This window comes from Prionailurus bengalensis, chromosome A3, assembly GCF_016509475.1.
Source record: "Prionailurus bengalensis isolate Pbe53 chromosome A3, Fcat_Pben_1.1_paternal_pri, whole genome shotgun sequence".
NCBI classification, from domain to species: Eukaryota; Metazoa; Chordata; class Mammalia; order Carnivora; family Felidae; genus Prionailurus; species Prionailurus bengalensis.
Window position 1 is genome coordinate 85,822,783 of NC_057354.1, and position 144,179 is coordinate 85,966,961.

Consider the following 144,179-nt stretch of genomic DNA (forward strand, 5'->3'; position numbering starts at 1 on the left):
CCTTTCTTGATAAAAACCCTCAAGAAAGTAAGTATAGAAGGATCATATCTCGAGATCATAAAAGCCATGTATGAACGACCCAACACTAATATCTTCCTCAATGGGGAAAAACCAACAGCTTTCCCCCTAAGGTCAGGAACAAGACAGGGATGTCCACTCTCGCCACTGTTATTCAACATAGTATTGGAAGTCTTAGCCTCTGCAATCAGGCAACACAAAGAAATAAAAGGCATCCAAATTGGCCAAGAGGAGGTCAAACTTTCACTCTTTGCAGATGACATGATACTCTACATGGAAAACCCAAAAGATGCCACCAAAAAACTGCTAGAATTGATTCATGAATTCAGCAAAGTTGCAGGATATAAAATCAATGCATAGAAATCAGTTGCATTCATAAACACCAACAATTAAGCAACAGAAAGAGAAATCAAGGAATCGCTCCCATTTACAGTTGCACAAAAAACCATAAAATACCTAGGAATAAATCTAACCAAAGAGGTGAAAAATCTATACACTGAAAATTATAGAAAGCTTATGAAAGAAATTGAAGAAGATGCAAAAAAAAAAAAAAAACAAAAAAGGAAAAAGATTCCATGCTCCTGGATAGGAAGAACAAATATTGTTAAAATATCGATACTACCCAAAGCAATCTACATATTCAATGCAATCCCTATCAAAGTAACACCAGCATTCTTTACTGAGCTAGAACAAATACTCCTAAAATTTGTATGGAACCAGAAAAGACCCTGAATAGCCAAAGCGATCTTTAAAAAGAAAACCAGAGCAGGAGGCATCACAATCCCAGACTTCAAGCTATACTACAAAGCTGTCATCATCAAGACAGTGTGGTACTGGCACAAGAACAGACACTCAGATCAATGGAACAGAATAGAGAACCCAGAAATGGACCCACAAACGTATGGCTAACTAACCTTTGACAAAGCAGGAAAGAATATCCAATGGAATAAAGACAGTCTCTTCAGCAAGTGGTGCTAGGAAAACTGGGCAGCGACATGCAGAAGAATGAATCTGGACCACTTTCTTACACCATACACAAAAATAAACTCAAAATGGATGAAAGACCTCAATGTAAGACAGGAAGCCATCAAAATCCTCAAGGAGACAGCAGGCAAAAAACTCTTTGATCTTGGCTGCAGCAACTTCTTACTTGACATGTCTCCAGAGGCAAGGGAAACAAAAGCAAAAATGAACTACTTGGACCTCATCAAAATGAAAAGCAATCAGCAAAACTAAAAGGCAACCGACAAAATGGCTGAAGATATTTGCAAATGACATATCAGATAAAGGGTTAGTATCCAAAATCTATAAAGAACTTATCAAACTCAACACCCAAAAAACAAATAATCCAGTGAAGAAATGGGCAAAAGACATGAATAGACACTTCTCCAAAGAAGACATCCAGATGACCAACCGACACATGAAAAAATGCTCAACATCCCTCATCATCAGGGAAATACAAATCAAAACCACAATGAGATACCACCTGACACCTGTCAGAATGGCTAACATTAACAACTCAAGCAATAACAGATGTTGGCGAGGATACAGAGAAAGAGGATCTCTTTTGCATTGTTTGTGGGAATGCAAGCTGGTGCAGCCACTCTGGAAAACAGTATGGAGGTTCCTCAAAAAACTAAAAATAGAACTACCCTACGACCCAGCAACTGCACTACTAGGCATTTATCCACGGGATAAAGGTGTGCTGTTTCGAAGGGACACACGCACACCATGTTTATAGCAGCACTATCAACAATAGCCAAAGTATAGAAAGAGCCCAAATGTCCATCAATGGATGAATGGATAAAGAAAAATGGTATGTATATACCATGGAGTATTACTTGGCAATCAAAAAGAATGAAATCTTGCCATTTGCAACTACATGGATGGAACTGGAAGGTATTATGCTAAGTGAAATTAGTCAGAGAAAGACAAAAATCATGACTTCACTTATATGAGGACTTTAAGAGACAAAATAGATGAACATAAGGGAAGGGAAACAAAAATAATAAAAAACAGGGAGGGGGACAAAACAGAAGAGCCTCATAAATATGGAGAATAAACTGAGGATTACTGGAGGGGTTGTGGGAGGGGAATGGGCTAAATGGGTAAGGGGAACTAAGGAATCTACTCCTGAAATCATTGTTGCACTATATGCTAACTAATTTTTATGTAAATTAAAAAAAAAGATGTGGTATGTATATAAAATGGAGTATTACTCGGCAATCAAAACGAATGAAATATTGCCATTTACAACAATGTGGATGGAGCTATAGGGTATTATGCTAAGCGAAATAAGTCAGCCAGAGAAAGACAAATATCATGACTTCACTCATGTGGAATTTAAGATACAAAACAGATGAACATAAGGGAAGGGAAGCAAAGATAATATAAAAACAGGGAGGGGACCAAACATAAGAGACTCTTAAATACAGAGAACAAACTGAGGGTTGCCAGAGGGGCTGTGGGGGGGGGGTGAGCTAAATGGGTAAGGGGCATTAAGGAAGACACTTGTTGGGATGAGAACTGGGTGTTATACATAGGGGATAATTCACTGGAATCTACCTCTGAAATCACTATTGCAATATATGCTAACTAAGTTGGATGTGAATAAAAAAAAAAAAAAGGAAATTGACACAGCTTTATGTCAAACAACTGGGAAGAACCATGGTGGAGATAGGGAGCAGGAAGGCGAGCCAGTAAAGGGATTGTTAAAGGTGTGGTTTATAGAAGAAGACTGTTAGAAGCCTAGGGAGAAGGGTGATTCTACAAGAAAAAGGAAGTGGTCAAAAGTATCAAATGCATAGAGCCTAAGGAGGCTGAGGCTTCAAAAAGGCAGTTGGGCTTGGTGATTAATGCACCATGGTGACCTTCAAGGGGCAGTTTCAGAAGGAGGCCAAGGGAAAAGTCACAAAGAGAAAATGGGGTGGGGCTAGTGAAAAGGGGAAGGAGTGGTTGCAGACTATTCATTCTAGAAGTTTGTTACAGTGAATTATAGATTAGAGAACTGGTTTGTAGCTTCCAGGAATAATAGGTAACTCATTCATTTATTTGTTTACTAGGGCCATATTTATTAGAGCCTACTATGTGCTTGTTCACTGATAGGTGAGTAAGGTGAGCCTGATCCCCAGTATTACAGAACTTGCATTCTAGTGTGGAGGGATAGTCTGTAAACAATGAAGACAACTTCAGATATTGCAAGTGGTATTGATGAAAATAAAATGAGGCATGAAATAAGCACATAGCTGTTTATGGAAAGAGAAGGTGTGTAGATCTTGAGGCAGGAATGAGCACCATATGTTCAAGGAACCCAAAGGACCGTGTGTCTAGTGCTTGATACACTAGGGGGAGAGTGATAGGAGACATCAGAGAGACACAGGGAAGGACTTTGAATTTTATTCCATGTTTACGAGAACAGACACCATTGGTGGATTTTAAATAGCGGAGTGACATGATCAGATTTACAACTATCAAATTCTCTTTGGCTGCTCTGTGAAGAATGGATTGTAGATGAAAGCATGAGTTCAAGCTTGGACACATTAATGAGAAGCTGCTGAATAATTCAGCAAAGGGGTAAGCATGGCTTAGACCAGACAGGTAGCCCAGAAAATGGGGAGAAGGGGTCAGATTTGGGATATGTTTTGGTGGTAGAATCTCCAATAGGGTACGCTAAATGATGCTGAGGATAAGGGGAAAAGAAAAATGAAGGGTGACTCTTAGGTTTTTGGCCTGAGTGACTACATAAACAGTAAAAACATTTCCTGATATGGGAAGACTGGAGGAGGTGCAGATATGGGGTGTGGTATGGTGGTAGGGATCAGGGGTTTCATTGTGCTTATACGGGACTTGTTTTGAGCCATCCAAGTGGAGGTGGAGTTCATAGGAGTGGCTGGAGTCAAGTGCTGTCCTAGTGAAGGGCTGTATATTTGTAAGGCATAGATTGAGGGCAGGAATATGCTGGAAAGAAGAAGAGAGGAGGAAAATGAGGAAGGTGGGTTTGGGAGGGGGTGAAGAAGGATTCGATCACTGGCCCAGAGAGGGTTTCCATGGAAAGCAGGAGGGACACCACTGATGCAGAAAAGGAAATAAAGGCACATGTAGCAATAGAGTCCTTTAGAGGTGGAAGGAAGAAAGGAGACAAGGCTTAGGCTGAATGCCCTCTGATGTCTCTCTGAAGTGAGAGATGAAGTCCCCTGGTCAGGGGGATTTGAGTGAGAGGAACTGTTGGAGCCTGAGGACAGAGGAGGTTTGGAATAACATTTTGGAGAATCATTTGAGAGTAGAGAGCATGGAGTGAGAAAAGCCCTTGACCTCAGAGTCCTTAATGACCCTAAGGCAAGAACAAGGAACCTGAATGGAATAACCCAGTGAGGGCATGTGTGGGATACAGAAAGACCCTAGAGCACTGAGTGGGGCTGGGGCGTTAGGTTCCTGGTGTAGCCAAAAGGCTGGGTGTTTGCAGCAGCATAAAAATGTGGAAGTGCAACTAAAAGCTGGGTCCACAGACCACGGTTTCAGCATCACTTGGCAGTCTGTTCCAGAAAGCCAGGGCTCCAACCCAGATCTCTGAGTCAGGCCATGCAATTTAATTAGATCCCTGGGTGATGTCCTTTGTGTATTAAAATTTGCAATGAGCTGCAGTAGGGAATGAGGATTTCAAGGGTTAAACATTTTAAAAAATAAGAATGGTGTGTTCCTGCAGCAGGTCAGAGGATCTTTCTTATTGATTAATTTAATACATTTTCCTTTTTATAGATCTTTATGTTTTCCTGATTTTAAAAAAGAATGTACACCTGTTTCAGAAGTGGAAATATGGGCAGGTACGAAGGCACTAATGTCCAGCCACATTCCTAGGGACTGTTTCAATAACAGAAGAAACTGAGTAATGACTGTGAGGCTCCCTGCAAGTTTAGTCTCTCCCAGGGAGTTATCACCAGGAGGCAGTTTAGCAGCAGAGCATTTGTTTCTTCATAAGATGACCTTCAGCCAGTTACTTAGCCCCTATTTCTTTATCAGCAAAATGGGTATGTAAGTAATACTACATAGGGTTAATGTAAATATTACATTAAAATTTTATGCAAATACTTTAATAAAAGCCCCAAAAGTTATTATTACATGTACTAGGGTGAGAAATCACCAGGCAAAACAAACTTTTTAAAAAAAAATTTTTTTTTTCAATGTTTATTTATTTTTGGGACAGAGAGAGACAGAGCATGAACGGGGGAGGGGCAGAGAGAGAGGGAGACACAGAATCGGAAGCTGGCTCCAGGCTCTGAGCCATCAGCCCAGAGCCCGACGCGGGGCTCGAACTCACGGACTGCAAGATCGTGACCTGGCTGAAGTCGGACGCTCAACCGACTGCGCCACCCAGGCGCCCTGGCAAAACAAACTTTTAATGCATGTAATATAAAAGTTCGCCTGCTTGGTGGTCTTTGGGCCACTTCCCCGTACAAACTACTAATTTGAAGATCCTTATCAGCATGACAGTTCAGGAGAAGAACCCTGGAGGACTGACGAGACAGTATACATGACTAATGTGAGGCACATGGTCAGGGAATGGAAGCCAAGGTCTGTGCAAAGGGGAACAAGGCATGAAGACTTCGGTGTGGGAAATTAGAAGCAACAGAGCAAAATTTCAGGTCCTGGGATGGAACACAGGTTTCTCCTGGGGCTTCCTCCACTTCGGGGCTTTCCTTTTCCGTTTCCCATTAGTCCCCAGATGCAATGTAAATTGCTTTTGCAGTTAATAGCTGCAAATCAAAACTATAAAAACCAGGAAATAAATGTATGCCCATACATAAATGTATGCCCCTGATGAGGCTGGGGGTGGGGGGTGTTAAACAATTTGGAGATCTCCCACTTTCTCATGGTAGCTGGCCTACATATTTAAATAAGCACTGATGGGAGCACCTGGGTGGCTCAGTCGGTTGGATGACTGACCGGCTCAGGTCGTGATCTCACAGTCAGTGAGTTCAAGCCCCTCATGAGGCTCTGTGCTGACAGCTCAGAGCCTGGAGCCTGCTTCAGATTCTGTGTCTCCCTCTCTCTCTGCTACTCCCCACTTGTGCTCTGTCTCTCTCTGTCTCTCAAAAATGAATAAACATTAAAAAATTTTTTTAAAAGCACTGATGAAACGCTATGATACATGTTCAGCATAATGCCATACAAGGGTATATGAGGTATTTAATTTGCCATGTGGCACCTGTAAGGTTGAAGGAGTACATACCTTCTAATGCACTGAGTAAGTAGGTCCCTCTTTTTGAAAGTCCCTCTAACTATGGGTTGTGCTTGAGCTACAGCACTAATATATCTTTGTATGAGAGAATAATGAAAAACCCTGGTCTTGCTTCTTTAACATCCTTTGCACCCTTTGTCTTTCCTGGGGAACAAATGGGGGATTAAAATTATTTTATGCACGGTAGGTTTGTTTGCAAAGGCAAAGTTGGTACACTTTGGGCAGCACCGTCTTAACCTCATTTTTGCAATTCTTCTGGAGAAAGATGCACACTATCATTAATTCCTTGAGGAGTGACACATGTGATTTTGGAGCTTCCTTGGATTTAATACAAAAACAACCACTTACAGAATAGGTAGCCTGGGCCCAGCACCGTGCTAGGTACTTAGCAAGCACTGTTTTATTCCAACTTCACACTAACCCTCTGAGGCAGTTCCTTCTGTTATTCCCAGATAAGGGCACCGAGGCTCAGAAGGGTGAAGTAAATTGGACAAATTTACGCGACTAGTTAGAACAGCGGAGATGGGATTCAAACCCAGATTTTGCACTTGCAATCAATGTTACATTTTCTCTTATTCCTCACAGTCTTCCTCTGGATGTCATTCAAATCTCTTGCTACCTTTAACATCTACTGTCGCAGGAATTCTCCAGCCTTCTAAGGTTACCTTTTCTTTTAGCATCCAAATAAAACGACTGTGTTCCTGTATACCTGAGAAATCTAACCACCTCACCAATGTTTCCAAAACTTCTGAAGGGTAGAGAAGACTTACATTCTTTCACCCCTTCTCATTCTGAACTCTTCCTTCTATCTTGTTCTCATTACCTGCCCCTGACATTAAACAGTTACTGTTCACAGTCAACGTATAGCCTCACATCCTGCACATGCACACAGCTTTTCCTTCTCCATTACCCTGAACACTGCTCATCCAAAGGGAGAATATATCAGGTGGGTTTTCTGTAAAGCAGAAATTGAGACAGAATTAGGAGTGGAAGAGGTTTGCTGAGAAGGGGAGGTGGTGATCCCATACAAGATGAAAGAAAAAAGAATCAGAGTTGGGCAGAGAAAGCCTTCAGACTGCCATATAGATCTGACAGGGGTGGTCTTGAATATCAGTCTCAAAGGGTAATCCTCCTAATGGAGAGTGTTTTGAGCTTTGTGTGGAAGAAGAAGTGGCCCAAGATGATAATATACATGGACTCATGAAGTGGCAGATGGCGTGGTCAGGGTCCTATAAAGAAAAAGATCAGGGGAGGAGCCAGATGGCGGAACAGCATGGAAGTTTTGTGTCTCGCATCCATGAAATACAGCCAGATCAACACTAAACCACCCTGCACACCTAGAAAACTGGTTTGAGGATTAACACCACAATCTGCACAACCTGAACCACAGAACTCAGCAGGTATGTGGCGCAGAGAGGTGAACTGGGGGAGACAGAAGCCTCTGAGGGCAAGGAGCTGTTTTTGCATCCAGAGAGAGGAGGGGGGCAGGGGGTGGGGGAGAATACGGGAAATAAACAGGGGAGCACAGAGTCTGAAACTCTGCAGCTCAATACCTGGCGGTGCTCTGGTGAGAAGGGCGAATCCCCAGGAGCAGAGTGAAGTCCAGGGTCTTTGGGCCACATGGGGAGAAGCGGTTCCTCTTCTGGGAGTACTCCCCGCAGGCAAAGATCCCAGCAGATGCTGGAGAACAACCACAGTCGTTTGTGGTGGAACAAGGTTTTTATGAGTGAATCCTGGTGCCAGATGTGTGTTGTGATTTTCCATAATCCCTGAAAGATCGCTGCCAGACGATCGTGTGAACTTTTTCTGGGGCGGGCTGGCAGCCAGCCGCAGTTTCTGGGTATTGGCAGCAGCGCAGTCTCAAATGTTCCTGGGTGTGGCTGGCACCTGCCTATTGCTCGATGAGACCCTCCCGTAGAGGGGCAGAATGGGTCATAGCTGCAGTCCCTCAGAAGTCCGGGTCGGGAAAATAGCCGCATCTGAGATAAAACTCAGGAGGGAGGTGCTGCCTGGCAACCTGACGGCTTGGTCACGGACAGTGTAAAAGCGGGAAGTGGATGGAAGCTGGAGACGGAGGACGGGTGCACAATTGCTGATCGCAGAGAACGGAGCTCCAATACTAGAGACTGGGAGCTAGGTGACGCCATTTTTCACCGCTCCCACGCATGCACGCACACACACCTACAAGCGCCACAACAATCCACCCTAGTAAGCTAAGCAGCGCCATCTAGTGGAGAATGGAACCATTACACTAAGCCCAACCAAATGGTCCAACCTGGCTCTTCAGGAACAGCGCAAATCTCTCCTCCTGCTTGGTTTATGGACTATAAAGTGCTTCATAGTTTGACTTCTAGAAGAAAACAATGTAATTTCAATGGTATTTCAAGTCTGTTTGCTGGTCCATCTATTCAATTTTCTTTTTCTTGAATACAGAAAGGGAAAAATTTTATTTTTATTTTCAATTTTTATTAAAAATATTTTTCTTTAATTTTTTTTCTACTACATTTTTTACTTTTTTGTAAATTCTTCAAATTCTATTTTATTTCCATCATTTCATTTTACTCTATTTCATTGTATTCATTTTTTCAAATTTTCAAATGCTTTTTTTCTTTTTCCCTTTTTTTCTCTAATCTATCAAGCCTCTTTCAACACCCAGATGAAAACACACCTAGGAACTAGCATCATTTATTTGATTTTTGTGTGTATGTGTGTTGTTTTTAATTTTTTAATTTTAATTTTTTAGTTTTAATTTTTTTAATTAAAAAATTGTTTGCCTCCTTAACTCCTTTTCTTTCTTCAAAATGACAAAATAAAGGAATTCACCCCGAAAGAAAGAACAGGAACAAACAACAGGCAGGGACTTAACCAACACAGATACAAGCAAGATGTCTGAACCAGAATTTAGAATCACGATAATAAGAATACTAGCTGGGGTGAAAAATAGATTAGAATCCCTTTCTGCAGAGATAAAAGAAATAAAAGCTAGTCAGGATGAAATTAAAAATGCTATAACTGAGCTGCAACCTTTAATGGTGCCACAGCGGGACGGATGGATGAGGCAGAGCAGCCAATCAGCAATACAGAGGACAAACTTATGGGGAATAATGAAGCAGAAAAAAAGAGGGAGACTAAGGCAAAAGAGCACTATTTAAGAATTAGAGAAATCAGTGACTCATTAGAAAGGAACAACATTAGAATCATAGGGTCCCAGAAGATGAAGACAGAGAAATAGGGGAAGAAGGGTTATGTGTGCAAATCATAGTGGAAAACTTTCCTAACCTGGGGAAAGACAAAGACATCAAAATCCAGGAAGCACAGAGGACTCCCATTAGATTCAACAAAAACTGACCATCAACAAGGCATCGTCAAATTCACAAAAAATTTGTGGCAAGGAAAGAAACATGAAAGCAGCAAGGGAAAAAAAAGTCCTTAACCTACAAAGGAAGACAGATGAGCTTTGCAGCAGACCTATCCACAGACACTTGGCAGTTCAGAAAGTAGTGGCAGGATATATTCAATGTGCTGAATCGGAAAAATATGCAGCCAAGAATTCTTTATCCAGCAAGGCTGTCATTGAAAATAGAAGGAGAGAGTAAAAGTTTTCCAGAGAAACAAAAATTAAAGGAGTCTGTGACCACTAAACCAGCCCTGCAAGAAATTTTAAGGGGAACTCTCTGAGGGGAGAAAAGATGAAGAAAAAAAAAAAGACCAAAAGCAACAAAGACTAGAAAGGATCAGAGAACACCAGTAGACACTCCAACTCTACAAGAAACATAATGGCAATAAATTCATATCTTTCAGTAATCACTCTAAACGTCAATGGACTCAATGCTCCAATCAAAAGACACAAGGTAATAGAATGGATAAGAAAACAAGATCCATCTCTATGCTGTTTACAAGAGACCCACTTTAGATTTAAAGACACCTTCAGATTGAAAGTAAGGGGATGGAGAACCACCTATCATGAGAATGGTCAACAAAAGAAAGTTGGAGTAGCCATACTTATATCAGACAACCTAGACTTTAAATAAAGACTATAACAAGAGATGAAGAAGGGCATTATATCATAATTAAGGGGTCAATCCACCAAGAAGACCTAACAATTATAAACATTTATGCTCCAAATGTGAAGTACCCAAATACATAAATCAATTAATCACAAACAAAGAAACTCATTGATAATAATGCCATCATAGTAGGGAACTTTAACACCCCACTTACAGCAATGGACAGATCATCTAAACAGAAAATAAACAAGAAAACTGTGGCTTTGAATGACACTGGACCAGATGGACTTAACAGATATATTCAGAACATTTCATCCTAAAGCAGCAGAATATACATTCTTTAGTGCACGTGGAACATTCTCCAGAACAGATCACATACTGGGACACAAATCAGCCCTCAACAAGTACAAAAAGATCAAGATCATACCATGCATATTTTCAGATCACAACGCTATGAAACTCGAAATCAACCACAAGAAAAAATTTGGAAAGATAACAAACACTTGGAGACTAAAGAACACCCTACTAAAGAATGAATGGGCTAACCAAGAAGTTAAAGAGGAAATTAAAAAGTACATGGAAGCCAATGAAAATGATAACACTACAGCTCAAAACCTCTGGGACACAGCAAAGGCGGTCATAAGAGGGGAGTATATAGCAATCCAGGCCTTCCTAAAGAAGGATGAAAGGTCTCAGATACACAACCTAACCTTACACTGACTCCACGATCAACAAATCCCTTTTTAAAGGGAATGCTAGGGGCGCCTGGGTGGCTCAGTTGGTTAAGCGTCCGACTTCAGCTCACACGATCTCGCGGTCCGCGAGTTTGAGCTCCATGTCGGGCTCTGGGCTGATGGCTCAGAGCCTGGAGCCTGCTTCCGATTCTGTGTCTCCCTCTCTCTCTGCCCCTCCCCCGTTCATGCTGTGTCTCTCTCTGTCTCAAAAATAAATAAACGTTAAAAAAAAATAAAGGGAATGTTAAATGAAATGAAGTGTTTCTTTTCACTTTGAAAGTAGTGAGCACTTCACAGCGGTATTAGCATTACCTGTGACATTGTGAACAATAGATGTCACAGATATTTTGATATTGCATCACAATCGTCACCAGTATCTCAAAGTACCATTTATGTTTCCCACTGCCATAAACTTTTAGGCACACCACTAGCTGTCGTCATGTCATGCTTTAATAAAGAAGCATATACATTAGGTTTTTAATATATTTTGATGATTGCATTTCAATATAATTGATATCCTTTGTAATCTTATGTATTTTATTTTTGACATTTTAAACCAATATTGTGAAAAAAGGCTGGTTCACCGCCTTTCCCCAGACTGCTGAAGTGGTTCATGGCATGAAAAAAAGTTAAGAGCTTTCTGTATGTGTATAGACACATATACCAGAGCAAAAATACAATAATAATAAATAATTTAACCTTATTAAATTAAATCCAACAATGATCACTGCATCACTAAAGAGTAGCATATAAGTCTCATTGTATATATTTTTACATTGATATAAAGCCTTTTTAGACACATTTACATGCATACGTGTATACACACAAACACACACAAACACCCCTTACACCACACACACACACACACACACACACACACACAGTAGTCTTCTATAATTCCAGCTAGTGATCATAGACCTCTAGTTTGGTGAAATTATATAAATGTTAATTTGATCTTATAATTTCACGATCTTTTCAAAGTGAGGAAATTCCACAGATGTTGAAAAATTCAAGAAAAATGTTATCTACGTGAGGTAGTTTCTACTGTGCCCTTTAAAATCTAGATATCACATTGAAAGGCTATTAAAAGTGATTTTTTCCCCAAATTTGGATTTGCTTCTTTCTCAATTCTTACTAGTTAGAAACATTTGAACAATTATCTACATTTTATTACAGAATTATACTTCATATGAACATGGCTCTATATTGTTTTTAGATATCCCTGACTTATTTTTAAAAATCTACATTATATGATTAATTGTTATCTGGTAAAACACATACATAGGTGTTTGTGTTTATGTGTGTATGTATATGTGTGTGCCTTTTAATTATGGTATTATTCAACCCACCTTTTTAAAAAATTCTCCTATCATGTTAAAATGTATCAGGCATATTACTGTGATATTTGCAGAATATCTTTGGAACATTTGTATGCTCAGAAACTAATATGAAAATCAATACAATCTCATTCAAATGAAAACAAAAAAAAAGAAAAAGATCATAGACAAGAAAGTCTGGGGTAGTGGCGTATGGACGTAATGGGAGTGGGCCTGAAGTCTGAAGGTGTTTGTATCATTTGTTAATACCCCGCAAAAAGCATTCACCCCAAAATTAGTTGGCTATTTGATGTTAGCCAGTTCCTGGTCTACTCTAGAATTGGCAGAACAGGGACATGAATAGAGTGGTCACAGTGGCAGAGATGGAGGCTATGCCTAGTGCCAACAGTATAGACTTCCACTCTCCAAGGCTCATCTAGCTACTTCCTCCTGGGAATGCGAAACCTGTCAGTAACAGAGCATGATGCTCTGAGCTCTCTGTATGGCACTGTTCTTCAAGGAGTCTAACAAGTCATTTGGCAAGTTGACTCCATTGAACACCTTCTATCCTGGAAGGGCCAATGATTTATTCTCATAGGAATAGATGTCAGTTTTGAGTGTGAATTTTCCTTTACTGTCCAGAGTCCTCAGCCAGAATCACTATCCAAGGGTTTATAGAGTGCCTGATCTAAGGCATGGGACCCTATACAGCATAGCATCCAAATAGCCGACTCATTTCACAATGAGGGAGGTGAGGAAATGAACCTGTTACCATGGGGTCCATTAGTCCTATGACATATGGTACCATCTAGAAACTTCTAGAATGGTAGAACATTGGAATGGCCTACTGAAAGCACAGCTGAAGTGACAGTTCAGAGCAACACTCCACAAAGATGGAGACTACCACCAAGGACGTGGTGTTATCAACTGAATCAGAGACCTCTATGTGATACTGTGTCTGAGAACCAATGGGTAGATGCAGGAGTAGCTTTACTTACCGTCATGCCCAATAACCCACCAGATGACTTTGGGCTACTGGTCCTTGCAACTCTGGACTCTGCAGGTTAGAGGTTCTCATCCCCAGGGAACACATTCTTGCCAGAAGGAGCAGCAAAGTTCCCACTAAACTTCAAGTTGTTGCTGCCACCTGGGCATTTGAATTCCTTGTGTCTTGGGACCAACAGGCAAGAAGTGGAGTCACTAACTTCAAGCAGAATTAGTATGTATTTTTTGAAAACAGCCTTTCCTGTATTTCAGGAAGTGTTCTTATATATATCTTACCCATATATTTCCTTAGTGTCTAGTTAACTTTCAAATGAACTCTATCTGGTCCTATAGCTTTGGCCCAAGTAAACATAAAATTCCTTTCTTCTCTCAGTAAAACCTAGCACTTGCTAATTAAAACATCGATTTTCATAACTATTATCTCTAAAATAAGTATCAAAGCTTAGTTTGGAACTAAAATCTGAACACTGTTTCCTTTTTTGGTGGCTGGGTTTTGTTCACCCCTCTGAAGAGGCTAAGGGGGCAATACAAATTACCAGGAATAAAAAGTGCTTCTGATAATATTTCAAATTATTACCCTGCATAGATTCATCTCATGGATGCCACATGAAAGAAACCAGCCCCCAAAGACTACATACTGCATGATTCCATTTATGTGGAGTTTAAGACCTGGCAAAATTAATGTTTATAAAAGGGAGAATATATTGTTCACTTCTGGGGGCATAGTATAAAATATGTAAAATTGCAGGAGAGAATCTTTAAAAAAATTTTTTTTAACATTTGTTTATTTTTTTGAGACAGAGAGAGAGAGAGAGCATGAACAGGGGAGGGTCAGAGAAAGAGGGGGACACAGAATCTGAAACAGGTTCCAGGCTCTGAGCTGTCAGCACAGAGCCTGACTCAGGGCTCGAACCCATGGACTGCGAGATCATAACCTGAGCCGGAGTCGGACGCTTAACCGACTGAGCCACCCAGGCGCCCCTGCAGGAGAGAATCTTGTAGGATGCTGGAATGTTCTATAACTTGACATAGGAACCGTGTATTAATATGTGGAATGCTATCCTGTTACCTGTACATTTTGCACACATTTCTGTGGCTATCGTTATGCGTTCATGCATCAGTACTGAATGTTCTCTCTCTCTCTATGTGGATGCTACTTCAGGGCCTCCAGTCTTATAAAAAATTGGAAAAATACCTTTCCAGTTGATTCCCTCCCACCTTCTCTAGATAGTCACTCTTCATGTGCATTTGCCTTTGGGGACTGGTTTCTTGTTGTTGTCAGCTGAGTCAGCAAAGATGCATATGTCCCCTTACTTGATTTGTTTCTTGTGTTTCAAAGGTGCCAGGAATGCTGTTCCAAAGTCCGTGGTGTCTGTGCATATGGCAAAGCGCACACAAGTGAAGGCATCCATTTATCTCCTCTACTCCATCTGGACACCTGGATGTCAGTTACAAATACTAATTGGTTGAATGGCTTGTGTACTTTCTCTTACAAAGCCTGAAGTTTTTTTAAAAAACTGAAATTTCTTTTTATTTTTTGAAATTATTTAAATTATTTTTATTTGAGAGAGAAAGAAAGAGAGCTATTTGAGAGAGAAAGAAAGGGAGCATGAGCAGGGAAGAGGGTTCAGGGGGAGAGAGAGAGAGAGAGAGACAGAGAGAGACAGAGAATCTTAAACAGGCTCTATGTTCAGCAATGCCACAACCCTGAGATCATGACTTGAGCTGAAATCAAGAGTCAGATGTTCAACCGACTGAGCTGCCCAGGTGCCTCAAAACTGAAATTTCTAAAATCAATAGAAGGGTTAGTTAAAAAGTGAAGCCTCGAAAGAAAATGTAGTAATTACAGTTTATTAAAGAGTTAACTTAGGCAAATGATTCAAACTGGAAGTAAATTTAAAGTCATATATAGGCATTACTGTGTGATTTTCTATTAACAAAAGCTTCTATAGTATATATTTTTCTTACTCAATCAAAGTGAAGTCAAAAACTTCAGAAGCAGTTGTTACTGAAGGGTACTCAGAGAATAGGAAAGAATACACTACTGCTTTGAAGAGAATGCTCTTATGTAGCCATTTATATCTTATTAGATAAAAGTATATGTGTGGGAGTATTTGTAAGACATTTGCCTTGTAGATTATAAAAATATGTCCCTTAACAAAAGTTAGGGTTCTCACCCTTCTTGGGAAGTAAATAATTATGCTGCAACTAGTTACTGTGAAAATATTCTGACCAATTGTTTTTCATTCATTTCATTTCATTTATTTATTTTATTATTATTATTTAAAAATTTTAAAAAACTATTTATTTTTGAGAGGGAGAGACACACAGAGAGAGAGAGACAGAGTGTGAGTGGGGCAGGGGAAGAGAGAGAGGGAGACACAGAATCCTAAGTAGGCTTCAGGCTCTGAGCTGTCAGCACAGAGCCTGATGTGGGGCTTGAACTCACAAACCACGAGATCATGACCTGAGCCAAAGTCAGAAGCTTAACTGACTAAGCTGAGTAAACAAGTTGCCCCTGTTTTTATTATTTTTTAAAAAATGTTTATTTATTTTGAGAAAAAGAGAGGGGGGGGAGGGGCAGAGAGAGAGGGAGAGAGGGAATCCCAAGCCCGTTCCACATGGAGACCGTCACAGGGTCGATATCACTATGGTGAGATCACGACCTGAATTGAAATCAAGAATTGGACATTCAACTGACTGAGCTACCCATGCGCCCCTCATTTCACTTATTTAATTAACATCCAATAGAAATATTTATTAATTAACCACTATGTTCCAGGCACTGTTTTAGCTCCTGATCTCATTGAGTTTATATTCTTGCAAAATAGATAAATTATAATGTGGTAACAGTTATTGCATAAAAGTTCAGCTAATAAGAATAAAGAGTTGAGGGTCAGTGGCCAGTAGTACTCTTTTAGTGAAGGTAGTTAGGGAAGCCTTCTCCAATAAGATGACACTGGAGCAGAGACCTAAAGGAAGAGGGCGAGCCATGTTGATATCTGGAGGGAAAGCATTCCAGATAGAACAGCAAGTGCAAAGGTCCTGAGGTGGCAGTATGCTTGAGGAACATCAAGGATGTCAGAATGGCAAAAGCAGAGTATGAGTGGGAGGTACAAAAGGGTACTGAAGGTAATATCAAAGCATCAGCAGAGTCCAGGTCATATAGGACCATTTAAGAGAATACCACATATGAGTAAAAATTTCTATGCAATGTGTTCTATAAGTTCTCTGGCATTTTTTAAATACCTGAGCAACAGTATCTCCAGTTAGATTTATATATGCAAGGAATTGCATCTGTCAACCTATTGGATACTTAGATGACCTCCACATAGTTCAAATCAATGGTCACAATCACCCTATTATTTCACCTATCAGTGGCATCTGATGTCATCGATCCCCCAACCTCCTTAAAGCATTTCACTTTACTCCCTCGTTTTCCCTCTACTTCACTTCTCAGATTCTGGCTCCTTTTCATCCTCTTCAGCCTCTGAATGATGGAGTGTCTCAGGGCTTAATCCGTGGATCTCTTCCTTATCTAGTTAACCCTGTGCTGTGAGAAGTCTTGAATTTTTTAGTGTAAGATGATCAAAATGATTATGCTCCTGTATGGTTGGTGTTAATGCTGAACTTGTTATGAAACTTAAATTAAAAGGCAAAATACTTTGCAAGGATACAATGCATGCAGATATTCATTAAAGAGTCATCAAGAATACTCTGTCCTTAAAATCAAATATGGAAAAGACTATGGATGTATTGCTGTGAACTAAATATGGCTCCATTGCTTAACACCCAGACAGTCCTATGCTCTGCTTAATAAATTGGCCCCATGATGTGGTAGCAGCAATTGAATGGGATAGTTCTGCAAAATGTTGAAGAGATTGTTTGAAATGTGAAAATGAAACAAAACAACCAACTTATTTTATGTCATTAAAAAAAAACCCTGCCTTAGATAACCAGCAAGCTCAGATCAAAGACTTGGTCATTTGGTTGACATTTCCACTCATCACACTGAATATAACCTTGAATGGGCATTCACAGGTGGTGACATAAACATATCATGTAATCTACTCATTCTTCATGAAATAGTGTCTTGAGGAAATTCAACTGGTGGAAAATAATCTGACCCACTTTGCTACATTGAAGTCAGTTTCCAAAAATAGAAATCACAGTATAAGGTGTAATTGTGAAGCTAAGAACTACATTTCAAAAAGTTCTCTGATTTCAAATTTATGAAAACGAGCTAAGATTATTCTTTTTACCATCTAACTGAGTATTGAAACTGTGGAAAATTGCTACAAAGGAAAGTTACCAAATTCAGTTCATTAAGAGCATTAAAAAAAAAAAAAGAGAAATAAAATGATTTCACAAGAGCAGAATTTTACCAGTATCTTAAGAATGGTAAATCTAGGTATAAAAACCATGGTGCAAAGACTGTATCCATATTTGCAAGTACCTATATTTGTGATCAGTTGATTTCACTATGAATAAAAATAAATCTCTTTCTTACCTAAATGATTTAAGGCTAAATTCCGCATTGCAAACTATAACAAGAAATGCAAACCTGACAAGCACAGCTTAGTGAGGAAGAAAATCCATGATATTTTAGTTCCAAATTAAAGAAGTAACCAATTAAGGGGCACCTGGATGGCTCAGTCAGTTGAACGTCTGACCTCGGCTCAGGTCATGATCTCATGGTTGATGAGTTTGGGCCTTGCGTCCGGCTCCCTGCTGATAGCTCAGAGCCTGGATCCTGCTTCGGATTCTGTGTCTCCCTTGCTCTCTGCCCCTCCCCCGCTCATGCTCTGTCTTTCTCTGTCTCAAAAATCAATATAACCATTAAAAAAAATTAAAAAAAAAGAAGTAACCAATTAAAAAAGGAAAATGTAATTTAACAGTGGTGATATTTAAAGAAAAGTTATTGTTGTGCCTTTCCAAGCTCATGACCATTTTCCCGGTTAGCCTTGGAGGAGATTTGGATCTGTTACGGAAGCAATGTGAGAGCAAGAATAAGGTAATACTCCTTTCTTGGCATTCTTTGGGGTTTACAGAAAGACAATATGCTTAAAATTCAGTTAATGGGAGACTGAGAGGGCTTAGGTTTTTCTAAGTTTTGAAAACTGAGATCATAGTGTTCATGTAAAGGAGAGACTCTGCTGGGACAGCCAGCTGGGGAGGCTAGAGCACAGAAAGGGATGGTGGTGGTCAAAACCTGCCCATTCTACTTCTGGGGTTGTGGGAGAAGGCAGAGAGAGAGAATCAGGAGGAGTAGAAGTATGTTGTGGTTGTCCATCTTTGGCCCTTGGTGTAGAGAATGGGAAGTCAGATAAACTGAAGGGAGAGTGGCTTTCCCTGCGCTCAGGTCAAGATTCTGGAGGACACTCCTGTGTAGAGGCTCCGTGCCAATATGGGTGAACCAACACAGCCTAGAGAGCTGTTGGGTGTGGCTAGGAAGAGAGCAGCTCTCACTTAGACACCAAGCCTCTCTTGGTTCCATACTGAGAGCCAGGGGGCTTCTCATCAGGCCTGCCATTGGTAGGAGCAGGTTGCCCCACAGCAGATATTGAAGGCGGAGCTACTTGGCTGTGAGACTGCATGGGACACCTGGGGGGGGGGGGCGGGTCAGGTCTACAGCCAGGCAATATCCAAAGGCAGGCCTGGTTAGCATGACACAGTGGAGAAAAGCCCATGTGTGCATAGATGTAAGTCAGCAGTAGAGGCCAGTAGAAAGCCCAGGACAGTACCAGTCAACTATGCTTCAGCAGCCACAAGATCATATGATGGTAGAAGAATAAATGTCATATGACTTCTGGTGCAAAACCACATGAATCCTCCGCCCCCAGTGTCTTCACCATTTTGAAGGAGAACAGGGCAGAGAGCAATGGAAACACAAGATAATGAGCATTTTTCTCAAAAGTTTGATATTTAATAATTCTTTATGTTACTGGGTTGGTCTAAGGCTTGAAATGGATTGAACGGTAAACCTTCTTTCTTCTGCTGCAGGAGGAAGGTTGTAAGGGACACCTGGTCAGGTACACGAGTTAAATAAAGGAAAAACACTTTTCTATGTGTATGCAAGTTGTATCAGAATAGCTATGACAACATTCAGGATAATTCAATATTTGTATTTTTCAATTTGTATTCCATTTCATTTTCAAAATAAAACCCACAGTATTATATGAATGTGTTTGAGATTGTGTGCTTAAGCCACAGTTCTGTAAAAATAAGGCAAGTTTGGGGGCGTCTGGGTGGCTCAGTTGGTGAACCGCCTGACCTCAGCTCAGGTCATGATCTCACGGTTTGTGCATTTGAGACGAGCTTCAGGCTCTGCGCTGACAGTGAGGAGCCTGCTTCAGATCCTCTGTCTCCCTCTCTGCCCCTCCCCAGCACGTGCTCTCTCTCTCTCTCTCAACGTAAATAAATGAACATTTTTAAAAAATAAGACATGTTTGGTTATCTTTCTTCACTTGACTTTTCTTATATTCAGCTTGCTACATTCCTGTTTATTGCCAGCTTGGGCCTTGAAGGCATTTGCAGTTTAGGTATTTTTGTATTTAAAGAAATCAAATGACTCTTTAGGAACTCCCTGGCCCTAAAAGGAACACAAAGGGAGGAGAGAAAAGAAAATTCACACACTAAACTCACACATTGAAAGGAGCTTTTAGTAATTCCATGAAAAATGAACACAAATCCAATTAAAAATACACATAAGTAGGTTTTTGAAGAATGAGTTTGCCTTACTCCATTTGGGGTTTAGGGGAAGGTTAAACACTATATGGATCCTTAAAAAGTAAGACTTTTTTTTTTTTTAAACCAGGATGGAGCCAAGAATAATTCAGAAAAGTAAAGTAAGAGATTTGGTTTAAAAAAAGAAAAAGAAAAGAGTAAAAGGGCTATAACTAAAAAATTAAAGAAACAAGGATTACAGATAAATATTAGAGCTAAATAAAAAAAGGATAGAAAAAGGATAAAATATACACTGTGAAGTCAAGAATAGATAGGGTGAAAAGTAAAAATGAAGCTAAAATAAATAAGCTGAAGGATAAATACAGAGAATAAAAATAGAGAGGTGACAAAAGACTAAAGGGGGAAGTACACAAAATCAAAATGTTAAACCTTACTAAATTTAACTCCAAATCCCAGGGTATTTGTGGAATGAAGTTCTGGAAAAATAAGCTCCCATTACTGAAAAAGAAACAAAGCTGACAAGTCACATGAGTAACTCAGAGTGACCTCTGGGCTAAAGTAACTCCCAGGGGTTGGGGTCCTCAGCAGAACTTCTTAAGGGCAGAGATGGCCCGAATTTCCAGGGTCTGCAGTCTCTCAAGTGTCTCTTTAATGCCAACAGCAGGCCTGTTCATCAACAGGAAGTAATCAGCCTGGAGCATCACCACTAACCAATATTAATATTTCTATTGCCTTATCTCTGTTCCTATTTGTTACTGCACAAATTTATTATTTATTAGATACTATTTATTATACTGTACTGTATAATACAGAAAATACCAGAGGAACAATATATCTTGACTATTAATGTATTATTAAATGCCTTCTGCTACTTTAGCTACAAAAGAGATATACTCCATGCTGAAATTGGCAGAAAAGACAGCCCAATCACTCAGAAGTATTTTTTTTTCTGGGACAGTTTTCGCTCTCCTCCTTAACTCCCCCAGTTAAGGTAAGGTTAAAAAAAAAAACAAAAACAATTCTCTTGAGACTCAGAATAGGCAAAACAATCTTGAAAAAAGAACAAAGTTAGAGGACTTAGACTTCCCAATTGCACTTAATGCAAAGCTACAGTAATCAAGACAAAGGGGTACTGGAGTTAAGAGTAGATAGATCAATGGAATAGAATTGAGAGTCCAGAATGAATCCATGCATCTATGGTCAAGTGACTTTCAACAAGGGTGCCAAAACCATTCAATGAGGAAGGAACAGTTTTTTTCAACAAATAGTTCTGGGACAAGTAGAGAGCCACATGCAGAAGAATGAAGCCCTACCTCACAAATTTGTAAAAATTAACTTAAGTGAAAAGAATAGGCAAATTTATAGAGACAAAGTTGATAAGTAGTAGCTGAGGCAGAGAAAAGGATATGAGGAGATGGAACATGACTGCTGATCTTTGTAACAGTTCTATGAGATGAATCCTTTTGTAAACATATTACAGATAAAAACTAAGGCATTGATAACTTGCCCACACAGTTAATAAGGGGAAGATGCAGGAATGGACTGTCCCTAATGGTTGTTGGAAAGGTATCTTGTACATGGTAAGCACTTATCTTAGGGTAGCAATTATTATCCATAGGCATTAATCTTGAGTGGTGACTCTAGTATCATAAATATACCATACTTTAGGCAGGGTCAATAAAATAGAATCCAAAACAAGTGATATGAAATTATACATTGTACTTGAGCACATTTTCCTTTCCATTTTGAGATGTAGATATTGTATATATAATAATATGTGTAATCCAGGAGATGTATTTCAAAATGTACATGTGACAGGTTTATTTTTAAGTGAAATGGGATCTTGCACATGAATTTTGATTACCTTGCTCAACTCCTCAAGGCCCCTGACCCACTCTTTCTGCCCAAATGAGTTTCAAATGGAAAGAATAAAAACATAATTCTAGAAAAGTCTTCACCTCTGGGTGAATTCTTTTTATAGTCTCTTCATATAAGGGCATAGAATTTACCCACAAGGTTGGTAAAAGGGTGAGAAATTTCTTGACACCTAAAGATTGTTTAACCATAAATGTCTAATTCTAAACTGTTGAAGTCAACTTCAGAGCTCACATCCGTTACTTCAGAAGAATATACTCACACTAATAGCTCAACCTCATAGAACTATAGCATCCATGGACCCTGAGCTGAAAATTTGGAGAGCAAACCTGTGGACAATGAAATAATACCCTCATGTAAAAACATCTGCACAGAATAATGATGTGGACATATTTTTGGGGGAAAAAAAACTGCAAAACTGAATTCATATGTTCTTTATTGTGCCTTTGGAAACATAGATAGAACTCTATTGGGTGGTGGAGACAAGAATGAAAGACAGAGTGGGATAAGAATTCTCTTCATTGGAGGGTTATATTCCCTGACATCTTAACATCCTAGCTAGAAAGGCTGATTGTGATTTTTAAGTTATATCCAGTCTTCTCTTCTTGGAAAGGCCCAGAAGATGGGCAGGACTAGTTTCAGTTCTGTCATTTACAACAAAAGGGTTTGTACAAATTCTGACTCAGTCTGAGATTTTCCAATCAGCTAACATGGCTGAAATGTGGAACTCCCACACTCAAGCTCTTGTCAGTTTCAATAGAAGTATTGCTCCCTCTGCTGGCAGTTTATTAGCATTTACTAGGTCTCAAGGATGGTGTAGCAGAAACAGCTTCCTGAACCAGTCCTGAGGTCAGGGTCCTTTCCTCCAGGTACAAGCTGCTTGACCTTACTCAAATTGCTTTGCTTCCATGAATCTCAATTTTTGCATTTCAAAAAATTAGTGATAAAAAACAAACTTTCAAGACTATATGATTCAAGTACATGTAAAATGTACTCAATCATCAGAAGATATTATTATTATTATTATTATTATTATTATATGACAGTTTGAAGGGAGAAAGCTAGCCTGTTCATCAAATTTTTCAATGTTGTAAAATATGATTTTCAATATTGTTGGTTTTCTGGATGTGAGAAAAAAATGCACATGTTATAGCAACCTAAGAAACTATTGTCACAGCATGTAGAATAATAACAAAATATTTGTAAAGTTCTTAAAAATTCTTAGGTGTATAACTTAAGTCGCAGGTGCCAAACACTCCTTTTATAAAGTTCAATATCCATTGTTAATAAAAGTATTAGATAAAAATTGAAATTAATGGATATTCCTTTGATGTGATTAATCTAATCTAAATTGCATAATTATTATATATTGTCCTATAACTATATACATAGTTATATATATTTTGTAGCCTGCTGACTACTGAATTATTTTGTTCATATTAGTGTTATCATTGATTCTATTGGGTTTTGCAGATATATTATCATACCACCTGCAAGTGGAATTTTACTTCTTTTCCAATTCTTATGCCTCTACTTTTTTTTCCCCTGAATGAACACAGTGACTAATGCATCCAGTATGGTGTGTAATAGTAATGGAGATGGAGATTGTGGACATTTGTGCCTTGTTCCTTACCTTCATGGGGATGCTTTCACTGGAGGAGAATGTTGAAATAAAGAAACACTGAAAGTAAACCATGAAGGTAAAGAACAAGGCAAAAATGTATTCATCTCTCAGTTGGTCTTGCAGAAATTGGCAAATGCTCCATGGCAAGATTAACCTCAATCATGGACTTACCTCTCTGGTTCTCTTTCTTTCCCCAGACACTGGTCCAATATTTTTTTTTTCTCAATATACGAAGTTTATTGTCAAATTGGTTTCCATACAACACCCAGTGCTCATCCCAAAAGGTGAAATATTTCTTTACTATTTGTTAGCTCTATCCACAGGGAATTAATTTTTGTTGCCCCAAGTTTTCAAGTTGTCCTAAGTAGGAAGGCTTGTCAGAATTGCCTGATCTGCTATTAGCATAAATGTCAAGTTCTATACATCTAATACTGATTTCATCTAGATATTGATTTTCTAGATATTTGTATTGGGAGGTGTTCCTTATTAGTCTTAGTCCTTTATGTTGCCTTAATGTAAGGACTGTCAAAATTATAAAACGTGCTCTACTCTAGTGGTTAAAAACTTGGGTCTCTGAAATCAAAGAGAATTGGATTTAAATAGTGATTTTGCATCTCCTTATGTTGATATGGAAAATAACTTGGAGATGATTTCCTGTGTTCTTTGAAAGTCTAATTACGAAGATGGAATATGAAAATGTTATAAAGCATTTAGCATAGGGTTTAGTCAACAGGAAATACTCTAGAAATGGGTTCTTGAAAAAACAAATTTTGACTCTATAAGAAAATATTCTTTGAATGGAGAGATTTGAGGATTACCACCTCAATCAAATAATCAGACTTACCTGGTCACACAGACATGTGCCTCTTAATGTGGTGCATTAAAAAGCATATTACATTTATCTGTGTAGTATAATTGCTAAATATGTTTTACCTGAATCAAATCATGAAGAGATAATCAGACAAATCATTTACAGAACATTCTGTAAGAAAACCAACCAGAATTCTTAAAAAATCCAACAAATCAGGTTACCTGGGTGGCTCAGTTGGTTAAGCTCCCGATTCTTGGTTTTGGCTCAGGTCATGATCTCACAATTCGTGGGTCTGACTGAGCCCTGTGTCGGGCTCTGCAGCTAGAAGCATGGAGCCTGCTTGGGATTCTCTCTCTCTCCCTCTCTCTCTGCCCCCCATCCACTTGCGCTGTCTCTGTCTCTCTCAAATAAATAAATAAACTTAAAAAAAAAAAAAAAACCAACCAACAAGTCAATATCCTGAAAAAGAAAACCAAGGGCAGAGGGATACTTCTGGTTCAGAGAGATTAAGGGGACATAAAAAAATGACATGCATTCGAAACCGTTTGGATCCTGAATTGGAAAAAAAAAAATCCACATATTTTTGAGGCCATTAAGGAAATTTAAATAGGGATTACAAATTATATTATTGAATCAATATAAAAATTTTATATGTGATAATGGTATTGCACATAGGAGAATGTACTTAAGAGATGCATGTTGAAATATTGAGGGGTAAAGTATTATCATGTCTGCAACTTAGTTTCAAATGCTTCAGTTAAAATAAGTAATAAATAAAACAAATGTGGAAATGTTAACAACTGGTCTAAGTGAAGTATATACATAAGAGTTTTTTATTATGTATTTTTACTTTTCTGTGTGTTTAAAACTTTTCAAAATAAAAAGTTGGAGGCTCAGTTGGTTAAGCGTCTGACTTCGGCTCAGGTCATGATCTCATGGCTCATTGAGTTTGAGCCCCACTTTGGGCTCTGTGCTGATAGCTCAGAGCTGAGAGCCTGCTTCAGATTCTGTGTCTCCCTACCCCACTTGCCTCTGTCTCTCTCAAAATAAATAAACTTAAAAAAAATTTTTTTATGTGAAAAATAAAAAGTTGGAGGAACATTCTTGGCTTTTTTATTCGAGTTACTCATTCTCAGATAAGCTTTTAATTCATTCATTAAAAATGTATTGAGCACTTACTACATGTTACATACTCATAGAGGTGCTGGGGAGTGGTGATGAACCGATAGGTAAGATCATTCTCCAATTTTCAGTTTCCTCATCCATAAAATGGATATAGAGTAATAGTATCCCCCGCATTAGCACTGTGCTTGGTTCAGAGTAGGCACTCAACAAATGTTAGCTATTATAATTCACCAACTTTGTCCATTGTTGATCTAATTTAATCTATTTGATGATTTTGGTCTTTTAATTCTGCTCTTCCATCTATTCTTCCCAATCCACTTCCTGATGTTACCGCTCATTGTTAATATTATTAGGGTATTTGAAGTTTTGGAAAGAAGATATTATATGAAGTCAAAGCAAAGATGAAATTAAAGTGGTTAGGGTATATTTTTCAAATTAGGCTTTTATATACTTGAGTATTCTAAGATCTGAAGTTTATATTCATATAGATTTTTACTGATGATTATGTCCTGGCTTGAGTAAGATTGTGTTATAAACTAGAAGCAACTAAAGAAAAATTTCTAAATTAAAAAAATATATATTAGATCTTGAACTGATTAAATAATAAACAACTAGAAACTCAATATTCTATTCCAGTAATCTTGCCTTTTTTACAAACTGTGTATATGTAACATGTTATTTTATCTATGAGTAAGAGTACGTCTTCTCTCCATTCTACTCCACCCACTCGTTCTCAGATGCTAATGGCTCGGTCTGATAAATGTACAGTTCATTCTAAGACCATACCATAAAAGTTATCATTAAGTTTCCAAATTTTCCTTTCTGTGTAGACTGTGATCATAGCTTATAGCTTATTATATAAAAAATTATTTTAATGTTACAGTACTAAAAACAACTAGATTGTTCATATAGCTTACAAAGTATTACTGAAAACTCATTGGAGTGACCCAATAATTACAATTAAGTGATATTTTTGGGTTGTTTATTTTCAAGTGTTTATTCAAAAACATAAAACAAAACATTTCTATTTCCTTATTTTTCCCTTATAGCTTTTGAGAAGACTAAAACAATCATTCATATATTAGCATTAATAGTAAGCATCCCATCTATCTTACAGGTTTACATTGCATTTCCATACAGTTTTGTCCACTAACGGTAATGTAAATTATTTTTATTATACATTCTGGGTAGGATTAAAATAAATAACATAGGAATAATTTAACAAATCATTAGGGAAAAGCTACTATATTCCAGGTTTTGAGAACACATAAATAAATAAATGGTCCCTGCCTTTAAGAAGCTCACAGTCCTGGGGTGACTGGGTGGCTCAGTCAGTTGAGGATCTGACTCTTGATTTTGGCTCAGGTCATGATCTCACGGTTCATGAGATAGGGCCCCGCATTTGGCTTTGAGCTGACGGCATGGAGCCTGCTTGGGATTGTGTCTCTACCTCTCTCTCTCAAAATAAATAAACCAGGAAAAAAAAAAAAAAAGAATCTCATAGTCCAAAGCAGCAGTGGGGGCAAAGGGGACAGACAAATAAGACTGACAATTTAATGTAGTAGACAGCTTTGAGAATGGTATGTACAAAGAACTATGGGAACCTTCCTTAACGAGGGCCACTTAATCCAGAATGGTATAATCTAGGGATGGTTTCCAGGTCCAGAGAATAAGTTTTACAAAAGAGTTTGCCAAGAAGAGAGTTAATGGTGGCTGAAAGATATTCCTCTAAAAGGGATTGTCAACTAGTCCTAGGGAATGATGCCTGGTCTTTAAGATTCCTTCTAACAGATCCTTACCTGCTTGATCCAACACAAGGAATCTGCATAGAGTAAGGCATCTTTCCAATATTGTACCTATTTGTTAAATACTGGTTTCCCGGATTCTTATTTTTTGTGCCACAGAGCACAATTTAAGAAGAAAATGCCATGCTGACTAAAATGTTTCACAGACACTTTTTACTATGGTGTTGACCACAGATTCAGAATGAACAATCTGGTATAGTGAGTACTATACCATCTACTTTTAAGAAAAAGAAAAACAAAAGTTAAAGATTCCTGGAAAGCTATAAATTTAAACAAGTCAGGTATATAGCGTACTCTAAAATAATACAGTTCTTCTCTTCCTCCTTTTTTTTTTTTTTTCACGTTTTCTTTTCTTTTAAATGTGGGGAAAACGAAAAGGATCTAAGTCCCTTGCCTTGGTTATCTACAAGTTATACTACAAGTAGTATCTACACTAGGTGGTGCTGTAAGGCTGTTGGAAAGCGTTTGCCAAGAAAAACAGTGTGGCGGTGCTGATGGCTATCCCTGAGAGCAGTTCCAGGTCTGTAGGCAAGTAACGGGTATCATGATCTCACAAGTTTCAGCCTTCCAGTCAGATTAATTTTAAACTAAACCACAAGTTTAGCACATTTTAAAATGGGCTCAGTGTTTGACAATTCAATCTGATGCCACTGAAATGGACATTTCAAAGTTATCAAAATATAAATTTATTATATTCTACATTTCAACATGTTACTATTAATTTCATTTTAGGTAGTCTTGCTAATTATGTCTACTTCTAGTTATAAGCCTAGTTATGTCTACTACTTAATGAATCACTAATCAGTTTCTTCACGGTTTCCTGAATTTTTGAATTACCATTAAGCAGGAAATACCAATCAAACTCCTTTGTCATTAGAGTACTGCAATATACTAATATAAATACATGAAGCAATACATTTAAAACACTCTATCAGTATAGTATTTCTTACATAAATAACATATCATGATTTTTCTGCATTACAGTAAAGCCAGAATTTTTATGAAAGTGCAGAATAAAAACAAAGCTGGACTTTTACAATATTTTCTTTTGAATGTTAAACATTAAAAAGGCGAACAAAAAAACAAACCTAAGAGTCATTTTAGTTTTAAACTCTCAAAGTTACAAGATGTGTTTGTAATTTTTCAGCTTATCTTTCCAGTTCTGCTTCTAGAATTTCCCCCCATGTATCTACATCCATTGGGTACATGATTTTTTCTGGTAGGCTAAGAGGAGAACATATGTTGCTGTATCTGCCACTTAGCCATTCGTGTTTCACTTTACTCTTCTGGTAATTCCTCAGTAGTATTACCTGAAAGAGGTAAATCATCATTGTTAAAAAATGGAGTAGGTGGTTGGTCAGTGAGTTTGTTTAAAACTAGAGAAGCTGAATGACAGGGCTGAAAAGAAGATTAAATATTTACTTTGATATACACATCTACTATTACATTTGTGGTAAGCATGTGTGTGTGGGTGGGTGGGTGTGGGTGTACGTATATGTGTATACACACAGAGTGAGCCACAGAGTTTGCTGTGAGTTGTGGAAAAGGTGGAATGAAGTAGCTAACAGAGGAATATGCCTGAATTTAGTATTTAAAAAATGTAAAAGGGTGGATGGGATGGCGTGGTTTGCAGGAAAATACTAATTCAACTTCAAGGCCAAAAGCCAACACACTCTGTATGTCACTCTGTATATGAAATCCTACCTCCTCTGTGCAGAAGGCAGAGTTGGCTCAAACCTATCACCATATTGTCAAGAACACCACAGACTTCAAAGACTAAACTTACTCTCCAGGAATATCCACTTTCTAGATCATCGTCTACTTCTCTTTGGCACACAGCTCTTAAGGTCAAGCAATGAGGTTTCCATAAGGAGTCACTGTTTCTTACTGTGTAATTCCAGCTCCTGCAAGTTATGGAAGCCCTGCACAAACTCCGAATGTCCAGCTGACTGAAAATTTTAAAAGTGACTTCTGGAGGCAACAGTTCAACAAAGGTCTTTTGACTCTCTTTCTTTTCCTTCTCAGCATCCACAGAATTCAATTTTATGCCAGAAACTCTTGAATTATTGTTCCTCTTGAGGCTTTTCTGCATAGCTTGATGTTTTAGCAAATTATCCACATATGTAACCTAAAAGGCAAAGTTTAAACATGCTCAGTCTCTTCAGATCAGACTATAGAACCTACTCTGAGCCAGATATTTTCTGGATATGATTACAAGAACCTTAACTTTCATGACTTGAGGTTTTCAATCTGTAAAATGGGGCCAATGATGCTCCTTTCCTGTGTGTTCTTACAAGGATTAACAGGGATAATATGTAAACCATCTAGCTTCATCTAAATTGCACATAGGAGACACTCAACACATGTTACTTCCCTTTAAAAAAATTTTTAAAAAAAATTTTTTAGAGAGAGAGAGAGAGAAAACAGAGTGTGAGCAGGGGAGGGGCAGAGAGAGAGGGAGACACAGAATCAGAAGTAGGCTCCAGGCTCTGAGCTGCCAGCATATAGCCTGATGCGAGGCTCGAACCCACAAACCAGGAGATTGTGACCTGAGCCGAAGTTGTACGCTTCACCGACTGAGCCATGCAGGCGCTCCCTACTTCTCTTCTTTTTAAATGTTTTTGGTAAATGGGTTTGTTTCTAAACATTTATGTTTCTGCTCCCAAAGAACATTATCTAAAAAAGTGAAATGATACCTCACAAACTATACTTTGAGTTTAGTAGTAGAAATAACTATTGTGGGAACACGTTTGATTCCACGCATTTGCTGAAAATACTTTTGAAAATGTGTATGGTTCAATCTCTTGAACTCCTAAATACTTGTCTGTGGGAATTGATGCCTTGTCATTAAGTTCTTCATCTACAGTTTGTGACTTAACCACAACCCTGATGGACTTTTGTAGTTTATATGATAATTGTTATCTACTTGTACCTAATGGGTAGGTGCTCACAGTTGACACAGTGGAAAAGAGGTTGAAGTCCAGGTTATAACAACACAAAGCCTCAAATTTTCAATTCAGTTATTAGATCAGTGTTTTAGAAATGGCCTCTTGAAGGTATCCTACATGCATAATTATGAATGAAGAACACTAGGTATTGAGGCCATAAAGCAACAGTAACCAGCAATTATAAACAATGTTTATAACTCAGTTAGGTATAGCATATAATTACAGACTGAAAGTCCAGTTTCGGCTAATTTACCTAAAGTGCATGGTCTAGGCTCCAAAATCAGTTGAAAGCATGAGCTATTTTTGCATATAAAGACAGCTCAGATTACTCAAAATCAGTTTACTCCATGTTGCACTTCCTTTTATAATGGGGGGTGGGTTACAGTGCAGGAAGAAAGGTTTGCTAAATTCTTTAACTCAGCTAATGATTCCCCTTTCTAAACATGCTACTTACCCATGTTTCTGCACTTCTCAAGGCCACAATTGCTCCCATTCGTTTGATTGTTTATGATCCAATTAGCTATAGTAAGAATTTTAATGTCTGTGTTCAACAGACATTAGGACTTCCTCTCGAAGTTTTGGGGAAGTAAGAAAGCAAACTGATAGAAACAAGTTCATGAGTCAAGAGCAAATTTTTATCAGGAGCTCGTCTCTCTCAATATCAATACAAAGCAAAGCCGAACTACTGTATTTCTGGGGGGAAAAAATCTCACATTAATGTGGAGAACGTTACTGTTGCATTTAAACATTTGTTACTTCTCCCAGAATCTCATTGGGGAATAAAACGCGTCCTCTCGTTACAGTTCTTTCCCAGGAGGCAAACGAATTTTTGAGTTTAACAGCTGGGGGGTGCCTCGGTGAGGTTCCTAAATTCCCGCTAGGCATCTTCTTCTAAGGCCAGTTTTGCCTGGATACCTGGAAAACTATCCCTCTTCTGCCCCTTCTTTATGAACCAAACTTCGCTGAATTATCTCTCGAGTTAGGGAAGAGCTCGCCCCCCACTTTCAGGTGTCACAGGAAGGGAGGGATCGAGAGGCGGCGCAGACACACCCCGCAGGCAACTCCACATCCCATCTGAGTGCCCTCCTTGAGGATCTCGCGCAGGCTGCAGCTGCCCGAGTCCAAAGAACACGGAGCAATGACAAAAAAGCGACAATAACAACCGTCAGCACTGACTGTCACCGCAGCTCCAGGGGACTGAGCTGAGGCTGCGTCGTCCAGACGTCAGCGGGAACTCCTACCTCCAGGGCCGCGGTCGCTTCTCCGGCAAATTAAATCCTCCGGAATTCGAATCCTTCGCCATAGTCCCTACAGTTCCGCCCACTGTAGTCCCGCCTTGCTGACTCGGACTTCGCACAGGCGTAGAGAGGAGCGCGCGTTGCCTTTTGGGAGTGGTAGTTTTATCTGGGCGTCTCAACTCAGCAAGAGAGGAGAAGGAGGGCGCCATGGACTACAAGGCCCGACACCCCCTGTGACGGGTGGGCGGTGAGAAAGAGGGGTGGTGGGGTGGTTAGCCGGGGCTTTTAAAAAATAATTTTGAGGCGGAGTGTTGGAGGAATCCCGGAGTGCGTCACCGGCCGGAGAGGAGAGGCGGGGCTCCTGCTGCGGCGCCAGAGCTCCTGCCGTGCCAGGCCTGGACACCCCCGAGCGGAGCTTGTGCTCCCCCTCCCCCTGCATTTTTCCGAGGGCCTGCCTAGGCCCTGTGCGTGTCCATGGAAGGCGGAAACGGCTGCGGGGACCGTCTCCTTGCCAAGGGGTGTAGTCTTCGCCGCCATGTCCGGGGGCTTCGAGCTGCAACCGCAGGACGGCGGCCCCCGGGTGGCCCTGGCGCCCGGGGAGACGGTGATCGGCCGCGGGCCGCTGCTGCGAGTAAGTGTGGCAGGGGGCTCGGTCGGACCCGGAGAGCCGTGCGAGGTCCTGGCTGTCTCCTGAAGCCCCGTTTCTGGCTTCCCTACCACCCGGCCCTGCCTGTCTGGATTTTAGAAGCTAGGGAGCAGCACGGTTTTCAGTCAACTTTAAACAGCTCACAAACGTTTTATAGTGGTGCCCTTAATAAGCACTGATTTGTATGATCATTATAATCTTATCCAGGGGTCAGCAAACTATGGCCCTGGGTCCAAATCCAGGCTGTTTTTGTATGGAGCCATGTACTAAGGATGGTTCTTAAGTTTTAAAATGTGAAATGTAAACAAACAAACAAAAAACCTATTAGCCTTATAGGAAGAACAATTGGCCCAAGAGTTGAGGATATTGTCTCTTGGCCTGACAAGCCACAGTATTTACAGTAGAATTTGGCCCTTTACAGGAAAAGTTTGCCAACCCCTGATTTTCTCTTTCCTAGAATGATTTCTTTTAAGCTTTTGGCCTCTTGTGGGACTGTATGGGCCTTACTTTTATGGAATAGTCTTTTTCAGTAATATCAGCAGCTAACCCTTAGAGTAGAGTGTAGTGTTCCGGACATTGATCTAAGGACTTCACGTGTCCCAACTTTTTAATCACTTCAAAATCCTAGGAATGAGGTGCTCTTATTATCTTCATTGTTCATAAGAGAAAATTGAGCCATACAGCGGTTATTTAAAGGGTGCCAATAAGCTTTTGGACATGTAGTGCCACTAAGCTATATATTCCCCACCCTCTTTGGGATGTTTAGGAGTTAGGAAATTTTCCTGTTGCATTCTTAAATTTTATAGATCTCCACCTAAAACAGATATATTATTTTTTGTAACATTCAACATATTTTGTTTAGTGCCCACTTTGCGCAGCACCTTTGCAGACGGTAGCACTGTGGGGTTACAAAGATGAATGAGATATAGGTCTCTGCCCTCTAGGAGTTTTCTCTTGGCCTCTGGAGACCAACCTGTGTCAGTGAGCTAATGCCAGCCAGTGAGGAGTGTGGACTGTTGTCCTGGCTAGCCTCCAGTGTCTACATGGAACCATTGATATTATTAGCCTTAGGCTCCTTCTTGGCGCAGGAAAAGGAGTGGTACTTGGGGGTTCTGATGCAGAGGTCAGTCCTAATCGATGTGTATGTGTGTATGTACATATATGGATAGTAAGGTTATTGAGACAGTTGAAGTTCACCTGGTATTTATTTTTTTTACTGGACAAGTAATTACTTAAATGTTTAAATAACATTGTTACTTTTCCCCATAGTTTGTTAGTTTACACAAACATTTGAATTTGAGAGAGCTACCTGAGAGATTTGTTTCCTTCTTCCCTCCCTTCCTCCTTTCTCCATATATATTTACATATATGTGTGTGTGTATACATATATATACATATGTGTGTGTGTATATATATATATATATATATGAAATTTAACAGAGTATGTGCTTCATCTAGAAACCTTATGTCTGTTCACAAGTGAATTTTGATTTGCTTAACAAATTGTATCACCAATACAGAGTACTGTGTTTCTGGTTAAGGGTCGATGAATTTTAGGCCTGTGTTTTATAAACATGGCAACAGGTTGCAGACTCTTTCATTACTTGTAGCTTGATCTTTGTATTATAGGCTTGCTGGTGTGAGATGAGCCTACTTGGTTCCTGTCTTCAAATAGTAAGGAGTAGAAAGTTAGTCTATCTGGTCAGAATTTTGCTTCTCCTTTTTGAATAATCTTTCTGTGATGACATTCTCTTGCCAAGTTTGGCAGATATTAGAAGTGGTTATGAACAGTGTCCTAAGTGTGTTAAAGGAAAAATTTGAAGAACAAATCAGCTTGTGTTTTTTTAAAGAAGATATTTTCTTTGCAGTGGTTAAAACTCAACATGAAGGTGCTATTTCAAACAGCAGTTATTCCAGTGATGCTTTTTTTTTTTGTAGTGTGAGAGAGCAAAGACTTACTTGAAGTGGGAAAACTCAGGATGTTCATTGTAAATTACTCATAATGTGATTTTTGAACTCATTTAACAGGTTATGTTTTTTTGGAGACAAGTTTCACAAGCGTTCATGGCCACACAAACATAAAGGTTTTTAATTCCAATGTGTAAAATGGGCTTGGTGGTGAAACAAATTGATGAGAATGTCTTTGTCTTTACAGTGGCAGGAGAGCGCATATAGAGACCACTTATAGATAACAGAGTACAGTGAAATTTAATGTTCTTGTGCCATTTACTTTAGTGGGAGTCATCAGGGAGCCTGAGGTCTTGGTTACTTTACCAGGTTGTAATTGTGTTTTATGATCCATACCAGTTAAAGGTTTTACACCAAGATGAATCTCCGTGGAATTATACTGGCTGAAGTCAACCAATCCCAAAGGTTACATATTGTATGAATTCATTTACATAACATTATTGCAACTACAAAATTGTAAACATGGAGAACAGATTAGTGGTTGCCAGGAGTTAAAGAAGTGGAGAGGGGAGCAGAAGGAGACTGGTATGGCTATAACACAGCAACATGAGGATTTGTGTGGTGGTGGAAATATTCTGTATCTTGACTGTATCAATATTAGTATCCTGTTGTGATACTGTACTATAGTGTTACAAGATGTTACTGCTGGGCAAACTGGGGATATGGTACAAGAGATCTTTGTGTATTATATCTTCCAACTATATGTGAAACTATAATTTATCTTAAGTAAAAAATTTAACTTTAGTTAAGGTTTTACAGTATAGCATGTCAAGAGTACCTTTAGGCCAAATTATTTGCTTTATGGTTTTTCTCTAATTAAAGCTGATTATATATGCTTTTTAAAAAGTTGATTATACTCTTAAATGAAAATCACTGTTTTTGATTTCAAATTTCCCTTTTTCTGTTTTGATGGGGATTATATGACACAATCGTTTCTAATCTGTTTCTTCCAAGGAAAAAGGACAATGCCAGCTATCTAGTGAGTCTTCCTAATGGCAGGTGTAATAGAATCTACTGCTTTAATTGAAAAGAGAAGAGGCCCTTGGTTGTGGGTGGGGATAGTCATGAGCTCTAATACAGACCTTCCCTGGTATCAGTTCACCATTTCTAAGAATGCTATAAGTGTCCTACAAAGTTTATACAAAAGTAGCCAGTAACCACTCCCTGGCCTGGCAACTCTGTATTGTTTGTGCCTTTTGCAGAATCTCACTGGCCTTTCTGGAACCTAGTCCTATCTGGTCCCTAGGGATGTGCCAAGCACTCCTAGCTGCTGGGTATCCCCTCCATCTCCTGCACCTTTTTAGTCTAGTACAGTGTCTGGCACATAGTAGGCCTTCAAAGGACATGATCTCTTCCTTTTCTGTGTCTCTGCTTCTCATTCTTCCAACCCTCAAAAAGAGCCTACTTGTAACTTAGGTTTGAAAAGGATATAGAATTTTGAAGTGAATTTAAGCATAACAAAGAAGCAACTGCTAAAGCTTTCAGAGCAACATTCATGATGGATTGAATGTTAGCATTTTTTTCTATTCCATTTCCTATTTCATTTTCATTTAGTGAATTCAGAAAATACTTCAATATATACTGTAGTCAGAATGGAAGGATGAAAGAGAAACAAGTCATTACTCTCAAGAAACTTAGTTTCCTAGGTATGAGAGTCAGAGAAACAAGTAACTAAATAGCATTTGCAACCTCAAATGGGAACTGGAACCAGGCAGGCACCTGAGTGAATGAAATGGGACTGTGCAGGAAAAACAGCGCAGGGATGATGGTAAATAAATCACAGCAGTGTCATAGATGACAGCTGCCTTAGTGTTGGGAAGGCCACAAGGAAAATGACCTGTAATGTGGTCCCCGCCACTCACCCCCATGCCCACCTGGTAACAAAGTCCTATGGTTATTTTCAAGATTAGTAAGAAACATGAAAAAAAAAAAAAGAGAGAGTAGTAAGAAATCTGGATTTTTAGATATAACCTCCAACTTCTGAAAGGTCACATTTAATTAAAAAATTTGTTTCAGTACTATGAGCCAAACAGAAAAGGATGTTACATGATACAGAGAGGTATAGGAAAGAACCCACAGTTAAGATGAGGGGTTAGGGAAGGCTTCCTGACTCAGTGACATTGAGTTGACTTTGGAGTGTCAGAACCGTTAGCTGTTTGGTAGGTGGAGAGTGGGTGGTAGAGAGGGAAAGGCCCTTCAGGCTCAGTGGATGTATGATTTCCCGGGTCCGAGACAGAAAGTGTATGACCGATTGGATGATTGGGTAAGTGCTGACCAGGCTTGTGGGATAATCACATTACATCACTGATCCCCTTTTAACTTTTATGGACTTTGCTTTTACAGTATTTATTTTTCTTCTTTAAAATAGGCTTTATTTTTTTCAGCAGTCTTAGGTTCATGGCAGAATTGAGTACAAAATACAGAGAGTTTTCATCTCTGTTCCTCACCCCACCTTTCTTCACTGTCGATATTTTGCACCACACTGGTATATCCAATGAACCTATATTGACTTGTCATTATCATCCAAAGTCCATGGTTTAACACTAAGCTTCACTCTTGGTGCACATTCTGTGGGTTTTGACAAATGTGTAATGACACATATCAGGTATTGTAGTATTACACACAATAGTTTCACTGCCTTAAAAATCCTCTATGCTCTTTCTGTTCTTTCTTCCTTTCCCAACCCCTTGCAACCTACCGAACTTTTTACTGTCTCCATAATTTACCTTTTCCAGCATATCATATAGTTGGAATTATACAGTATGTAAATATAGACTTTTTTAGGCTGCCTTCTTTCACTTAGTAATGGTATTTAAGGTTCCTCCATGTCTTCTCATGGCTTTTTAGTGATGGATAATATTGCAATGTCTGAATGTTCCACAGTTTATCCATTTACCTGCTGAAGGATATCTTGGTTACTTCCAAGTTGTGGCGGTTATGAATAAAGCTGTTACAACCATCCATGTGCAAGTTTTTGTGTAGACATAAGCTTTCAGTTCATTTGGGTAAATACCAAGGAGCTCAATTGCTGGACCATATGTTAAGAGTGTGTTTAGTTTTGTAAAAAGCTGCCAACTGTCTTTCAATGTGGCTGTACCATTTTGCATCCCTACCATCCATGAATGATTTCCTGTTGTTCCGCAACTTCACCAGCATTTGGTGTTCTCAGTGTTTTGGGTTTTGGACATTCTAATAGGTGCATAGTGAATTACTTTTCATATGTATGTATATTCCTGTATATTTTACATATATTGATTTCTAAATCAATCTCTCCAAATTATCTCCCACGTACTACTCAGCCTGAATATGCCATCTTCTCACATGCTTTGTACCTCTCTCTATGTTCCTTCCACTGGTATTTTGATTCTTGTAGGTAGTATTTGGGTATCTGTATTTTTATTTACTTATTATTTTTTTTTAATGTTTTTTATTTTTGAGAGAGAGAGAGAGAGAGAGACAGAGTGTGAACTAGGAAGGGGCAGAGAGAGAGAGGGAGGCAGAATCTGAAGCGGGCTCTAGGCTCTGAGCTGTCAGCTCAGAGCCCGAGGAGGGGCTCGAACTCACGAACCATGAGATCATGACCTGAGCCAAAGTCGGTTGCTTAACCGACTGAGCCACCCAGGTGTCCCTGGGTATCTGTATTTTTATTTAAAAAAATTTTTTTTTTCAACATTTATTTATTTTTGGGACAGAGAGAGACACAGCATGAACGGGCGAGGGGCGAGGGGCAGAGAGAGAGGGAGACACAGAATCGGAAACAGGCTCCAGGCTCTGAGCCATCAGCCCAGAGCATGACGCGGGGCTCGAACTCACGGGCCGCGAGATCGTGACCTGGCTGAAGTCGGACGCTTAACCGACTGCGCCACCCAGGCGCCCCGGGTATCTGTATTTTTAAAAGCCCTGAAGATGATTCTGTTGTGAAATCAGAGTTGAAAACCACTTCTGGACACACTAAGAATGCTTGGCACAGAATAAGTCTTTTAAGAAATTTTTGCTGAACTGAATTTTATTGAGAAACTTTAATGTATCGAAGTCCCAAGTGGAGATTTCAACCCAGTTTTGTCTTCCTAAGCTCTGCTTATGTTTTTACTCATTATATTGTCTCTATTATGATGCCATCTATCATATCAATGGTGAGGATAATATTCTTACCTTTGTATAGCATTCACTTCACAAGTAGCATTGCAAGCCAAGCAGGTTGGGTGAGTTGAAACCTCAGTGGCATTAAGTCAGCCCAGTTTTATCATCTTGGCTGGCTATTCAGCAACCTTGAATTAAGAGCTCAGCAGGTATTGCATTTTACTTTTTAAAATCTAAGTGATCCATATTTCATCAGTATTGTGGATTAAATAGATAGTTGTGAGGTAACCTGATAGCCTAACTACTATTATACCATTGGTCTTAGGGGAAAGTATTTCACAAGTTCAAAGACCATTTCACATCCAGTGTTTTAATAACCTTTTAAAGAGAGCTTACTGGGGGGCGCCTGGGTGGCTCAGTCGGTTGAGCATCCGACTTCGGCTCAGGTCACGATCTTGCGGTCCGTGAGTTCGAGCCCCGCGTCGGGATCTGGGCTGATGGCTCAGAGCCTGGAGCCTGCTTCCGATTCTGTGTCTCCCTCTCTCTCTGCCCCTCCCCCGTTCATGCTCTGTCTCTCTCTGTCTCAAAAATAAATAAACGTTAAAAAATTAAAAAAAAAAAATAAAGAGAGCTTACTGGAATCTCTCTAGAGAGCCTATGTTTGTTTCCTCAAACTTGCCCTTTGTTAATATCAGAAAAATGACCTTTGGTACATTCCAAGTATGGTAACATTAAACACCTTGTGTTAACTAACTTTTGCTCTTTTGAGGAATAAGATTGACTTATCTAATGTTTTGACAGAGTCTCAAGGTAGATTGAGCTCTGGGGAGTGCATCTTGGATCTGGTAACTGGGAAGCACTCTAGAAACGAAACTTTTATGCTTCATCAACAGGTTTGTCAACAATGAGTCTGTTTAATTTGGGTCTTAATTTTAGGTTTTATGTACTTGCCACATATACACACAAAAGTTTGAGGAAGATATTTTATGCAAACTATGCCTAAAGTAGAGCCTATGCTTCTTTAGGTTTATGCATTTTCTCATGATACAGATTCAAATCTCCTACCAGATGTTTTTTTTTTTTTTTAATTTTTCTCTACCGTGGAAGTTTGAATTTGCCTATTTTTTATTTGTTGTTAATAGAGCAAACTAGACAATCTTGTGTGAAAGCACTGTAAGTTATTAAGTATTGTACAAGAAAAATTTTATTACCTTACCCTTTGGTGTCTTCTGTAATTCATATTGGAAAAAGCAAATCTTGCCTCTTCTCTGTTCTTGTGTTTATAGGAGCCAGGCTACATGGGGATATTGTATTTACGAGATACATTGTACTTGCCTGTGATATTCAGAAATTTCTGTAGGAAAACATTTTAAGAAAAATGGACTATTGGTTTTTTAGTAAATATATATAGGCAAAAATGAAATGAAAGGTACCAGTCTATTCTATTTCAGGGTCCAGTAACTTTTCTGCTTTTATTTTATTCAGGTTTGTTTTTTATTTTTAGAATTTTGGAAATAATAAACAAATAGGTCAGAGACCTTGAGTCAAAACATCCAAGCATTTCTGCTAGTAGCGTAAGAAAATCTTCATTCTGTTTGACTTCAGTAGATGTCAAAAATAAATATTTGTCAAACAACTCACAAACAATTCTTTTATGTTTTCATGTCTTTATCTTTTCTTCTAGCACAAACTTCATGTCTTAAAAATGAGACATGAAGACAAGGCGAAAGGACTTGTCCTTATCAGGAAACATTCAATTCAGAACCAGAAAATCAAAGAGAAGGGATCCACATTGTATCAATACAAAAGACAGAGTCCTGTCCCCATTCACGAAACCGTATGAAGAATTCAAGTAAAAAACATTTGTTCTGTAGTGTCTGAAGAAGAATTTCTGTCATTTCAGCTGTTGTTAACAAAGGATAGGAGTGATTTCAGCATTACCCTGTAGCCTGCGTATGCTTCAGCTCCTGCTGTATGCTGTGCAGTTTTTTTTAATACTAAAAAAAATTCTTGTGCTTGAATGCACAGATTTGGTTAGCTTCTCTGTTTCCTACTATTCCCCTTCTCTGACTGGCTGAACATAAATAAATTTGTTATTAGATGTCCAGTATTGTTGAAGTAAAGGATATTAATCATAATTGCTTTTGGCTGCAGGTAACCGAGATGTGACAAACCAAATTGATTTTTCTTTTGTAAGAGAATCTCAGGGGCAGTCAGCCCGGGGCTGTTGCAGATACTCAAGGAACCGGCTCTTCTGTGTTCCTCGTTGGTCATCCTTTGCACGTGATTCATGCCTGCAGTCGAGATGGCTGCTGTACTTGGAAGCATAGCATTTAAGCAGGAAGAAAAGAGAAAGGCACAGGGCAAAAAAAGGTCCACTCCTTTCGAGCCTGTTCCTTGTTATCTTGAAGACAATAATCTTTCCAGAAGCTCCACTGTTTTAAAATGGAGATTTTGTTGTTTTGTTCAGGAATGGTGAAGCCAACAGATCATGAGATGATTGCCACTGAAAAGATAATTTATTACTCACAGTTCCCAAGAGAAAGAAAGGCACACCATGCCATGCAGGGCCACGTGAGATTGGTGGGAGGCAGAAGGCAGAGAGAGCTAGGGGAACTGCAGGAAAGCCTTTCTCACAACTTTCTTAGGAATGAATGGGCAAGGCAAGATAAACAGGTGTCGGGTGGTCTAGTTTTGAATAATTTTATGAGCTCTGAGCTGTATGGGCTGTCCCTAGTTGTCTGATGCCTAGTCCCGGGGCGATTAGCACAGCATAAGAGCCAGGTAAAGCCATAATCGGGGGTACAGACTTTAGATTGGTTATTTTGCATATGAAAGGTATACTTGCAGGTGAGTCATTTACTGTGTCTAAGAACCTGATAACCCTTGGGGTAGTCCTTCCTTAGTTCAAGGTGCCAGATACTAAAACATCAGATACGGAAACTAGAAAACGTTGTTAATACACACACTCCCTCTCATATCCTTTCCTAGAACTTGTCGTTTGACTGTCCATAGCTACGAGGAGTTATGGGCATTTGGATATTTTTAAATGGGTACCTTGTTGGCCTAAACAAAAGGAGAGTACATATTAGTATGGAAAAAGAAATGAATAGCTATTGATCAAGCAACTAGTAGCATCTGGTATACAATGTCACATGTGAAGAACTGGCATCTGAAAGCACAGGTGTAGTTTGGGGCTGCCAAGCTGGTTAGCTGGTGGAACGTGCGTCTCTTGGATCTCAGGGTTATGATTTCGAGCCCCATGTTGGGTATAGAGATTACTTAAAATAATATCTAAAAAAAAAATTAAAATCTTAAAAAAGGTGTGCCTCAAATCATAAGTTGCAAATTCAAATGCCTTAGAGGCCAGGCATACACTAAAGAGTGAAAGGTGTTCAGTGGGAGATTGTAGGGGTGCTGACCACTGTGGTGAGATGGAGGGTGCATACACTTTTCAAAACTTGAGAGAAAAAAACCAGCCTGAATGATTTGTAGCCAATCGGCTACCAGTTTGTGGTACCCAGTCTCAAGCGAGGAAGTTAGAAAAATTTACTATAGAAAGAGTCTTATTAATTTTACTGAGATGACTGTAAATAAATTTTACTGAGACGGTGTTTTATGTCATTTAGCAATCATATACTACATTTTCTAGGTAATTTGATAATAAACCTTTTAGGCACCAACATATTTGAAATTTTAACTATTTTTCCCTCAACTTTTCATTTTGAAAGATATCAGACCTGCAGAAAAAGTTGAAAGAATAGTACAATGAACACTTAATATGTCTTTAGCAGATTAATTAATGGTAACATTTTGCCACATTTTCTTTATCTCTCATATACACACACATATATATATATATATATTTGTTTTTTTCTCATATATGTATTGTTTTCTGAACCCTTCTGAAGGTACATTGTATGGATTTTGGCTCGTCATCCTTAAATATGTCAACATGTATCACCTAAGAGCAAGAACATTTTTATATACATAAATATATATAAACTGTTATGTACATACATATAAACTTACCACACTTGAGAAATTTATAATTGTACAGTAAATTTTAATGGTCCTATATTTAATTTTACACAACTTTTCCAATAATGTCCATTTTTAGCATTTAAAAAAATTAGGATCCAATCAAACGTTATCTTCTTTAATCTAGAACTATTCTTTCATGGCATTCATGTTTTTAGGAGTCCAGGCCAGTTGTTTTAAAGAAAGCCCACAATTTTGATTGTCTGATTGTTTCTATATAATAAGATTCAGGTTAAACATTTTGGGCAAGAATATTACATATTCGATGTGAAATTGAAGCAGCTTATCACAAGGCCCAGCTAGGAGTTTGTGCTGTTGTTGGCGATGTTGGGTGGTCACTTGGGAAAGGTGGTGTCTATCAGACTTCCCCAAAAAAGACACAGTTCCCTTTGTGAGTAATCTGTGCAATGATGCTTTGGGACTTCAGGAATATTCTTTTTCTCATCAAGCTTTCACCTGAAAGTTAACATCCACTGGTCCGTTACTGAGTCAGTTATTATATTTGTAGTTGCAAAGTAGTGATTTTTCTGGTTCGATCATTTCTTCTTCATTAGCTGGGATTCTTTTATGAAGAAGGGCTTTTCCTCCCAGCCCTAGCCCCAGGCCCTTTTTTTGAGTTCATTGTGAACTCATGGATTATTTTTGTATTCAGTGTTTGTATTCCATTGTTACCATTATTCCTATTGATGCCCAAATTGTTTCCAGTTTTGCTGGACCACTGAACTGCTGGATGTGAGAAGTGTTTTATTTCCCACTCAAGGCGTGACTATTTCTGAGAGTGATATTATCTGTGCCCCACCACCCCTAGGTTCTCATTCCCTCTCTTCTCTTCCTCCCAGTTATCACTTGCCTTGAAGCTTGATCTGCATTTGGTGTTTCTTTCCCCTCCTATATGTAAAGTTTGTGGTAATCTCTGTCTCCTAGTTGTGCTTTACATGTGGAATGTAGGTGGTTTTATGTGTTCTATTTGTTGATCTCTGAGTTTTTTTGTATGGTATGATTAGTATTTAGGTGACTGCAGTTATTTGCTAGGAAATGGGAATTCCTCTATTTTAACTATTTTTATGGCTTTCTTAAGATGTGAAATGTCTGACTGTCAAATGAAATTTTCATTTAAATAGGGTAATCAATAAGTAGACCCTGGTAAGTGTAATCAGTACTTTTTGAAGTACGTTATGCCATTTGTCCCTATTCTCTGTAGCTTCTAGCCAGTACATTCTTTCTGAGTCTTTGGGTTTCTTTGCTTTTCCATAGCCTTTCTCTTTCTACTTACAGACCAATAGCAATCATTTTCCCCCAGTGTTAATGCACTGCCTGTTAAACCCTATCCACTTTATTGTTTGCTGTGAATAGAGAATTGCAAATTCATATAACACAGCTTGTTAGATTTGGGTATGACATTAGAATAAATGAATAAATGGAAACCTGAAGACCTTCTGGAATTTCTTTTTTTTTTTATTAATTTTTTACTGTTTTTTTATTTTTGAGAGAAAGAGAGACAGAACGTCACCATGGGAGAGGCAGAGAGAGGGAGACACAGAATCCAAAGCAGGCTCCAGACTGTGATCTGTCAGCACAGAGCCTGATGTGGGGCTTGAACTCACAAACTGTGAGATCGTGACCTGAGCCGAAGTCAGACGCTTAATTGACTGAGCCACCCAGGTGTCCCAAGACCTTCTGGAATTCCATTTAGGGCTTGATTTTCTCAGAATGTCTACTTGCTTGTTAAATAGTCATTCTACCTTATTTCCAGTTCTTTGGTATGTTCTAGTTTAGATAGTTAAGCTGATGGTAAATAATCTAAAAAAAGATATTTTATGTAATGATAATGAGGGAGGCAATACAGTGTTAAAAGCAAGAGTGTCCTGTCCCTAGAATCAGATTCCTTGGGTTCAAGTCCTGGTCCTGCTGCTTATTGGCTGCGTAACTATAAGTAATTGCTTAGCCTCTCTGCACTTATATTTCTCACTTACAAAATGAAGGTAATAATGTCTTCTCCTCAGGTTTTGTGAAGACTTAAGATAATACATGGAGTGCCTGGGTGGCTTAGCTGGTTAAGGGTCCGACTCTTGATTTTGGCTCAGGTCATGATCTCATGGTTCATAGATAGGTTCAAGCCATGTGTCATGCTATGCACTGACACCGCGGAGCCTGCCTGGGATTCTGTCTTCCTCCCTTTCTTCTCCCACCCCCCATCTCTCAAAATAAATAAATAAACATTTAAAAACAAAAAAAAAAAAACACTTTTTTTGGTATACTATAGAAATGCACAGCTTGCCATGTAATTACACTGTTGTGGAATCATGTGTCCACTAGAGGTCATGTTATGCTTTTGTACATTTTTTTCATGCTGGGGTCTGGAAAGCCTCCTTCAAAGAAAGACTGGGATAGGAAAAGTCCAGTATTACTTCCTGCAAAAATATGGTTTGAAAAATAAAGAAACCCAAGCTAGACTATTACAGGAACCATCATTGCTTGCCATGATTTTATATTTGGCAGTCTGTTACTCAGTTGGTTAGAAAATCGATTTGTATTATTGCAGTTCACAATGAGATCTTACTACCCAAGTTAGAATTAGAAATTTCTTACTCCCTGACGCAGAGTAATTTTCATTTCTTGAAACTATTTCTGACTGATCATATGCAGATGTAGAGTCATATATGACTCTTTTTCTCACATATTTATTTTTATTAATGAATATGGATTTGTAGGCCACCTACTCGAGGAGTGGCCTACACAAGTTACTTAAATTCTCTAGACTTTCAATTCCCAAGTTCATAACATGTGAACAATAGCTATGACAGTATTGTGGTGGATCTTAAGATTTAAGGGAAAGTTCTATGCAAATGATAAATCATTTTTATAAATGGTAAAGTGCGTTATCACCTGATAATGTCCACAAGGCACATTATGGGAAAGAATACAGGAACCTCCGAGTTTCTTCTCCCCTCTCTGGTAGATTATTAGTTTAATAGTGTATATATTTTAAATGGGCTACCTTTAAGATACTTCATTTTAGAAAATGTTCTAAAAATCAACTGTAGCGATCAAAAATTCACATATGTGGAATTCATTCCACTGTGATGCTTGATGTTACTACTTTTATATAGTCATAGTCTTATATGTGAAACTGCTCTCTGGTTAAAAAAGATGACTACTGGGGCTCCTGGGTGGCTCAGTCGGTTGAGCGTCCGACTTCAGCTCAGGTCACGATCTCGCGGTCCGTGGGTTCGAGCCCCGCGTCGGGCTCTGTGCTGATGGCTCGGAGCCTGGAGCCTGCTTCTGATTCTGTGTCTCCCTCTCTCTCTGCCCCTCCCCCGTTCATGCTATGTCTCTCTCTGTCCCCAAAATAAATAAACGTTAAAAAAAAGATGACTACTGATTCCTGGCACTTTGACATTTTTGCAAGTTTTTGTGTAACTAAAGAGTTTAATTGAACTGGGCATTGCTGTAGTCTGTTTTTACTGAAAATTTTGGTACTGATATGGATAATATCAGAGTTGAAGTGATACAGATACTAAGGTAATCAAAAGATGGGCCACATAATTATGATGTTAAGTAAAGTTGGTGCTTGAAACATTTTCATTATGTATCAACCACAAATAACAAAGGCAGACTTAACCATCATGTTTATAGTTCTGCAGGGAAGACTCAGTTGGCAATTTCAAGATTTAAAGTGCAAGCCATTTCTAAACTTTGGTATGCAGAAGTGCTTGTGTGTAACTAAAGCATGTTGAGTCAAAAGGGGAAGCAAATATATGTATTTTACCTTTTAAAATTAACATGTGTATGTATTGTATTATACACACACACACATACACATAAATGATAATCTCTTACTCACTGTAAATATTTGGTTTACACCACTCCCCCTCCCACCTTCCTGTTCTCTTAACTACTGCTGATGGCCCCAGAGCTCCAGTGCAGGTGGGCCTGACCCCAAGCCTGGTCATCACACCTTTATATTTACCAGACTGCTGCTCTTTAAAACCTTTGTCATTATAACATGCTACATATTTCTTGTACTTGAGAAGTTTCCTAATAAGTACACATTGTATACATTTTTTTGTCATTTTATGAGTTTTATTGATGAGAATCTCCACTAAATGTCTATCTTGAATGGAAGCCATCATGAAAATTTTGGGATGTGTTAGATCTCAAGCTTGAGTCTCTGCTCTGCTATTTATTCTTCCTGTTATGTTGGGCAGGTCCCTTAATCTCTTGAGTTGTTTTGTTATCTGTTCAATGAGGACAATCATTTTAATATACAGTTGCTGAATGAGTATTTGATATGTAGCCTACTAATATCAGAAACATTGCTGTGGGTTTTTGTTGTTGTTGTTACTGGTTTTTTTTTTTTTATGGAGGTAGCTGCATTAGAAATGTTTATTTTTTTTCCCCCTGTAGATAACAGACAAGAGAGTGTCCAGAAGACATGCAATTCTTGAGGTGGTCGGTGGCCAGCTTCGAATCAAACCGGTAAATATGTTATTCATGACTCATTTAAAAAAAAATTTTTTTTTTTTTTTTACCATTTATTCATTTTTGAGAGACAGAGTGTGAGTGAGGGTGGGGGCAGAGAGAGAGGGAGACACAGAATCTGAAGCAGGCTCCAGGCTCTGAGCTGTCAACACAGAGCCCAATGCAGGGCTTGAACCCATGGACCTCAGGAGATCATGACCTGAGCCGAAGCTAGACACTCAACCTACTGAGCCACCCAGGCGCCCCTATTCATGACTCATTTTAACTCTTTGTCTCTCACCTTTTTCCAGCTCCTGGTTAGAGGGCTTATTTTCTAAGGTTATGCAAATAGAGAATCAATTTCAGAATATATCCTTCTTATTTCCAGAGGATAATTGGGAGATGAAATCTAAACTATTTAAAGTATTTTTTTCCCCATAAGACAGTGCTACATTTACATAGTTAGAATTTTAGTGAAAGATGACCACCAGTTCATGTATAAATTAGGATTTTGTTCATAACTGGATATTACAAATAAGATCCTATAAGGAAGCCTGTAACTATGTAATGGTTTATTTTTGGGGAGTGGGGTAGTGACCAGAGTTACTTAAATGTTACAGGATTGGGGGTGCCAGAATGACTCAGTTGGTTAAGCATCTGACTCTTGATTTTGACTCAGGTCATGATCACACGGTTTGTGAGACTGGCTGACAGTTTGTACTGCTTGGGATTCTCTCTCCCCCCCCACCCCCTTTTTTTTTTTAAATTTTTATTTATTTTTTTAAATTTACATCCAAGTTAGCCTGTAGTGCAACAGTGGTTTCAGGAGTAGATTCCTTAATGCCCCTTCCTGTTTAGCCCATCCCCCTCCCACAACCCCTCAGTAACCCTCTGTTCTCCATATTTGAGTCTCTTATGTTTTTGTCCCCCCTCCCTGTTTTTTTATTATTTTTGCTTCCCTTCCCTTATGTTCATCTGTTTTGTATATTAAAGTCCTCATATGAGTGAAGTCATATGATATTGGTCTTTCTCTGACTAATTTCACTTAGTATAATACTCTCTAGTTCCATCTGTGTAGTTGCAAATGGCAAGATTTCATTCTTTTTGATTGCCAAGTAATATTCCATTGTATGTGTATGTATGTATATATACATATACATATGCCATATGTGGCATATATATATGTATATGCCACATTTTCTTTATCCATTCATCCATCGATGGACATTTGGTCTCTTTCCATACTTTGGCTATTGTTGATAGTGCTGCTATAAACATTGGGGTGCATGTGTCCCTTTGAAAGAGCATCCCTGTATCCCTTGGATAAATACCTAGTAGTGCAATTTCTGGGTTGTAGGGTAGTTCTATTTTTAATTTTTTGAGGAACCTCCATTCTGTTTTCCAGAGTGGCTGCATGAGCTTGCATTACCACCAGCAGTGCAAAAGGGATCCTCTTTCTCCGCATCCTCACCAACATCTGTTGTTGCCTGAGTTATAATGTTAGCCATTCTGACAGGTGTCAGGTGGTATTTCATTGTGGTTTTGGTTTGTATTCCCCTGATGGTGACGGATGTTGAGCATTTTTTCATGTGTCGGTTGGTCATCTGGATGTCTTCTTTGGAGAACTGTCTCTTCATGTCTTTTGCCCATTTCTTCACTGGATTATTTGTTTTTTGGGTGTTGAGTTTGATAAGTTCTTTATAGATTTTGGATACTAACCCTTTATCTGATATGTCATTTGCAAATATCTTCTCCCATTTTTTCAGTTCTCTTTTAGTTTTGCTGATTGTTTCCTTCACTGTACAGAAGCTTTTTATTTTGATGAGGTCCAAGTAGTTCATTTTTGCTTTTGTTTCCCTTGCCTCCAGGGACATGTTGAGTAAGAAGTTGCTGTGGCCAAGGTCAAAGAGGTTTTTGCCTGCTTTCTCTTCAAGGACTTTGATGGCTTCCTGTCTTACATTGAGGTCTTTCATCCATTTTGAGTTTATTTTTGTGTATGGTGCAGGAAAGGGGTCTAGGTTCATTTTTCTGCATGTCGCTGTCCACTTTTTCCAGCACCACTTGCTGAAGAGACTGTCTTTATTCCATTGGATATTCTTTTCTGCTTTGTCAAAGATTAGTTGGCCATACGTTTGTGGGTCCATTTCTGGGTTCTGTATTCTGTTCCATTGATCTGAGTGTCTGTTCTTGTGCCAGTACCACACTGTCTTGATGATTACAGCTTTGTAATGGAGCTTGAAGCCCTCTCCCTCTCTCTTTATCCCTCCCCTGCTTGTTCTCTCTCTCTCTTTCTCTCAATATAAGTAAATAACCTTTAAATAAATGTTACAGCATTGTATTTTAATAGATTTTTATATATCTGTGTGTAGAGAGGAATATTTGTAAAATTTAGACCTTGTTCTTTAGGGTTGTATTTTAATTTGAAAGTTCTTATTGAGGGCTAAAATTTTAACAGCTTGCTTTATAGTTAAGTACTGATATATTGTAGGGATATCAGTTTCTGATATTTCACTTGAAAAATTAGTTGTGTAGGAGAATAAAAAATGTGTATGAGAGTCCATCTATTTTGGACTGCATGCTGTGGCAGTAAAATTAATATGGTATGAAATTATATAAGTCATATATTATATATAAAAATAAATATATATTATATAATAAATTATATAATAAAATATATAACAATATAAAATAGATTTATAACATTTAAAATTTATATGTATTTTCCTCTTATATGTACAACTGCCTTTTGTATCATTAGTGCTTTCTATCACACATAAAGTACTTTTATTATCCTATGTTGAGCTATTGAGATTGACAAATGCCCATGAATTTCTTTTTTTTTTAATGTTTATTTATTTTGAGAAAGAGAGAGTATGAGTGAGGGAGGAGCTGGGAGAGAGGGAGAGAGAGAATCCTGAGCCGGCTACAAGCTGTCAGCTGTTCTCACAAACCATGTGATCATGACCTGAGCCAAAGTCAGATGCTTAAATGACTGAGCCATTGAGGTGCATCCCGCCCCTTTTTTTAATATTTGTTTTGTGTTTGAGAGAGAGAGAGAGAGAGAGAGAGAGAGAGAGAGAGAGAGAGTGCGCGCAAGGGAGGGGCAGACAGAGAGTGAGGGATAAAGGATCTGAAGCATGCTCTGTGTAGAAAGCAGACAGCCTGATGCAGGGCTTGAACTCAAGAACTGAGAGATAAGATCTGAGCTGAAGTCAGATGCTTAACTGATTGAGCCACCCAGGTGCCCCAAGTTAAACTTTATCTTTTGTGAAGTGGGTCAGATTTCTGCATGGGAGTTGAGCAATTTTCCATTAAAAGAAGATATCTTTTAGAAAGCATTCTTCATCTTTACTTGGTCTTTAATTAGATTATACTCCTGTAAAACAATTGTTTGAAGTCAGCAAGTGTCTTTTGAGTACCAAACTGTGATAGATACAAAATTAGAAACTAGAGAAAAAAATTCCTCATTAGATTATAGGTATAAAACTAAAATTTGGTATAATAAGGTTTTTTAAAATTATACTTTTGTTCATATTTATCTTTTAAATATTATTAGTATAATTTATGAACTTTCTAGTAAATATGACCTTATATACATGGGAGAAAGATAAATATTTTTTTACCTTTTCCTTGGCAGCATTTTTTTTGACAATTTAGAATATCAGGGCCCTCTGGAGAATACCTAATTGTACAAAGTCGGCAAGTTGTTAAGTGGGAATTAGAACTCAGGTTCTTTGAACCCTATGCATTATTATTATTATTTTTTCATTGTATTTCCCAAGTCAGGATTCCTTTGCCATTTGATAGTCTCTTCTTTAAAAAATTTCTTGAAGGTAAGACTAACTGGTGAGTTTTCTTCACAAGATGATTTGGTTCCTTCAGTTGAGTAGAAGTTTACAATTGAAAGCCCCCTTAGATCCAGTCTTATATATGTGGGAATTTGATTTGGGCCAGAGCTGGCACTGCCATCAGTGGAGAGGGGGAGTTTTCATCAACAAATGGTACTGGAATAGTTTGTTATTTGTTTAGGCGAAAAAAATTAGACCCCCTGCCTCAAACCATACACACAAATCAGTTTTAGGTGGCTTAAGTGTGAAAGTCAAACGGTAAAACTGTTAGATTATATAGGAAAAAACCTTTGTGACATTAGAGTAGGGAAGTTTTAAAATAGCTATAAAAAGAAAGATTTAAAAAATCCAATTACATTAAAATTAAGAAACTTTGCTTATCAAAACACTATAATGAAAATGAAAAACATAGCAGGGAAAAGTTATTTAAAACACAAGTAGTTGACAAAGGAATGATATCCAAAATATATAGCAAATGCCTTCAATCAATGAGAAAAGATAAACAATCCAATCAAAGTATGGGCTAAATACTTACTTGAGTGGCACATTACAGAATTGGAAACCTGACTGTTTAGTAAACATGAGAAAGGTACTCAGCATTGTTATTAAGCAGAGAAATGTAAGGAAACTGCAGTGAGATACCATTGCACACCCAACAGATTGACAAAAATGAAAAGTCTAACAATTTCAAGTATTGATGAGGATGTAAACAAGTAGAACAGTTATAAACTTTTGGTGGGAGCTTAAATGTTGTAGCCACTTTGAAAAATAGCTTGACGTTAATTTCCTAAAGATGAAGGCGTGCATTTCCTACAAGCCAGATCTCATACACACATAGATGTGTACAAGAACCTGAAAAGCAACGTTATTTATATAATAGCAAGAAACTAGACACAACATAAATTTCTATCAACAATGGAATTGATAAATATATTGTGATATATTCATTTAATGAAATACACTACAACAGTGAGGATAAATTACAGTGAAAGCATGAAAAATATAGATTAGAATCAGGAGTATGACATTGATAAAAGCAACATTGAAAGAATATATACAGTATAGTTTCATTTATATAAGATTAAAAATTCTACAAAAATAAACAGTATATTCATGATCATCAACTTGAGTGCCAAAATAATAAAGAACATTAGGGAAGTGATAGATACAACAGTCAGTATAATAATTACCTTTGAGTGAACTAAGAAGAGAATGGGATAGGGGATGACTCAAAAGGGACATCAAAAGTTAGTATTCTTGGAGCGCCTGGGTGGCTCAGTCGGTTGAGCATCCAACTTCAGCTCAGGTCATGACCTCACAGCTCATGAGTTCGAGCCCTGCGTTGGGCTCTGTGCTGACAGCTCAGAGCCTGGAGTCTGCTTCTGCTTCTGTGTTTCTCTCTCTCTCTGCCCCTTACCCACTCGCATTCTGTCTCTCTCAAAAATAAATAAACATTAAAAAAATTTTTTTTAAAAAGTTAATATTCTTTTTCTGAAACTGGGTGGTGGATCCACACATGATATCTAACATGTATTATGTCTTTAAAAATCATTATGGAACACTTATGACATGAAAAAGGTGTAGTGAATAATAGTACAATGTGATGCAGCTACTTTTGTAATGCCAAACTACTAAACATGAAAGGACATGAAAAAAATGTATTCATTTTTAAGGAAATGTACAACTCTAATACTCGAATTTGATTTTTTAGAATAGTATTTAATTGGGTTTTGAATTTTATTCTGAGAATTATTTACACCATACCATTCGAAGGAACGTTGCTTCTTAGACTTGGTGATATACATATAGGTCCTTTGCTTTATATAATGCTTGATTTCTTGTTTATGTTAATGTAGTTGCAACAAAATGCCTATCTCCTTGAAATAGGTGTATTTGTTTATTCACCTGCTTAATGTAGCTGCACCATCAAGGTGTGATTTAGGGAAATTTAGAGAAATTCTAAACTGACCATAGTTGTTAATAGAAATGTTAAGGTCTTGAAAATAAAGAGATAGACAAGTAACTTCTAATTCATTCATTTAATCTTAACATGTGCTAAATATCATTTACCTTCTGTTCTGTAGTCAATCGCAAATTGAAATATTAAAGCAGGTTATATGTACAACTGAAATAAAATTTTGAAAGAGAAGCCATGGTTTAAAAGTTTTTTGTAAAATTGTGTAAATGAATTATAACAAATGTTTTATTATGATCCTTTCTGTATGCTATCTACTCCAAATTATGTTTAAGTGATTAAATTTTTTCTACTTTCCTTCAAATTAGAAATCCAATCAAATAGAAACATAACTTTGACAATGATGGATGAATGCAATTAGTGCAATTACTAATTTGTACTTTTAAATTGGATGAATTTGTCTTTCTTTTCCCCCCTCTAATATTTCCTTTTAAAAAAGACTCTAGCTCTCAGCAGTTCTTGGAAATAGTGCATGAGGAGATAATGTTAGCTCAGAGGAGATGATGTTAGCTTATTTGTGAGTCATTTAAATTTAATCTCCAGTCTGGTATCAGCAGGGAGAAAATGTATTATAAAGGCAAAACGACAGTGTTCTCTGTAAATGACTATATCACCAGTAGTTAGATATGTCCTCTGGGTAAATTCATAGCTGTCAATGCTTTTATTTCATTTTAATAAAATCGTACTCTTTTTGGTTCTTGGATGACTGAGGGAGTAGTTCTAAAAGTACATATAAATTGCAGAAGAATATATTTTTTTGCCGTTTGGTATTAATCCTTAAAATATCCATCTTTAGGTGACTGTGTTTTTTCTTTTGTGCAATAAAATTCCTGAGCTGTGATTGTTTTTCCTCCTATGAAATTATGAGTGTAGTTGGAAAAAAGCTATAAAATACTACAATAGCTTTTCCACAGCTCATTTTGTAAAAAAAAAAAAAAAAAAGAAGGAAAGAAAAGAAAAACAAGGCTTCCCAAATTAAAAAAAAAAAAATTGAAAATGAGAGGAACTTTTTTTTTGGGTGTACACATTAATCTTTCTTTAATGTTTATGATAATTTCAAGAGAAAGCTGTAGAAAACTGCTTTGTATTTTATTTAGTTCCATTTCTTCAGGGATAATGCATCCTTTGCACCACTTCTAAAATTATAGCATAATATATTTAAGTTTGCACTTATACTCCCATGGATATGTTAAAAGGCACTTACCAAAAATATGCTTCTGATATAGGTAGCTCATATCCTTTATTTACTGTGAGTTTGGGTTTGCCGGTATTTTGCCTGCCCTTATCCACTTTTAGAATCAAAGTAAACTTAACCTTATTAAAGGAATTGGAGAGCTTTCCATCTTTTTCCGGTCTCAGGAAGACTTTGAATATTCAGAAAATTTTTAAATCCATTTGGATCTTGTTTAGGGAGAGATTAGAAAGATTTTTAATTACTGATTATATTGTTAAAACATTATAGGTCTAATCCAAAAGAAACACACACACACACACACACACACACACACACAGACACACGCACACAAGTGCGTGCTTGTTTTTTGTTTTTGTTTTTGTTTTTTTTTTTAAGTCAATTGGTGTATACTCTAAGATGATTGTCAGTTTTGGCCTTCTTTACGAATATATTGGCATGAAGTATTTGCAGTATTCTACTAAGTTTTGTGTGTATTTAATGTCATTCTTTTCATTCCAAAATGTATGTGTGTGTGGTGTGTGTGTATATGTGTGTCTTCTCCCTTTTTGTTTCTTAATACTGCTAGATTTTTGTCTACTTTATAACTTTTAAAAAACTGTTTGGACTTCATGTCTGTGTAGCTTTTTAGTTGAAGCATATGTAATTTGACATAGATTTTAAAAACCTGGGGCACCTGGGTGGTTTAGTCAGTTGAGTGTCTGATTCTTTAAAAAAATTTTTTTTAAATGTTTACTTATTTTTGAGAGAGAGAGAGAGCAAGTGTGAGCAGGAGAGGAGGAGACACAGAATCCAAAGCAGGCTCCAGGCTCTGAGCTGTCAGCACAGAGCCCTATGCAGGGCTTGAACTCATGAGCCTTCGAACTGTGAGATCATGACCTGAGCCGAAGTCGACTGCTTAACCAACTGAGCCACCGAGGCAGCTGAGGGTCTGACTCTTGATTTTGACTCAGGTCATGATCCCAGGGTTGTGGGATCGAGCCCTGCATTGGGCTCCGTGCTGAGCATAGAGCCTGCTTAAGATTCTCTCTTTCTCCCTCTGCCTGGCTCATGGGCACACTCCCTCTTTCTCTCTCTCAAAGCCATTTAAAAATGTATTCAATAAGTAATATTTATTTAGGTTTAATTTGTAGGACCAAATATTAGATTTCTTGGAATGTTGTTTTTGCTCTTGGTTCTGGAATCCCCTGTATGAACAATTTTAGGAAAAGAAACAGATGATCATAGACCACATACATTGATCCACTTTCTCTATGACTGGATTTGCTAAATACCTGATATTTGACCATTTGAAATTTAAATGTTAAGTGCATATCAACAATAGCCAAATTATGGAAAGAGCTCAAATGTCCATCGACTGATGAATGGATAAAGAAGATGTGATACATATATGCATTGGAATATTACTTGAAGATCAAAAAGAATGGAGTCTTGCTATTTACAACAATGGATAGAACTAGAATGTGTTATGCTAAGTGAAGTCAGAGAAAGATAAATATAGGATTTCACTCATGTAGAATTTAAGAAACAAAACAGATGAATATAGGGGAAGGGAAGGAATAATAAGATAAAGACAGAGAGGGAGGCAAACCATAAGTAACTCTTAAATACAGAGCACAAACTGAGGGTTGTTGGTGGGGTGTTGGGTGGGGGAATAAGGAGGGCACTTGCTGGGATGAGCACTGGGTGTTATATGTAAGTGATGAATCACTAAATTCTACTCCTGAAACCATTATTACACTATATGTTAACTATCTCATATTTAAATTAAAAACAAACTTTAAATAAAATTTTAAAAAATGTTAACTGCATTCAACTGAGTAAAAAATACTGAAAAATGAATGTTTGTTTTGACTTTGGGCTTGTGATGTCTTATTAAAGGAATGTAATTAGTTTCTTTTTCCTAAAGTATTTTACCTTTTCTACTTTTAGAATATTATGGCTTTGTAGTTAACATCTTAGTCTTTGAAAACTTAGAACTATGTTATTTAAACTATGTTATTTAATGTTTAGAGATTCACTTGAATGTTTAAGATACTAATGAATAAGAGCATGGTCTTAGCCTATTAGAAGCAAACCTCGTTTATAGAATATTTGGGGTTCAGGCAGAAGCTATTGATATTTCTATCCTGATTCTTGTCCTTGCTACTTAACATCCCTGACTCTGGTGATCATGGTATACTCAAGGAAGGGGAAGATTCATTTAAAAGTCTGAGGAGTAACAGGGAAGAATTTCCAAGCCCAGCAGTGTGTACAAGCTCAGAATCTGGTGGCTTGTCCTCGCTCAAAAACCCTAGCCATGAGCCAGAGCCACTTTGAGAGATAAGTTAGGGGTGGTTGGTACTGTAATGAAAGATTTCTAAACATAGTTTAAATTATAACTTGATTTTTAAAAATGAAGCATTCACAACTCTTTTTAGCGATATGGTGTTGCATAAATAGGTGTTACATTGCATGTCCATTCTTATGAAGTCTTGTATATAGTTTGTAAAATAACTCTGACCTATAAAATAATTGCCTACCAAATTTGTATAGTCTCTGTGTTTAATTTCTACCTCTAATCTTTATCTCCACATTTTATTTCACGGCATTCTTTTAACAGATTTAAAAGAAATAGAAATCTTTTCAATTGCAGATACATATAGGAAGGACTTATGGCCAGATCCTCATGAAATTAAATTGCTAGAACTAGATAAATTATATTCATTCTAGCTTTCAAAGTTTTTTTTGTTGTTGTGTGTTTGTTTTAATTTGGGCATGTAGGCAACAATGCTTATTTATTTATTTATTTGTTTGTTTTTGGACCTTTTGTCTTAATGCTTCTTTTTCTGTATTAATCTATGTTAGAAAACTCCTCAGTGAGGAGCAAAACCAATCAAAACAAGCTATGTTGTTTGCTTGAGAGACTTGATCAAATTCTCTCTTTTCATAGTAGCTCACTTTTTAATCATAGTAAGAAATTACTAGGAGAAAATAAGTATAAAAGAAGCTATCCATTTCCAAGAGATTAGTGAATTACAGATATGAAAGTTAGGGGACTCAGTTTCCATACTGAGAATTATTTTTCATGTTTCTCTTTCCAATGTCTGAGTGCGCCTCTTAAGCAAAGCAGAAGTAGTTTTTCACCAGGTAATTGATAACTTTGCTTCTTTCTTTGATTCCTAGGGAAATGGGAGGTATATTTTAGTTCTCTTCCCTTTTTTATGTATAGAAAATTATTATGGTACTTACAAGTGCCAAATTTATTAGACTTTTAAGTCTTAAGTTTGTACTGAAATTGTTTTGATACTGAAATTTTGGACCAGTTTGTATTTAGTTGTATTTTTCTCATAATTTAGAGTTATTTCACTATATTCTTTTTTATTTGTTAGATACACACAAATCCATGTTTTTATCAGTCTTCTGAGAAGAGCCAGCTCTTACCATTGAAGAGAAATCTATGGCGCTCGTTGAATCCTGGAGACAGTTTTTCTTTGCTGGTTGACAAATACATTTTTTGTGTTTTCTCTACACACTCTGAAACAGAAATGGAATGTACTTTAAGGTAAGAATGCCTGATGAAATTAAGTAATGGTATTTGTAATCTAATTCCTCAGCCATCCACAAATGCTTCAGTAGAAACCATATTAGGGTTAAACTATATTGGCAATATAGGAGTTAGATGGTGTGTGTGTGTTTGTGTGTGTGTGTGTATTTCTTTAGAAAACATTTGACACTGGAAACTTAGGTCTCAATAGTGATTGCTCACATGCAGTGTGTCTTTTGCCAATGTGTTCAGAATGTATTTTCCATTTAATAGTAACTAGGATAGTTAATTTGAAACCAACTACATTTTCTTAATCTTTTCTTTTAGCTTTTGAAATTTTATTAACGAATTAACCTCTGGCTTAGACTACACTCATATAACTCCTCTTTCTTATAAAAATAACAGAAAAATGGGGTGCCTGGGTGCTCAGTTGTTTGAGCATCTGACTCTTGATTTGGTCTCAGGTCATAATCCCAGGGTTGTGGAATCAAGCCCCGCATTGGGCTCCATGCTGTGCGTGGAGCCTGCTTAAGATTCTCTCTCCCTCTCAGGGGGTCTGGGTGGCTCAGTCGGTTAAGCGTCCGATTCTTGATTTTGGTTCAGATCATGATCTCATGGTTTGTGAGTTCAAGCCCGAAGTAGGGCACCATGCTGACAGCTGAGAGTGCAGGGTCTGCTTGGGATTGTTTCTCTCCCTTTTTTTCTGCTTCTCCCCCACTTGTGCACGCGCGCTCGCTCTCTCTCTTTCTCTCTCTCAAAATAAGTAAATAAATTTTAAAAGAAAAAAGATTCTCTCTGTCCCTCTGCCCCTCTCCCAGCTCTTTCTCTCACTCTCTCTCTAAAAAAAGAAAAAAAAACCCAGAAAATATAGAATGGAGAAATTGAGGAAATGAGGTATTACAATAAACATCTGATGTAAAGTTAAAATTAATGCACTCCTTTTGTTCAGGCAGTCATTAGCAGATTATTTACTGCTGTTTCAGCTTTTATAGAGTACATAAACTGGACTTATAGAAGTAAATGGACAGAAGTATAGAGTGTGTTTTGTGATCATAGTAGTATTAAATTAAAAATCAATAACAATACAGGGGCGTCTGCATGGCTCAGTTGGTTAAAGCGTCTGACTCTTGATTTCAGCTCAGGTCAGGCATGATCTCACTGTTTGTGAGTTCAAGCCCTGAGTCAGGCTTCATGCTAACAGTGTGGAGCCTGCTTGGGATTCTCTCTCTGTCTCTCTCTGTCCCTCCCCCACTGTCTCTCTCTTAAAATAAGTAAATAAACTTAAAAATTAAAAAAAATCAATAACAATAAAATAGAAAAATCTCCCCAAACTTAAAATTAAAGGGCATACTTTTGAATAACTTATATGTCTAAGAGAAATCACAAGGAAAATTAGAAAACATTTTGGGGCACCTGGGTGGCTCAGTCAGCTAAGCATCCGACTCTTGGTTTTGGCTCAGCTCATGAGCTCATGGTTCGTGAGTTTGAGCCCCGTGCGGGGCTCCTAGCTGACAGTGCAGATGGACCCTGTTTGGGATTCTCTCTCTCCCTCTCTTCCTGCCCCTCCCTTGCATATGCACACACACACTCTTTCTCAAAAATAAATAAACTTAAAAAATAAAAAAAAAAGATTTTGAACAAATACTGAAAACAGCATAAAAATTTGTGAGGTGAAGTAGAGGGAAATTTATATTAAATGCCTGTATTAGAAGAGAAGAAAGTTATAAAACCAATGATGTGTGCTTCTCCTTTAAGAAGATAGGCAGACATTGGGGCGCCTGGGTGGCGCAGTCGGTTGGGCGTCCGACTTCAGCCAGGTCAAGATCTTGCGGTCCGTGAGTTCGAGCCCCGCCTCAGGCTCTGGGCTGATGGCTCAGAGCCTGGAGCCTGTTTCCGATTCTGTGTCTCCCTCTCTCTCTGCCCCTCCCCCATTCATGCTCTGTCTCTCTCTGTCCCAAAAATAAATAAACGTTGAAAAAAAAATTTAAAAAAAAAATAAAAAATAAAAAAAAGAAGATAGGCAGACAGGAGCAAATTAATGCCAAAGCAAATAGAAAAAAGGAAATAAGAGTAAGACTAGGAGTCAGTGAAATAAAAATAGACAAATAACAAAGAAAATCAACAAAACCAAAAGTTGGTTCTTTGAAAAGATTAATAAAATTGGTAAACTTAGGCTTCCCAAGAAAAAAATGAACAAAATGAAAAAATACAAATTATCAATATCAGAAATAGAATAAATGTATCACTAGTGATTTTACAGGCCTTAAAAAAATAATGAAGAAATATTATTTAAAACTTTATGCCAGTGAATTTGACAGCCTAAATGAATGAATGCTTTCCTGGGAAAACATAATTTACCAAAATTAATACAAAATTAATTTACCAAAATTAATAAATTAATTTTCTAGATATAGAAAATTTAATGACTTTTATATTTATTAAAGAAATTGAATTTACAATTTAAGAATTTGCCACAAGGACCTTCACTAGTGAGTTCTATGAACTTTCAAGAAAGTAATACCAATACTATACTCTTCTCCTCCAAATAGAAGAGGGTATACATTCTCACTCATTTTGGGAAGCTTCCATAATCCTGATACCAAAATCAGACAATAACATTACAAGAAAACTAGACCAATATTCCTCATAAAAATATAGAGAAGTCAAATCCAGCAATTTGTAGAAAGGGTAATATACCATAACCAAGTGGAATTTGAAGACCACAAGGTGGATTTATCATATAAAAATCAATGAATTTCACTGTGGCAGATTGAAGAATTGTCATTTCAATTGATGCTTAAAAATAGCTTTGACAAATTCAACACCTGTTCATGATTAAAAAAAAAAAACAGAAATAGAAGGAAACTTCCTCGTATTAAAAAAATTGTCTTTATTTACAGATGACATGATTGTGGACTTAGAAAATGCTGAGGTATCTACTCTAAGAAGCGAAACAGTACCTGCTGTATGATTACATTTATATTACGTTCTATAATAAACTAAACTATGATGGTAGTGGTTATTTCCAGAGGCACAGGCAAACTTTTTGGTGATGAACATATTCTGTGTCTCAATAAGAGTTTAGGTTACATGGATGTATGCATTTGTCAAAAATGACCAAATTGTGCACTTCAGATCTGTGCATTTCAGTAAATATAAATTACATCTACAATTCTTAAACTAGTGAATGAAAAGAAATTATGTGAGGAAATGTTTTTTGATTTGTTAAATTCAGTAACCTTTGCTTGCCACTTTACTATCACACATGTAGAAAGAACATTATTTTTAACCAGCTGTTGACCAAAGAAATATAAAGAACTAATTTAATTTAAACAATATTTATTGAATGAACAAACACTGTCACGTTGCACAGTGATTTAGTCTAAGTTTTTCTCTTTTGGCTGATTTCTGCCATTGAAATTCAAGTCTGCCTTTGAAAGAGATTATTCCCGTATAAGAAATACTCGAACAAAACAAGCCATTAACTGTTATCTTCTCAGCTAGACACATTTCTGAAATCTTCTATCTTCTGTTTTTATACACAGTGAAATCCATCCCTTTTAAATGTATAATTCAGTGTACTCTGATAAATGTATGTGGTTATGGAAGTTCTACCACAGTGAGTGAGATAGAGAACATTTCCATTTCCCCAGAAAGCGCCCTCATGCCACTCTGTGGTCATTCCCGTCACCCCATGCTGGGCCTGGGCATCCAGATCTGACTTCTGTCCCTGTAGCTTTACCTCTTCAGAATGTCATATGAATGGAGTTATATGATATGTAGCCTTTTGTGTCTGCTTCTTTGACTTAGCAAAATGCCTTTGAGATTCATCCATGTTGTTGTATATCAGTTTTCCTTTTTATTTTGAGTAGTATTTCCATCTATACTTTCAAATTTTCAAAAAAGTACATTTGTTGGATTGTCTCTAAGCATATTTAATGAATAACGACCCATCAGCTTTGGATGATCTTCGTGCACTTTGCAGCAAGCGCGAGGTAGTTGGTTCTGCTAAGTATGTTCCACATATGACTGTAGATGCTCCTGTGTCAGAACATTTAGCTTCCAGTTGGACTACAGGTTTGGGGAGATTTTACAAGTGGCTGTCCTGTCCAGAACTCCAGTAGTAGCCATGTGTGAACATGACATTAGGATTTTATTTATTTTTTTCTCCAAAGCCAAACTAGCTTAGCTGATATTTTTGCAGTTTGCATTTTCTCTTTGGATGCTGGGTGCTGATCTTAACTTTTATGGGCTATCTGACAAATACTAAGTAAATAGCTCTTAAGCTTTAAGAGAGATGGCCACTACCCATCTTCATAAATAGCTGTGCTACTAGGCCCATGATTCAGAAAGATAACTGCATTTTATGCTGATACAGTGGGCAGAAGATGAAGAACATATTTTCATCTATATATTTTATTCTAGTATACTATGGTCTGCTTTTTTGTCTTGCTAAGGCCAAGAAAAGGAACACAATTCATTAGTTAGATGTCCTTGGGAGAATCGCATTTATAATGACGTGGTATAGTGAAGTGTTTTAAATGATTTTTATTTTATTTTTATAGAAATAGTCAGATGCTTGATGAAGATAATATTCTAAATGAAACACCAAAATCATCCTCGGTTGATTCGCCTGATGAGACAACTGGTAACCCACAGCTGGCAAGAAGCACAGAAATAGCTAAGACCCAAACTGCCACGGCAAATAGTGAGGTGAGAAATTTAAGACCCCGTCCATTTGTAACATATTCCTTACTTCAAGAAGATAAAAGACACCTGAAATTAGCCATATCATGACAATATTACTGGCGTTGCCATTTTTAGGTTAAGCTAAATAGAATAGCTCAGAATAGAGTTTAGTCTAACACATCAACTAATAGAGATAATGAATTTCTTTCTTTGTGAAATTTGACTAATTCAGTCCACGGTTGCAGATAGGTTTTTTTTTAATGGTAGTTTTCTGCAAAGTAAATAATCTTACAGTTTCACTAAGGCTGAATGATTATTTTTAGTAACTAATATATAGATGCCTTTTTAGTGTTTCCTAGGTGAAGGTAGAGACATCAGTAAGCAACAGTCTAACCCTGCCCAGAGGAGAAGAATCCTGCCAGCATGGATGTTAACAGACAATCGAAGTGACCAAGACCTTTCAGCACCAGCCAGCAGTGGGGGTAGGTTTTGTTTAGAAAACAGTAAGCAGAATTTGGAACTTTTTCTGAACTCATGGAGATAGACTAGTGGTTATGTTAGTGTATAACTTAGCCTAACGTTTTTAGACGCGTACGTGAAGTCTAATTTAACACATAAATTATTATTTTATGCCATTTATCATATCTATCATATACCATCCTGCTAATTACCATTTGATTTAACAAGTGCTGTTTATCTTATGTGCTAGACTTATGTTAATATAGATTTTCAAACATACCTGTTGTTGTTGTGTCAACCATGACAGGACATAAAAGGCAGTACAGTAAGAGCTTTCTAAATTAATTTAATTAAATAAAAAACTGCCAAGCACACAATATTATGAGCAGGAAAATTCAAAGAAGGGGGCACCTCTGCCCTGGCACAGCTCACTGTCATGGCAGATACCACAATGATTTATGTCACCTGCTGGGCATTTCCATTGAATCAAGATGATTAAAACTAGATCTGGTAGGATTAGAGTGACTTCATGGGAAAAGTAGGTTATATATTATGTATTGTGGGAGATGTGATCTGGAGAATTTTCATATCTAAACCTAAGATTTCCTGGTAAGAGTTTTATAGTGGTTTTCAATCTCCAAGACCCATCGTTACATATGTAATATGTTTTTATCAGTAACATTTCTCATTAAGTGTGGTAATTCCTCAGTTGGCAGGAAGGAAATGGGGAGTGGGGAATGGTACTGGAGAGGGGGCAGGTACTTTCTCTCATAGAACAATTTCTCTAATATAGAAAGAATAACTTTACTTGACCAAAATTTGGACCGATGTGAACTGCCTCCCTGCAAGCAAGTCCTTTTCTTTCAGAGTTGTTTTGCATGGTACCTGCTTTTGTGCTGCCACTATTATATTGCCTTTAATAGTCCAAAATATATTTGGCTGCAAATTAAAAATAGCTATTAACTTTCACTAGCTAGATGTACCATGTAAAATCTGAAGCACCTTTCTGAGTACTTCACCTTAAACATGCAAAGGAAAACAATTTGACATTGATTTGGATAGGAATATTATATAATACACAGTGTTCTTAAAATGCTAAAGCTTCAAAATAAGATAGAAAGTGTTTGGATTCTGACATGAATTCTTTCTTGTAAACAGACTTTGGGGGTAGTTGTAAGAACAAAGTTAGGTTACTTGTTTCCTTCAGAGACACGAAGATTTAGAAGTACCTGTAGGACAGTTTAGTACTTGAATCCAGCTAATCAAAAATCAAAATAATTTGACTTTCTCTGCTGTGTAGTTTATAATTATCATTATTGTTGTTGTTTTATTTGTTTAAGTAATAAATCATCCAGGTCAATGTATCAATGCTAGAGATTTAAAAAAATCAATTTCTAGGATGCATTTTGGACTCATTTAGATGTCGGTTACTTTCTTAAGTCTTTTGCAAGTTTAGTACTGTACTTTGTTCATTCATATCTCTTTAGATGGTCTGATTAACGTGATGTTTTAGAGCCTTTTGTGTCATTAGGTACAGAACAGATGATGTAAACTGATGTTAAATGACTTCTCCAAGATCACGTAATGAATCCCAGAGCCGTAATTGAGACCTAGCTCTGGCTGAGAGCTTTAAAGCCCATGCTCTGAGCAGTGTCACTATACTGCCCCACAAATTTACCCTCCCTATGTTCTGGTGTTTTTATTATTTTCTTTTTTAATATGCTCTTGCATCCTCTCCTAGATCTTTTCTCAGTTTAACTCTTGGTTTAATCCTTAAATGTACCTGAATGTTTGCTGTGTTCAGGCTGTCCTTTTGTTTTTTGGCCAGAATAGTTCTAGATTATTTTCTGGGTCCCCAGGTATTAGCCCTTGGAAATTATCATGAGTTTCTCAGGCCTGGGCTAAAATTTTCTCTGTGTCCCTTGGTGATTGGCAAGTGAATAGATTTGGGCATGGCTGCCAGAGCCTGCCCTCTCCTGACTGCCAGTCATCTCTGTTCCCTCAGCCTTCTAGGCTCTAGGAGTAGTCACAATTCCTGGGCTAGGGTATTCTTGCTAGATTGAAAAAGGAGCTTTTATAGTTTCACTGGTGTCTGATACTCTGCAGTACCCTTCTTCTCCCGTCTTCTAACCCTCCAACATGGAGTCAAGAAAGGTGGCACATGCTGAAAAAGATTGAAGTAGTCCCCAAATCATCTGGTTTGCATTTAATTTTGTACTCTGAATATTTTCCACATATTCTCAATGCAGACTGTAAATGCTGAACTGACATTCTATTAATTCGACTATAGTTTAAAATTTACTTAAAGTGCTAGTTATTCTGTTTACTTTATTTCCAACAGCCCTGCTAAATTATCTAATTAACTCTAGTAGTTTTGTAAGTCTCTCAGATTATCTAGCTGTATAGTCATATCTGCAAGATTATGACAGTTCTGGCTCTTCTGCTCTACTGCCTTTAAAACATTTTTAGTTAATGAACTAGACCCTATAAATTTTGAATAAAGTGGATAAAATTGGCATCTCTATCTTATTCCCGATTTTAATAGGAATTCTATTAGTGTATCAGCTTTAAAATGATTGGAATTCAGTTCTGATACTCTGTCATTTTTAGGATGTTTTATTTCTTTATTTTTCTTTCAGGAATAACTGTTGAATTCTTTGACAAATTTTTTGGTATAGAAATAGTCCTGTCAAGGGGTGGGTGGGGACAGAGAAAGGGGAGGGCATAGGTGAGCAGTGGGGTCAGGGCCGGGCTATAAACAAAAAAGAAAAAACAAAAAGAAATAGTCCTGCATTTTCTTGTGTCAGTGTAGTTAGTGATGTTGGTAGATTTCCTAATGTGCCATGCTTGGTTTCCTAGAATAAGTTTAATTTATCATGATGGCTTATTATTTTTAAGTTGTGTTAGGTTAGAATTGCTTAGTTTAGGACATTTGTATCTATATTCCTAAGTGTGATTAGTATTTTTCTCCTTGTGTGCCATCTATGTCAGATTTTAGCGTTGAGCTATGTCAGTGTTGTACAAAATGAATTAGGAGATTTTTCCATGTATGCTCAAGGACAGTTTGAATAACAGAAATACCTCTTCCTTTAAAGAACCTTTTTACATCACAATCTGGGTCTGGTTTCTATTTTAAGTAGTTGATAATTCCAGAGTAGGAATAGATAAGTTAGACCAGTAAAAAATGAACAGAACACTGAGAAACAGACCAAAATAACATACAGTTAATATATTCAAAATTATTAGATCAAATTGCTCAGGAAATGATGCATTGTTATTATAAATAATGTTGGGAAAATTAGCTTTCTATTTGGAAGACAACAATATTAGAGCACTACCTCATACCATGTTCTTAAATAAATTTTTATTGAGTTAATAATCTTAATGTAAAAATTAACTATTAAGGCATTTGAAGGATATATGGGGACAATATTTTTATTACTTCTGGGGAGCTTTCTTAAGACGGTAGGGAGCCCAGAACCATCAGGGAAAAATTGACAGGTACATTTAGATTAAAAATGAAAAAAAAAATTCGTGTGCATAAGAAACTTATAAACAAAGTTAAAGGGAAATAGCAAAGTGGCAAACCTACTGGCAGATATTATCTGTCACCCTTATAAAAGGTGGAAGGTTTTAAATAATTATTTGGTAACAAAAAAGAAGGCAAAACTCAGAAATTTGGGGCATACTACAGAAGAATCATTAGGCAACAAATATATGACTACTTTGGCAGCATCTCTTACATATTTAAGTATACAACACTCTTGGATCCGGAAATTCCAATTCTGTGTCTTTATCCCACAAAAATGATAGCATTTATTATTTTAGTCATGTGTGTGTTTGCGCATATGTATTTGTATATTTGGTTAACCTTAGGAAGTTGGGAAGGATACACTTCAAATTGTTAATGTAACTGTTACGGTGGTTCTTTTGGAGGATAAAGTTGGATGGTTGTAATTTTAATGACATCTGCATATAGCTGTTAGCATAACAGCTCATACAAGTAAATGAAACTAGTAATATTAAAAATAATTTAAGTTATTTTCTTTTAGATTGTGATCATTTAACTGTACCCATTTGGGACGTAGAAAAGTATTTGCTATGCCAGATATTATGATTATTATGAGCTAATTAAGCTGTTTATTTTATATACTCTTTGTAAAGAGCATTTTTACAGCAGTATCAAAATGGCTTCTTCCTATGCAAAAAGAAATTAGCTCTGGTCCTTAGAAGAATATTTGTAGTAGAAAATTTGGAATTTTGAAGAATATTTAAATATATATTTTTTAAGCTTAGGATTTTATGTACATGTGTGACACTTGGAATGTGGTAAACTGCCATTTGGGCAGATGTTGTGTCTTGCTTAATTTACATTTTTGGTTCTTAGCGTAGTAAGCAGTACCATTAGTTGATTATTTCTCTTGATTTGACTAATTCTTATCTCTTGTAGCATTTAGACATTTGCTGCATGAAGCTGTGTAGTCTTATTTAGTCTTATTCCTCACAGTTTCTAAAATGATATGAAATCTTCCTAATTTAGATTCAAAGCAAATATTTAAGTAATTTAGGCAGTTCAGTTTTTGAAAAGTTTATTCATAAATTTCTTATATAAACACATTATATTTATATTGGTTCAATTGATTTTCCTGTTAAATAATATGGACAGTATTTCTTTCCTTACTTAATGAAGGAGTGTTATTTCAGACTACTTGAATATCCTTTAGTTCAGATCTGAGCAAACTACAACCCACGAGCCAAATCTGGCATGCTGCCTGTTTTTGTCAATAAAGTTTTACTGGAATACAGCCATGCTCATCCATGTGTGTTTTGTCCGTGGCTGATTTGCATTCTAAAGGCAAAGGCTGGTAGTTGTGACAGACACTATATGGCCAATGGAACTTAAAATATTTATGTCTGGCTTTTTGTAGAAAAATTTGCTAAACCGTGCTTTAGAACATTAGAATAGTCACTGTGGATTGCGTTACAAAACCTCTCTTCAGGCTCTCAAGGGAACCTTTGGGTCAATTCTGTCTTTTTTTTTTTCTTTTAATTCTCAGAAAATAATTTATTGAAATGTATCAATCACATGGTGAGTACAATTTTGTAGTAGCATAGACACACATTCACAGATTTGTTACAAAGAAAACTGAACAGGTGTTGAAGTGAAGACACTTTAGTTGTGGAAATGGAGAGCAAAATACTTTATTTTTTAAATCCCAGAGACTGAAATGCTTAAAGATATGTGTGCATTAAAAACAAACAAACAAACAAAAAAACGTGTTATCACCTTGAAGAGTGTGCCTAAACCTGCCTATTTCTAGAAACAGTGATTTGAAGCTGAGAATAACTGCATGAATGGAACATTGACTAATACACTTAGAGGGGGACTGCTGAAGAAAGGTGACATTTTTGCTTCACATGTCTTTCAGTGGGAACAGTGGATTCCTAGCTTCCTAACTAATGTCATCATGAACATAAAATTGTTATGCCACACTGACTGAAAAATCATTACCTCATAGTCTATGTTCACTACATTTGCAGTTATGTTCCCATATCATTATTCTTTTTTTTTTTATTATTTATTTTTTTAATTTACATCCAACTTAGTTAGCTTATAGTGCAACAATGATTTCAGGAATAGATTCCTTAATGCCCCTTACCCATTTAGCCCATCCCCCCTCCCACAACCCCCCAGTAACCCTCTGTGTGTTCTCCATATTTAAGAGTCTCTTATGTTTTGTCCCCCTCCCTGTTTTTATATTATTTTTGCTTCCCTTTCCTTATGTTCATCTGTTTTGTATCTTAAAGTCCTCATATGAGTGAAGTCATATGATACTGGTCTTTCTCTGACTAATTTCCCTTAGCATAATACCCTCTAGTTCCATCCACGTAGTTGCAAATGGCAAGATTTCATTCTTTTTGATTGCCAAGTAATACTCCGTTGTATATATATACCACATCTTCTTTATCCATTCATCTGTCAATGGGCATTTGGGGTCTTTCCATACTTTGGCTATTGTTGATAGTGCTGCTGTAAACATTGGGGTGCATGTGCCCCTTCAAAACAGCATCCCTGTATCCCTTGGATAAATACCTAGTAGTGCAATTTCTGGGTTGTATGGTAGTTCTATTTTTAATTTTTTGAGGAACCTCCATACTGTTTTCCAGAGTGGCTGCACCAGCTTGCATTGCCACCAGCAGTGCAAAAGGGATCCTCTTTCTCCGCATCCTCACCAACATCTGTTGTTGCTTGAGTTGTTAATGTTAGCCATTCTGACAGGTGTAAGATGGTATCTCATTGCGGTTTTGATTTGTATTTTCCTGATCGTGAGTGATGTTGAGCATGTTTTCATGTGTCGGTTGGCCATCTGGATGTCTTCTTTGGAGAAGTGTCTATTCATGTCTTTTGCCCATTTCTTCACTGGATTGTTTTTTGGGTGCTGAGTTTGATAAGTTCTTTATAGATTTTAGATACTAACCCTTTATCTGATATGTCGTTTGCAAATACCTTCTCCCATTTTGTCGGTTGCCTTTTAGTTTGGTGATTGTTGCCAATTCTGTTTATGTTCACAATTCATTTAGTCAAACAGTGAACAAAGCACATAAAGTTCCTGCCCTCATGAAGTTGCCATTTGAGTGTAGGGGAGACAGATAATTAAGCATGAAGATTGTCCTCTTAAAAAGAGCAGATTTTTTATTTTTTCTGATTAGAGGGCTCATGGATTTATTAACAAAATATGATACCGACTTAGGTTTGCCAAATATGTTGCACCTTGGCTAAGTATTATATGGGATACAGTGTCCATTGTTATTGAGACTTATTTTCTATATTGGTGAAGTTTGTAGAGGTCACTCTCCCTTTTGGGTAATTTTGGGTTCTTAATCTGTTATTAAGTTTAATTTCTCACTGTGGATGTTAGGGGCTCAATAATTATATGTAAAATTCATTGGCTGACTATATGTTAAATTTTCTGTTAGGAAATTCAATGCTAAAATAAAAAATAAATATTTAACACATCTCAAGTACTGTGATACATAGTTTATATATCAAACCTCATTTACTCGTAGTAACTCTATGAGTTATTATTATTATAATTCCCTTTTTTGGGGTGATAAAACCAGCGTTCAGAGAGGCAAGGTGAAGCAGTTCAAGGATAGCACCTGTTCATATTAGCATCTTGGTCTGACTGTCTCCAGGGCTGGAGCTCCTGGCCAAAGTGCTGCTTAATACTTTTTTGAGGTTTGCAAATAAGTGTTTTCAAGTTGGCATTAATATAAATGGACTTTTACTTTTAATTGCCCTTTTATCCTCTTTCTTTCTTTCTTTCTTTCTTTCTTTCTTTCTTTCTTTCTTCTTTCTTTCTGATTGACATTTGAATATAAAAGATTATTTTTTCTTTTTCCTTCTGTATATGTTTAAGGTAATATAATCCAGGGAAGTGGAAAAGAAGGAATCTGCAGAAAGCGATTAAATTCATCAGGAAGTTCAAAAAGTACATCAGCAGAGCAAGACACAGGGAAAAAGTGCAAAAATGCTGATCAGGAAGAGTCTATCATTTCATCCAAGGTGATTTTTTAAAAAATTTATTATTTGGGGGCGCCTTGCTGTCTCATTTGGTAGAATGTGTGACTCTTTTTAAAAAAATTTTTAAAACATTTGTTTATTTTTTGAGAGACAGAGACAGATGGTGAACGGGGGAGGGGCAGAGAGATAGGGAGTCATAGTCCAAAGCAGGCTCCAGGCTCTGAGCTGTCATGACCTGAGCCGAAGTCGGATGCTTAACTGACTGAGCCACCCAGGTGCCCCTAGAGTGTGTGACTCTTGATCATGGCGTTGTAGGTTTGAGCCCCAATATGGGTGTAGAAATTACTTAAAAATAAAATCTTTAAAAGAATTTATTATTTGATCATTTGTTTTCTTTATCAAGTATTCTAGGTAAGAATTAATTTGTATGCAGCAAGGAAAAACCCAAACTGCTATTTATTACTGAGTTTATGAAGATAAAAACTAGCCCAGATTTTTTTTGGCTTACAAAAACTAAATTCGTACTTGCTTTGTAGAAAACATATCTATTTAATTTAGAAACTTTCAGACTGGAAAGAAAGTGGAGACCACCAGACTCTGGTTGTAATTGGCACCTCCATTCTGAAAACCCGGTTTCTTCTATTTCATTGGTCATCCTCAGACTGCATATGTAGCCACTTTTTTCTTGATACCTGTGATGAACAACTGATAGGCTAGTTCTTAATAGTCTGTTGCAGGATTATTTCTGGGCTAATTTACAATATTTAGAAACCTCCTCTTTCCTCTTTCAGTTTTTGCTAACTCATTATAATGGTTTGGCTGACTTAAGCATTCTTTAACACTGGGTACTTAATGAAAATGGGACCTATTATTGGATGCATTTAAAATGAGAGAATTAGAGAAAGAGAGAAAGCATGAGTGAACGAGCAAGGCAGAAAGTTCAGGTATTTTTCCTCTTCAGAAAAGGGTGGCTTTAGGTAACAGTTCTCGTGATCTGTAGTTCTGTGGCTGAGCCCTGTGGGTGTCCATCTTTTTAGTCTTAGCAGGAGCCAAAGGAGTAGGATTGGTTTTAGAATAGTGTATGCTGGGATGATCGAAATGCAATCAGGTCTTCCAGAGGGTCAGGCCTTTTATAGTACTCACCTCACTCCTGCCTCCTCTCCCATTAGAAAAGATCTGGCTTCTCACTGGATTCTTTCTTCCAGCTAGGGAAGTGAGGTCTAATCCCCATGGGCTCAACTCCTTTGCTTACTTATGGAGTGAGGTTTAATAAATGAAAACAAAATGTTTTCTAACTCACATGTATTGACCATAAAAAGCTATTAAGATAAAACTTGTTTACTTTGAGCCCTAATATGCTCTATTCTCTGAACATATTAATGTGACTGCCTTTTGTTTCCAAGAAGAAAAATTACTTTTTTCAGAAGAAAATTTGTAGTATGCATATTTTGCTATGTTTATCCCAACCCATTACCCAAGCTTGGTAATTACAAGTAAAACTTAAGACCACTTTCTTAATTGATAGATTGCAGAGAGTAGCGAGCAGTAAACAGATCCGAGATATTTGACGTATTTGTGAGATTTTGAAGACGCACAAATTAGACTGTCTGCGAGTTTTGTGACTCTAATAATGTCTGGTCATGAAGATAATTGCTCTGAAATTGTCCGTATTTCTCATTAGTTCTTACATCTTCCTGCAGCTCCTTACGGGTTATATAATTGTCCATTTTGGGAGTGAACATGAGGGTGCTTGAATCTAACTTTAAAGAAATAATCTACCTAATTCACATAATGTAATTAGGGCTCTGTTATAAACAGAACGAAGCCTACCTGAAACAACTTAAGCAGGTGGCATCATAAGGCGTGTTAACTGTTGCTGGGGAGCCAGGTCCCAGGAATGCTGGAGCGTTACTTCTCCTTCCTTAGGGTTTCTGAGGGAGCTTCATCTCCCCTAGTACAGGAGAAATAAGCCTCAATTTTCCATAACCTTTTCATAACACTTTACGCAGGGCTCTCTGGTAAAGTGGGGCCAGAAAAAGTGACTTAGACTAAAAAGCCAAGCAGAGCCTTTCCAAACTCCATGCTCTGTCCCTGTCCAGTTTCAGTTTTAACACTGGTTGGCAGCTGATCCTGAGGGGTTTCTATAGCGTGGAGCAGGGGAGGGAAAAAGTTAAAAGTGAGAGAAAACAAGAGGCTGGGCCCACCTAGTTAGTCTAACGGCAGGAGATTACCAGTTACAAGAGACTAAGAACGGTTTGGCCAGGACTATAGAGTAGACGTAGGTCAATTTACTTAGAAAGAATCACATTCTCTTGGGGAGAATTGGTAAGAAAGGAAGTGGAAAGAAGGGGCAGAAATCACCTTCACCCTCTTGGGCCCTATTCCTGAGATTCTGATTCAGTTGATCTGCAGGGCCTGTGCAACAGTATTATTGTAAATAAACTCCCACAATTTTAATGGCACTGAAAGGTGAGAGCTACTGATGTACCATCATTCAACACCTTAGAGGAAACTGTGGACCAAGGTCATATTGCTAGAGATCTCGGGACTCAAATGTAAGTCTTTCCATTTGGGGTATAATGGATTTCTCTACCACACAGATTAGACCGTCTGCAGGCTTTGTGACTCAATGTCTGGTCATGAAGATAATTGCTCTGAGATTGTCCATATTTCTCATTAATTCTCTTACATCTTTCTGCAGCTCCTTACGGGTTATGTAATTGTCCAATTTGGGAGTGAACATGAGGGTGCTTGAATCTACTAACGTTAAAGAAATAATCTACATGATTTACATAATCTAATTAGGGCTGTGTTACAAAAAACAGAAGGAAGCCTAACTGAAACAACTTAAGCAAATAGTATTATAAAGCGTGTTAATTGTCTGCTCCTGGTAAGCAAGCTACCCTAATATTTAGTGACTTAACAGTGTTTTATTATTTCTGATAATTCTGTGGGTTGGCTGGGCTCAACTAGGCAATTCTTTTGTGACACCTTTTTGGTGTTGAGCTAGGCTGCTTTCAGCTGGGAACTTAGCAGCGGCTGGAACATCCAAAATGGCTCTACTTGCATGAATAGTGCTTCCACAATGGTTGACTGAATGACTGGCTGCTGGCTGGGCCTCCCTTTCTCCACTTAATGATTAAGTAATCTAGGCTGAGCATCTTTACCTGACGGCTGGTTTCCAAGGGAGTGAAAGTAGAAGCATCCTTCTCTTAAGGCCTGCATTTGGAACTGGTGCAGTGTCATTTCTGCTGCGTTATTTTGGTCAGAGCAAGTTACCACCAGCCTAGATTCAAGGGGAGGGGATAAGAACTCCTCTGCTTAATGGATAAAAGGATGGAAGGAATTGTTGGCAGCCATCTTTGATGACTGTCACACAAAGATGAGAAATAACTCAGTTTCCAGAATGGAAAGGAAAATACCAAGAACTATGGATCATAAAGACCAGCTGGGACAAGGGGCTTGATCACAATCATGTTGGTCTGTGGTTTTCCCATCTTTACCTCTTGAATCGTTCATTCAAGATTGTTGTTGAACAAGTTGAATGTTGTCAGCAGGCATGTTTCACCTGGAGTACTACATGGTCACTGGTAGCTCCAGGCTCGTGTCGTCTAGTTGTTCAGCTGAAGAGGAAAAATGAGAGTTTCTCTGTGGTTTCTTCTGTGTTAAGTTCTAGGGACTTGGATCATGAAATCTCCACTTAGGCCCTTCATAGTGGTTGGGGAGATGAAGTAGTTTAATTACCCCTTTCTGAGTCATATATGCACTCATTATCAGACAGATGGAGGAAAGGGGGTTGAGAAAGAAATAAATACTAGGCATTGTATTTTTTTTGCGGTGGGGGGGATACTATAGTTAGATCTGGATAAATTCAGAGAGGAGGAAAACTGGTAGTTTTTAAGTTGGTCGAGATCAGCCTAACAAATGAGATTTGGAACAGTTGGGAACACTTGGGTTATACCATAAGGTGAAAGAGCAGATGTGAGGAAGAAAGGGCTTTCAGAATTTCAGTGTATCTAGAGGGGATTCTCTTGTTTTGACTTGGCCTCTATTGAGCAGTCAGGTGTCAAGGTGGTCAATTAGGACAAAGAGCCGAACTGAAAGTGACTCAAGCCTTTCTTCACTTAGTGCGACGATGCAAGCAAAGGGGGAAATGAGTTGTCAGCTTCCCAGTGTTCCATTTTGTCCCAAGGAATGGCATTTGGCAAGGGTCAGGTAGAAGAAGGTATGAAGAATCTTCTAACTGCTGAGGAGCCCTGAACCAGAGGCTTCTGCCTCTTTCTAGACCAGCAGGAAGAAGAGGAAGAGCTAGGAGTGGAAAGGTACAGAGTCAAAGTAGAGAAAAGTGCCTGTGCCTCAGCCAAGGCCCCCCATAGGGAGATCTCAGTGGAGATCCCAGAGAAGGGCCTTAGCCAATCACCCCCTTCCCCCACACACCTCTCCAAAGAGACCTCTGGATGGAGGCACCTGGGCAAGGAATGTCCCATAAGTATGGCTGGTCCAGCACGGCTTGAGTCCTTGCTTACAGCTCCTTCCAGGAAACTGTAGCATACTGGCTGTGTACCATATCTGATGTGGGGAGGGCAGCTTCCCCCATGAGGCCTGCCAGTCAAAGCCTTGTGATTGTCTAAACTTGCACTTGAAAGATCACATATAGAGTTTTGGCCTAGAGCCAGACTCCTCAGTCTGCACCTTGCTCTACTGACTGCTGTTTCACATGAGTTCCAGAAAGACCAAGAGGTCTGAGTGTACTCCACCCAACTGCTGTCTATTCCTTTTAATCTGAGTTAGGGCTCCCACATTGAATCCCATCTCCTTTTCTGTTTGATAGGCTTGACTAGACATCGTAGAATGTGGCATATTAAGCTAACAGTTTATGATAATGTAATCTTACCTCCATTTCCACCCCCCCCCCAACCATATTTGTCTGACCCAAATCTAACTTTCACATTTAAATCTTTGAGTACTTCTAGTAATATGCCCTTATTTGAGCCTTGGGACTGATAGTAATAGGTGATACAGCAGGTGGAATGATATTGACCTCTTGGTCTAGCTACAGGGGTCACAAGTTCCTAAGTCACAGTGGGAGTCTTCGCCAGTTAACCCTGAGCATCCCAGAAGTCCATTCAGGCGCTAAGATATTAAAGAGATATAAAGAGAACAAAAATACCCAATTTAGAGCATCTTGAAGATAAAGGCTATTCTGCCCTATCAGGATGCTTTAGTGATTTATTTGGCAAAACCAACAATTTGGCAAGTGTTTATCTCAGAAAGTGTGAATCTGAACAACTGATCATAGAGTGTAATGTAGGCCTATTGGTACTTTGGATGTATCATTTTTCCTGCCAACTTGAAGACTGCAGTCAGGGTTATTCAGAAAGAATTTTTAAAAAAGTCATCCAGAATATCAAAAGGTCCAAGTATTCAATAAAGTCTTTAAGGCATTACCAAAAATAGGTTGTTTATTCTTGAAAGCTGGTTGGGGGGTGGGGTGGTATTTTGAAACTATCTTCATTTGTCTTGAGCACATTAGATACCTTGGCTTGGCTGCTTATATTATAGTTTGGGGGGAGGTGTGTGTTTGGGGGGAGGAGAAAGATGCTTATTTAATCTCTTTGAAGGAGATTTTGTATTAGGTGTTGAAAGATGGCTGGCATGCTAGCAAGTGGGCATGACAGCAAGAAGCGTCAGTGAACGGCACAGTGTGAGCAGAGGCACAGAGGGAGGGAAGCGTGTGCGGCCCGTTAGTGTACATTTACACTGGAGTGTCACCTGCATGCTTGCATGGACGTGTGTGTGGATGTGGGTGGGCGGGATACGGGGAGGAAGCCACTGCAGTAGACTGGGGAACAAATCAGGATGGCGCTTGACACCAGACTGAATAGGAATCAGGACTGTATTGTATGGCCTCAGAGACTTTGAGAAGGAGAGTAAGATGGTCAGGAAGATGGCTATAGCAAGGGTATGTAAGATGGAGGTGGGAACCTCCTAAGAATCTGCCATGGGGGGCCATAGGGAATGAAGGCCTGAGCTAGAATGGTGGCATTGGGACCAGAAAGGAGTGAGGGATAGGAGACACATTTTGGAGAGAGAACTAACAGAACCAGATGACTTAACAGCATATTGAGGAGAAGGTATTGAAAATGTTCTCAACACAACAGAGGAGTAGGTTTGACAGTTGAGGGAGGGAAGGGAGTAGCTGCTTGCGGTGAGGCAGTGGTAGCATATCTCTAAAAGCTGTCTAATAGACTGAAATGAAAGTCTGTCTCACGGAGGAGGTAAAAATCAGCACTAAGGAGAGAGTTCTGTTATATCTGTATTATTTGGAAGCAGACTTGGAAACAGTGCATTTAGAGTATAGGAATATATGGAGGTGGAGGCTTTGGCAGTGAGAGCCATTTCTGGTTTCACTGCCTGTTCTGTATGTATATGCAGCTTCCCCTGTGCTAATAATTGCTGACGTGAGTATGCTGGCTGTTAGGTATTTCATTTCTCTGTATACAGATGCCTGCTGTGGAGTCTCACTCCTATTTCTTTACGAAAATAGCAGGGGAGATGAAGAATATAACTCTTATTGTGCAGCCATCTCTTAAGTAAGGCTATATTCCCCAGAGCTCCTTGATACTGGTTTAGTACATCAGAGAATCCTACATCCTTTGCTTCTGACTAGCCATATAATGCCATTTATGGCATGGCTCTGATGAGCCCCACAGAAACATCTTTTTATTCATTCATTTATTCAGTAAGCATTCATTAAACAAATAGTGGTAATATAATGGCATTGATAATGCCATTGATAAAAACAACTTACACACACACATACACACAAGCATTTATTGAGCCCTAATTACGGGCTAGACCCACCATTAAGATATACTTATTTCATTTAATTTTTAGAAAATCCTGGAAAGTTGATTGATAATATCCCCAGTATACAGATCAAGAGACCTGAAACTCTGAGAGTTTATTTTACTGTATTTTTAAAATGTTTTTATTTATTTTTGAGAGAGACTGAGTGTGAGCAGGGGAGGGGCAGAGAGAGACGGAGACACAGAATCCAAAGCAGGCTCCAGGTTCTGAGCTGTCAGCGCAGAGCCCAACATGGGGCTCGAACTCGTGAACCGCGAGATCATGACCTGACCTGAAGTTGGACACTCAACTGACTGAGCCACTCACGTGCTCCAAGACTCTGAGAATTTAAATCAACTTGTTCATATTCAAAAGTTAAGAAATGGCTAAACTGATAATCAAAATATGATTTTTTACTTCAAAGACCTTTCTAATAATCATTACACCAGCAGTCTTTCTGTTATATGCAAGGAATGTAGGATCAAAAGTGAGTAAGATAGCTGATAAATAGTTCATAGTCTTGTGGGGGACATACTTCAAAATCATGAAATAACGTGACACCACATTGATTTTTCTGGGGGCCTAGTGGACTGCCTAAGCCAACTTCTAGGGAAGGGATCCTCGCATAAGTGATCTGAGTTGAATCTTAACAGAAGAGGAGTAGGCATGAACCAGGTGCAGAAGAGGTAGAGGTAGACTCCATCCAAGTAGATGGGTAGCAGGTACAGGAGCAAAGAGGGTACAAATAGTATGCCGGGAACTGTTGTTCTTAGAATTCTCAGTGTAAAGCTGGGCAACAATGTGAGATGAGGTTGGAGCTGGCAGTGGGGACCAGTTGCAGAGGGAGGACCTTGAAATGTTTTTGGCCACGAAGACAATCCTGGCAGCTCTTTAGAGGAGAGATGGAAAGAGAACAAAATAAAAGACAGGGGGATGAGGGAGGAGATCAGGACATCTCAGTCAAGAAATTAAGAGAATGTGACCAAGGTTAGTAGCATTAAGGATGACACAAAGCCGTTGGGTTAGAGAAATCTTTAAGAAACAAAACTGCTTTGTTAAGAAACAAAACAATTGCTTGGATCTGGGCAGAGTGAGGGAAAGGAGTGAAAGACAGACTTCCAAGTTTCTGGCTAGAATAGATGGAGAAGTCTTGTTGGCAGAATCTTGGGTACAGAATTCAGGGAAGGATTTCAGTTTTGACATTTTGAGTTCAAAGTATGTAGGATATTGAGGAAGCAATGTCTAGCTAGTGGTTGAGTATAAGTTTGAAGTTCAAGAATGAATGTGGGACTGGAGATTGGGACTTTTTTTTTTTTTTTTTTGAGACAGAATGAGCGGGGAGGAGCGGGGGTGGGGGGAGGGCAGGGGGAGAGAGAGAGAGAGAGAGAGAGAGAGAGAGAGAGAGAGAGAGAGAGAGAGAAAGAGAAAGAAAGAGAAAGAGAGAATCCCAAGCAGGCTCTGCACTGTCAGCACAGAGCCCAATGTAGCACTCAAACTCATGAACTGTGAGATCATCACCTGAGCTGAAATAAAGAGTTAGATGCTTAACCGATTGAGCCACCCAGGTGCTGCTGGAGGCTGGGATTTTTGAATCCTTAGTATGTGGGTGCTAATAAGACTAATGCAGGACTTTTAAGGCAACTTAATACAGACATTCTTTCCAAGGGTAGCAAATTACCTCAATGAACTTGAATTGGTAAGAAGTTCTTCATCCTGTCTCTTCTGGTACATTAAAACTTCAGATGGTTTAGGGGCAAGGGAGGGCATGCTGGATTAACAAGGCTATTTCAATAGCCTTAATAGTACATTCCAGCCACCTCCCAGTCCAAGATCACCTTACACTAACTCCATGCTCCTTGATCCCTGAGGCCTCTAGCGTATATTTTTATAGCGAAGGGAACCTGGGTTCTCTATCGTGAATCTTCAGCCTCCCACATTTCATTCTTCATATTTTCATCAAATCTAAGAAATAAGCAGTTTGGGTTCTTATAACACATGGACCTCTCTGCCTTTCTTCTGCTCCTCCCAAGTACAGAGTACCTTCCATCTTTCCTATCCCCTCCCCCGCCAGTTCAGTGACTCTGGCTCCTGAGCTCTGTAACTGGCACAGGTTGAATTTGTGTCTCAGCAAACTTACAAATTACTGCATGTAATGGATTTTGGGGATCATTTATAAATAATTGAAATCATGAATGTTAAATTCTTGAATGCCAAAAGTCTACTGAGTATCAATATTTCATGAAGTTCCATAAAGAACATTATGAATTCCAGCTTTTGTGCCTCTTCAAATATATTTGAGAACACCTGATCCGTAGTATTGATATCTGTGTCTCTATCACTCCTTTTTCTTTTAGAGTAAACTATCATGTTAAACTTATTCTTTGTGAAGATTTATTTTAAGAAACAGTAGGGACAGTTGAAATAATGTTAAACATTTCATATCTTATATTTCATTTTCTTTGGTTTGTTTTTTATTTTTTAAATGGCAAAAAATACATGCTATTGTCAAAAAATAGAATGTCAGAGCATGTGGAGTATAAAGTGAAAATCTTGATTTGCCTTATCCTTCAGTCCCATTGGCCTTACTAATATTTTGGTTTGTATCCTTCTAAACCTTTTATTTGGATTTGTACAAGTAAGTATACACATAGGTATATAGGGTTTTTTTAATTTTTTTTTTATTTTATTTTTTTTTCAACGTTTATTTATTTTTTGGGGGACAGAGAGAGACAGAGCATGAATGGGGGAGGGGCAGAGAGAGAGGGAGACACAGAATCGGAAACAGGCTCCAGGCTCTGAGCCATCAGCCCAGAGCCCGACGCGGGGCTCGAACTCACGGACCGCGAGATCATGACCTGGCTGAAGTCGTACGCTTAACCGACTGCGCCACCCAGGCGCCCCTATAGGGTTTTTTTAAAAGCTAAATGGAATCATAATATATGTGTGTGTGTGTGTGTGTGTGTGTACATATATTTAATTTTTAATTTAAAAATCCTTAGATACATATATAGAGAGGTCTATTCATTTTCCACCTCTGCACGGTGTTTCATGGTAAAAATGGATTCTAATTTATTTAACTACTTCCCCAGTTGTGTCCTTTTTTTCCCTATCATGACTGACAGGATGTTGAGTGGGATTTTTTTCCCTCTATCATCTGAGAACTGCTGCTGCTTAGGCCCAGAGCTGGGGACAAAAGTACTAAGTGTAGGTATCTCATGTTTGAAAGGAGCCCCCAGCAGTGGTAGCCAGGCCTTTCCTTGTGAAGCGTATTGAAAGATTTGAGAAGTGTTCACTACCCAACCCCCAGGCTTTATACAAACAGAACTGAGAGGCCAGAAAATTTTAAGATTTAGGGAGTGCTGTGTTTGTAGGGAGACGTTATGTTCTCTCTTTTGAAAACCCAAAGTGTAAGAGAATTCATTGTGGAATTTAGAGATGCCAACAGGGAATAAGAGACTGGCATTTTATTGAACATCTGCTAACCTGCCCTACTTCTACTTAAACGGGGAGAAAGAAAATTGGTGAGTTGACCCAGTGGGGAACTGCCAAGTGGGGAGGTGGGGCAGGATTGCCCCATTCCCACCCCAGAGTTCTAGTCCCTGGCATTTGTCAGTTGGTCCTATACTGGAGGGAGAGGAGATTGGGTTGTAACTGAGCAGCTTGGGAGAAAAGAGTGTGTGTTATAGACAGGTGTGGCATGAATGCCACCAGCTGAGGGTCAGCTCCAAGAGGTACCCAAACAATTGCCTTTCCCATGGGTTATTTATTATTATACAAGAGACATAAGAACTAGGTTCCTTTTGCAAGGTCTTTAGTCAGTTTGGATTGCATTTTAAAGTTACATACTATGTTTCTTAAAAAAGAAAAGACTATCAAAACGTTTAAGTAATTAGTCCCCAAAAAGTCATGCTAATTAGCATCTTCGCAGGAAATTTGAGCCATTGGCTATTAAGTAATATTAAAACCAGCTTTCTCCAGATGGCAGGCCAGCATACATGAGTCCTTAGTTATAAATTGGTGTGAACCTTCATATATACCTGTTATGTTGTCATCACATCCTAGAAGTGGTTACCAGCAAGACCAAAGTTTATCTGACAATGTTTCCACTCCACAGGATGTATAAGTAATTAAAAAGTTGTTTTTAATAGGATATGACTAGGTTTAATGTTCCTGGTGGTAAGTACAGATTAAAAAGGTTCTGCAGTGCTAATGAGAATATTTACTTGGTTCAAAACACCCTTTGGTTAAACTGAAACTTTTGTTCAGACCACTTCAAGGGAGTCATATTTATTTTCTGAGTCTTTCATGACACACCTTCATACCAATTTTTCTGTGAGGGAGGAGCAGTTTTGTTTTAGCTAAAGGAAAAAAGTCATGATTATATTTAGAGGGCAGAAATAAAGTATTGCAATAACTTAGAAATTATAAAGACAGTTCAAGTTAAGAGCATGACATATTATTGAATGGGGAATTTAAAAGACTAGTAGTTTTGGGGGGAAAGATTATATTCAATTGGAAGCAAAGTTGTATTCTCTTATGTTTCATTTGTATTTTTCTGGTTATTTTTCAGTGAATGTTTGACATAATTGTAAAGGTTTGATACAGCTGTATATTCCTTTTCTAATAACTGTAGATCGTTTTAAAGCTACCAAATTAGAGACATGGAAAACAGCATTTTAAATAATTTTAAAATGTGAATCTTGAAGTTTAAAAAATATAATATGGAATGAATCTTGCAATTTCATGCCTTTTATTAAGTTTACATATTTCTTTTAAAGTACGTTTCATTTATTTCTAGTATCTTCTTTCTGATTTACCTTGTAGGAAATGCCGCAGTCATCTTCTGCAATCGTATTAAATAATGCAGAAGTAAATAATAAGAAGGCTAATACACAGAGAAGTGAAATCCCAATAGAGGAACGTGGTAAGGTTCCTGAACATAAGATTATTATGAAAGGAACACGAGATAAAGAAGGCAAGATGATGGACTGTTCTGAGGGTTACTTGACTGCCCAGGACAAGTCCTTCCACGAGGAGTCTCAAGGATCTCCTCCTGAGTCCAGTTCTGATCTCTCCAATCCTGAAACTTTGCATGCAAAGGCAACTGATTCAGTTCCACAAGGTTCTGAAGAAAACAAGATCAAGAGGACATCCTGTATGTATGGGGCAAACTGCTACAGGTAAAATGAAATTACAGGTAGCACGAAATTCTGTTGTTTCCATAGCATGTAGCTATGTGGTACGTGTGTGTTAAAAGCCTAATAAAATACATTGGCCTAAAGGTTAGGAGCTTTATCATGTTTCTACTGGTTTGCACTGTCTCAGTATTCATTCCTGCAAATCCTGCTAGAGACTTTCATGATACTGTGAGGGAATTAAATGTTTCATATGTAGACATGCTGATTAATGCAAGGACATGAACTAGGCAGTCCAGACTTGAGAATTTAATCACCCAGACCTAAACACTTGCTTATGTAATGTCTTATTTAGATATTAGAAAGATGACTTCATAAACAGTTGTAGTATATAATGTAACTATCAAGAGAATTGTAAGTTGTGTTTAAGGCATTCTGCTGGTGCTTTTTTCTTTATATTTTTCTACTTGTGTTTGTGAATCACCATGGTACTTTGTTTTGGGACCAGGAGAGCTCTGTACCGAGTAGATGTCATGAGTTTTGTTTTTAACAATGTAGCTCATTGATTCAATTTCTGGAATAATTAGATGTGTATTGCTTGGTTTCCTGCCATATCTTACAAATTATTTTTTGTAGTATATCTAGAACTCTAGTATACCCTATTAATTATTTTTTCTGTATATTTGCCACCCTCCTAGGAAGAATCCTGTCCATTTTCAACACTTCAGTCACCCTGGAGATAGTGATTATGGAGGGATACAAGTCACGTGTCAAGATGAGGCTGATGAGCGGCCTGAATGTCCCTATGGAGCATCTTGCTATAGGTATGTACGCTTGAAATGTTAGTTGTATTCCTTTTCTCCTTCATCTCTGTTGTATGTTCAGAAGCAATTGCAGGCAACTTCTCACTTCAAGCCTTTTACTCTTTAAACGTCCATAGATAGCAGCTTTTCATTTTGTTCAAAAGTAGGATTATAATGTTTCTTTTAGATAAACATAAATTGTTGAAGTTATTAACCTTGTAAGTGCCTGAATTTGTTCCTCATTTCTAACTTTCCAAAATGCAAATCAGGTAATTGAAAAGCTGTCGATGCTACCCCATTGTACACTCTATCCAGACTCCTTAGTGTGACATAAATCAATTCAGGATGTTATCTCTGCCTTCCTCAACTCCTGCCACTCCACCATTCTTGCCAACACAGGAAACTCGATCCTCATAGAAGAGTGCCTTCTCCTCTTTCCTTTCATAGCATCTTTTGCCTGTCTGTGTCATGCACAGTAGAATTTACCTTATGAGATTGCATTTGTTTCTTTACTGGAATGGCATCTCCTCCAGAAAATTAAGTTTCTCAACAGCAAGGACTATTTTATCCTTGTGTCTGCAACTTTGTTTAATGAATGAATGAACTAGAAATAAATCAAAATACCAAAGAAGGTAGTAGTGATTCCAATCTTAGAGAGCTTTAATTCCAAACAGCTATCTTTCTTAGATAAATTTGGAACAGTTTACAGAACCTACTGTTCTATTTGAAGTTGTTACTGTTTCTATGATTGTGGTTTTCAGTTGGAATGCAGGATAATCCTCTGAGGCTAGAAAGAAAAATCAGAAAGCTTATGCCTTATTATTTGAAAATTGCTTTGTTTCATTCCAGCAGAACATCTTGCAGACCTCTGCATATGCAGGTGACATATTTATGAAGAGGGGCATTGCAGGCATCGATAAAAGTATGACAGTTTAAAATTAATTTTATTGCGATAAGGGTATCTATTTAGAGAGAGAAAATTGGAATCCTAATTCACACCATAGTCAAAAACTGGATTCCAGATGGATCATAGAACTAAAACATGAAAGAAAAAAACAATAAAGCTTTAAAGATATGTGTAAGGACATTATTTCATAGTCCCAGACTAGGATTTGTTTTCTAGAACAAGATAAAAAAGCAATAACTAAAATGGAAGACATTTAATTATTTGACTGCATTAAAATTAAGATTTTTTTATACATCAGTAGACACTATTAAGTGAAGATAAGCTACAAAATGAGAAAAAAAAAATTGCAACCACATAATTGATAGTTGGTGTATATCCAGAGTACAGAAAGAGGACTTAACCAATTGCTACTGTTTTTCTCTTAGTGACATGTACAGGTTTTTTGTCCAAAAGGAAATCCAAATAGTGAATAAACTTATGAAAAAGTACTCAGTATCATTATTAATTAGGGAAATTTCACACGAGCATGTACACACGTGTGCATACATGCACACACAGACACACACACACACACCCTTGAAGTAACTAATTCCTTGCTCCCTTTTATTCATTCAACAGATATTTCCCAAAGAATCATTAAATGCCAAGTACTGATGAAACAGTGTTGAGTGAGATTACTTGTAGAAGAAATGTGTGTCTGTCTGTCTGTCTATCTATCTATCTATCTTTAGAATAAAATACCTTTCACAGCTCATGGTGCCATGGTGATATTCCTTTTCCTTTTTAGGGAACTTTAGGGAATATTTTAGGGAACTTTTGTAATATAGAATTTTATTCATATCCATAAGTGGGGGAAATGTAGAACAAGTTCCAATGAAGCCATAATTTGTTTTCAAGTATTCAACAACATTGTTGCATCTATACTTCCCTCTCCTCCACCTGCTATCCCTACCCCTAGATTATTTTGAAGTAAATCCTTGGTGTTGTATCTTTTCATCCCATTTTATTCATAGGTATCTTAGGGTATATCACTAAAAGATAAAGACTTTCTAAAAATATACTACAACACCATTATTAAATAAATATCATTTAGATCCTATCAGGTATCCCAGTTCTCTTATAGTCTCTCTCTCTCTCTCTTTTTTTTTTTCTTTGATTTAGGAGCTAGTTAAGGTCCATATATGGCAAAAGGCAGCCGTGTTTCTTAAGTTATTTAATCAATAGGTTCCTCTTCCTTTTTTTTCCTTGAATGTATTTGTTGAAGAAAGCTAACCATTTTTTCTTAGGAGTGTCTGATTGTCTGGATTTTGCTGACTGCATTACCAAATTGTCATTTATTATGTTTTCCTGTATTTCCTAATAATTGGTATTTAGAGCTAGAGACTTGATCAGATATCAGTTCTAAAAATTGTAAAAGTTGCCTGGTCCTATGAATATCATGTCCCTCTTAGTCTCTAAACTGCTTCTTGCTATAAAGTCTCCTTTGTCTAATACTTACAAATGTTTAGGGGTTGCTCTTGATATACTATTATTATTAATTTATAATTTAGTTTTGTTGTGGTCATACATTTTTTAGAATTTATAATGTATTGAAATTTGGTTTTGGCTCAGCATATGGTCTGTTTTTGTTGAACATATTATGTGCACTTATATATGCTGTGATTTGGGGGAGTAAGGTTCTGTAAGTGTCAATTTGGACAGGTAGTTATAGTGTTGTTCATGTATTTGTTATCTTTGCTGATTTTGTTCTGTAGTTGTTCTATCAGTTACTGAGAAAAGGATGTGAGAATCTCCACTGTAATTGTGGGTTTGTCTATTTCTTCTCTTAATTCTGTCAGTTTTAATTAATGTACCACCTGTGGTCTGTCCTCAGTGGAAAAGCCATAAAAATGGGAAACTCACTCAAGCTTCTCCCTTTTTCCATGTATTGACTCCCCTCTGCTTTTGGTAGCTTTCCATTGCCTTAAGATTATGGTTTGTTTGTTTGTTTTTTAAGGTTATTTATTTAATTTTGAAGAGAGAGACAGAAAGAGAGAGAGCACAAGCAAGTGAGGGAAAGGAAGAGAGAGGGGGAAAAAGAGAATTCCAAGCAGGCTCCATGCTGTCAGCACAGAGCCCGACATGGGGCTCGAACCCATGAACCCTGAGATCATGACCTGAACCGAATTAAGAGTCGGACACTTAATTAACCAAACCACCCAGGCACCCCAAGATTATTGTTTTTATATTTTTAACAGAGTGTAATTGTTACCTGCGGGAGGTTTAGTCTGATATGATCTCCTCTGTCATTACCAGAAGTAGAACTTCTATTTTGTGTAACATAATATAGCCACTCCAGCTTTCATTGCTTAGTGTTTGTGTGATGTCATTTGTCATCCTTCTACTTTCAACCTGTGTCCTTATGTTTATTTACTTTTTATTTTATTTTTAAAAAAATTTTTAATGTTTATTTTTGAGAGACAGAGAGAGACAGAGCACGTGCAGAGAAGGGGCAGAGAGAGAGGGAGACACAGAATCAGAAACAAGCTCCAGGCTCTGAGCTGTCAGCACAGAGCCCAACACGGGGCTTGAACTCACGAACTGTGAGATCATGACCTGAGCCAAAGTCGGACACCTAACCAAATGAGCCACCCAGGTGCCCCCCTCTATCCTTATATTTAAAGCCTGTCTCTTGCAAATGACATATAATTGGTTCACTGGTTTTATTTTTAATCCAGTCCGACAGTCTGCTTTTTCAGTGGATTGCTAGTCCAATTACATTGAATACAGTTGCTGTGTGTGTGTGTGTGTGTGTGTGTGTGTGTGTGTGTGTGTGTGTTTTTTGAGAGAGAGAGAGAACACGCAAACAGGGGAGGGGCAGAGAGGGAGGGAGACAGAGACTCAAGCAGGCTCCACACCCAGGGCAGAGCCCAACACATGGCTCAGTCACACAACAGTGAGATCATGACCTGAGCCCAAATCAAGACTCAGACGCTTAACTGACTGAGCCATCCAGGTGCCCCTAATTATAGATATTTTTAAGTTTAATTTTATCATTTCACTATTTGTTTTCTACTTGTCCCACATGTTCCTTGTTCCTTTATTCTTTTCCTGACCTCTTTTGGGTTGATCAAGTGTTTTTCATTCCATTTTTTTTCCTCCATTAACTTTTTAGTTATATATTCTTTTTTTCTTTCTTCATTACTTACATTTGATTTTAATAAGCATCATTGACTTATTACAGTCTACTATACAGTTGGTTCTTTTACCACTTCCCAAAGAGAACAGTAATCCTACGAGTCAATTTAAGTTCATTTACTTTCTCTTTTGCCCTTTTTGAAAAAATATTGCTGTCATATATTTCCACTTCTACATGTGTCAACTTGTAAGGCATTGCTATTATTTTCTTAAGTTTTAAGCATTAGCATTCACTTCCATTTATTGACGTATTTATCATTTTGGGTAGCCTTCATTTATTTCTGAAGTTTTATCCTTTTATCTGGGACAATTTTCTTAGTCGTAGGAACTTCTTTTCATATTTCTTTAGTGAAAATCTTATGGAAGAAGATTCTTTCAGCTTTAATGGGTCTGAAAATGTCCTGATTGATTGATTGTTTGATTGATGACTCTTCACTGGGTGTAGAATTTGAGCTTGACAGTTTTGTTTTCTTTCAGCACTTTGAAGATGTTGTTCCATTGACTCTTGCATCCATAGCTTCTGTTAAAAGTTGATCAAGAGTCACATGTTCTACTGACTGAGCCACCCAGGTTCCCTTCATTGCTTTTACTTTCAACAGTTTAATGTGTTTCTAGATATGATTTTTTTTTTTTACATTTATCGTATTTGGGGTTCACTGAACTTTTTTGAAGGTTGATGTCTTTGTTAGTTTGAGGAGACTGCTTAGCTGTTACCTAGTTTCTCAGATATTACTCTGCCCCATTCTCTGTCCTGTCTCATTCTTCTACTCTAATTAAGCATGCCCCATATGTCTCTTATACATTGTTTTATTATTTCCATTCTTTTTTTTTTTTTACACTTCTGTGCTTCAGATTGGATATTTGCTATTGATTGTCTTAGAGTTTAGTAATTCTCTCTTCTCTTGTGTCTAGTCTGCTAATAAACCCATCCAAAAAGTTCATAATTGCAGATATTGCATTTTGTGCATGTTATCTTTCATCAGTGAGGGCCCCCCTCTGTTTGGGTAGGAGCTAGTCATCTCTGTCCAGTTAGAGATTTAGATAAGTAATACCTAGGTTGATATTTTAATAAAACTCAGTCTGCCTTTGGTTTGTCCCTGTTCCTTTGGCATAACTTTTCTAGACTTTTGATGGAAAAGCAGGTTTCTGTCTTCTCAGCTCTGAAACTTCCCTTTGGAGATTTTGAGCTTAGCCACTTAGGCTACCACCACCCCATGCATCCTAAATTCTGACATGTTTCTTGAGGGGAGACTAGTTATGTGTTTGTTGCCAATCCCTTCTCCCTAGTGGGACTTTATCTGTGAAGCACAACATGAATTAGAGATTTCATTCTGCCTTTTTGAAGTTTCAGACACAGACCTTAAACCTCTCATACCTCCCAGGAACTTAGGAAATGTTTCTTAGGAAGAATCAGCCTTGGGGTGCCTGGGTGGCTCAGTCGGTTAAGCATCCGACTTTGGCTCAGATCATGATCTCACACTCTGTGAGTTCGAGCCCCGCGTCAGGCTCTGTGCTGACAGCCCAGAGCCTGCTTCGGATTCTGTGTCTCCTTCTCTCTCTGCCCCTCCCCAGCTTGTGCTCTGTCTCTCTTGTGTCTCTCAAAAAAAAAAAAAAAAATGTTTATTTATTATTTAAAGAATAAATGATTCTTTTTTTTTTTTTTTTTTTTTAAAGAAAGAATCAGCCTTGTGTTTGGGGTTCTTTTAGTTTTCAAGGTGTCATGACAACCCTGTGAGACCATGAAAAGCTCTACTCGTTTATCTTCTCTCAACTAGAGTTCCTCCAGGTGACTCAAATCTTATTATTCAGCCCACACTAAGAATTGGTAAAGACCTCTAGGGAAGAAAACAGCCAGTGATTGTCAGATAACCTTGGAAGGGTTTTTTCTCTGTGGAATTTAAATAGTCCAAAATTCTCATTGTTCCCACAGTTCCCTCATAAAAATAATTTTTATAGTTTTATCAGTTTTTTCCTACTTCTTAAGAGTATTGGCCTGTGATGATGTTCTATATCCTTCTCAAAATCCAAATGTGCCTATTCTTGAGAAGAGTGAACATAAAATACAAAACCTTCTTAAAAATAATCAAACGTCAAATACTGTCAAAAATAGTGTCAAAAATTGCTGCCTTCATGTCATTGGTCTCTTTAAGAGAGGTCAGAGGAGAGAGTAGTCAAGAGAAAATACTCCAATGCCAGTGATCCACATATGCTAATAGAAACTTCCAGATCTATGTCTAAATATATTTATATATTCACAGAGTGTATTTTTTTCATCTGTTGAGCTGCTTGGTGTCTTGATTTAACTTAGAGATAAAATCTGAAGTTTTTTTTTTTTCCCTTGTTAATTTTAATTACAGTACAGAGAGACTCTTGGAGAATGTTAGATCTGATTGCTTACTCTGACTACTATTTTACAAATAAGGGAATGGGAACTAAGAAAGGTTAAGTGAGTTACCTAAGACTCCAAAGCCAGTGAGATCAAAACCAAGTTTCTTTCTTCTCTCCTCTGCTCCAGCATTTCTCTTGGCATGGCCTGACTCCACCATTGTAATGCATAGCTTTCTAAAGTATTAAGTAGACTCCACACCCAGCACATGACTTGAACTCACAACCCTGAGATCAAGACCTGAGCTGAGACCAAGAGTCGAACGCTTAACCAATTGAGCCACCCAGGAGCCCCAGTAGTGGTTATGTTTTATTCAAATGGCAAAGTATTATTTTGGACTTGGAAAAAAAAACTCCAGATAAGGTACTTTGAAGAAATTGTAAGTTTGTTGGATCAACGAAAATTTTTTGGATCACGCCTAGTTACTGAAGCATGATATATATTTATATACTTTTTCTGGTCACATTATTACTATTAGGCAAAAAACACGATGTAGTAAATATGTCATTTATCATAATATAACATCACTTTAGTTTTGCAATTTACTCTTTAACAGTCTTGATTTTCAAGAGTGTATCATTGTTAAGCTGTATACCATTTAGTGCTATTAAAAATGATTAAAGAAGACAATTAGGTAATACAAACAAATTTTATTTAACACTTCATGAAGCAGATGGTCTCCATTGAGAGAACTGCAAAATGGGTTGGAAGGTGGGAAGCTTTTAGTGGATAAATAATAAAGAACGAGGAAGAGAAAAATTGAAAATATCTGATTGGCTGGGGCCACTTAGTCAACCTTACTTGAGGTAAGAAGAAACAAGGAAATAAGTATAGAGCCCAGACAGAGTTGGTATGGCATTTGGGGATTGGCAGACTGGATATATTGTGTTTCTGGTCAAGCAGAGCATTTATAGAGACATGAGCATTATCTAAATGTTGTTTTGCTGACGTGATACCTCAGGCAGGAGCGGCACCGTCTCAGGGCTCCTTACTTTTACAATGCTGGAATAGAAGCCTACTGTATCAGAATGATAAAATGTTCTAATTTAGTTTGCTTGAAAGCAAGTTTTTATGTAAATGCGTGCTAGATTTTTTCCTAGAGCCACAGAAGAAAAATATTGAAGTCTCACAGATCATAAAATAACCCACAAAAATCAGCCAGAAATTATTACATTTAGAAAATTATATATGTATGTTTTCTGAAAGTAGAGCTGTGATAAGCCTACATTTGGGAGATGAAATTTACAAGCTGAAACATCTTTGTTTGCTTTTTAATCTTTGAAAATTTGCCTTCACAAAACAGGATAAGAATTATCCTCAAGTAAAAACAATCAGTCTCTCAAGTGAAATACTAGGTTGATTTTTTTTTTTCTTTTTGCTTTCTAGTTTTTCCTTCTAATTCCTTGAATGTGTGCAAGTCAGTTTCTCTTTTTGATATATTCAACTGCATGCAGTACACTAAATAATCTTAGTGTATAAAACTAAATAATATTAGTCTTATAATATTATGTCAGCTACCTAAAGTTATATGGTATTGTATTGTATTTCTAAGTATTGTTGTCTGCAGCCAAAGTTTTTATCATGATAGAGCAAAAATGAAAACACAAAAATGTACATATATGGGTATATGTCATTTTCAACCATTTCTATCCCATGAGTAAAACAAAAACCAGTATGAATCACATATTAAATGCATACTACAGTAAAAATAAAGATTCCTAAAGCCTATATAAGAGGTTGATGTTTAAAAAAAGATATAGGGGCCCGTGGGTGGCTCAGTTAAGTGTTCGCCTTTTGATTTGGGCTCAGGTCATGAGCTCATGGTTCGTGAGTTGAGGCCCTGCATCAGGCTTTAGATAGTACAGAGCCTGCTTGGGATTCTCTCTCTCTCCCTCTCTCTCTTGCTCTCTCTCTCTCTCAAAATAAATACACTTTAATAAATAGATAATTTAAAAAGATACTTATTAAATTTTACTCTTTTCTAGACAACAGGCATTACTAAAATTTTGTTTGACATTCTACTTTTTTAAATCTCACAAAAAGAACTAGTTGATGTTGTTTTAAGTATCTTGCCCATTTAATCTGATTTATTCCTTTTGAGCTGTTTACTACAGTCTGTCAGAAGACTTATTCAGTTTAATGTTTTTGATTAGGTTAAGGTACTTGTCTGAATTAGAACATTAGATACTTAATATCTAATATAACCTAGTGATTGCTGCCTCTGCCTCTGACACATTCATTTCCTCTGGTGTGTAATAGGATTTAATGCAGTGCATTATTCCTGTTCTCGTTTGTTAAATTAAGCACTAACCTTACACACACACACACACACACACACACACACACACACACACAAATGAATAAAGTCCATCTTCAGTCAGTTTAGTACAAAAATGTAAAGTCAAACTCACATACATTAACTTAGATTTACAAAACTTAAGGCAGGTATGTATTATGCAAATGAAAAAGTCGATGCCTTGTTTTTTGGAAGCCAGTGACCTACTTCTAATTTTTTAATTTTTTTTTTTTTTCAACGTTTATTTTATTTTTGGGACAGAGAGAGACAGAGCATGAACGGGGGAGGGGCAGAGAGAGAGGGAGACACAGAATCGGAAACAGGCTCCAGGCTCTGAGCCATCAGCCCAGAGCCCGACGCGGGGCTCGAACTCACGGACCGCGAGATCGTGACCTGGCTGAAGTCGGACGCTTAACCGACTGCGCCACCCAGGCGCCCCTAATTTTTTAAATTATAATACCTTCTAAGAGGGATGATGTAAGGAAGTGTATTAGTTATCAACTGTAAGTGTTCTCATTGTAATGAATCTACAACATGATCTCTATAATTGAAAGAACACAGTGTTTTGCAACAAGCATAAATCATTGTTAAAAAAGTATATTTGAGGGGTGCCTGGGTGGTTCAGTCGGTTGAGCATCCGACTTTGGCTCATGTCACGATCTCACAGTTCATGAGTTCAAGCCCCACGTCGGGGCCTGTGCTGACACGTTGGAGCCTGGTGCCTGCTTTGGATTCTGTGTCTCTCTCTCTGCCCCTCCCCCACTCACAGTCTGTCTCTGTCCCTCAAAAACAAATAAACATTAAAAAATAAAAAAAATTAAAAAAAATAAAAAAAGTATATTTGATAGTAAATTCATTATCTTTTGTTATTTGCTAATCCAAATTTATAGGTATGCTCTAAAGTTTCATTCTATCTCCTGTTTTTGAAAAGTGTCCCAAGTTATTGCAATATTATCTTAATTGATCATGTATGCAAACGTATGCTTCAAACCAGGAGATACTGATTTTGGGGAGTTGCTTCATAAAAATTAGGAATGTGTGTTTAGTGTAAATCCATTATTATTTTATTTGAAGCAAAATGAATAGGTTTTAATAAGGAAAAACTCAGTTGTCTGGTAGTTGAGATTTCCAGAATCAATCATGTGAGACCCGTCAATCATTTTTAGTTAATAATCAAAGTTGATAGTGTCTTATCCACTTTTATAGTATCTGCACACAGAGGGAGTAACCTGTTATTGTTTGTGATGCTTGCAGTTCGTTAGTCATGTGTAAGAATATAATCTTAGGAGAAAGTATCTTAGACTAAATACACTGCTTAGCTGTGCAGTGTTACATAAGACATGGCTGTACTTTTTTTTAAACTTCATTTAGAAGTAGCAGTAACCACATCAATTATATTTATATAGCCTTGAAAAAATGTACTGGAATGTCTTCTGTGACTTTGTTTTTCTTGGTCCTTTATTTGAATATGCATCTTTTTTCATAATAAGAAGTTTGATTACCTTTGTTATGTTTAGTGTTAATTGCACATATATAAGAATTTCAGAGTTCTTTTGGCATAATAGTAAATTGTAATGATATTCAATTAACAAATTGGCTACTTTCTATTATCTCATGCTGGCTACTCTCTTTTTTTATTTAATGAAGACTGTATTTGGTAACTCTTTTTTTTTTTTCCCTAAATGTTGAGACTTAGATATTTGGTAACATCGGATTCATGTTTTTGCTTTAGGTTTTAAAATAGATGGTGGCTTTCAAAAATGCAAGATAAATTATTTTGTAATGAAAACAAAAATAATAGTATGATCACTTATTTATTGAGCAAATATTGAGCATCCGATGTACTGGTCACTATTGTAGAAGATGATGTAAAATAGTACTTCAGGTTCATTTAAAACTTTTGGTATTAAGTTACCAAATCTTTGGAAGTAAACAAAAATAAACAGTATTATTCTGTTTTTGTTACTGTTGCCTAGTTAATCTTTAGGTATTGCATACGGTGGAGAGAAAATGGGTTTTTAAGTCGGCAGACTTAGGTTGTAGATGGTTATGCTAACTCTGTGGCATAACTTTGCATGTCATTTGATTTTCCTGGGCTTCAACTCCTCATGAAAACATGGAAAACACAGAGGTTGGATCATTTGTATTCTGGGGTCCTGCACTCAGTAGTGGGGTTATCCAGAACACAGAGCAATTTATTCATACTCATAAAGCCAGACCAGTTATATTCCTGGCTGCCCTTTCTTAACCTTCTTTGCTGTCTCTTCTTTTCCCTACCTGTAATTATCACAGGGCCACAGGGCTCGGTTCTCTGATTGCAGCCCTTCTGTATTCTGTTCTTACTCCTGAGAAGATCTAATTCAATTTAATGACACCAGACTCACACTTTGGTAGTTCAAACTTATTACATCTGAAACAGAACTGTTGATTTTTATCATGAGTAAACAACTCTTCCCCAAGTGTTCACCTGTGTAAATGACTTCACTATTCACACAGTATTTAGGCCTCAAACCTAAAAGCAGCCTTGATGCTTCTCTTTTCTTCACATGACTCATTCAATCCATCAGTGGTTTTTGCCATTTCAGCCTTGAAAACATATTAAGACCGTGACCATTTCTTACTTCCCCTACCTCTACTATTTGAGTCATAACCACCATCATCTCTTACCTGAACTACTGCAGTAGCTTCTTAACAGATACCCCTGTTTCTCCTCCTGACCTCCAATAGTTCATTTTCCAAGCAACCAGAGTAATTCTCTAAAATTAGGTCCTGTCATGTTTTCTTACTCAAAATCTCCCAATACTTTCCCACAAAACTCTTTATCATAGCTTACAAGCCCTTCTCTGACTTCATTTCCTGCTGTTTTCTTTCTCACCCATTCTCTTTGAGCTACACAAATCTGGGTGTTTTTCCAGATATCCTAGCTTGTTTCCTACCTCAGGGCCTTAGCAAATTTACAGGTATTTTCTATTTCCTCTTCCTAGAGTGTTCTTCCTTCCTATATGTATCAAATACCAATATCATAAAAAGCAAAAATTTTTTTGAAAATGTGTATTTTAAAATATAACAGCTCCTGAAGCCCAGTGTGGTTATGGGTCTATAGTTTTAGGTGTAGAAATTAAAGATTACCATTAATAATTAATAATAATGAAAAAAAACCAACTCAGAGCCTCAGGATTTTGAGGCCTGCTAAGTTAGAGAAAATGCCATTTGTGAAAAAGATGGATGTAAATCTTTTATGAACGAACTCTAAGTATTTCCATTCATTATTAGGAAAAAGTCCTAGTGGAACTTGGCATTATTCTTGAAAGTTATTTCATATGTTCAATATGTCCCCATGGAGCTGCACAGAATTGCCACTTAGCCTCAACCCAGGGTTGTATGAAAAAGACATTCTGCTTTGTTATGAAATGACTGATTTTTGAAAATGAGATATGCATAGGTAAGTGTTAGAAAATATTATATAAATGTGAGAAGTATGGGGAAAATATTCAATCATAATAATATGTATTATTGAAAGCCAAATCAGGTATTTAGTATTAATTGGCAATTACTTTTACTAACACATAGAGTTTCCAAACATTGTTGGCTATCTAAAAGCAAAAGTAATTTCTATTTCTTGTTTTTAATTTTTAAAAAATGTTTATTTTAGAAAGAGAGAGAGAGAGAGAGAGAGAATGAGTGGGGGAGGGGCAGAGGGAGGGAGACAGAGGATCCAAAGCAGTCTTTGCACTGATAGCAGTGGGCTCAGTGTGGGGCTTGAACTCACAAACTGTGAGATCATGACCTGAGCCAGAAAGTCAGGTCGAATAGTCACCCAGGCGCCCCATTAATTTCTATTTCTATAAAAATAGCTGACACCTGGAATATGCTTAATAGCCTATAAGTGTTGATACATATATATACATATTTAACCCTTGGAATAAACCCGTGTGAGGTAAGCAGTATTATCCCTGCTTTACAGATGAGTAAATGATGGCTTGGTTTATAGGACTTGTCCTGAATCACACAACCAGTAAAAGGTATAGTTCAAATTCAGAATCAGCTCTTTTGATCCTGAAACCTGAACCCCTTTCATAGCAATGCCAGTGATCCAGCGTTTAACAAGCCAGGTCAGAACAGGTCCACGACACATGGCATCCATTTCTTAAGCATTTGTGACTCTGTGTTCCTGTGTTCCTTGCACAGTTGATTGACCAGAGCTAAGTGTCTTATGCTGAGCAGTCGGTATCTCAGGAAACTGATTACAGTGGAGTCTGCTTAATATGATTGTTAGATTTTCATTGTTTCCTGGGGAAGTAATATGAATTGTTAATGGCAGGAAATTCTAACACATTGTAGGCTTAGGTTTGTACAAAAAGGTTCAGTGAGTACTTGGATTGTTAACTTTGTGTGAATGTAAAGCAGTTTCAGCACATTGACACTGTTTCCAACCTAATAGAATAGGCAGTCTCTGGGATCTTTCCAGTAGAAAAACTGCCTTTCACAACTGAGGTCTGAAAACATCAGGATCCATCGATTAGGATTTATTAAAAAAAAAATTAAGTATGAACATGAACTGAAAAAACTTAATCAGTTTAGAAATTGCTAGAAACTGCTTTTTGTATTCCAACCAATTAGAATTTTAAACTTCGATTTGTGTTGCAAATGATTCTTTCACATTCTTTTCAACAATTATTGTCTTAAAATAATTAAGTTTATTTATTTTGAGAGAGAGAGCATACCTGTGCATGCGCTCAGTGGGGGAGGGGCAGAGAGAGAGAGGAAGAGAGAGAGAATCCCATGTAGGCTCTGCATCTTAAGTGAGTGAAGAGCCCGAACGGGGCTCAAGCCATGAACCGTGAGATCATAATCACAGCCAAAATCAACAGTCGGACACTCGACTGACTGAGCTACCCTGGCACCCCTCAACAATTATTTTCTTAAGAAATAATAGTAAAGCTAGCAAAAACAAGTTTCTTTTTTTCTTATAAAATAGAAAAATATAAAATATTCCATCATTTTGGGAACTCATGTAAAACTTAATTAAAAAACTTTTTTCAAAGAAAAGAGTTGATTATATTCTAGTAGATAAATTTGTTAAGATTACCGTTGAATGCCACCTTGTAAAAAGTGCTATAAAAGGTATTAAAAGGTATAAGAAAAACTCTGTGGCTTCCAGTGACTGATTTGATGGATGATAGAGATAAAACACACACATGCACACACACATTTGTGTTGACAATTTAGATGACAACATAAGAAATTATGTAGTGAGTACCAAACAGTAGATATAGACGACATATTCTAGGGCTGTGTCTCCGTGATTATCGGCATTGCCTTTCTGAGGGAGGTGATTTTAACTTAGGCAATGTATACTTAGAATATTCTTGGCAAAAAGGCTGGGAGCAAGTATCTATCAATGGCAAAGAATCAAAAACTACTTTCCCAGAGTAGAAATGAAGGAAGGTTGAGCTGCAGATAAAGGTTGGGACTGGGATTATGGGGCACTTTGAAGAAGAAGATAATTTAAGAGTTTAACATTCAGAATACTTATTTTTTTAACATTTAAATTGCTACATAAACAAAACATGTCTAAAATTTGTTTTTATTTTGAGTATGTACTTTTGCATGTGATATACTATCTTTTCTTTCTCGGCTCATTTTCCTCCTGAAGTGTGTCTATTCTGAGAGTTATATTTATCATCAACGAAGAAAATATACGTGGAAATATATCCTAAAATTCCTAAACAGGAAACTTCTGAACTTATCACAGAGGATAGTTTTTCTTTGTTTTCAAGATAGAGTTTGGCCTCTAAATGTGGAAGAGTACCAAATCAACTAGTTGCTTCTGGCCTCCATTGCAGTCTTACACTTGTCTTAAAATAGCAAGTTCTATGAGAGGGTGGAAACTATTATCAGAGCCTCAAAGAAACATTTCTCTCTCTAAGGCAGATGAAAATCTGTCCATGGAGCTGAAAATCTTTTTTTTTGTTTTCTGAGTACAAAGTTTCATAATACATTTGTCTGCTCTTTTTGGAATATATAAGTATTAAGCTTTTTTTTTTTTTTTAAAGAAATCTTTCATTCTGAAATGGTTTGCCTAGGTAGTATGTAAGGTTAGATTATGTAGATGGGGTATATGAGTGCAATTATGGATGTGTTTCAGGATAATAGAGAAGACAGGGGGCGCCTGAGTGGTTCAGGGGATTGAGTGTGCAACTCTTGATTTTGGCTCAGGTCGTGATCTCATGGTTTATGGGATTGAGCCCTGCATTGGGCTCCATGCTGATGGCGCAGAGCCTGCTTGGGGTTCTCTCTCTCTCCCTCTCTCTGCCCCTCCCCTGCTTATGCGCTCACTCTCTCTCTCTCAAAATAAATAAAATAAACTTAAATAAAAAAGATAATAGAGAAGGGGAACCACCTTCTGCAAACTTGAGGTTGAATCACTACCTGCTCCCCACCCGCATCTGCCTTTTAAAAATGTTGTTTTCACTTTCAGTCTATCTGGCATTGACAACTGTTATCAGCAGTCTTTTAACTGGTATTTGGTGCGTAAACTGTACTTGAGTCTCTGTTAAGTCCTTGGTTTCATTTCTGTACTTTTTTTATTTGAGTGTAATTGACACACAATGTTACATTAGTTTCAGGTATACAGCCTAGTGATTCAACAAGTTTATATATGCTGACCACAGTGTAGTCGCCATCACTCTTACAGTATCATTGACTATATTCCTTATTTTGTGCCATTTATTCACTGACTTGTTCATTCTATAACTGGAAGCTCTCCTTCACCCATTTTTGTCCATCCCCCAGTTCCCTCCCCTCTGGTAACTGTCAGTTTGTTCCTGGTGTTTATAGGTCTGATTCTGATTTTGTTTGTTTATTCATTTGTTTTTTTTTTTTATTCCACGTGAGAGTGAAATCATATAGTATTTGTCTTTCTCTGTCTTATTTCACTTAGCATAATACCCTCTAGGGCCATACATGTTATTTATTGCAAATGGCACAATTTCATCCATTTTTATGGCTGTATAATATTCTGGTGTGTGTGTGTGTGTGTGTGTGTGTGTGTGTGTGTGTGTGTATACATATATACATATATATGTATATATACACAAACATATATATATATATATATATACATACACACACATATATATATGTATATATACACACACACACTACATCTTCCTTATCCATTTGTCTATCGATGGACTCTTAGGTTGCTTCCATATCTTGGCTATTGTAAAGAATGCTGCAGTAAACATATGGTGCATATATCCTTTGGAATTAGTGTTTTTCTTTCTTTGGGTAAATACCCAGTAGTGGAATTATTGGATCATATGGTATTTCTACTTTTAATTTTTTGAGGAACCTCCATACCGTTTTGGAAGAGGCTCTGGTGGCAAACAATTAAGACTGTATTTAACTTTTTAATTTTTCTTTTCTTAATTATTAAAGGCAAAGTGGGAAAAGACAGGACTGCTTAAGACCTGAAAAAAAAAAAAAACATTTTAAAAAGGAGAGGAGTTCTTGGGTGGCTCAGTTGGTTGTGTCTGACTCTTGGTTTCGGCTTGGGTTATGATCTTGCAGTTTTGTGGGTTCAAGCCCTGTGTCAATCTGCACTGATGGCATGGAGCCTGCTTGGGATTCACGGTCTCCTCTGTCTCTCTGCCCCTCCTCTACTCGCACTGTCTCTCTCAAAATAAATAAATAAACTTTTAAAAATTTTTTTAAAAAAAGAAAAAGTTTTAAATCTCCAAAGACCATAAATAGTAACAACAATAACAACAACAACAACAGTGGAGCATCTGTGTAGAGGGTTAACATTTGAAGAATCTCGATGAAGGTATATGAAATTTCAGGGTACTAATCTTGCTACTTTTTAGTATGTTTGATATTTTTTTTCAAAACAAAAAGCTACCAGTGTGTTTAATTTTAACACACACACACACACACACACACACACACACACACACACACACAGAGTTTTTAAAAGGTTACCCAAAATAATCTCAGATGACCAACGGTCTTTTTCTAGATTATTGATGAAGAATAATTTTGGTATTAATGTCCCTCATGTGTCTGTTCTTCCTCCCCTGACTTGTCCAGCATTAATTGAATTTTAATTCAGGCTGAATTAAACACATCAGTAAGGAAAGGTCTTCCCACAAATCATCACAGCAGCTTTGTTCATTTGCACCTCTCTTTGCCGCATTTAAGTTGTCCAGTTTATTTCTCTCAACTTTGAAGTTTCTTTTCCATTAAAAGGTCACATTTGGGTTAATTATCCCAAATACACAATCTTTTGTAGAATCTTTTTTCCACTTTTCAAAACTGTTGAGTTATGGCCCTAATTAACTGTGTGGTTGCAATCTTATACTGTATTAAATGCTATCCTAAAAAGAAGAGATATTAGCAATAAGCAATGTCACTGACACTTGACACAGAGACTGACATACAATTAGTGCCCCATGACTATTTCTGGAACCAGTGATGGATGTGTCAATGGCTAACATTAATTACTTACAACTTATTGCGTCCTTAGACTAAGGACTTGCTCCGTATTCTTCATGAATTCTCACAACAGCTTCGTATGAGCGGTGCACCTCAGCACATACCTATTGTCAGTGTCCCCCAGCTCTCCCATATTAGCCCACCATAGAGAGGTGCTCATCAAGCTGATAATGATGGACCAGTTACTGCTTTGGATTTTGTGCTGCTTGGGCAGTTTATTAGCTAAATGCTATTTTATTCACGTTTAGCTAATAAAATAATAGAAGAGATCATGAGTACGTATAATAAAAAATAGATATCCAAACAGTAGTTTCCGTTTGACTTTGGAATATGTCATATGAATTTCTCAATGCAAATTAACTTTTCTGTATCCTCATAACAACTGGCAATCTTTAGAGATATGACTTAAGTGCTTTGGTCTTTGGATTCAAGAAGAGCCTTAGAAGTATCCTCTTAGACATTACATGCATACACACATAGACACACATATTTGATACTTTGTGTTCTATGTTTTATACACTACTTTACATTATATTTTTATATATGGTATATGGCATTGACATTTTAGAAATACAGTATTGTATTTTGGGAATATGATATGTTGTATTTTATTTGCCTTATACTGTTTTTCTCTAGTAAGTCTTGAGGTAAAAATTTTGGTTCACCAGGATATCTTTGCATCTGCCCAGCAGATATTTCCCCAGAAATATGCCCAGCATGTAGTAGGCACTTAATAAATGTTGTAATTAAAAAGCAGATGCTTCATACAACATAGTGACTATAGTTAACAACAATAACAAAAAAGCAAATGCTTTTCAATAAGACACTTATTGGGACCTAATTTTTATTTGTAGGTTAATGTTCTAGTTTAATTTAAATAGTCTTTACTAATATTTAGTGATTGGAAAACTCTTATATTTGCCTTTTTTTTCTTTTTCTTTCTTTTTTTTTTTTAGGAAGAATCCCCAGCACAAGATAGAATATAGACATAGTACACATCCAGGTAAGTAATTTTAGTTGAGTAAACTCAAAATGAAACTGTCAAATGATTCTCTTGTTGAACCTAGATGTAGTTTCCACTTATGTGAATTTTTTTTATCTCTGCCTCCATGAATTTGCTGATTTTAATGATTTTTCTTAGATGAAAAATAGTGATAAATTTTTTATGTAGCAGAGGTTTTCTACAATCACTGCATAACAATGTGTATGTATCCTTGTATCTGTTTTGATTCTTTTGTTTGCCAGTACCTGAAACATGATCTCAAACTAGCCTAAATGGTAATGAGAACTTACTGACTTCTTTAAGTGAAAAGTCCAGAAGTAGAGATGGATTTAGATAAGATTTACTGCTTTGACTCATTAGTAATGTCAATATTGTCACCCAATATCCTTTCATCATTCTGTCTTGAGAGGCGTCATTATTATCCTAAGACTGGCTCCTGTCCCAACGAAGGAACTATGTGCATCCTTATTCAGCACCCATGTTTATATGTAAGGAGAGAGAGAGGATGAATAACTTTAGCTCTCACTGTTCCTACGAAGAATCAGCAAATTCGCTTTTTTTACTGGTTTAGATCACATTCTTACTCTTGGACCAATCACTATGACCACTGATTAGTTTGTACCATCCCTGGAACCAAGATAGGGTCACTGCAGGGATCCCCAACAGAAACTAAAGTTTTGGAAGAAGGAGAGGGAGGGAGGACAGATACCAGAGAAGCAATGATCAAGTGTCCTTCAGTCCTAGGTACAGCAGTTCTATTTTACCTTCTCTTTCCCCTGCTTCCAAACTCTAATATTTTTTTACCTTTAACAGATTCTGGCTTCTTCATATCATTTATATAGTGCAGAGGCCAATTCAGCATACAGTATTTCTGCCCACAGAGTGAGAGAATAAAATGCATACTATACAGGCTGTGACCCCATGCACTTGTGTGTGCGTAAACATAACCACCTTGTAACCAAGTGATGAAAATAATGAATTTCACCATAAGAGAATTCCACTTGAAATTTCTCATTGAAACACACTTTCATGCTTTAGTACTCCAGACACAAATAACTCATTTTATCTGAGCTAATAGGGTATAGAGGTTATATGTTACACTTTTTTTTTTTACTGGGGCTATATCTAGTGATATAGCATGTATGGTGGTTAAATGAACTTTCCTTCCAGGAGTCATGTAATGTATAGCAATTAGAGCTATATTTCACTGACAGAGTTTAACACTGTCCCATGAAAAGGCATTTGACACATCTGTATTTTTATAGAAATAGGAAACATTTTCCTAAAAGTTACCAATATGCATCAGATGGCATAGTTAAAAATATCTGAATTTTCTTTGAAAAGTCTCTTTGAATTATTATTAGAGAATCTTCTGAAGGAAGACATATTTTTGCAACAGCTATAAGAAAAACTTTTCATTGGAAAGACAGTTTTCTTAAAAAGTATAGATAGTTTTATTTTTAATCTACTTTCAAGGGTTGTTACATGGCAATGTAGTCAGAACATTCTTCCTGTTCTAAAACTTACAAATTAGGTTGTCTGGAGTATTTCAAATATTAAATTGAATGTTGGGGGGTCTCATTGTATTTCTTAACTTAGAGATATTTAACACTGAATTCTAACATCCTTGTTTTTCTCATCTCCCAAATCCTTAAAGTTTAACATCGCCCAAGTTCTTAATCATGTTTGTATACCTAATTTGTTGTACACTTACTTATTCATTTATTATGTCTTCCAAGTGAGCAGAGTTACAGAGATCCATGAGAACCAGTTCTGGCTCTATATGCTTGTGATGAGATGGTCTAAAATCTCCAAGGAAAGGGCAGGAGCACTTTCTAGTGGGACTTATCAGGGCAGACCATGATGTGGGAATTTATGCTAAGTTGTTCTTGAAATTGGCCTTGGTTGTATTTAAATCATCTTTGTCTCTTAACGTTGTGGTTGGTAGGTATAGGACATCCCAGTCAAAGTAAATAATAGATCAATCAAGGACCTCTAGGTAGAAATGGTAAGTTGTGTGTGGAGTTAGTAAGTGGATCAGTTTAACTAACGTGGAGAGTTTCTGTAGTTACTGTGGATGATAATGAAAAGATATATCAAAGCCAGATTATAGAAGCTCTTGAAAGCTAGACCAAAGGTGTGGGTGCATTGGCAAATAATGGTGAGGCAGTATTTTATCCAAATCAAGCTTCTGACAATGAACAGTCTGAATTAGAGTGGGAGAAGTCTTCTGGGTGTTAATTAGGCAATTGAATAAAGGGCCAGAACTAGAGTGGCCACCATGAGAATGGAAAAATAGAATTGGATACAAGTGAGAGTTTGAAGGAAAAATCAGATGTGCCAACTAATTGGTTATGGTGTGGGGGCTGGAATGACATAAAGGAAATAATGATGACTCAGAATTATGATACAGTTTATCAGGTGACTGGGGATGACATTTACATATCGTAGAGATCAGGAGGAAGAACCAGGTAGTTTTGTTTTGTTTTTTGTTTTTGTTTTGTTTTTTTGAGAGAGAAAGAAAGAAGGGCAGAGGGAGAGAGAAAGAGAACATCAAACAATCGTGAGGTCATGACCTGAGCCGAAATCAAGAGTCGGACACTTAACCCACTGAGCCACCCAGGCACCCCGTCTCCTTTTTTTAAAGTTTAAGCATGTTGAATTTGAGGTGGGGGTATCATAACTACACAATAAGACAATAAAATTTAATATAGTACCACTATTAAAATAACTGCGTTGAATTCTTACTAGTTAACTTCTGATTTGTAGCACTCCTAGAACATTTCTGTGTGCAGAGTTCTTCCACACACGTAACAATTTATGTAGTGCATTTTGTTTTCTGTAGGTTTGATGCTACCATGTGTTAAACTTCTTACATATCTAATTGGCTTAAAATTTCACTAACTTTCCACACTTTTTTAGAGTGCTGGGGTTTTGGCACAAGATATTGAATGCAAGAGTAATCAGTGCCAGGAAAATTTTATTTTATACTTTCTTAGCTAACTTACCTGTGAGATATTTAAAAGAAATTATCATTAGCATTTTGTTATCTGATTATTGAAGTCATTCTGGCTTTTATCATTATGTGATATGCATTATTCCGTGCTGTCAGTACCATTCGTGCCTGGAAATTTAGAATTTTCTACTGATAGCTATTTTAATATTTCTCTAGTTCTGCCACTATATGCGCACATTTGCTTATATATGCTTTTTTCCCCAGAGGTAGAACCCAAAAGCTCTAAAAGCTATTGTGAAAATTAATGGAATTTAAATGAGATTATATAAACTGCTGCTTAGTGTGGGGAAAGCTGAGAGATTTGGGGATATGAAAAAGGCTAGTGCAATGGTATTTAAAAAAAGAAATTCATATATAATAAAGTAGATCAGAATGGTAAAGGAAAATAAAATCTGAAGAATTATTGATGTTAAGCTGTAAATCTGCTATGAGGCATCTGGCATCTTAGATCCTAACACCCGAAATCTGTGTGCAAAAATCAGCAGTTTCGAACAATCTTTTCTTTCTGTAAAACCAGCATTTCTTCCAACATGTATTTGACACTGTACTCTTCACTAGTTCTTCAGACTTATGTTCTTGGGGTAAGAGTTGACAATGAAATTTTAAACTGTAAAAGAAAGATTAGATACAAATTTAGGAATTGTCATTCTGATATCACACATTCCTCTGCATAAATAGAAAAGTCAGAAATTGCTGTAGCCTAATTCCAACCAGTTAATACCATGTTGGTTTAAACGTGTTAAGAGTTTGTTTCTTCCCTAACGGTGGTTATTTTCCATCAAGGAAGTCTGATGTTACCCATCAGTTTTTAAAAATAAGTGGCAGCCTATGCCTATTTCTCTTGTACTGCTTCGTGCAGTCAAGCTGTCAGTCCATTCCTACATTTCATATTACTCACTGATCTGTAGAGAAAATGAAGATTTCTACTTTGGCCTTAAAATTAGAACTTCAGTTTTAAAATCAGAATTCAGAAAGGATTTTTGAAGTAATTTAATCAACATCCATTGACTCACAGATAAAAACATAAATTCCATTAAGCCATTAAGTTAAATGTCTTGTTCATTTTTTATGGGCTTGTTGATGACCCAGATCTTTGGACTTCTACCCTCCCATCTGTCTAGCCTCTTTCTCTTACCATGGTGCTTTTTAAAGAGACTTTTTGTTGAATGAAGGGGATGGCCTATCACATAAAAACAGAAAACTAGCAGCAAGAAGCTTCTAAGTGAAGGTAGAAGAAAAAATGACTTCTGAGTTTGCCTTGATTTGGAAGAAACAACCTCACTTCTTTTTTTTTTTTTTTTTTTTTTAATATTTATTTGTTTTGGAGAGAGAGACAGAGCGTGAGTAGGGAGGGACAGAGAGAGCCAGAGACACAGAATCCGAAGCAGGCTCCAGGCTCTGAGCTGTCAGCACAGAGCCCGACGCGGAGCTCGAACCCACAAGCCATGAGATGAGATCATAACCTGAGCTGAAGTCGGACGCTTAACTGACTGAGCCACCCAGGAGCCCCTAAACAAGCTCACGTCTGATTTCTCAGACACACTCAAGAATTACATTTCAAATCAGGTAGTTGTAATACAAGAAAATGCTACATATAGGCACTTATTTTTTCAAAAATGGCATTATGCTATTTAATTCTGTGGAAATTTACAAAAAATAACACTACAAAAAATTATGTTTTGTTGTAAACAGTTAAACAGCTACTGCTGTATCTCCCGTTAGTTTAGTTTAGTTTAGCATGTTAATAAGCTTTTCACCAACCACGGCATTCTCTGGACAATACTGGAGTCTTGGCTTGGGATCTTCTGTGATGGGATTCCTCATCGAATGTTGCCTGGTTCTCTAGTCAACAAGCTTCCTTGTATGAGAAGCTTTCTTTGAAATTTCTGTATAGCAAACAGTGCTACTAGCAAGGTTTATGTGAACGTGACTACTTGCATCACTTTAAATCCAGATATCCAGATACTATACTGTGTTTCAGCTTGCCCAGTTAGAGAATACATGCATGGGATTTTTTTCCCGCCTTGATTTCAGTGTTCTTCATATCCCTTTTGTATGAAAACTTGCTAATTGTGTGGTAAAGATAGGCATTTTATTCCTAGGTTAGGTGGTAGCCATGTTTAGTTAAGAACCGGGCTTCTTGAGATTATTTCCATGATTCAGGAAATCATATAATAATTCACATCAATAGGTGTGCTGATTCAGAGCATTTTCCAAATAAGTAAAGTTTCACTATCTGCATGGACCAGTTACATCAAAAGGCAGAAACTGTACGTTTTCTAAAAACACCTTCAGCAATAAACAAAAAAAAGTAGGTGCCCATCTAGATGGCATTTACACTGTAGAATATTTATTTTTATTTATTTTTTAGATGTCTATTTATTTTGAGAGAAAGGGAGAGAGAGCATGTGTGCAAGTGGAGGGGGTGGTGAGGCAGAGAGGGGAGAGATAGAGAACCCTAAGCGGGCTCTGAGCTGTCAGTATGGAGCCTGATGCAGGGCTGTCTCACAAACCATGAGATCATGACCTGAGCTGAAATCAAGAGTCAGACACTTAACCAACTGAGCCACCCAGGTGCTCCTACACTATGGAATATTTAAAGTCATGCATTAATTGGCTAAGGAGGGTCCATTATAATTGATTCCAGAAAGATAATCACATGTCAGCATTTAAAACCCTGTTAAGAAGTATGGACATGACACTACTAACAAAGGACATAGAGCTGGATTCTAGAGCTGAGTTTGACTCTTCAGGTGCTTTTCCTTAAAGCACAAAATACCTGTTCATGTGAAGTAAAATGGATGAAACTTGACTGCCAGCTACTTGGAGTTCTGTTATAGATTTTTTTTTTTTTTTTTTTTTTAGATTCTGAACTTCCTATTAAAAGAATATGAGTGTAATGTTTATGTAAATGACAATTTGATAGATGTAAACAATTTTTTGAGGAAACAAATAATATGGCCTATTGCTCAAGAAATGAGCCTGCCCAATAAGTTGCTAAAGATTTCCAGGGTTCGTTGAAGCTTAAAGCCCCTTCAATTAGCAGGATTTAAATAAAAGTCTTTATTGTAATTCATTGTATAGACAGGTTAGTGATAAAAGTGTAGGTTATAATATGAAAGATTTCTGTAAAACTAAAGGTGTTCAGCAGTTGATTTGTTCATTCATATATTCAACAAATATACATATTAAGTGTCTTCTATATGTTAGGCACTGTTACAAGAGCTGAGGATACAATAGAGGCAAAGTCTTGCTCTTGTAGAAGTTTACAAAGGTGGGCACTGTACATGTAAACAACTATATGATGTCACGTAGTGATAACTGCTAAGAAGAAAAGTTATGTAAGAGGACAGACAGAATGACAAGGGTGTGTGTGGTGGGAGGCAGGTGCCATTTTGGGTAGGATGGTAAACAGACTCTGAAAATTTGATATTAGAGCAGAGACTTGGAGGAGAGAATAAGAGAGGTGATTATCTCAGGGAAGAGCATGCTAGTCAAGGGGAAGAGTGACTCCAAAAGCCCTGGAGATGATCCTGCTTGTACTGTTCAAGGAGTAGTAGAGAAAGGGTAGAACTCAAACAAAGCGAGTAAGTGAAGAGTGGCAGATGAGATCAGAAAAGCTAGCTGTGGGCCAGTTGTGTAGGGTCTTAAGGCCAGGACCTATACACTTGATCTTAGCCAAAAGGCCAAGAAGCAATAGAGGCCAGGACCTATAAGTAAGGACTTTGGTTTTAATTCAGAGTGAGATAGAAAGCTATTGGAAGGTTTTCTGGCTCCTCTGTGGAGAATAGACAAGAGTGGATGCCAGAAACCAGTTGGGTGAACATTGGAACTGGTTGAAAAAAGAAGATGATGGTATGGGGACCAGAGTATGGAGTAGATGTAGTGAGAAGTGGCAGATAGATTTTGATGGCAGAGTCAATAGGATCTCTTGACATATTGGATATTGGGTTTTCAGTGGGGGATATTCAAGGATGACTCCAAGATTTCTTGGAGAAGGTCAAGGTTGGAGAAGTCATATACTAAGACTGATAAGAGAAAGGATTGGGTGAAGCACCTCAAGAGTTGTGTTCTGGGAATATGTTTCGGATGCCTGTTAGTTATGCAAGTAGAGAGAGTATATAGGCAGTGAGATAAAGGAGCCTGGAATTCAGGTGTTAGTCAGGGCTTAGCATATACATTTGGGAATTTAGGATATAAGACTGGAGTATGTTAGAGAAGAGGAACAGCCAATAAAGCAGGAGGAGAACTTGAAGTTGTTTCAACTTTATGTATGTTTCTCTTATAAATCTTCAGGGTAATTTCTGAATCTGAAAGGAAACGCTTTGCTGAGATGTCACTAGTTATGTATATGAAATACTTCCAAAGCAGAATGGCGAAGAAGAATATTGTTCTTCCCTCCTCCCTCCCTCCTTTTGCCATCTGCAAACTGCCCTCTAAATGTTTTTTAAATGTTTTCTATCATAAAAGTTATATGGGGAGTTGAGATTAGCTAGATGTAAAACATGCCCTCAGGATGCTTACAGGAGATGAGAAATGTATACAAATAAATACAGTGCTACATTTCCCTTAAGGGACTGGTGTGCTTCTTATGCTAATGAGCACTGTGCAAATCATTATGTAGCCTTTTTAGCCTTGGCTATCAAGAAACTTGGGGAGAAACCTGATGCTCAATTTACAATAATTATGTTAAAGATGAAGGTTGACATGTTTACATTCTGGTTTTTGTGTTCTTAGTTTCTATTTTCATTTGTATTTTTTATGACCTCATTAATATAAGCTGGCTCAAATCCTCTCTGGAAATGAATAGCGATATTAAGAAAAATGTAAATGTCCGGACTATGGCAGTTAAGAGGACAGATAAATTACCTTACTTTTTTGTGTTTTTTGTGTTTTTTAACTGTCTATTGCATGTGAACATTTTAGGAAGAGGTGAAGTAAAGCATATACAGAAGTACAAACAATAATATTTTTAACTCCTCCATTTGGTGTTCACGCAGGGATTGTCCTCTGCCATTCATAGATTTCCAGAGAGAATCTTCCTACTTGTTTCTTAAATGCTCCACATCATCCTAGGGAGCTTATCTTAAAATAAGCCTGTTGCTTGCAATGAAAATAAAAAAGTGGGATGAGGGAAGAAATGGATTTCGAGATGGAAAAATTCTATTATAATTCTGGTATTATTTAGAAACCTATAAATTCTAATGGTGTTACCATAGTCATCCTGATATTTTCAGCAATCCCAGTCACTGAAACATGAACTGGAAGATCTATAAAACTAAACTTTACAAAATGTGTAGACTCATATTTTCTCATTTGATCACAGATTGTGCCAGCTTTACTGTGAGAACAGTCCCCAAATTTCAACGCCTCACAACAATAAATAGGTGTATTTCTCCTTCGTGTGTCCCGTGTGTGTTCTCATCCTGGAAGCCGAGCTAAAGGATCAGCCTGTATCTAGGATGAGGGAGACTGTGGCAGAGGGAAAATGGCTGCAGCAGAAACTACAGAAAGGCTCTTAAAGCTTCTCCTTGGAAGTGACACACACCATTTCCACCTACTTTTCTTTGACCAAGTCTGATGTCAGTGGGGTGGTTAAATATAATCATATGACAGGGATGGACAGTAAATAACTGGGACAAAAATACATTCTACCGCCCCAGAGGGTAGGAGAGCATAAATATGATTATGATATTATTATTTTATTTACTTATTTATTTTGAGAGAGAGAGAGAGAGAGAGTAGGGGAAAGGCAGAGAGAAGGAGAGAGAATCCCAGGTAGGCTTGGGAGGCTCAATCCTTACTTATTTATTTTGAGAGAGAGAGAGAGTAGGGGAAAGGCAGAGAGAAGGAGAGAGATTCCAGGTAGCATGGAGCCCAGTGCAAGGTTCAAACTCACGAACCATAAGATCATGACCTGAGCTGAAATCAAGAGTCAGACACATAACCAACTGAGTCACCCAGGCACGCTTGATTATATTATTAAGGAACCATTATTAGGAATCTCACAGGACATTTAAAATTTTTTTAATTTATTTTTTAATTTTTTAATGTTTATTGAGAGAGAGAGACAGAGTGCAAGTGGGGAAGGGGCAGAGAAAGAGGGAGACATAGAATCTGAAGCAGCCTCCAGGCTCTGAGCTGTCATCACAGAGCCCAAGGTGGAGCTTGAACCCACGAACTGTGAGATCATGACCTGAGCCAAAGTCGGACACTCAACTGACTGAGCCACCCAGGTGCCCTCACAGGACATTTTAGTTTCAGGATCCTCTTAGTAGGAAGAGTTAGAATTAAACAAATGTTTTTTAAAAAGTTAGAATTCTAGCAAAGAATAATTTTAGCCCTCTTTCTAGAAATTTGTGGTGGTTAGCGATGTCTTAAGTAACAATACTTCTTGTCAGAGAAAGACATTTTATAGTTAGATATCTCTACTCTCAGGTTTGAGTGGTGATTGATCTGTTGTGTACCGAAAAAAAAAATTTTTTTTTTTCAGTGAGGAGCATATCAGATGAAGATAGTGATAATGTTGGGCGATCCAATGAGTATGACCTCAATGACCGTTTTCTAGATGATGAGGAAGAAGAATATGAGCCAACAGATGAAGATTCTGACTGGGAACCAGGGCAGGAAGACCAAGAGAAGGAAGATATGGAAGAGCTTTTGAAAGAAGCAAAAAAATTTATGAAAAGGAAAAAGTAACTTTTTTTCTGTGCTAATATATGGCTCATATTGTTCTTTCTGGAAAAAATTCAGGAACTAAGGAGGCACTTAAGCGATAATTGTTTTCCTTCTTTTTATAGTTATGACTTTATTATTGACTCTTTGCAACTGAAACATTGATAGGTCAACCTTCATGCAGTGGATGGAATTTGTTTTGTTGCCTTGCTTTTTCTATCCTATTTAAAGCATCTGGAAATAGGAAGCAGAGAGTTAAAGAGAAACAATTGATATTTTTTCATTTACTTTGTGTGTTAGTAATAAAAAGTAAAAGCCATAGGTTGCACAAAGTTTGGCCTTGTTTCTTTTTTCCAAAGATTCTATCTTTATAGAATACTAGGCAAGCATAACTAGGCAAATTACATCATGGGTGGGAAAGCATGCCTCTTTCATTGCTATTGCAGTAATTCTTCAAGCAGAACCAGGCTTTAAAAAGTGACAGCCATCATATAATGGCTGTTATTTTTTCTAGTACCCTGGATATGAGCTTTACAATTTCATTTGCTACTTTTATGCTTTGAAACTTGGGGAAATTAGTACCAAATGGATACTGAAAATAGATTCAACTAGACTATCAAAATGTTCACCATGCAGGGAATGTTATTTTGTCCCCTGTATCTGTAATTTACTGTATGTCTGAACTTGAAAGTAGAAAAACCCAAAGGATTTGACAGTTTTGGGTTTTTTTTCAAACCTGAAGTCCTGCCTGATTATTTTAACTCTCAATGTTCTTTCATTACATTAAAAGATATAGAAATGATTTTTAACCATAATTTTCTCAAATAACGTTAGTTCTTTTTCCTCAGATGAAAGCAGCAAGTTGTCTGCTAGTGTTCAAGATTCTGGCCTTTTATTTCAAGAAGAACCCCTTTATTCTCCAGTTTTATGAAGTATATCTCTGTTCTCAAATGACTTTAAGCCCTGTAGTACTCTTCATTTTAGGTGACTTAGAATTTTTGAAATACAGTTTAGAATCTTTAATAGCAGTTGGGTATCCGAACACGGCAGTAGGCATAGTATTGAAATCATAAATCACTAGACCAAAAGTATCCTTGTTAAATACTAATATTTTCTATTCTAAAAGAACCTAGAAATTTATATCTTAAAAAAACAAGACAGATTTATAATTGTTCTTAGTGTTTTTGAATGTCTTTCCAAGTTAATTATGTAATATTAAAATTAATTTAAGCTGACCAGGACAAGATAAATGTTTCTTTAGGCTATTTTACCTATTATTCTAACGTTGCCTTTGTTATTTAATAACTCACTTTTCCCTTCTAATGTCCCTTTAGTCTCGGGAGCTTGACAGATCTGTGGAAAAAAAACCTTTTGACTTATTCTCATCCCTGCATTGACTCAATCCTTAAAGTGTTTTTTAATCCACTCATAGATAAATCCCAAAGGAATTGAGAACGTGTTCACATAAAAACTTGTATGCAATGTCCACAGAGGCATTATTTATAATGGTCAAAAAATGGAAACACGTAAATGCTCATCAGCTAATGAATGGATGAACAAAATATGGCATATCTCTATAGCGGAATATTTTTTGGCTATGAAAAAGAACTGAAGGATTGATACATGCTATAACATACCTGAAGATGTTGTGCTAATTGAAAGAAGCCAGACAAAAAAGGCCACATATCATATGAACTCGTTTGTATGAAATACCCCAAACAGGCAAATCCATGGAAAGTAGATGAGTGGTTGCCAGGGGCTGGAGGAGGTGGGGACAGAGGGTGACTGTTAATGGGTACAGGGTCTCTTTATGGTTGTTAAAAATGTTCTATAAATATACTAAAACCCACCAAATTGTACACTTTCAAAGGTGGATTTTATGGTATGGGGTTTATGTATTTCAATAAAGCTGCTATAAAAAGAGAATGTAAGAGGTGACACTAGTCTTTCAGAAAGAAGAAAGCATTAATGTCAGAATGTGTTCTTGGCAATAGTGTAGTAGCTCATGGTAGCTGTTTTTTAAGGATAATTTGATGTGGCTTACCTACTCATCCTGAAGACACTATTGAGTATAACATATCTCTCTGTCTATCTATAACTCAGTTGACTAGAGTGTAGTGTAAATTTGACACTTGCAATTGGATTATATTTAAATTTGTGATTTACAAAATAGAGGGAAAACTGATGACATTAGCTTGTCAGTGGGCTCAGGAGCAAGAGCAATGTTAACAAAAACTTGGTTCTTTAAAAGTAATTGCTGTCCCAGGGCTCCTGGGTGGTTCAGTTGGTTAAGCGTCAGACTTTGGCTCAGGTCATGATCTCGTGGTTCGTGAGTTCGAGCCCCATGTTAGGCTCTGTGCTGACAGCTTGGAGCCTAGAGCCTGCTTTGGATTCTGTGTCTCCCTTTCTTACCATCCCTCTCCTGTTTGTGCTCTGTCTCTATCGTTTGCAAAAATAAATAAACATTAAAAATTTTTAAATAAATAAATAAATAAATAAATAAATAAATAAATAAATAATTGCTGTCCCAAACAGTGTATAGGAGCCAACCCTCTCTGTCATGTGGGTTCACAGAATTTAAACTATATCTGTGTCTCACATTATACATTTCTCACCAACGTGCTTAATTCTAAAAGCAAATGTTTTTTGTTGATTTCTTGGTGGGGGTGGGGTATTTCTGGGACCTTGGGAAGCTGAGACATGAAGATTTTCAGTGACCCCTGGACACTGATTCTGTTTTTGCCCCAGGTAGAGGATGGCCTTGTTGATACTATTGGTTTCTAGAACTAGAAGATCCTAGTGGTTGTAAGCATTCATTACATGTAGTGAGAGCAAATAGATTGTGAGCATAATTTTCCAGAATGATGACATAAAGCTGAGAATAAATGGGCGATGACTTTCTTCCAGTTGATGTGTGCAGAGTTCAGTGTCACCAACATACCCCATGGTGGGAGGAAATGCATACTGACATCCTGCATCCAACCCTGCTCTGTTGTTCCTATAAAGTTCTCTTTCTTGAGTAGGAATCTCTAATGGGTGTGTGCGTGTGCGCGCATGTGTGTGCGTGTGTGTGTGTGTGTGTGCTTCTGCCAATCTGCAACCATACTCAGCTCCTCTACAATAGATATTGAAAGAAAATAAAGATTCATTACTGCTGGCATTATTACTGGCTATCCTAATATAATGTACATAATAAACTTTAGTATCATAAAGAACCGCAGTTGTGTTCTGTTGGGCCCAACACCCTGTCTTAGGTGTTGGTGATTCAAAGAAGAATAGCATAGAATCCCTATTTCAATGTGCTTACCATTGGTCTACTCAGAAAGATAGAATATACTCATTCAGTAATGACTACTGAATAATATGGAGGTTGCAAGGGAGAAAAAGACCATGGGGTCTACAGTCACAGAGCTTACAGAGGCAGTGAGACAATTACCCAAAAAACAACAGAATGCGACTAGTCAGAGAAGGGGCATCTTGTCTTGCTGCATATTGAAATATAGTCTCAATCTTGAGGAAAAGCCTTTGTATGATGGAGTTGCAAGCTGAGTTGGTAGATTTTTTCATGGAAAACAATTTTTACTTGAAAGAATTATAGGCAGATGTGCTACAGTTATTCAAACTAGAGTATTTGACAGACATTTCCTCAAAAATGTACTAAGTGGGCCTGTTTTTCAAGGGAAACAACCAACAGTATTGGTTATAATTGTAAAATATAAGCTTTCAAGGAAAAATTAGAAATTTGGAAAATCTATATTTGTCACTATGAGCTTGATAGCTTCCCAAAGCTTTAAAAACTGTTATCATGGTATTGTTAGTAATGTAATATCATATAATGCTCTTAAGGCATTAGAGAGATTTACAAAAGTGTAAAACATTGCCACTCATCTTAATAAATTAAAAAATAAACCTGATTGTTTTTCATAAAATACATAAAATACATTTCATAAAATACATTTTCATAAAATACATTTCATAAAATACAAAATAGGTTTGTTGTTTTCAGATGAATTAGTAAATGTTTTAAATTTCTCAATTATAATTTCCAAAATGATATATAACTATAGGTATGACCCTCATAAACAAAAGCTCTTTGGGGTCCTTACTAATCTTTATGAGTAAAAGAAGTCCTAAGGCTCAAAATTTTGAGAGCCACTCAATTATATCAGTGTACCATTCAGTTATGGTGGGATAATCCTAAAATCTCTGTGCTTTAACAAAAGGTGCATTTTCTTATGCCCAGATTTCCTGTGTTGGGTGACTCTCCGGAGCAGGGACTTCCATGTGGCAACTTGGTAGCCCAGGCTTTCAGAGCTTCCATCATCTTGTAGTTGTACCATCTGGAACCTGAAACTGTCTTAACCACGACTGCAAGGGGAATAGAGGAAGTTGAGGCTTGTGCCCTGCTAATCAAATACTGCAGGCTGAAAGTGAACTCATTACTCCTGCTCGTAGACCATTGGTCAGAAGTAGTCACATGGCCCTGCCCACTGAAAGGGGTGCCCAGAAAAGATGAGAACCAGATAGAGTGAAGACTAGTCCTGGCCACCACAGTCACTAAAGGAGTGGATGATATTAGGGAAAAGAGATTTGGGAACAAGAGCTTGAGTTCACTATTTAAGGAGTAGAAAGATAAGATTCATTGAAGGAATTAGAGAAGAGAGATGTCAGGAACTTGCCCTCTGTAACTCACAGTCTGTGATACGTAAAGTCTCCTAAATGATCACCTCTTCCTTGAACATTCTCATGACATGCTCCTTCATGATGGGCTCCTGCCTACCTCTACTAAAGGGAGAGGTCTCTTACCCTTCCTGGTCTCCTGTCCTTCCTCCCCATCTTGCTCATTCTACCTTAAGACTCATGTTTCTGGAATTCCCCAAGCTCCCCCTCCTGCCCTGTGGCCTTTGTACCAGGTACCTCTGTTGGGAATACTCTTCCTCTACATCTTCACATGGCCACTGCCATTCACTCTTGGCCTCTACTCAAATATCAGTCCACAGGGAGCCTTCTCTGACTACCGATCTAAAATAGCCACTACCTCAAGCCCCAACCCCACTGTCTCTTTTTCCTGCTTTATTTTCATAGCACCTATTATACTGCCTTCATTGTCCCAGTTGTTTGTTTATTTGCTGTCATCCCACTAGAATATAAGTTCCATTTGGAAGAGAACATTGTCTTGTTTATCTCTGCGTCTTCAGTGCCAAGAACAATGTCTGCCATGGGTACAGCTACTCAACACATATTTGTTGAATGAAAGAGTGAATGAATTTTCTAGAATTTCCAGGATGCTCTAGGGAAAAAAAAATCATGTTTATATAAGCTTCAGGAGCCATAAATACTATAAACCCAATTTTGAAGATTCACGGTGCAAATTTGCTTATACAAGGCTATGCCATGTCTCCCAGTGAGAAGCACATTTAATCCAGCATTTCACAAACTTCTATCACCACTCTACTCCTTTTTGAGCCTCACCTAATAAACATCCTATAAAATCAGAATTTCATTTGGGAAAGGCTGCTGTTGGCTATGGAAATCTCTTGAAGATATTTTAGGAGGAGAATGACATCTTCTGACCTCCAGGCAATCCCTTGCTCCCTTGCTTTCTCCTCCTGCCTCCAATTTACTAAAACACTCTCCACAGTCTGAGCATCTGCAACCTGGACTCCCATGAAAGAAAAAAGTCTGCTGGTGGCCACTCAGGAGTGTGTGTGTGTGTGTGTGTGTGTGTGTGTGTTTATCTATTTTGAGACAGAGAGAGCAGGGGGAGGGGGAGAGAGAGGAAGAGAGAGCAACTCCCAAGCAGGCTCTGTACTGTCAGCTTGGAGCCTGATGTGGAGCTTGAACCCACAAACTGTGAGATCATGACTTGAGCTGAAACCAAGAGTCAGATGCTTAACCGACTGAGACACCCAGGTGATCCTCAGTTGGGAGTTTTTTACCCCAAGAGCCACATGGTAACCAGCAATGTGACACCCAAATTTGTCTCACATAGATCACAGAAACCTCCAGGACAGCATCTTCCAATCTTGCCCCATTCCAGCTTCCTCCCAACACCAAGCTGTCCTCCTCATTGTAGGATGTGAGGGTTGGAGGACACTGTTAGGAGTGAGGATGTATCTGCTTGCCACTGCAACTTGTTACTCCCCATCCCCCCCCCCCCCCCCCGAAGATCATTGTGCAGTCTTCATTCCAGGGAACACTGCAGCCAGAGGCTGAGGCCAGGGGAACTGTGTTGTGGGAGATATCTTGATTACATTTCATAGATTCCAGATTTTTCCTAGACAAAGTGAAAGTCTTGGAAGGCAGAGAAATGCAGTTTAGAGAGCTCTCTCCATCTTTACTTAATCTTGGCATAGCCACAATGATAACTTCTGATGTTTAAGTGCCCCCCCCCCCCCCCCCCCCCCCCCCGCCAAAATGCACTCAATCCTGATGGAAACCTCCGTAGCAAATCCTAATCACTTTGCTTACATCCTCTCTGCTCGGTAAATCTGCAATGGGATTATTTTACCTACCTTGGTAGCAGTACATGAGCAAGAAATTTTGAGCATGCGTATTTCTTTATATCAAGAAATGTGATATGTAAATGTGAAGTATTTATGTAAATCCTTATATAACAAATTTATATGTGCCACTATATTAATATATTATATACACTATAAAACACAAAATAAAAAATTTAAAAGGATGAGGTCAACTCGAAATAATATTTGCTAACATAGGATTCTTTTCAGATTAACTAAGATAGAGCTATTCAACACTTCCTTTTAAGAAATCTTTTTTTTTAAGAAATCTTTTAAGAAATTATCCCCATGTTCCTTTTCCTTTAAATTGTTCTAATATTTTTAAAGGAAAATCTCAAAAATGCAGAAAGTTGAAATAATAGTATGAGTATTTGGATACTCACCAACTAAATTCAAAATTAACATTTTTACCATATTTGCATTATTCTGTGTGTGTGTATGTGTGTATAAACAAAGCCATTAGAAAATAAGCTAAATTTATTATGCCACTTCCACTATAAATACCCCAGTGTATATCTCCTACAACTGAGAACATTCTCCCTCACAGTTCAAATACTGTTATCATAGCTGAGAAAATTAACAATGATTTCCTAATATCATCTAATATTCAAATTTAGTTCATATTCAAATTTCTCCAATAGTCTAAATATATCTTTTATAGCTGTTTTTCTTTTCTTTTCTTTTTTTTTTTTCCACAAGGATCGAATCAAGATTCATGCATTGCATGTGGTAGTTAAGATTCTTTATGCTAGTTCCAGAGTGGTCCCCACCTATCTTTTTAGAATACTGTCTTTTTAGAAGAGACAAGGTAGAATGCCCCACATTTTGAATTTATCTGGTTATCTTATTGTGGTGTCATTTACCATGTTCCTCTATCCACTATTTTTTTGTATCCTGGGAGTTAAATTCAAAGCTTGATTAAATTCAGTAAAACATTTTTGGCAAGAACATTGAAGCACATGTCAGGCTATCCCACTATTGGTGGGTGGCACCTGACATCTCCTTTATAAAGTTATGTTTTCTCATGTGTAAATTATCTGTGGGAGGAGACTTTTCAGGATCTATTGATGATCCTTACCTGAATCAATTATTACACTGGAGGGTTAGATAATGGTTATTTCCTAATTCTCTCATTCCTTTCCCATGTATTAGCTGGTATCCTACTATAAAGAAGAAATTTTTCTCATGTATTGGAGATGAAATATAGTTCTTCTCCAAAGGCAGAATAAGTGTTTCTTTAAATTTCCAGAGTAAGAAGTTAGTAGAAATGAGCTTTTCCTTTCTTTCTTTTGCTTTTTAAAAATACCTATTTAGTAGTAGTAGCAGTAGTATCTCTAGGTACTCAGATTTGTATTTATTTAATGTTTCATAATGAATTACAGCCCTTAGTGTTTTTTTCTCCAAAAAAATCAGGGGTGCCTGGGTGGCTAGCCAGTTAAGCATCTGAGTCTTGATTTCAGCTCAGGTCATGATCTCATGGTTTGTGAGTTGACAAACCATGCTGACAGAGTTTAGCCTGCTTGGGATTCTCTCTCTTCCTCTCTTTCTCTCTGCCCACCATCCCCCCTGCTCACTCTCTTTCAAAATAAATAAATAAAACTTTAAAAAAAATCACAGAAAATAGACAAGCAGAAAGAACAACAGAAAAGTCACCCATAGCAGTCACCACCTTCAGACCACTAGTAATTCCCTTTTTGAGTATCCTACTCCTGCTTTGCAATTGGTAAATTAAAGATTAGAGAGTTTAAGTGAGTTCTACAAAGTTGCAGAGTAAAAATTAGTAGCAGCGGTGGTTCTAAGGGGGATGGCAGGTGACTGAGGCCTTCTCCACATTTACTCTACGTCAATAGTTCAAGAACTCCCTTCCAACCTACCGAGTCCCTTCTACCTTCTGAAGCTGCCCCTAGTTAGTAGTGGTGGGTTCAAGGATAGAACCAGTTCACCTGATGCCTGGACCAACTCTCTCACACCTAAATTTATAAACAAAACAAAGTGCCAAGTGGTCTGATTTTTATCTCCTGCTTCGATCTTGCTTCAGGGCACTACTTTAGAATGGATAATCAATGACAGCATATTAATACAAGGGCCAGCTGTATTGAATCCCCCCTTTCAGTGAACTAAATTCTTATTTGCTAGATTTGCTATTTAGAAGAATGAGAACTCAGGAAATAAATCAGGAGAGAAAATACATGCCAAATGGTGTCATTCTTTCTGTGATAAAGTATTTCTGAAAGAGGAGTTCATGATTAAAGATGCAAGGACCTTGTCATGTTAATGTTAGCTCATTTCCTGCTTCAAAATGTCTTCCTGCCTCTGTCACTGCCAGTGACTGACAGCTGGCTTACTAATTAAATTCAAGCTGTGTTTGCGTTCCTTGACCTTTACTGAGAAATGGATTTTCAAGCTCTGGACATGAATAAAGTGCTTTAATTTGAAGAAAATAATGTGTTTGCATCAGCCTAGCAATCCGTGGATCTGATTACCTGTGTTATTTCTACATTCCACTTCACAGCGGACTTTTGCAGGATGCCTGGTAGTTACAGCCCCGCTGTAATTAGTGCCCAGCTTTGTCTCTCTGCGCATGTGTCACCCCAAAGGGGGCATGTTTGTTTCTGATGGAATGAATGAAGGCTCTAGCTGATCGCTGCTCTCAAGAGCCTCCAAAACCTATTTCTTTTGAACCCCCTCGATTTTTCATATTGTGTTAAGGTCTTTGTTGATGCCGGTTCACATGAACAAATAAGTCTGTCAAGTTGTGCCTTGATTTTCTTGCCTTTCTTCACTGGCCCTTTTCTTGTTTCCTTGTTGCTCTCTATCCCCCTCTACTGGGGAAGACTGGGTGGTGCAGCAGCTCCGTTCCATGCAGGGGGCCGCCTGGGGAGGAGTGCCAAAGGGGTGCACTCAACCAAGCAGGTGGGGAGCTGCACAGAAAACAAAAGTAAAAACTGGAGAAATTGGGCTACCCAAAAATGTAAAGCTTCTGCATGTCAAAGGACATAGCCAACACACTGAAAAGTCACCCTGTAAAATGAGAGAAAATAATTGTTAATCCTATATCTAATAAGAAGTGAATACTCAGAATATATAAAGAACCTCTACGATTCTAACAGAAAAAGCAAATAACATGGTTAAAATATGTGCAAAGGACGTGGATAGACGTTTCTCCAAAGATTTACAAATGGCCAACAAGGATATGAAAAGATGCTCGATATCTGTGATCACTAGTAAAATGCAAATCAAAACCACAGGAAAACATTGCCTCACACCAATTAGGGTGGCTACTTTCAAAAACCAACAACAACGAAACCTAGAAAATAAGTGTTGGTCAGGACACGGAGAAATTGGAACCTAATGCACTGTTTGGTGGGAATGTAAAATGGTACAGCTGCTGTTGAAACCATCATGGTGGTTCCTCAAAAAATTAAAAATAGAATTACCATATGATCCATCAGTTTCGCTTCTGGGTATCTGCCCCAAGGATTGAAAGCAGGGTCTCAAAGACATTTTCATGGCAGCATTATTATGCACAATAGGCAAAAGGTGGAAGCAACCCAAATGTCCACTGACAGATAAATGGATAAACAAAATGTTGTATTATGGACAACGGAATATTATTCAACTTAAAACAGAAGGAAATTCTGACACCTGCTACCACATGGATGAGCCTTGAAGACATTGTGCTGAGTGAAATAAGCTAGTCACAAAAAGACAAATACTGTAAGATTCCACTTCTATGAGGGAGTAGACTAGTCAAATTCATAGAGACAGACAGCAGAATGGTGCTTGCCAGGAGCTGGGAAGAGGTGGGAAATAAACAGTTGTTGTTTTATGGGTGTAGAGTTTCAGTTTTGCGAGATGAAAAAGTTCTGAAGATTGTTTGCAAAACAATGTGAAGGTATTTGACATTACTGAAATGTACACTTGAAAATGGCTAAGATGGTAAATATTATATGTAATTTATTACAATTTAAGAAAAGAAATTCTTCTCACAAGTGGAAGTGTTCCAAAGCACAATTAGAGAATATCAATTAAAGCTCCTATATAAGTTTTTTAGATCCTCTAGCTTTTATAGGGATAAATTTCAACATTTCTGCCTATAGGCTTTGTTTTGGATAAATCCAATTTTCTAAAAGCTTTAAAAGTTAAGTTGTTTTGGTGTTACAGTATTGAATACTTTAACTGAAGCTCTGAAATGTTTATGCTCAAAATGCAGCCAAAGTTTAGAGGGCCTATTAAAAAGGTTTTATGTAATTGTAAGACACTTCAATTGACAAAATTGTTTTTCAAAGGCACAGACATTTCTAAAATCTGATTGATAACAGGAAGTAAACAGAGAAATTCTACCAAACTAAAGGGATTATTTTTGTATTTAACAGTAAATTAACTTTAAAATTTTGTTATTCTGTGCATATTTATAATGTTTATAAATGTTGACAACTATAGTGTCTATGTGGTCTTATAAAATATTGAAGTTTGAGAACTATGAATTATACATGCAACAAAACTAATTCTAGAGATAGAATTCTGCTCCATAATTTCTTTATTTAATAAGAACATAGTTTTTATCACAATACTGTGCTGCATTGAAGTTCTGATTATCAATACACACACACATACACACACCCCCCAAATAATTTTATCATCAATGTTGAACTTACTACTTGGATTTATTTTTTTTTTTTATTTTTTTATTTTTATTTTTTTCTGAAATTTATTGACAAATTGGTTTCCATACAACACCCAGTGCTCATCCCAAAAGGTGCCCTCCTCAATACCCATCACCCACCCTCTCCTCCCTCCCACCCCCCATCAACCCTCAGTTTGTTCTAGTTTTTAACAGTCTCTTATGCTTTGGCTCTCTCCCATTCTAACCTCTTTTTTTTTTTTTTTTCCTTCCCCTCCCCCATGGGTTCCTGTTAAGTTTCTCAGGATCCACATAAGAGTGAGACCATATGGTATCTGTCTTTCTCTGTATGGCTTATTTCACTTAGCATCACACTCTCCAGTTCCATCCACGTTGCTACAAAAGGCCATATTTCATTTTTTCTCATTGCCATGTAATATTCCATTGTGTATATAAACCACAATTTCTGTATCCATTCATCAGTTGATGGACATTTAGGCTCTTTCCATAATTTGGCTATTGTTGAGAGTGCTGCTATGAACATTGGGGTACAAGTGGCCCTATGCATCAGTGCTCCTGTATCCCTTGGATAAATTCCTAGCAGTGCTATTGCTGGGTCATAGGGTAGGTCTATTTTTAATTTTCTGAGGAACCTCCACACTGCTTTCCAGAGCGGCTGCACCAATTTGCATTCCCACCAACAGTGCAAGAGGGTTCCCGTTTCTCCACATCCTCTCCAGCATCTATAGTCTCCTGATTTGTTCATTTTGGCCACTCTGACTGGCGTGAGGTGATACCTGAGTGTGGTTTTGATTTGTATTTCCCTGATAAGGAGCGACGCTGAACATCTTTTCATGTGCCTGTTGGCCATCCGGATGTCTTCTTTAGAGAAGTGTCTATTCATGTTTTCTGCCCATTTCTTCACTGGGTTATTTGTTTTTCGGGTGTGGAGTTTGGTGAGCTCTTTATAGATTTTGGATACTAGCCCTTTGTCCGATATGTCATTTGCGAATATCTTTTCCCATTCCGTTGGTTGCCTTTTAGTTTTGTTGGTTGTTTCCTTTGCTGTGCAGAAGCTTTTTATCTTCATAAGGTCCCAGTAATTCACTTTTGCTTTTAATTCCCTTGCCTTTGGGGATGTGTCGAGTAAGAGATTGCTACGGCTGAGCTCAGAGAGGTCTTTTCCTGCTTTCTCCTCTAAGGTTTTGATGGTTTCCTGTCTCACATTTAGGTCCTTTATCCATTTTGAGTTTATTTTTGTGAATGGTGTGAGAAAGTGGTCTAGTTTCAACCTTCTGCATGTTGCTGTCCAGTTCTCCCAGCACCATTTGTTAAAGAGGCTGTCTTTTTTCCATTGGATGTTCTTTCCTGCTTTGTCAAAGATGAGTTGGCCATACGTTTGTGGGTCTAGTTCTGGGGTTTCTATTCTATTCCATTGGTCTATGTGTCTGTTTTGGTGCCAATACCATGCTGTCTTGATGATGACAGCTTTGTAGTAGAGGCTAAAGTCTGGGATTGTGATGCCTCCTGCTTTGGTCTTCTTCTTCAAAATTCCTTTGGCTATTCGGGGCCTTTTGTGGTTCCATATGAATTTTAGGATTGCTTGTTCTAGTTTCGAGAAGAATGCTGGTGCAAATTTGATTGGGATTGCATTGAATGTGTAGATAGCTTTGGGTAGTATTGACATTTTGACAATATTTATTTTTCCAATCCATGAGCAGGGAATGTCTTTCCATTTCTTTAAATCTTCTTCAATTTCCTTCAGAAGCTTTCTATAGTTTTCAGCATACAGATCCTTTACATCTTTGGTTAGATTTATTCCTAGGTATTTTATGCTTCTTGGTGCAATTGTGAATGGGATCAGTTTCTTTATTTGTCTTTCTGTTGCTTCATTGTTAGTGTATAAGAATGCAACTGATTTCTGTACATTGATTTTGTATCCTGCAACTTTGCTGAATTCCTGTATCAGTTCTAGCAGACTTTTGGTGGAGTCTATCGGATTTTCCATGTATAATATCATGTCATCTGCAAAAAGCGAAAGCTTGACTTCATCTTTGCCAATTTGGATGCCTTTGATTTCCTTTTGTTGTCTGATTGCTGATGCTAGAACTTCCAGCACTATGTTAAACAGCAGCGGTGAGAGTGGGCATCCTTGTCGTGTTCCTGATCTCAGGGAAAAAGCTTTCAGTTTTTCCCCGTTGAGGATGATGTTAGCTGTGGGCTTTTCATAAATGGCTTTTATGATCTTTAAGTATGTTCCTTCTATCCCGACTTTCTCAAGGGTTTTTATTAAGAAAGGGTGCTGGATTTTGTCGAAGGCCTTTTCTGCATCGATTGACAGGATCATATGGTTCTTCTCTCTTTTTTTGTTAATGTGATGTATCACGTTGATTGATTTGCGAATGTTGAACCAGCCCTGCATCCCAGGAATGAATCCCACTTGATCATGGTGAATAATTCTTTTTATATGCCGTTGAATTCGATTTGCTAGTATCTTATTGAGAATTTTTGCATCCATATTCATCAGGGATATTGGCCTGTAGTTCTCTTTTTTTACTGGGTCTCTGTCTGGTTTAGGAATCAAAGTAATACTGGCTTCATAGAATGAGTCTGGAAGTTTTCCTTCCCTTTCTATTTCTTGGAATAGCTTGAGAAGGATAGGTATTATCTCTGCTTTAAACGTCTGGTAGAACTCCCCTGGGAAGCCATCTGGTCCTGGACTCTTATTTGTTGGGAGATTTTTGATAACCGATTCAATTTCTTCGCTGGTTATGGGTCTGTTCAAGCTTTCTATTTCCTCCTGATTGAGTTTTGGAAGCGTGTGGGTGTTCAGGAATTCGTCCATTTCTTCCAGGTTGTCCAATTTGTTGGCATATAAGTTTTCATAGTATTCCCTGATAATTGTTTGTATCTCTGAGGGATTGGTTGTAATCATTCCATTTTCATTCATGATTTTATCTATTTGGGTCATCTCCCTTTTCTTTTTGAGAAGCCTGGCTAGAGGTTTGTCAATTTTGTTTATTTTTTCAAAAAACCAACTCTTGGTTTCGTTGATCTGCTCTACAGTTTTTTTAGTTTCTATATTGTTTATTTCTGCTCTGATCTTTATTATTTCTCTTCTTCTGCTGGGCTTAGGCTGCCTTTGCTGTTCTGCTTCTAGTTCCTTTAGGTGTGCTGTTAGATTTTGTATTTGGGATTTTTCTTGTTTCTTGAGATAGGCCTGGATTGCAATGTATTTTCCTCTCAGGACTGCCTTTGCTGCGTCCCAAAGCGTTTGGATTGTTGTATTTTCATTTTCGTTTGTTTCCATATTTTTTTTAATTTCTTCTCTAATTGTCTGGTTGACCCACTCATTCGTTAGTAGGGTGTTCTTTAACCTCCATGCTTTTGGAGGTTTTCCAGACTTTTTCCTGTGGTTGATTTCAAGCTTCATGGCATTGTGGTCTGAAAGTAAGCATGGTATAATTTCAATTCTTGTAAACTTATGAAGGGCTGTTTTGTGACCCAGTATATGATCTATCTTGGAGAATGTTCCATGTGCACTCGAGAAGAAAGTATATTCTGTTGCTTTGGGATGCAGAGTTCTAAATATATCTGTCAAGTCCATCTGATCCAATGTCTCATTCAGGGCCCTTGTTTCTTTATTGACCGTGTGTCTAGATGATCTATCCATTTCTGTAAGTGGTGTATTAAAGTCCCCTGCAATTACCACATTCTTATCAATAAGGTTGCTTATGTTTATGAGTAATTGTTTTATATATTTGGGGGCTCCGGTATTCGGTGCATAGACATTGATAATTGTTAGCTCTTCCTGATGGATAGACCCTGTAACTATTATATAATGTCCTTCTTCATCTCTTGTGACAGCCTTTAATTTAAAGTCTAGTTTGTCTGATATAAGTATGGCTACTCCAGCTTTCTTTTGGCTTCCAGTCGCATGATAAATAGTTCTCCATCCCCTCACTCTCAATCTAAAGGTGTCCTCAGGTCTAAAATGAGTCTCTTGTAGACAGCAAATAGATGGGTCTTGTTTTTTTATCCATTCTGATACCCTATGTCTTTTGGTTGGCGCATTTAATCCATTTACATTCAGTGTTATTATAGAAAGATACGGGTTTAGAGTCATTGTGATGTCTGTATGTTTTATGCTTATAGTGATGTCTCTGGGACTTTGTCTCACAGGGTCCCCCTTAGGATCTCTTGTAGGGCTGGTTTAGTGGTGACAAATTCCTTCAGTTTTTGTTTGTTTGGGAAGACCTTTATCTCTCCTTCTATTCTAAATGACAGACTTGCTGGATAAAGGATTCTTGGCTGCATATTTTTTCTGTCTAGCACCCTGAAAATCTCTTGCCAATTCTTTCTGGCCTGCCAAGTTTCAAAAGAGAGATCAGTCACGAGTCTTATAGGTCTCCCTTTATATGTGAGGGCACGTTTACCCCTTGCTGCTTTCAGAATTTTCTCTTTATCCTTGTATTTTGCCAGTTTCACTATGATATGTCGTGCAGAAGATCGATTCAAGTTACGTCTGAAGGGAGTTCTCTGTGCCTCTTGGATTTCAATGCCTTTTTCCTTCCCCAGTTCAGGGAAGTTCTCAGCTATGATTTCTTCAAGTACCCCTTCAGCACCTTTCCCTCTCTCTTCCTCCTCTGGGATACCAATTATGCGTATATTATTTCTTTTTAGTGTATCACTTAATTCTCTAATTTTCCCCTCATACTCCTGGATTTTTTTATCTCTTTTTCTCAGCTTCCTCTTTTTCCATAACTTTATCTTCTAGTTCACCTATTCTCTCCTCTGCCTCTTCAAGCCGAGCTGTGGTGGTTTCCATTTTGTTATGCATTTCGTTTAAAGCGTTTTTCAGCTCCTCGTGACTGTTCCTTAGTCCCTTGATCTCTGTAGCAAGAGATTCTCTGCTGTCCTGTATACTGTTTTCAAGCCCAGCGATTAATTTTATGACTATTATTCTAAATTCACTTTCTGTTATGTTATTTAAATCCTTTTTGATCAGCTCATTAGCTGTTGTTATTTCCTGGAGATTCTTCTGAGGGGAGTTCTTTCGCTTGGTCATTTTGGATAGTCCCTGGCGTGGTGAGGACCTGCAGGGCACTTCCCCTGTGCTGTGGTGTATACCTGGAGTTGGTGGGCGGGGCCGCAGTCAGACCTGATGTCTGCCCCCAGCCCACCGCTGGGGCCACAGTCAGACTGGTGTGTGCCTTCTCTTCCCCTCTCCTAGGGGCGGGATTCACTGTGGGGTGGTGTGGCTCGTCTGGGCTACTTGCACCCTGCCAGGCTTGTGATGCTGGGGATCTGGCGTATTAGCTGGGGTGGGTAGGCAAGGTGCTCGGGGGCAGGAGGGGCAGGCTTAGATCGCTTCTCCTTAGGTGATCCACTTCAGGAGGGGCCCTGTGGCAGCGGGAGGGAGTCAGATCCGCTGCCGGAGGTTTGGCTCGACAGAAGCGCAGAGTTGGGTGTTTGCGCGGAGCGAGCAAGTTCCCTGGCAGGAACCGGTTCCCTTTGGGATTTCGGCTGGGGGATGGGCGGGGGAAATGGCGCTGGCGAGCGCCTTTGTTCCCCACCAAACTGAGCTCTGTTGTCAGGGGGCTCAGCAGCTCTCCCTCCCTTTGTCCTCCAGCCTTCCCGCTTTCCGAGCAGAGCTGTTAATTTCTGACCTCCCAGACGCTAAGTCGCGCTTGGTGTTGGAACACAGTCCGCCCGGCCCCTCCGCTTTTGCAAGTCCGACTCGGGGGCTCTGCTTGGCCGGCGAGCCGCCCCTCCGCCCCGGCTCCCTCCCACCAGTCCGTGGAGCGCGCACCGCCTCGCCGCCCTTCCTACCCTCTTCCGTGGGCCTCTCGTCTGCGTTTGGCTCCGGCGACTCTGTTCTGCTAATCCTCTGGCGGTTTTCTGGGTTATTTAGGCAGGTGTAGATGGAATCTAAGTGATCAGCAGGATGTGCGGTGAGCCCAGCGTCCTCCTAAGCCGCCATCTTGCCGCAACTCACTACTTGGATTTATAATAGCTTTTACTATAATGTCAAATGTTTACCAGAATGGACTTCCTCAAGTTTTACTATGAGTTTGTAAGTATTGAAAAAAACTGATCAAACCATTATTGGAATCAGCTCAACTGACTTTTAATTAGAATCATTTGAAGACACCAATATAAAATGTTTATATAGAATTTTTCTTTTATAAATGGACCCAGAACACTAATGGCTATTGCTTCATTTGTTTGCACAGACCAAAAGAACTGAACTAAAGCAGAGTTAATTAACTTAAAAGAATGGTCATTTGATCTAAATGGAAAGTCCTACTTCACAGAATGTAACTAAATGCACCTTCTGCATTCAGACAGAAAATTCCACAGTCTTCTTAAAATAATTTCTAATTCTCATAGTGATGCTGACGCTTTCTGGCAGATGTGTATCTTCTTGTTTTCATGTGGTCAGTGATGTCACTGTGAACCCCAGAGTGGACATGTATCATCAACTTCCCTTAAAAAAAAATGAGAATTAGTACTTTCCTTTCTGTAAGTTCATTTCTACCAAGAGGATGATTGCACAATGTTTTTTTTTAACCTTTATTGTAAATTTTTAAAACTTCATATTTTTCTGATGCCTTAACATTACACAAACTGGCTGAGGGCAGCCTGCCCAGGTGACCAGTTGCACCAGCATGATAGCACTGGTCCCTGCCACAGGTTCCCCTTCTTGCCCTCCCTGTGACCTAGTGGCATTCAGTTGCATTGATGAAATCCCCTCATGCCTTTTGCTTGTGTACTTCACCTTGACCCCAATAAAGTCACTTGTCGACATGTCCTCACTCTCTCTTGGCTCCCCACTTGCTTGGTTGAGCCCATTCCCTAGACACTCCTGTCGGTGGCCCCCTTCATGGAGCACTGTGCCTTTCTCTTTTAGGACCTGTGAGTATAATAAATCTCTCTGACTTTCATATGTCCTTCTGTCACTCCATATCCATAACAGACTGATTATCCCAAAACACCATTTTAAATAACATAATTATTCCGTATAATGCACAAACATTAAAAATAAATGGGCAAATCTAGATTTACACAGGAAATGATCAAAGCACTGTAGCACAAGCATTCAGTCTCCTCTATATGCTCTGGCAGGGCAGCTCAGCCTCTGCTCCCAGCTCCTATCCTATCATTTCCCATGTTTCCCAGGAACCCTGTCAGCTGCTGCCTGGGAAGCTTGGAGCATCTCACAGGCCACGGCATTGGGGCCATGGCACCACTGGCTGGCTGCTTCACCAAGTAGCCAGCATGAACAGAAGCACTGAAGACTTCTGCTCCCACCAGAAAAGCTGAAGAAGTTAGATGACCTTCAGGTCTGGTTTTATCTGCCCTTTGAGGCTTCACTTATTTACATTGCATTCCAGGCAGACATTTGACTTTGCATTCCCTGGTTCTAAAATGGTTTTGCCCTCCAGCCTTGTTAAGGTGTATTTTTGTCTATAATCCTTGGGGTTCTGTAGATGATTACGTAACTAGATTTGTCTAGCTTTTAAATTTTACCTACTTTTTTTTATTTGACATATATTTAAAATATATTTGACATATAACATTGTGTAAATTTAAGGTGTACAGCATGTTAATTTGATATATTTATATATTGTAATATGATTGTCATTGTGGCAGTAATTAGCACCTCTATCACATCACGTAATTATCCTTTCTTTTCAGCAGTTGGAATAATTAAGTTCCGGTCTCTTAGCAAGTTCGATGATTATAACATGGTATTGTTGTCTATGTTTACCGGATGGTGCATTGTATTTCGAGGGCTTGTTCGGTACTCATTGCATGTAGAGGATTTCAAATACCTCTGTTCTGCATCCTCTTACTTTCTCAAATACCTCTGACAGAAGCCAAGTGCCCCTCCCATGCCTGCAGTGCAAGTTGAAAGTACAGCTAATAAATGGCAGCACAGGAACTGATTCCAAGGCTTGTGCTCTGTCCAAGACTCCTCACCGCCCCTCTTGCACCTGCGCACTGGTGGGAACACAGATGATGGATGAGTGCGATTGTCGCTGTTGAGAGCCGCCAGGGTCTGTGGTAAGCATTTTAGGTTCTGGAGCACTTCAGTGTCTCAGTGTTGTTGCTTTAAGCTGCTAAATCAGGGTAATTTTTATGTAGCGATCGATAATTAATGTAATTAATGTTTAATTCGATTCCTTTAACCAACTAACCAAATTTAATTTAGCTTCCACTGCCATCCAAGAAACTAACCCAAAGAGAGATGATTCCTGGGGAGCTGCTTGTCTGAGATCCCATGGGAGTTAGAATTTTCTTTTCTTTTCTTTTCTTTTCTTTTCTTTTCTTTTCTTTTCTTTTCTTTTCTTTTCTCTTCTTTTCTTTTCTTTTTTTTTTTTAATGTTTGTCACTGAAAGTGTTGACTTTATTCTTCAGTCTCACCTGCTGGAAATGATAGGAGTCCACTTTTAAGAGACGGACCTGCCCTCGTTTTGGCTGTGAAATCAGGCTGGTGAGCCTATGAGGCTGCTGGCCATACCCTGAGTGGTTGTGAACATGGGAAGTTAATGATTGCCCTGGGAGGGTAGGACAGCCTTCAGAACATTCCTTCAGTGAATGCGCCTGCTTTTTGACATAAAACTCTTCAATGTGGCTACCTGGGAGTAAGTAGGAGTCTTGAGGAGCCTAACTTTCATGGGGTTGGGGGGAACCTTGAATTCACAGAGCCCATGACTGTTTTCTGTTTTAAGTTTCAGTAGAAGCTGAATGAGATAGAAGTGGTGGTGGTTAAAGAAAGGAATCAAATATTTATAGGTATATTATTATTGATTACTGCCCAAATGTTACACAAAACAACAAACACTTATTTCTCTACATTTCTGTGGCTCAGAAATCTGGGCGTGGCTTAGCTGGGAGCCTCTGGGTTAGGATCTCTCACAAGAAAAGCTGTCATATAGGGCTGGGTTTGTCTCGATGCTATCATTCGTGTGACTGGTTGCAGGCCTTAGGTCCCCACCGGCGATTGGCCAGTGACATCAGTTCCAGGAGTGGTTGGGGGTCATCATAGAAGCTGCTTACCACAGCCCTCCGTGTTCTCTTTTGAAATTGCCACAGCTATTCTTGCAGATAAACTTTAGAATCAAATTTCCAAATTCAATACAGAATCTAAAAGATTCTGTAAAAATCTGAAAGACTGTTAATTGGAGTACACCACATTATAATTCATCTTGGGGACTGCTAACATATTTACAAAATTCAGTCTCATCCAGAAACATACCAGCCCCTCTACCTATTTTGTTCTTCTTTTATGACCTTTAGTATTAGAGTTTTTCTTAATAGGCCTTGCATATTTCCTGTCACTCCTTCCTTCCTTTCTTTCTTTCTTTCTTTCTTTCTTTCTTTCTTTCTTTCTTTCTATGTTTATTTATTTTTGAGAGAGACAGAGCATGAGCATGGGAGGGGCAGAGAGAGAGGGAGACAGACACAGAATCTGAAGCAGGCTCCAGGCTTTGAGCTGTCAGCACAGAGCCCAATGCGGGGCTCAAACTCATGACCTGAGCCAAAGTGGGACACTTAACCGACTGAGCCACTCAGGTGCCCCTATTTCTAAGTACTTCATAATTATTGTTGCCTCTGTGAGTGGAATATTTTTTTTCTTTGCCTTTTCTTCATTGGTTATTGCTATCGCCATAAATATGAAAACAACTCCATTTCCTGTGCTGCTCTTTTATCAGACCAATCTAATGGACTGTCTTATTAGTTTTAATATTTCTTTCAACATATTCTAGAGATTTTCTAGTCAAACAATGATATAATCTACCAGCTATATATATTTGTACTTCATTAATTTTTCTTGCTGTATTGAATTAGCTAGAACTTCCAGGGTAGAACTGGTAGTAGGAGTGACAGCCAGAATCCTTATCTTGTTCCTGATTTTTTTTTATGTTTATTTATTTTTGAGAGAGACAGAGACAGAATGGGAGTGGGTTAGGGGCAGAGAGAGAGGGAGACACAGAATCCGAAACAGGCTCCAGGCTCTGAGCTGTCAGCACAGAGCCCGACGTGGGGCTCAAACTCATGAGCTGTGAGGTCATGACGTGAGCCAAAGTCGGATGCTCAACTGACTGAGCCACCCAGGCGCCCCTCTTGTTCCTGATTTTAATGGGAGTGCTTCTAATGTTTCACCATGAGGTATGGAACCTGCTGCCATTATAGAAAAAAAAATCACAGCATTAGAATTTTACAAATGGAGCTTTTGTCTCTTATCTAAAGAATTGTACAGAGGAAGAAATGAAGCAAATAAAAACAATAGCTTGGTCCTTTATGCATTAAAACCACAGGGTCTTTTTTTATAATGTAAGCATAATCTAAGAGCTCATCAAGAATTGCCTCAAGGGACAGGAAACCATCAAAACCTTAGAGGAGAAAGCAGGAAAAGACCTCTCTGACCTCAGCCGTAGCAATTTCTTACTTGACACATCCCCAAAGGCAAGGGAATTAAAAGCAAAAATGAACTATTGGGACCTCATGAAGATAAAAAGCTTCTGCACAGCAAAGGAAGCAATCAACAAAACTAAAAGGCAACCAACGGAATGGGAAAAGATATTTGCAAATGACATATCGGACAAAGGGCTAGTATCCAAAATCTATAAAGAGCTCACCAAACTCCACACCCGAAAAACAAATAATCCAGTGAAGAAATGGGCAGAAAACATGAATAGACACTTCTCCAAAGAAGACAACCAGATGGCCAACAGGCACATGAAAAGATGCTCAACGTTGCTCCTCATCAGGGAAATACAAATCAAAACCACACTCAGATATCACCTCATGCCAGTCAGAGTGGCCAAAATGAACAAATCAGGAGACTATAGATGCTGGAGAGGATGTGGAGAAACAGGAACCCTCTTGCATTGTTGGTGGGAATGCACACTGGTGCAGCCGCTCTGGGAAACAGTGTGGAGGTTCCTCAAAAAATTAAAAATAGACCTACCCTATGACCCAGCAGTAGCACTGCTAGGAATTTACCCAAGGGATACAGGAGCACTGATGCATAGGGCCACTTGTACCCCAATGTTTATAGCAGCACTCTCAACAATAGCCAAATTATGGTAAGAGCCTAAATGTCCATCAACTGATGAATGGATAAAGAAATTGTGGTTTATATACATAATGGAATACTACATGGCAATGAGAAAGAATGAAATATGGCCCTTTGTAGTAATGTGGTTGGAACTGGAGAGTGTTATGCTAAGTGAAATAAGCCATACAGAGAAAGACAGATACCATGTTTTCACTCTTATGTGGATCCTGAGAAACTTAACAGAAACCCATGGGGAAGGGGAAGGGGGAAAAAAAAAGAGGTTAGAATGGGAGAGAGCCAAAGCATAAGAGACTGTTAAAAACTGAGAACAAACTGAGGGTTGATGGGGGGTGGGAGGGAGAGGAGGGTGGGTGATGGGTATTGAGGAGGGCACCTTTTGGGATGAGCACTGGCTGTTGTATGGAAACCAATTTGACAATAAATTTCATATATTGGAAAAATAAATAAATAAAAACTGAGAACAAACTGAGGGTTGATGGGGGGTGGGAGGGAGGGGAGGGTGGGTAATGGGTATTGAAGAGGGCATTTTTTGGGATGAGCACTGGGTGTTGTATGGAAACCAATTTAACAATAAATTTCATAAAAAAAAGAAAGATAAAATTACATAAATAGAAGCTCTCTAGAGTGCAATAAATTTTTGTTTAAACATTTTTAATTAAAAAAAAAAAGAATTGCCTCAAGGTAAGCAAGGAGAAGAGAGGTCTTATGACATCAAGTGGGAAAGAGAAGACACATGGCACTCAAAGGGGGGGTGCTTGGGTGGCTCAGTTGGTTAAGTGTGGGACTTCGGCTCAGGTCATAATCTCATGGTTTGTGAGTTTGAGCCCCTCATGGGGCTCTGTGCTGACAGCTCAGAGAATGGAGCCTGCTTGGGATTCTGTGTCTCCCTCTCCCTTTGCCCATCCCCAGCTCACTCTCTGTATCTCTCTCAAAAATAAATAAACATTAAAAAAAAAAAAGGTCATTGATAACATACATGATATTTATCCAGGGAAGTATTTGAGAGGCACCACAACATCTTTTCTAAGGGAGTCAAACATGGAAGATCTATAAAGAGATCCCAGAGTTGGTCCATAGGAGTAAAATATTAAGTAATCCTTTGAGATGTTAACATTTAGAATATGTGACATGATATTTTATTGATTACTGGGTCTGCTTTCTTCTGCAAATAGGTTTCTAGTTAAATAAGTTTACTTTTATTCATACCTTATAAAGAATTTTTTTTTTAAAAAGAATGGTTTTGAATATATCAAATTTTTTAGCATCTACAACATATATTTCTTTGCCATTCATGTGTTAATGTAATGAACTGCATAATATATTTCTAATACTGCACTATGCTTGTATTCCTGGAATAAATCCCTGCTGATGATTCTCCTGCTGCATTCTATTTTGGTAATGTTTATGAAAAGTTTTTGATCTTTGTTCATAAGGGTGATGGGCAAATATTTGGGGAGAATTCCCTCATCTGTTCCTCAACAGTTCAATGGACTTTTTGCATAAATCTGGGTTTGGCACCTTTACAAGAGGAGATCTTTAACTACTTTCTCATTTATCTATAATTACTGTGATTTACACCTCTTCTTGAGTCAATTTTTGTAATTTCCATAAAATCAGACATTTCAAATTTAGAAAAATTTACTTTCATATCATAAAAATCTCCTATACAACCATATTGACATCCTTTTTTTGATTGCTAAAGCTACTCTTTACAACTGATCTGTTTATTTCCTTCAGAGGTTTCATGCCTTTGAAACTTTGCTGTAGTAATAGTGGATGGAGTTTGTGGTGATCTGAGTATGATTGTTGTTTTTGTTTTCCTACCACTACCTGGCTATTTACTTTCTTCTTCTTCTTCTTTTTAATGTTTATTTATCTTTGAGAGAGAGGGGGCCATAGGGAGGGGCAGAGACAGAAGGAAACAGAGGATCTGAAGCAGGCTCCGTGCTGACAGTGCAGAGCCATATGCAGGGCTCGAACTCACGAACTGTGAGATCATGACCTGAGCTGAAGTGGGATGCTTAACCGACTGAACCACCCAGGTGCCCCTATTTGCTTTATTCTGTTTGCTTTGGCTACCACCCTGAATCACTGGCCACTAAAATGGCGGGTTGGAATGGGGGAAATGTTCTAATATCAAGATACCAAGATCATCCTGGTTCCAGAACTTCTAAGCCTCAAACACATATCGTGCCATGAATAGTTCACTGCTCTCAAAATGAGAATCATTACAATAGGGGCCAGTGTGGCACCAGGTGGGGAAGGTAAGCCATAATGTTATCTGGTCTCTTTTCTTCCCCTGATTCAAGGAGCACAAGTATAAAAAGCACTGTTAAGGATTGAGCTGTGTCCCCCCAAATTCATATGTTGAAATCCTAATTCCCAGTCCCTCAGAATGTGCCCTTGTTTGGAAACAGGGCCATTGCAAATGTAATTAGTTAAGATGAAGTAATGCTGGAGTAGAGTGGGCCCCTATCCAATAAGACTAATATCCTTATTAAAAGATTTCATGCTTATTAAAAAATTGGGGCACAGACAAGCGCACAAGGAGACCACCATGTGAAGATGAATGCAGAGTTTGGGTGATGCTTCTACAAGCCAAAGAATGTCAAAGATTTCCAGCAAACCACCAGAAGTGGGGAGAGACATGGAACCGGTTCTTCCTCACGGCTCTCAGCAGGAACCAGCTCTAACTACACTTTGATCTTGGATTTCTAGCCTCTAAGATATAGAAGACAATATACGTTAAGACAAAAATTTCTGTGTTTTATTTAAAATTTTTTTTCAACGTTTATTTATTTTTGGGACAGAGAGAGACAGAGCATGAACGGGGGAGGGGCAGAGAGAGAGGGAGACACAGAATCGGAAACAGGCTCCAGGCTCTGAGCCATCAGCCCAGAGCCCGACAAGGGGCTCGAACTCATGGACCGAGAGATTGTGACCTGGCTGAAGTCGGACGCTTAACCGACTGCGCCACCCAGGCCCCCCATCTGTTTTTTAAAGTACTCAGGTGGTGTTTGTTACAGCAGCCCTAGCAAACTGACACAAGCACTGAGCTCAATGGTATCTCTAGGAGTATCTCTGGATACTCCAGCATTCCATGAGTCTGGTCTTTGTGAACCGTTACAGGCTATATTAATCAGCCTTTGCTGCAATAATGGTGCAATAACTCCAAAACTCAGCAGCTTAAACCACAAACATTTATGCTTCACTCATGGGTCTGTGGCTGTGGCTTTGTTAAATGCTGCTGAGCTGTGTTGGACTTGGCTCCAGCATGTGGGAAAGATCCAGGTCTGCTCTGTCTTCTCATTTTGGGGCCAAGATTGAAAGGGTTTCCAGCACACTGTCAGGGCTTTTCTCATGGGCATTCCCATCATCCGTTAGGACAGTGGAGGAAGAGTCTAGCCACACAATCATCTTGCCTCTTTAAAACCAGGGCAGAACGGATAAAGAAGATGTGGTTTATATATATAATGGAATACTACTTGGCAATGAGAAAGAATGAAATCCATGCCATTTGCAGCAACATGGATGGAACTGGAAGGTATTATGCTGAGTGAAATAAGTCGGTCAGAGAAAGACAGATATCATATGTTTTCACTCATATGTGGATCTTGAGAAACTTAACAGAAGACCATGGGTGAAGGGAAGGGTGAAAAAAATAGTTACAAACAGAGAGGGAGGGAGGCAAACCATAAGAGACTCTTAAATACGGAGAACAAACTGAGGGTGGATGGGGGTGGGGTGGCGGAGAGGGGAAAATAGGTGATGGACATTGATTGAGGCAGACACTTGTTGGGATGAGCACTGGGTGTTGTTTATAAGTGATGAACCATGGGAATCTACTCCCAAAACCAAGAGCACACTTCACACACCTTATCTTAGCCAATTTGACAATAAATTGTATTAAACAACAACAACAACTAAATGGAGGAAAAAAAAGTTTGCTCTTACAAGCCTCAAAAAACTTTTAAATAAATAAAAACCAGGGCAGTTCACTAGTACTACTGAATCTTCCATACAGCCTTTCTGTGCCTCCCCACCACCCATTCCAAGAAGTCCTTCCCTCCCGCAAGCCGAATGCCCATCCATTTCCTGCCTGGGTATGACTGAATTGCAGAATAACTGAATTATTGTCTTGTCCTCTTGGGTTCCGAGAGACAGTCTCCCTGGAGGGAAATAATCTGAGTTGGAAATTCTACCAAAGCACGGATTGTTCAGTTTTCCATCTAGTTTCTTTGATATGTATACATAGAGAGTATTCTAACAAACCACATATACCATTAGAATGTTAAATTAATGTCCTGGCGGGGTGCCTGGGTGGCTCAGTTGGTTGAGCGTCTGACTCTTGATTTCGGCTCAGGTCATGATCTCATGGTTTGTGGGTTTGAGCCCTGGGTCAGTTCTACGTTGGCAGTGTGGAGCCGCCTTGGGATTCTCTCTCTCCCTCTCTCTGCTCCTCTCCTGCTTGTGTGTGTGCTCTCTCTCTCTCTCTCTCTGTCAAAATAAATAAACCCTTTAAAAAAATAATGTTCTGACACTGAGGCAGGTACTTTGAACATTTGTGACTTTATAGTCTATCCTATTTGTTAAAATATACATTAACATACAGTAATATCACATTAATGATTTTGTATATGGTTATTTTAAAACACTCTATATTTAGGAAAATATCTATATCAAATTGCTAATAATGGGATTAGGGATAAAGGTAAATGTGAGAGGTTTTGCTATCTATACTTAATATGGTTTAAAAGCTTAAAAAGATTTTATTTAATGTTTATTTATTTTTGAGATAGAGACAGAGAGTGAGCGGAGGAGGGGCAGAGAGAGAGGGAAACACAGAATCTGAAGCAGGCTCCAGGCTCTGAGCTGTCAGCACAGAGCCCGGCATGGGGTTTGAACCCACAAACCATGAGATCATGACCTGAGCTGAAGTCGAACGCTTAACCGACTGAGCCACCCAGGCGCCCCAGTTTAAAAAACTTTTAATGGCAACACATGTTACATTTGTGATCAGACAGAACTTAAAGACGTTAAAAATATATACTTCATGTACTATTCCTAATTAAACATTATATATTATATATATATAATCAGTAGCTGAATTTATATAAATATATATATGTGTATATATATATATATATATATATATATATATATATATATATCTCCTCTTGTTATTGAGAAAAGTATTTGATTTGAGGGAGGGAGAGAGAGATTGAGACAGACAGCAGGTACAAGTGAGCACAAGCCCAAGACACATGCCTGAGCATAGGTGAGGTGATGTCATCAATGGGGAAAGGCTGATGTGGAGGCCAGGGAGTCAAAGAGAAGGTGCTGCCATACAAGGTGGCATTTCTGTCTGAGCACCTTCAACTCTTCTAAAACCCTGCTTTACTAAGTGGTAGCTTCCATTCTACTTCAGCTGCTCTACAGAAAGTCCTAGTCCCTTGTCTCCATATTTGTCCTCCTCTCATTGCCCCCTCCCCCAATGTGCTTTAGGTTAATCAACATTAAAAGTGGTTTCATTAGGTCCGTTGGGTCACCACAGTCTGGCCTTTGGCTGGGGATAAAGTGCTTCTGGGGCTTTGCCATGCATATCACTTGTCTCCCACTGTCTAACACACATACACACACACACACACACACACACACACACACACAACTTGGATATGGTCTGAATATAAGACAGTGTTGTAACTCTTTCAATAAACCATGCAAAAGATTGATCACACATTTTTAGGTGTAATTTGAGTTCAACCTTCTCCTGTGGGTTTCTCTATAGGTATAGGGGACACAGAACTCTGACACTTGAACTTACTTCGAATGACATCATCTTCTTGGCCCTGTGCCTGGGTCTGTTCCTGGCTGCAGCTCAAGTAAATGTCAGGCAGAACTAAAATCAGAAGAGGAGAAAATGGTTATGTGAGATCAACTGAATAACCCATATTTATTACAAAGCAACTTGACACAATGCAGTAGAGGCTGAGGAATCTCAGAAAGTTCAAGATTCTTCCAAAGTTAGAGAGTTTATTTCACTTTTGAAATTCAGCTACTGATTCCATTTCAATTTTTACAGTTTGCGATCTTGGCTTATTTGATAGGCAAAATGGTACCTTGTTGTTTTAAGATAACATTTCTTTTTGTGAATTACCTATTTGTGTATCTGTCCATTATTCCTCTGAAGTACTGGTGTTTTTCTTATTACACCATAATAGTACTTCATATATTAAGAATGTTGACCTTTTGTTTGCAATATTTACCATAAATATTTTCCCTGGTTTGACATTTATATTTTAGCTTTGTTTATGATTTTTCGGACTTTCAAATGTTTTGAGTTTTAATGTAGAAATAAATATCTATTCATCTTTTCCTTTGGGATATCATCTATTGTGTTTTTTGTTTTGTTTTGTTTTGTTTTTGCTTAATAAAGCCTTTACTACTCTGAAATCAGATAAATTTTTATCAGTTTTTTTTAGTTTAAAATTTTTTGAATTCAACTCTTTAATTCTTCCATATTGCATTTTAGAATGTAGTATGAGATAAAGATCTAAATTAATCATTTCCCCTAAGAGTTGAATCTATTCATTATTATTGATTAATTCACTCTTTTCTCACTTATAAAATTTAAAGTGTCATGTAAATAATATAGTTTCATTCTAAAAAATCAGAAAATAAAAATAATTGAAATAAAGGGAAAAAACTTATATTTTCTTTTTACTCTGACTTGAATGTTAGCAATTTACTTTGATCCTCCAGATATTTTCTATATATTTCCCCTCCAAATGGAATCATATTGCAATATGGTTTTGTAACTTGATGTTTTTCCATTCAGTAATATATCATGACTATCTCTCCATGTCAATCAATATACTTTTACAGCACTATGTCCTAATTAACTTTTCATTGAAATGTGCTAGACATTCAGAAAAGTGCATATTTCATAAGTGTACATAAGTGTATAGCTGGATGAATTTTTACCAACTGAACACAGCCATGTATCCATCTACCAGAACAAGAAAAAGAATATCACTGGCCCCCCAAAAGCCCTCCAAATGGCTCCTTCCAGTGATATCCCTTCCCTGAGAGTAACCATTATCCTTCTATCCTGACTTCTAACAGCATAGATTCATTTCACAGCCCCATTTTTGATAGCTACCTAGTATTCTGTCACGCATAAATGTATCATAACATGCTTGTTTTGAGTTAAATTGTGACCCCCCAAAAGATAGGTTGAAATACTAACCCCCAGTATGTGATGTAATTTGGAAGTAGGGCCTTTGCTGATGTAATCAAGTAAAGATGAAGTCAGTAGATGGGTCCTAAACCAGTATGACTAGTGTCCTTATGAGACGGACATGCTGTATGAAGACAGAGACACACAGGGAGAAGAGCATGTGAGGACAGAGGTAGAGACAGGAGCGACATGGCTTAAGCCAAAGTCACCAAGGGTTGTGGGCCGCCAGCAGAAGCTGGGGACAGGGTAGGAATGATCCCACCCATAGTCTCAGAAGAAGCTGGCCCTGTTGACACCTTGATATCAGACTTTAGCTTCTGGCACAGTGAGAGAATAAATTTCTGTTGTTTTAAGACACCTAGATTTTTGGTAGCCCTAGGAAACTCATAGACACTTAATTTTGATGGAGTTGGAGTCTTTTAACATTTTATTATTTTTATACTATTATGAATATTCCTTTAATTTTTTTCTTAGAAGAAACTACAAAAGTGAACTCTGTATCAAAGAATATTAATAGGGATTTAAAAAAATATTTTTTTTAGAGACAGAGAGAGAGAGTGAGTGCATGCACAAGCAGGGGAGAGGAGCAGAGGGGAGAGAGAGAGAGAGAGAGAGAGAGAGAGAGAGAGAGAGAATCTCAAACAGGCTCCATGCTCAGCATAGAGCCTGACTTGGGGCTCGATCCCATGATCCTGGAATCATGACCTGAGCCAAAATCAAGAGTCAGATGCTCAACTGACCGAGTCACACAGGCACCCCTAATAGGGAATATTAGTAAGACAGTGGCTATGAACCATCAAAGCACTCTCTTTAAGTGTTGTACTTGGTGATATGGTTGATACGGACTGCTTCCTTTGTAACGTGTTCTCATGTAACTCCAGTTTCACCAGGATTCCCTAACTTGTGGGTACAACTGGCTCACATAACAATATAACTGACTCCATCTGCGTAAAGCAGAAAATCCCAGACTCTTATTTCTAGAAGTCTCTGGGGTGGGGAGGTTCTTGAATAATCCTCTCCCATGCTTCCCCTCTTGCCCAAACCCTCAACACATCCACCCATAAAGACTTTGGGGGCCTGGCTTTGCTACTCTCTTGAAAGGGCACCATGTTAATGGAAAAGACCCATTTCAGGGTCTCAGAACCTGCATGGTGTCAGGCCATTATGACATTCTATGTGGCACTCATTGCTTTAGAACCAGGCCACATTTCTCCAACAAGGAGAGAAGGCTCTTCTCCCCACTCCATATCAGGGGTCCCAAGCCAGCACTACCAAAGTCCCCTGTTTTCCAGAGTCCCATTGCCTTTAGCCCTGTCACCCTGGGGCTTAGTCAGGAAGACCAGAATCTGAGTCAGATACCATGCATCAGCTCCATCCCTGCCCTCAGCTCTCCCCTCTCCATCCCCATGTGAAATATGCCAGATTGGTGAGTCCACTGAGTTATCAGACTTCATGTCAAGACATATCCAGATCTCGAGTGGGGATGACTTATGCTCAAACCCATTGTGTGCTGTCTTCTTGAAACTCCATAGTCTTTTATTTTATTTTATTTTATTTTATTATTTTATTTTTTTCCATAGTATTTTAATGTTAATAAGTCAAATTTCCCCTTATTACTCTTCTTTTTTTAAAAAAAAATCCATGTATGCTATTACCTGTTTATTCTTTCAGATAAATATAGGGATAGTTTTGTCAATCATTAAGAAATTGTTAGCAAAGGTGTTAAACCAATGAAATTAATGAAAGAATTGACATCTTTGAAGTGTTTGGGTTTCCATCAAGCATGAGGTCATGTCTCTGTATCTATCTGAATCTTCCTTCACATCTCCTCCAGAGGGATTTGGGGAGGTGGAGAGGAATGGCAAAGAGCAGTCCAAATGACCCGCTGAGTGGGCTTTGGTAAGCCCATCAAACACTGCTTGGCCTGAGTGCTACAGAGGTAATTGGAAAAGGAAGCAGATGGGTTCTGAGCCAGCTCTGGCTATCTTCCAGGAATCCTTGATTTTTTTGTGTGGCGATGGATGAGAGTGTGTGCAGAGAGAACAAATCTGATGAAAGCAGAAAATAAGCTGATTTGGTAAATTTGCCAGCCAGGGGGAATTGTGACTGGAGCCAAGGACCCATGGTGCCAAGGATCATGGAGAGAGGGGCAAATGAAGACAGGTAGCAATAGGTGTTGTGAGTGTGGCTGCCAGAGATGGAGGGCGGGACTAAAAGTCAAACTTGGATTCCAGTCTGGACTCTGAAATCAGCCCTCTCTGTTCTCTTCAGTGAGTGGGCTCCCTCCTGAGCATTGCTCGACCTAAGACTGCTCACTGAGCTCACTGAGGCCTTCTTGAGCTGAGTATCTATGTGGTATTTACTAGAGCATCACAGGAGTTGCATGACTGAAAAATGCCCCAAGATGTTACAAATGTCCACGTCTAAACCGAAGGACACAAGTATAGACGAAAATGATGAAAAATTGAGAATTTGGAGTGTGCTTGGGATGATTCCTGCCAGTGGAATAGGAAAGAAAAGAAATCTAAAGTAGCCTAAGGACATTATTTAGGGCTGAGGGTTATCTCCAAAGAAAGTGCTTTATAAATGAGTTCTTTGATCTTGTTTGGTGAGGGTCCCTGGGAAGGCAAATTCTCTCAGATATTATGGCTTCCTTTGTAGGTAGGATGAGGCCAGGTACTTTTGCCCCTCCTGACAGTAGACATCACAGGAAAAATTTTCCAGGCTATTGGCATTCTTGGGGCTAAAGTAACCCTGGTTTAACTCTGTCATAGAGATAAAATGTTAATATAGGGCATCTGGTGGATGTCTGCTTCTCAGATGGAAGGGAGATCTGTTGAAGTCTTTGGCAGAAACTGGCACGTAAGGATCCGGTTCTCCAAGAGAGTGCGAAACATGACATGCCAGACTGTATCTACTTCTGTTATTCCATTTCTTTCTGTTATTCCATTGGTCTTGGGCCAGTAAATCATCCTACTTATGCCTCCAACTTCACAGGTCTTGCAGGACCTCCCTACTCTGAAGTTCAAAAATTTCTTCATTGTGGCTAGCCTCCTTGGTTGCCTCAGGTACCATCTTTTGTCAGGTCTTTGAAAGGAAAAATTCTAAGTTCTATATGGCAGCCGGTCCCTAAACGGCCTCCAAATCAGTCCCCGGTGATCCCTCTTGATATTCACACACTTGAGTGGTCCCTTCCCATATTGTACCAGGGTTATTGTTGTTGGTGGTGAATTATATATAACAGAAGCATCGGGGAGAGTCGGCGACCACGTTGTGAGGTCACTCAGGCAGCCTACGCTAGGTTCACATGATGAGGAACCAAAGTCTCCAGCAATAGCCAGGGAAAAACTGAGGCCTGACAACAACCTCATGAGTGAGCTTGGGAGTGAATCCTCCCTGCAGCTGAGGCTTCGGATGAGACTGCAGCGTGGTTGACAGCTTGACTCCGATCTCATGAGAGACCCTGAGCCTGGATCCACCTAGCTTAAGCCATTTGGAGACTCCTGACCCTCAGAAACTCTGTGAGATAATACATGTTTGTTATTTTGTGGTGCTGAGTTTCCGGGTAATTTGCTTTGCAGCAATAGATAACTGTGGGCTTTGCTTTTTATTTTTGAGTAGAAATAAATAACATCAAGAAGACATTTGCTTATATGGAATGACCGCATATGCTGTGTGGAATGACAAATCAATATTTGTCTATCTTGTACCAGGCTCTCTTCTGGGTCCCTAGATCCCCAAATTTATTTGATAGTAAGAATCACCTAATTTGTAGAATTATCTGGGTTTGGGGTGTGACCAAAGAATCAGTATGTTTAGCACCCCACATAATTCTACATCAGGCAAGTCTGAGAAGTATTGCAGGAAAGGATTCAAAAATGAACAAGACATAGCCCTTCTTCAGGTAACAGTGTAAGGTGGAAAGCAAATTGGTTGGTTAAGATCTCATGGAGCAAGGTACAGAAAGAATCACAGAGTGATAGTAACAGCTGACATTTATCAGGAGCCTGCTAAGCATCAGGCATTGTGCCAAATACTTTACCTGTTTTATCTTATTTACTCTTCACAACAACCTTATGCAATAGGAGCTATTGTCATCTGTAATTTACAAATGG

At 38.1% G+C, this 144,179-nt stretch overlaps 2 protein-coding genes across 4 annotated transcripts; one reads left to right on the top strand and one right to left on the bottom strand.

Moving 5' to 3' along the window:
- Positions 1 to 26,405: 26,405 nt before the first annotated feature.
- Positions 26,406 to 31,547, bottom strand: FBXO48 (F-box protein 48). 2 transcript variants are annotated; one of them, XM_043603544.1, is made up of 3 exons: positions 31,432 to 31,547; positions 29,029 to 29,370; positions 26,406 to 28,552 (listed from the first exon to the last, which is right to left on the bottom strand). In XM_043603544.1, exons 2-3 carry the CDS (start codon positions 29,332 to 29,334, stop codon positions 28,391 to 28,393), a joined length of 468 nt encoding a protein of 155 aa, XP_043459479.1. In that variant the 5' UTR covers positions 29,335 to 29,370; positions 31,432 to 31,547; the 3' UTR covers positions 26,406 to 28,390. The 2 variants fall into 2 exon arrangements, with proteins under 2 accessions (XP_043459479.1, XP_043459478.1); XM_043603543.1 differs by lacking the exon at positions 31,432 to 31,547 and adding an exon at positions 30,645 to 31,422.
- A 28-nt stretch (positions 31,548 to 31,575) lies between these two features.
- APLF (aprataxin and PNKP like factor) lies at positions 31,576 to 111,942 on the top strand. Of its 2 annotated transcripts, none has more exons than XM_043603541.1 (10): positions 31,576 to 32,059; positions 46,571 to 46,642; positions 57,011 to 57,183; positions 61,731 to 61,878; positions 62,204 to 62,336; positions 69,735 to 69,880; positions 81,512 to 81,867; positions 82,521 to 82,646; positions 100,847 to 100,893; positions 110,403 to 111,942. In XM_043603541.1, the coding sequence occupies exons 1-10, from the start codon at positions 31,964 to 31,966 to the stop codon at positions 110,606 to 110,608; spliced, it is 1,503 nt and encodes a 500-aa protein (XP_043459476.1). In that variant the 5' UTR covers positions 31,576 to 31,963; the 3' UTR covers positions 110,609 to 111,942. The 2 variants fall into 2 exon arrangements, with proteins under 2 accessions (XP_043459476.1, XP_043459477.1); XM_043603542.1 differs by having other exon boundaries at positions 31,734 to 32,059; positions 110,478 to 111,942.
- The last annotated feature ends 32,237 nt before the right edge of the window (positions 111,943 to 144,179 follow it).

Coding starts and splice junctions, on each gene's coding strand:
- FBXO48 (XM_043603543.1), bottom strand. CDS start 30,683: ATGGGAGCAATTGTGGCCTTGAGAAGTGCAGAAACATGG. Junction 29,371..30,644: donor TGAGAAGTGCAGAAACATGG/GTAAGTAGCATG, acceptor TTTGCCTTTTAG/GTTACATATGTGGATAATTT. Junction 28,553..29,028: donor AAAGTGGATATTCCTGGAGA/GTAAGTTTAGTC, acceptor TACCTCTTTCAG/GTAATACTACTGAGGAATTA.
- APLF (XM_043603541.1), top strand. CDS start 31,964: ATGTCCGGGGGCTTCGAGCTGCAACCGCAGGACGGCGGCCCCCGGGTG. Junction 57,184..61,730: donor GAAATGGAATGTACTTTAAG/GTAAGAATGCCT, acceptor TTATTTTTATAG/AAATAGTCAGATGCTTGATG. Junction 62,337..69,734: donor AGCACCAGCCAGCAGTGGGG/GTAGGTTTTGTT, acceptor TATATGTTTAAG/GTAATATAATCCAGGGAAGT.